Source organism: Callospermophilus lateralis, chromosome 11, assembly GCF_048772815.1.
Source record: "Callospermophilus lateralis isolate mCalLat2 chromosome 11, mCalLat2.hap1, whole genome shotgun sequence".
NCBI lineage: Eukaryota > Metazoa > Chordata > Mammalia > Rodentia > Sciuridae > Callospermophilus > Callospermophilus lateralis.
This window is the reverse complement of record NC_135315.1, coordinates 48,497,656-48,611,031: the sequence shown is the minus strand read 5'-3', so window position 1 is coordinate 48,611,031 and position 113,376 is coordinate 48,497,656. Positions and strand designations below refer to the sequence as shown.

Below are 113,376 nucleotides of genomic sequence, written 5' to 3'. Positions count from 1 at the left end.
GCTGGTTTCTGGTTCTCACCTGCTTAGTCCCAAGTAGTCCACCTGGGAATCAGATAGATCTCCAAGATGGGAGCTGAGAAAACAACCTGCCAGTGCCTGCGCCTCTTTCAGCTGCCTCAGATCATCCCTGTCACTCTAAAGGGCACCATCCAACCAGGACAGAGTGTGTGGTCTTGGGTGGCCTCCCACTGCTGGAGTGACAGTGAGAGTCAGCAGCTCCTGGGGACTTTCAGACTCTTGCATGGCATCACCACCAAAGGATGAACAATTTGAGGTGCCAAAACTTCAGGATGATGCCTGCTTCCCCTCCTGCAGCTCACTCCTGGCCGACCTGTTCCCTTCCTTACCTTGTTCCATTTTGACTAACCATTTGCACCCCAGCTCTCCAGTGAGCCTCCTTCAACTTCTGGGTCCCTTTGTTGTCTGGGCCTGAAGCTGCTTAAATCCTCTTGCGGGGGCCTCGGGGTCCCCACCTCCCAGGCAGGTCAGTTTGGCTTTTCTGGGAAATACTTTTTCTGCCACCCCACACAGCTGGGGTCACACTCCAAGTATGGTAGCGGTGGCTCTTTGTGGACTCCAGTGGGGTATCTAGGTCATCCCTCAACTGCAGATCCAGAGTGGACACCACAGTTAATTTCCAATAGCTGGGTCACCTCAGAGTTAGTCATGCCAAAGTCTGAGGTACTCTGGAAAGCCTCCTCTTTGTTGACTGGCCATTGCAGCCCAGCCTGACAGCAACAGAGCACCATTGAAAATGATCAGGGCTTGGAGGTCCCTGAGTCCATACTCCTGCCCTTGAGTGAATCTTCCTGAAGTTACTGGGCAATGACTCCAGACTGGCCATGAGAACCCTCAGAAGCCCATGAGGGAGACAGGAGACACTTCTCGTTCCTCAATTCCATTTTCTTTCCTTCTTGTATTGCCCTGGGAGAGGGGCAGGGGCAGATAGATGAGGTCCCTGGATGGCATTTTCCAGGGCAGGGAAACATAAAAACCTAAGGAAACCCCATCAAAGGACCAAATGTGTGTCTAGGTTCCTTGGGAGGGATGATTCAAGGTCTTGCCCTCGTTAAATGCTCTGTCTCCCATGGAAAGTTCCACTGTGCTGACTGGTCTCTGGTTTTCTGCTGTGTGATGGGAGGTGGGGGAGGTGGATGAATGGACACTGCCTCCCTGCTTCTCTCCTGTACCTGGTGAATCCACTAGTTATCTTAGTTGATCTTTGCAGCAACCCTGTGAGACATGCAGTTGTTATTATCCTTGTTTGTCACGGAGGAAAACCAAGGCTCAGAGGGGCCAAAGTGATATGTCTTAAGTCACGCATCAAGTTAGTGGCAGTTACGGTTACAGCAAAGATCTTTCGGCTCTGTGCCCACTGTTCATCCCTCTAGTCATTAAGGGCTTTGGCTTTCTAGGACTTGTAGAGAAAGGTGAGTAACCAAGAGCAAGTCCACCTTAAACCTCTGCTTGTCCAGGGAAGATCACCAAACATGAGTCCTTTTTTTATTGCCTCTTCTGAGATGAGCTCAGGACTGTGCTAAATAAGAGCCGATCCCTGCCCTAAGACATCAAGTATTTGACTGGGAAGAGTGTTGTAGAAATGGCTACCTCCCCCGCCACCAACACACACACACACACACACACACACACACACACACACACCAAAGTCAAATGATTGCTTCCTTCTTATCTACCCATCTCACTGCTCTGCCACCATCACTGTTGACTGGCCTGACCCACAAGACTGAGGACTTTAACTCTCGCTGGATCTAGAGCCAGCAACTCTGGCTGACCCAGAGCAGGCTATGATGAATATGACTGATAAATGTAACGATTGATCCATGTGGTCATTGATCTGTATGCTCAATGGGCACACAGTTGTTGGTCCGTGAAGATCAACATCCAAGTTGGTCACTGAAAAATGAGTGATGGCCAGGTGTGAAGGGACTCTACCACACACCATCTGGCTGAGGGCTGACAAGGGAGCTGGGTGGAAGGCTTCAGGAGAGCAGAGCCCATAGCTGAGGAGGTCGAGCAAAGGCTATTTCTAAGCAATGTCTCTTGCAATCAACAGGAGTTGCCCAAACATTATGGCCTGTGCTATTGAGAAATGCATTTGACTGCAAATAAGAGAAAACCCGTGTACAATGGTTGAAACCATAGCGTCATTTAAATGTTGACCTAACAGAAGTCTGGAGGAGGGAGATGGTCCAGCAGCTTATTTAGGCCACCAAGAACTTGGGCTCCAAAGTTCACTCTGTCATCTTCAGGGGATCTCACTCTACCCTCAGGCTGGACCCTCAGACTGTGTATGCATCTCTGTTCCCTCAAGGCAGGAAGAGAGAGGTGTAAGTGAAGCCTGATGGTGCCAGGGTGCACTTTCCCCTTTTATTAGGAAAATAAAACCTTCCTCAGAAGCTCCATGCAGACTCTTCTTTGTGCCTTATTGGCTCGAACCAGGTCACATACCCACCCGTTCAGCAATCATTGACAAAGGAGGGTTGGAATACTGTAAGACTGATAGAGACTTGTCTCTCGCTGTTGGGGAATTGGCCTATGTTTCCTGAAATTAAGGTATTTCCATTCACTATAAATAAATAAATAAATAAATAAATAAATAAATAAATAAATAAAAATCTGGGTTCTGGCAGAGCAAAGGAGGGGAGGTCGGGGAAGCTGTCTGTTGATGATGGACAGCGCCTGGTGTTACTGCTCTAGGTCGTTTAAGTGGCTCCCATTTTTGTGGAATTCAGTAGAAACATGGCTGCTTGGTAGCAAGAGAGCCTGTGACTGTCTGGTTAAGAGCTTCAGCAATGCCTCCATTTCCCAAAGTCTTCCTCTGAGGGACCCACTAGACTTGGAGGCCAGAGTCTGAACCATGGCTAGCTCAGTCCTAACATCCGACAATGAGCAAGCCATTCTCTCTGAGACTCCATTTCCATCCAGAATGGGACAAACTAGAGGGCCTTTAAGGGCCTTTGCCCTGAGTCATAGATCTCCTTATCCCAGTTGGCTTCCCTTTGCTTGTGCCAATGCAGTTCCCCACCCTCAACCCCCATGCCCACCTCCCACGAAATCTCAGTTTATAGTCTATTTCACGGGCCCACTCCTTCCTCCCATCTGGGGTTCAGCCACTTACCATCTCGGGCCTTTTCCCCATTTATATTTTGCCTGAAATATTTTGTAAAGAACTCCACCCCTAGATGCTTGCATTCTCTCTTCCTGGTGTCTTAATCAGACATCTGGACCCAAGGTTAACTGAGCACATAATTCTGACTTGGAATTACTGTTTTGTTTGTTTTTGCCGGGACTCATGTCAAGCCCCTAGGCTCCTTACCCTCTGATTCCTGAATTAGGAGCAGCAGGCCACATGTTTGTCCCTGAGCCAAGAGCTTTCTTGGGAAGGACCGGGGCCTCCCCTTCTAGCAGGGCCATCCATCTGCCCAGAACAGGTGAGATCTTCTCTCTTCTCCTCTGGGCATCTCTTGCACACTCTAGAGAGGTCTGGCTCCAAACTCCAAGCAGCACATCAACTCACTGGCAGAATCTTGTCCTTGAAATGAATAAGGATGTTCTTGGTAAGACCCTCAATGGAAGGTTCTTTTTTGTGGGAATAAAGGTCAAATTTATATATAACTATAATGCACCAATTAAAAAATAAATAAATAAATATAATGAAGACCAATAGAGTAAAGGCATCAGGGAGAGGGCAGAGAGGAGGAAAAAGGAGGTACTAAGGATTAAAATGGAGTCAATTATGTTATAGGCATTTATGAATATGTCAAAATGAACCCCACTATTATGTATAACTATAATGCATTAAAAAATAAACCAAGTACTGCAAGCACAGTGGCACATGCCTGTAATCCCAGCAGCTTAGAAGGCCGAGGCAGGAGGATCACAAGTTCAAAGCCAGCCTCAGTAATGGCGAGGTACAAAGCAACTCAGTGAGTCCCTGACTCTAAATAAAATCCCAAGTAGGGCTGGGGATGTGGCTCAGTGGTTGGGTGCCCCTGAGTTCAATCCCTGATAACCCCCCCAAAAATTAAAAAATAAATAAACCAGATATTGAACTGCTAGGTTAAAAACTACGCCTGGCTAAAATCTCTTCTTCCAGATAGACTTTCCCTTAGTCCCATGGCCTCTTAAAGGCCTATCTTCAAATCTACCAGAAAAGCTTTTGATCTCTTTCCCTTAAAAAAGAAAAGTTTCACCCAGATACATCTTGCACATCATTGGATGAACTTTGACATTGTGCACCCGGAAGGTTGTCATTGAGGTTGAAATCTGAAATTTTCTGTATTTCATTTGGAGTCCTGAGCAGGACTCTGGCACTCATTTTCCCACCCCCAAGAGGATCTTCCACATGCTTCCCTGGTCTGTCTGTCCAGATGTCCACTCCCCTCATGGAGACACAGCTGCCCATTGTGTCCAGCTCTCAAAGGTAGAGACATATCAAAATTCAACTCAAAGCATCCTTGTGTTTTTATCCAACCAAGAAGGTTTAACTAGGTTTTATAGCAAAAAATTAATATGAATGGTAAGAAAAAATTCCAATACTACAAACAGGTATTGAAACATGTCCCTCCCACCTCAAAATTTGAGTTCCCCAGACTCCGTCCAGAAAGAAAACTGCTGTTAACAATTTCTTAAACATCCTTCTAGAAATTTCCATATACATGATTATGCAACAGACACATAATCCCTTTATAACATATGGGAGTGTATTATATATAGTTTGTCTTTGTTTCTACCCCTTCACCCTACACTTAATATTTATTTGGAGATCATTCTATCTCAGGACAAATAAAGTTTAGCTAGTTTTTTTCTTTTATTCAATAGGTAATTAATTTGGTGTTTAAATTGAAATAAATCAGTGACTTGCACAATAATTTTGACGAATGGCGTACACCTTGCAAGCAATACTCCAATTCTATCACCCTCCCCCGACGAGTTCTCCCTGTCCTTTCTAGCAATCTGTTCCTCCCATAGGCAAGTAGGGTATGATTTGTCGCCATGGATTGGGTTTGTCTCTTGAACCTAATATAAATGGAGTCACCCAGTACACAGTCTTTTGTGCCTGATTTTTCCTGCTTAACAGAATATTTTTGAACATCACTCCTGGTTGCTGTGCATATCTATTCATTCCTCTTATTGTTGTTGCTAAGTAGTGCTTCATAGTATGAATATACCAAAATTTTTCTAGTCTCTGATTGGTGGACGTTTGGGCTAGTCTAGTTTGGGTCTATTATGGGAAAGCTGTTATACATGCCTCTGTGCACATTTTGGTGGGCATGGATTTTCATTTCTCTTGGATATGTGCCTAAGATGGAGCCTCAGCCTTTCTAAAAGCTGTGCAGTATTCCATTGTAAGTACGTACTATAAAATAAACGGTCCCCTATTGATGGGCATTCAGGTTGCTTCCAGTGTATTGTTAATGCTATCATAAATGATGCTGTGCCTATATTTTTGTGCATATGCTATGCTGTGCATCTATTTTGTGAGAAGAATGCTTTCCTAGAATGACATGACGCTCCAAGGGATGTGTATTTTATTCTGGGAGAGATGTTGCCTAATGGTTTTCCAAAAGGCTGTGCCAAGCTTTGTTCTTAAGAACTGTGCATAAGAGTAGATCTTGGCAACCCTTAGCAACTTCATGTAGAATTATATTTTAATCTTGGCTCATTGAAAATGTTATTTTGTGACTTTTGTTCACATTTCTTAATTGTTCTATTTTTCATTCTTTGGTGGTGTTAGAGTCTTGATGCATGCTCGGCACATGCTCTCCCACTAAGCTACATCCCCAACCCTGTATTTGTTTAAATTATAAGTAATGTTGGCTATTTTTTCACATGTATATGATCTGTTTGTGGGTCTTTTTCTGTGACCTCTCTGTCTTTTGTTCATTTTTCCAAGAGCTTTTTTTTTTTTTTAAGACAGGTTTTCTCATATTCATTTGTAAGAACTCTTTACGTATTAAAGAAATTAGCCATTTGTCTATCATAGGAATTTTTATATGCAAAGATCTGCTGATGCTAGTTACTCTGTATTCTTCTTTCTCACTCCCCACCCCTAGCTACTCTTGCATATTTTTCCATAAGAATTTCTGAATCAGCTTCTCCAGTTTCAAAAAAAATTCTGATTCTCCAGTTGGCATTTACCTCTCTGGCTCTATTTCCTGTTCCTGTTCCCCTCACTCACTCCAGGGTTTCTTGACTTAGCATTACTGACATTTGAACCAAATAATTCTTTGTTGTATGGGGCCGTTCTGTGCACTGTAGCATACTGAGCAGCATCCTGGCTTCTAATTCACTACATGTCAATAGCAACCCTCTCCCCCACTCCAGGTGAAACTATGAAAAATGTCTTCAGACATTGCCAAGTGTCTCTTGGAGGACAAAACCACCCATGATTGAGAACCACCGACTCCCTCTCATCTAGCTGCACGAGAGTAGGAGAAATCTACTCCTGTCCCTTCATTGCCTTGACTCTTTGCTTAAACGTCTTCTCAGCCTATTTTAATAGTAACTCCCCTCCCTGTTCCGCATTCTCCGTCATGACTGATTTTTCTCTACTGCCCTTTTCACCTTCTAACATACTATGTAATTTACCTCTTCTGAATTTTGTCTGTGACTCCCCTGTCTCTAAGAACATAAGCCTGAGGGTGCTTGTGTCCACCTCAGGGTCTTTTGTGCCTAGAATACATCAGGCATACAGCAAGCACACCATCAGTATTGGATGAATGAATGCATCAGGTTGGCTGTGGATTGTAAGGTGAAAAATTGAGATAGATAGGTTTTCAGGGAGCCCCAGATCTATGAGTGACCAGTCACACCTGTCTCTTTAGTTAGATGAACAAAACCTCCAGCATATGCTTGTACCAGATCAACGAGAAAAAAAAAAATCAATTTAAATGTGATCAGATTCAAAGACTTACACAATGTGCCCACAATTGATTTATGGCTAGACTACCCAAACAAGAAGAAACATTCTGAAATATCAAATATCAAATGATGGACATGGGATTTGATTTTCACAAGAGCTTGCCTGAGAACCCGCACATTTCTTCCCAAGAAAGTCCCATATATAGTTGGAGAGGTCAAACCCTCAATGCATTATTCATCTTCTCTGAGAAAAAAGGGGCGTCCATCCACATGTTGCCTTTGGAGTGTGTGTATCTTTGCTTTGCTGTCTTGGAATTAATCTTTGATTGTGCCTTGCTTTTGAAACATCCTAAAATTCTTTCCACAGTGCAAGTCAAGAACCCAAGGCTGAGTTGAGATCCTACTGTCCCCTCAGAGAGACCCACTCAGACCCCTGTCTGGTGATGAAATTATGTCTTTACAATATCATATCTTATGTAAGAAAATGGCATTTCCCCTTATGTTAAAGTTTTCTTTCCTCTCCTCTGTAATGCTTTATTTTGATTTAAAAAAATTTTCAGTCTGGGCATGGAACCCAGGGGCCTCACATATACTAGGCAAATGCTCTACCACTGAGCCATGTCCCTGTAACATTAAAAAATTTCTTATGAATGAGAATTTTGAATTTTTTTGTAGTAAATATGTACCCATCCTGTTTTTTTATTTTCCCTCTTGGTGGATTTGGGATGTTCAACTGTGTAACTAGCTGGGGAAGCGGATGGGCTGCTACCAGGAGGCCAGGTCTTGTGAATTCCCCAGCTGGGTGACTGTCAGGACTGTTGTATGGAGTCCCCTCAGTTCTTTGCTCACAGCCTCTGTTGGCCATCCTAGGTATCCATCTCCACCCCTCCATCTAAGGGGACTGTACCCAAGGGACACTGAAGAGACTTTATTCAGGATGATTCTACTGCAGTATCCTCCCCAAGGACCCTGGCCTCAGCAAGTCAGCCTCTGGAAAGGGCTACTTGGTACATACCTCTGGGTTCCCTTCTATAAATTGTGATGCTCACTGGAGTTCTGCAGGCCAGGTGATGAACAGGCTCAGGATCACATCTTTCCTGGCCAGCTCCCTCGCCCAACAGGAGGGGCCCTGCCAGATGACTGCTCACCCCCTCAATGTCTTCCCTAGATGGTCCAGTGGAATAGGTTGTTGGAGGAGAGAGCTTGCCTGGGAGGGCTCTGAGAGGAGAGGAGAAGGGGCCTTTTCCATTTCCCCAGACTTATAGGTCTGAAGCTCTGACCTGGTGCCTCCTGGGGAAGTAGTGAGACCTTGAGAAGCACTGGGCACCAAAATGTCTCCCTCGCCCCCTTCTTTTGGGTAAGTTGACAGAAAGCAAGATTATGCTTGTGAGGTGAATCCTTGTCACTGACCGTTGGTGTAGGAAGTGTTGTATGGCATCCTGTCTGCTGTACCCCCAGCTGGGCCTTGCTCTGTCTCCGGGAACCCCCCTTCCACAGGAACCCCAGCAGCCCTGCTTAGGGCCTAGTGGGCGGTCTGGGCTGTTTGGGAGGCTTGGCAGGTCAGGCCTGCAGCCTGCAGGGCGGCTGGGAGCAGGCTCCTACCCACTGCTGGGCTGCGGCAGTGTCCGGCGGTTCGCCACTTCACATTTATAGCTACAGAGCTTCTCAGTTTACTGTCCCTGTGGTGGGAGACCTGGCTCTCTAGAAACCTCAGCTGTGGTTTGTTGGGAGGCTGCCCAAGTGCCGAGCTGTGAGGGGGGCTCAAAATGTTCCTGGGTTGGAGAGGCCCAGCCCCCAGCCCTGGGTTTGCCCAGGTCTCTTCCTAGGTCCTTGCCGAGGGTGGTGGAAACTGTCAGCAAAAACTGAGGGTCCCTTGGAACCCCTTCCCTATCTGCTGTTCTGTTAGAAGTAGGAACTCTGCCGGAGCACAGGGTCCCCCTTTAGCCCCAGGGGGACATTTGAACCCAAGGGAATGGGTGGAGGAGCTGACACTAGAGAAGAAGGAGCCAGTGACAGAGGGCCACTTGGCCCCTATGGTGCCAAGGCCAGTGCTGATTTCAGAGTCACTGGCTCCTTGTCTGCTTCCAGGAGCCAGGGTGGGCTCATCATGGGGCTCACGGAACCAGGGCTGGTCGCCTAATACTTGAGCTTCTTTAGATTTTGAGAAAAATCAGGAAACATCAAGATGATGACCCAGCTACTAAAGCTGCTGCACCCCAGTCCAGGTTTCTTTCCTGCCACTGGCCAGTCCTGTGACTTCCCTGCCTCCCAATATGACTCAGTTGGTCCTCTCAGCAGGTGACATTCCTTGATCATTGGTCGGATCATTGAGAAGTCCCAGACTCAGGGTGGTTTAGGGAGGTAGATGGAGTCCTCTGGCAACCACGGTGGAACAAGGATGGGGACATAACCCTGACTCCAGAGCTCCCTTTCCTTTTTCTGTACCACTGCGTCTTGTCTGAACTGGCCTGAGAGCTGGGAGAGGCAGGCCTGGCTACTCCTGTGCACCCAGCCATGACTCTGCCTGCTCTGGGTCAGTGGAGGACACATCTCCTTGCAGCCTGACTCTCCCCTGTCCCCGCTTGCCCCAACTGCCCCAGGGCCCCAGGCCTGGTTCTGACCTGCTCCTCGCTCACTCCCAGGTCAGAGAGGCAGGGAGGGAGAGAGAAGGAGTCTGGGGCCAGGCAGGAAACGGCTCTTGTGATGTCTGGAAGCGCACACCCTGCAATCCAGGGAAACCCCAGAGGACAAATGAAGAGGGGAGGGAGGGCAGGTAGGGCCATGATTACTGGGTGGTGAGTAGAAGGGATCTGCGGGAGGGCAGGGCCCACCTTGAGGAGGTGAGGCCAGAGGGCTGCGACCTAAAAATGGAGAAGGTTGTCACATAAATAGAACACCTATGGGGTGTGTGTGTGTGTGTGTCTTTTTTAAAGTCAGGATTTATTTCAGTGTTCCTTTCCTCCACAAACATCCCTGGTGTGCCACTGGGGTGGTTTTAGTCAAGTGACACGGGCAGCTGGCTGATTCGGGTCATGGTGCCCTTGATCTGAGGCAGTGTGTATGAGTGTGTGCTTGTACATGTGTGGTTGTGTGAGATGGTAGATGCATATGAGTGTGTATGTGAACCTATGTGAGGGTGTGGGTGTGAGAGAGAGAGAGGCACAGAGAGAAAGTGTTTGCAATTGCAAAGAACAATTCAGTTCTACTTTGACCCCTGCTAATTGCCAGGTCTGTGCTGAGGGATGGGGGTCACAGAGAAGAAGCAGGCCCTGTCCCTGCCCTGGAGGATATGCCTAAGTCACCAATCATTCTATGGATTGAATCAGACAGGGGAGGCCAAGGTCAATCTTGTGACTCCAGAGAGGTTTCCTCGGATGGATTCCAAGCAGAATTTTGAAGACGACTCATTCTTTAGACTTTCCTTTTTTCTTGCAGAGAACAGTTACTGAGCATACAACGTGCGCCACGTATTGACCTCGTCACAAAGAGACAGGCTCAGACCCTGCCTTGAGAAGTCTAGCCGAGATAGTCATGTGAATGGTGGTGATATGATGTTGCCTGGGTAGAAGTAGGTGTGGGCGTAAGTTGCATTGAGGAGGAAGAAGGAACCACCACTCCATTTGGAGAGCAAGGGCCTGTTTGGGTGCTGGATTGTCCTATGGCTTGGTAGGGCAAGGAACAGTAAGTACCAGGAGAAGTCACCCTGAGAGACAGATCCTATGCTTAGCAGGGGGGCAGCCAAGGGGCAGTAGGGGCAGGACTGGTGGTTTCAGTCTATGGATGAGCTGGGGGTGTTGGGACAACTGTGTCCCAGCCTGGCTCCTTCACTTGTGAACTGTGTGTTCTCGAGCAGCCACTTCTCTTCTTGCATCATGTCCTTATGTCTCTAGTGGAAATTGAGGTGACACTGGTCACACCTAGCTGGCAGGGTTGTGTGAGGAATAAATGAGAAAATGCATATGCCGGTGGCCTTGGGCAGAGCAGGGTCCTGCAGCTTATGGATGAATAGGAGGCATGTTAGCTCCTTGCAGGGATGTGGGGTGGGGCCAGACTCTCCTGGGAGACCCAGGTGGAAGGGCAGTATGTCCTACTGACCTCTCTGTTGCTCCAGGTCAATATGTGGGACCCAGTCCCACCCTTACTCTGTCTGGGGTGTCACTGTGGGGCTGAGAGCTGGTGTTCTCTGATGGACCTGCATCAGGAGGGGAAATTTAGTTGGCCCAAGTATGATTAGTCACAGGGGCTGTCCACATAAGCTTAACTCTTTGAGTCTCTTTGTTTTTTCTTTCTTCCTTGTCTCTATCTTTATTTCTCCCGTCTCCCCTGATCTTTCTTCTTTCCTTTCTTTCCTTCTTTTGTGAGCTAGTCTCTTTGGGCATACTGGCCTATCTGGGACCACTGTGCCAAACAGCAGGAGTTGGCCCACCCACCCCTGGGACCCAGATCAGGGTCAAGGAGAGAGCAGTGTTCCAGGGCCTGACCCAGGTCTGCTCCTAGGATAATGCTCACCTCAGCCCTCCGGGCCCCTGGCTCAGACTTGAGGCCCAGGGCTTAAGTTGGGCAATGCACAGCACCCCAACGGGTCGCAAACCATCAGTGGTCTTCTGAAAACCTGGTGCTGACTTGGCCTTCATGAAGGCTGCCCAGGGAGGGACTCCGACAAGACGGGCCTTGTGAGAGGCCTGTTACCTGCCAGTGCTTGGCATCCAAAATAGAATCTTCAAGGGCAGCAAACCCTTTAATTCAATGTGTCCCAACAGTGGGTCGGTGTGGGGATAACTATGATCTGACTGGTCTTGAGCTATAATTATGGAGTCAGAATAAAAAATTACAGGCATTGTGTGGGCTTGTTTTAAATATAACGTAATCCATACCGTCCTCTCTCTTATTTGCTAGATTTGAGGTGAAGACTTTGGCAGTTGGCGTAGGTTTTTGCCTGACGTGTAGCAGATAAAAATGGCCCTTTCCCAGCAAAGAAGACATGGTGGGAGGCCTCCCCAGACCCCTAATGTTCCCGACTGCCCCCTGCCCACAACCACACATACACGTATGCATCTGTGCCAGTCCTCTCTGTGAAGTCCATTAGCTGTATGCCGTGTCTTTCCAACTGGTCTCCCTGTTTCCGATCTCCCCCAGGCCAGTCCACCAGAAATGTCCTTGTCAAACTTGGCCTTGATGCTTAAGAATCCACTAAGATGCACCTCTGTCTGTAGGGTAAACCCCAACTCTAAGTTCCTCCATAACTAGAGTGGCAATAGAGTCGGGTGAAGTATGAGGGCCCTGGAGTCCCACGGCGGAGATCCTGCCCAGGCTCTACCTGGTAAGAACCTCGAGAGTCTGAGCAGGCTGCTTGTCTGTGTGCTTAAACTCTTCCACCTAGAGAGGGTGGTGGCACCTCTCACTGGGGGTGGGAAGTTGCCATCAAGGCTGAATGAGATAACACATTCCTCGTGGCCCTAGAGATGTCCCTTTTCCTCTCCAAACCTCCACTACCTTACCATGAAAAGGAGGCAGTAAGACTTACTGACTTTCAAATCAGTAAATGTGTGGTTTTTTTTTTTTAAATGGTATTTTGTGGTATAATTGATGGTGTGTGGTGAGCTGGGCATGCGTTAGTTCAACTTCTCAGGAAAGCAAAATAGAAATACATTTGCAGAGTCTTAAAACATATTTATATCCCATGAGCAGTTCTCTAAACTAAGGGAAAAACTGAATTGTGGACAAAGATTCATGTGTGAAGATGTTTATGTTAGTATCTTTTTTAGATTCTTAAAACCCTGAATTCATAACTGCCCAGCATCTGGGTAACAGTAAAGTGTGTCAGCTAAAGACTATTCAGTGGTCAGTAAAAGTGATTATGCAGAGTATTTTATTATGTCAAAAATGCTTATAATGTAAGGTAAAGAAAGCAGATACAAAACTACATATGCCATATGATCTCAGTGATAACAAAAATATAGATGAGCATAGAACAAAGTTGAGATGGAAATATAACAGCAATTATCTTTGATGAGCTGTTAAGGGGGTTGCTATTTTCTTTTTTTGTAGTTTTCTATATTTTCTAAATATCCAAGAAATGGGCTTATATTACTTAATAATGATTTTCTTTTAAAAAAAAAAAGATGAATGTTAAAAGTTAAATGAGAATAGAACTTGATGTCTGAGTTCCCTTCTGACTTTCAACAATCTGATTCTAGTGCTCTGGGACCACCTGCAGGGCCTGAAGGGTGACAGCAGAGACCCAAACTCTCACGACCCACCAGCCTCTGTGACCAGTAGCGGCAGGGCAGGTCCAGTGCTGGGAGTCAGCTTGCCCACCATGGGGCTCACCTAGGGCATCTGCATAGACTTCCCTCAAGGTCAACCACATTCCTTCATCTTTCTGAAGTCTTTCCAATGCCATTGGAAGTGGGGCAGTATGAGAATCCTGCTCTGCCCCGGCTGTTCCAAGGGTTGCTGGTGGCCCTCCACGTGAGCTTCCTGATACTTCAGGTAAGGAACTTGTTGGTGCAGCAGGCAGGCAGGCAGGTAAGCATAGTCACTGCCACCTCTGCAAACCCCTTTGCACGGACATCTGGATTTGGGGGGATCCCACTGGTTCCTCAGAACATATATTCCCAACTGCCTAGGCATGCAGCTCCATATAGCAGCAAGTTGCATTGGTAGAGCACCTGGAACATTTTATTGGAGGGGGTCACAGAAGGACGATCTTGACACTCTCAGCTACTTCTTGAATCTAGGAACACTGGGTCTGACCTAGCTGGTCAGCCTGGATGAAGCCATCTGGAGAGATGAAAGAGGACCTTGATGAGGCCTGGTAGAAGGAAGGGCACCATCTGAGTGCAGTAGTGCACCTCCCCAGGGAGGGAGGCCTCAATGGTCAGAGCCTAGAGCCTCATGCCTAGAGCTGGGTGCCCAGAGCTTGGTGCCCCAGGGTCTCGCTGGTGGCTTGTTAGGGCTTGGTTGGACCTCCAGGAACCAGCCACATGCCTAGCCAATTAGGAACCAGAGAAAGAGCTGGGTGGGAGACAGAGACAGGCAGTTTTAAGAGAGAGAGAGAGAGAGAGAGAGAGAGAGAGAGAGAGAGAATGAATATGACAAAAGGCAGCCAGAGGCTGACAAATGTAAAAAGACAGAGAAAACAGACTGAGAAGTGGTGAGGACATCATCAACAAGGGCAGACTTACATCAGCACCTACAGACAGGCTCACCCTCGCTATAATCAGGGAAATGCAAATTAGAGGAACCCTGATGTGCCATTTTACACCTACTAAATTAGCAAACATTAGCAAAATTATAACATCTCATGCTGTTGAGGCTGTGGTAAGACCAGCCTAAGCACCCTGCCAGTGTCAGTGTAAATTAACACAGTTTTTTAGGGAAGGAGTTGGGCGATGGGGCTCCAGAGCTATTAAAATGCTCAGACCTTTTTACATGGTAATTCCACTCCTGGGAATGTGTTGCAAGGAAGTAATTCAACACAACAATAAAGGATTTGTGCATTAAGATGTAAGTAAAGTGCCTTGTAAGGCATCCAATGTTCTGGAGTCGGCCTTTATGAATATTTTTTAAAAGAGGGAATACGAGGACCACATGATAACATTTCAGGATTTTTATGTGAAAGTAAGTGGAAAATAAAAGCATCTGTACATTAATAGTTATATAAGGCAGTTGATCCGGAGCTTGCGGGGCCCATCCTTGCTGGTGAACAGTGAGCCTCCTTGATCCCTGGCTGGCTATCCAGACACTCCTGTCTACCTGCAGGGGTGGGGTGGTGGGGGTAGGTCTTGCCCTGCCGCTCCCTGTCTGGAGCTGCCCCTCCTTGAAGCCTAATCCTCAGAACTCAGGCTGATGGGGAGGGAGTCAGCCTCAGGGGAGCCTGCCCACCTGGCCAGCTCATATGGTGACCCCTTGGGATTTGGAGGGATGCTGACGTCACACCTTGAGAGGCCAAACCTGAAAAGGCATGGTGCAGTAGGAAAGGAAAGGGATAAAGTGGTTTTGCAGGTTCTGAAGTGTCTTGCTATTTGCAAGCACAGCAATAAGCTGGCTGACGGCTGCCTCCTGGGCTCCCTGCCCCCCTGCTGTTCCATCATGGGGTGAAGGCAGCTTAGTACAGGTTGAAGTCAGAGGGAGGGAGGGACATCCGTCACCTTTCCCCACCTCCCCTGACCCAACAGTAGGCACTACTGACTCTGAACCTGAATCATCTGGGTGTCCTTCTGTCATAGGAGCTGGCGGTCAGTGGAATTCAGTAAATCGTGGGTGAATGAAAAGGCAAAGGGGATAAGACCGTGCAGTATGTGAATGAGCATGTGTCACCAGACAATTCCCTCTTTATTCAAAGCCTGTCCAGCTTTCCAAATGTGCCCCTAATCATGTTCTGGGGATGCTACACCCCTTGTGCCTGCCCTGCTTACTGCCAAGGGATGCCCTGGCCATACAGAGGTTGGGAACATTCGGTGACCATACCGGAATCCAGACAAGCCCAACCTTGTTCGTTCTTTCTACGGGAAACTGCTGAACACAAAGAGGCTTTATGACAACCCCTGCCCTTGATGTGCTTTCAATCTCATGAGAGAGACAGGAGTAAATGGCGAAGAATAATTGATGGAACAGTCACATGGGGGCTGTGAAAAGAGGTGGCAGCAGCAGGAATGTAGACATGGAGGGTGTGGGCTCAGGTGGGGCAGAGGGCTGGCTAGGCTTCTAGGGGACGTAGAAATGGAATAGGGCCTTGGGGACAAGTAGTTTACCAGACATGAGGAACATGGGAGGTCCTGGGGCAAGGGTTAAGTGCACCTTGGCCTCCTCCAGCTTCTGGTCCTTGAACCCACCAATGACCTTGGCTCAGTGTCAGCCAGTTTGGCTCAGATTGAGGCAGAGAGTATGATGGTGGCCTCAGTCTGCATCTGGACTGCTAAGAGCCCTGCAACTCACCTGGGTCATTTGTTCATTCCTCAAAATTTACTGCACACCTGCTCTGTACAAGGTACCATTATAGGTTCGGGAATTTAGTGGTTAAAAGTCAAAGTCCTTGTCCTCTGTTGGGGAACATAAGACCATTAGCAATTGTACAATTAGTAAATAATAGAAATGACCCCACTGTGATAAATGCTATGAAGAAAGAAAATAAGGGTTGGGAGATAAGATTGGTGAATGTGGGAGACCTAGAGGGAGTATTTAATCAGGGGAAACCTGGGTAGGGACGCTATATTTGATGTGACACCTGATGTGATGAGACAAACCATTCAAAAATCTAAGAAAGAACATTTTTGGCAGCATACATGGCAAATGTAAAGGCCCTGAGGCAGGGATAAACTTGTCATGTTTAAGAATTCTATGAGCCGGACGCAGTGATGCGCTCCTGTAACCCCAACAGCTTGGGAGGCTGAGACAGGAGGATTGCGAATTCAAAGCCAGCCTCAGCAAAAAACAAGGTGCTAAGCAACTCAGTGAGCCCCTGTCTCTAAATAAAATACAAAATAGGGCTGGGGATGTGGCTCAGCGGTTGAGTGTCCCTGAGTTCAATCCCTAATACCAAAGAAAGAAAGGAAGGAAAGAAGGAAGGAAGAATTCTATTGAAGGTGAGCAAGGTGGATGTGTTAGCCTGCTGATATTGTAACAAATTTCTGAGATAATTAACTTATGAAGAAAAAAGGTTTATTTTAGCTCTTGGCTTTAGAGGTTCTAGTCCACAATCAGAAGACCCATTGCTTCTAGGCCTCTGGAAGGAGTTTAAGATGGCAATGATGGAGAGGGCATGAGGGGACAAACTGCGTGCCTCGAGGCCAGGAAGCAAAATAGGAAGAGAAGGGGGCCAGAGTTCCACAATTCTATTGAAGAGCATGCCTCCAATGACCTAAGGACTCCCGCTAGGCCCCACTGCTGGAGGGTTCCACCACTTCTCAGCAGCACTACCAAGGACCAAGCCTTTAATACATGGACCTTGAAAGTGGTGGTACTCAACATTTACACTCTAGCAGGGGGCAAGGGGGAAGGAGAGAAGGTGGCTGGTGATGAGAACAGAAGCAGTGGAAAGCCAGGCCATGGGGCTGGTTCCAGGCCAGGCCATGGGACTGGTTTCTGGGCTCAAGGAAATCATAGCCAGCTTCCGCCTTATGTTCAAGGTCTTGGGACTGGATCTGGGCTCTGTACAGTGATGTGCTTGACTGGATGCTGGTATGGGCCACGTCCTCATCCAGAAGTGCCTGCTGGGTCAGATAAGGACAATGGACAAGCCCAGCATGCGGCCTCCACAGGACACCCGACCCTGTAGTTTCTGTGGTTTCACCAACTCCCATGCCTGGGGCTCTCCTCTTCCTGTTCCTGAAGCCAGATCACACTGAGTGTGCCCCTCAGAAGTGAGCACTGGCAACATGTGGCTGGAGCATGGAGAGCAGAGAGCGACCCAGCAATAGGCGATGCCAGAGAACTGAAGAGCAGGCTAGTACGGCGTGGGAGGCAGGAAAGCCTCTAAGGTGTCTAAGGAAGGGGGGGTGAAGGAAGGTGTGACATGTGTTTTAAAAACATGATTTTGGAAGCATTTTGGAGATGGCTCGGAAAGGAGGAAAGGAAACTAGGCAGAGAGAGGATGGAACCCTGAGTTTGGACAATGAATGACCCTGGGGCTGGCTTCAAGAAACAGAGTGGACAGATCCATCGGGCTGACTCCCGTGGGTCATGAGGTGATTGAGAGAGAGAAGTCAAAGGTAACGGGGTTCCACTAGCAATCTGTAGCTGACTACAGGTGGTTCTACTGAGGAAAGGCAGGCAGAGGAATGTGGAAACAGGGCCAAAGGTGGAGAGTTGGGGACAAGAAGTCGATGGGCATTTTGGACTCTTGGAATCTCGTTCCTCCAGGATGAGACCTTGGGGCTGTGAAGGTCTGGGGCTCAAGAGAGGCATCTGGATGTGAGGGACATCAGCAATCAGGCAGCAGTTGACACTGTGAGGACTGAGACAGTGTGTGCAAAATAAGAAAATAAGGCCAAGACAAGAATTCTGGGGCCATATGCAGGGTTTGGGGTGGGAGAGGAGAACATGGAAAGATGAGGGGTCAGACAGTTCAGGTTCATGGAAACAGTGGTGGATAAGATTTTGAGAAGGGAATTTCCCAAGTCTGAAGCTATTGGAAGTTCAGGGAGGATGGAGACTGAGAAGAGACCAGTGGATCTGACATTGAGACTAGTGGGAAGAGACATCAGGGAGGACAGATTTGGGGAGAGAGATAATCAGGATGGGACATATAAGCAGTGAGTACAGACAGCTCTTTGAAGAATCTGGGAGACAATAACATAAAATGAACTGGGGTTAAGGAGTGGGGTGGGGCTGGCCAGAGGTACAGAAAAGGGTCTCCAATTTGGGCAGAGCAGGTGATGAAACATTGTGTTGCCATTCGTGAGGAAGTAGGAGGATGGGGAAAGGCCAAAGACTGGCCAGGGAGATGTGACCCAGGGCTTCCTTTTTCCTCTCCCTCCTCCAGTTGCGGGGGATCTTCCAGGCATCCCAGGCAACGACAACATAAATTCCCTCTGTGCCTGTCTTCCTCAGTAAGTTACCCAGCCTTTGTCTGTTCTTGCTGAAGGGGATGGAGTGCGCTCACTGTTGTGTGTCAGGAAGCAGCCAAGCCCATCGCTAGAACAGCTCAACCCTCAGAGAAAATTTCCTTGTGGATCTGACACCATGTGGCATAGGGTTGGGATTTCAAATGGAGCTGGCTGATGGGTATTGCTTTCTAGGTCTGTCTGTAGATTTAGGATTTTATAATAAATATATTTTTAAAACACTTCCTTTTTTTCTGAGCCCAAACGTGTCTCTTTGACTTTTTTTACCTTTTGATCCTATCTTTTGAGCAGAGGCAGCTTTGCTCTCAAGGCTGCCTCAGATAAAGACAGCCCTTCCGATAGAGAACAAAGCAGTGTCTTTCTGTCTTTCTAGTCTTTCTGTCTTGGGCTTGATCATCCCTGCTCTTCTGGTGACCTCTGCCGGGATTTCTCTTGAGAACTCTGTACCCTGACTGTCCTTAGAAATTGAAACGTCACATTGAGGACAAGGCATTGACCCTTACACAACAGCAGCTGGTGGTTTAAGAGTACCAGGCTTGGAGCCAGCTTGCCTGGGTTTGGATTCTGGCTCTGCTTCATCCTGGCCAGAACATGAGGCAAGGCATTTATCCTCTCCACCCCTAGTATCCTGACCCACTTCACCCAAATGTGCAGAGGCATGAGTTAGAATACAGAGTGCTCTGAACGGTGCTGGGTGGGGGTGGTGGTGCTGGGGTGAGTGCTTAGCGCAGGTTCACTGTTCTTAGGTGCCCAAGCACCTTTGGGAAGGGAATGTTGAAACATTCCTCCAGAACTGGGGGAGGATGTGAGTCCTTCCAAATCTATGTGGGCATGTCCCACGAAGATGCTTTGATTTTCCAAGTGAACAATGATTATGGCCCAACCCTGAATCACAGGATCCAATTTGAGAAAAACTGGACAACTGAAGCATCACCAGGAGGTTCAGAAAAGTCTAGAGACAAGAATCAAACCTGGGGGTAAAGACCTGAAGAGAGCTACAATGCCGGGGCAGGCCAGGGTACTTGTGCCGTCTCATTCAGATCTGTCACCCCTGGAGGCAGCAAGCTGGATTTCCTGTAGACAAACTCAGGCTTCTGTTCTACCAGGTAGATATCTATCCCCACCCCACAGTTTCCATGACTTCAGAATTCGAGTTCTGTCAAAGTGCTGCCAATGTAGCTGGAGCTTGGCTGACCTCTGCTGTCCATTATCTGTTATTGTACAAAGTTAAAGATGGTCATGGACTCCTGGGGATACTTAGTAGGAAGGCACTTCACAGATGCACTTTTCTCCAACTTTTTTTTTTTTTAATTGTAGATGGACACAATATCTTTATTTTATTCATTTGTTTTTATGTGGTGCTGAGGATCGAATCCAATGCCTCACATGTACAAGGCAAGTGCTCTACCACTGATCTACAACCCCAGCCCCTGAGAGTGACTCTTACCAAGAAACACATTTTTACCCTGTGATGTTGTCTACAAAAGTTTCATAGAACAAATTTCACCTTTACTGTGAGTGAGCACTCTGGTATTTTCTATACTTTTATGTTTGATTTTATTAATAACAAAAAGGCTAGATGCAATCTACTATGTTGATTCGCATTGCCAGGTTTTCAGGAACTTGAAAATACCGATTCAGTTACTAAATGAGTACAATAGTTTCCCAAACTTCAGGCAGTGTGCACTGTACCACTTTCAAACCTTTAGTCACATCCAAGTCCAATTGTTTATAGAATCAATTTTCTTTCCTTTAAATCAATTCACTTAAACATTTTAAATGCCTGTTATATAGCCTATGTAAAATATTGGCAAAACTACAGATTTGGAGGGCTAGTTATATTTTACACCTCAGAGCATACTAAAATAAATATTTAGCTATCAAAATAAAAATGCTTGCTTTTATACCTCCTAAGAATCACCTTGCATACCATTCCTCACTTGGGGAATCATAGATCTAGGGATTTTTCCAAACATCTCAATTTAGTGGGGGAAGTGAGCCCCCTTGAGGTGAGATCATTCATCTGAGGCCACCCAGTAATCTTAGTTGCCCAAATACCTCAATGAGAAGAAATGTGGCATCTTAGGTGCCACTGGCCAAACTTGTGCTAAGTCTATCAGTCTTAGCAGTTTTGGAGAGAGGCTCACCCACTGAGACCCAGGTATCAGTGTGTAGATGCCTTGGCAGAGCCATTTGAAGACCTTCCTGGATTCTATACATTCTAATTTTTGGAGGTCTTGATCCCTATCATATGGTACATATTAGAATTTAATCACATTGGGAGTTTATTAATTTCAATTTTTTTTCCTGTTTGTATTTTGAAGCCAATGAAGTTTTAGACCTTGGCTATTTTTTGTAGGCCCTTGTAAACTTTACAGGACTTAGAATAACAGCTTCTAGTAACTAATAGATGAAGTGGCCTTGAATCCAGTAAAAGTGTCTCATCAATGAATACATATTATGGAACAATTTACGTAAGCCCTCTCTCTCACTTTTTTTTTAACCTTTATTTATTTTTTAATGTGGTGCTGAGGATCAAACTCAGTGCCTCACATGTGCTAGATAAGTGCTCTATCACTGAGCCACAATCCCAGTCCCTCTTCCCAGTCTTTTTAAATGGGCCAGTGACACGAAATATATGAGTAAGTTTCCACTTTGCTATTCTGGCATATTGGTGGGGGCAGGGCCATCTCAGGAGGCCCAAGAACCGTGTTTCCTTACAGTAAACAAAGGGATCAGAACAGGTTGATGGTTTTCAAATATTTTATTTTAGCATTGGGACCCTTTTACAAATGAAATGAAGCCTTTGAGTCTACCAGGTACACAGGTAAGTCTGTGAGGGTGTCCAGAGGAACCCCCAGATGCCTGCAAAGACGGAGTAGCTTCCCAAAAACCAGAAACTGGTACCCTTGGAATTTCTGAGGCCTTGAACAGATATCAGCTCTGAAGAACAGCACAGTATTTTCAAGCCACTTTAAACAGTCATGCACAGTAAAAGTAAAGTTTACTTCAAGACATGATACACATCTTCAGAAACAATGTTCATGAAACATGCCTTTACACTATAAAATGAAATTATCCCACACCTTAGCTGGCTCAGGGATGTTTTGGGAATAGGAGCTACAAACTTCTTTTGAGGGATTTTTTTTTTTTTTTTTTTTTTTGGTTCTGGGGATGGAACCCAGGGGTACTTAACCAACAAACTACACCCCCAGACCTTTTTATATTTTTATTTTGAGAGAAGGTCTCACTTAACTTGCTTAGGGCCTCGCTAAATTGCTGAGGCTGGCCTCAAACTTGTGATCCTCCTGCCTTAGCCTCCCAAGTCACTAGGATTACAGGTTTGTATCATCGTGCCCAGCCAAAGGGATCAATTATCTTTTGATAAAATACTTAAGCAATTTTCTGATGAATTTAATGGGATTAAGACCTCTTCTGAGAAACTAATTACTTGTACACTTAGTTTATGTCAACCTTACAGGACATGAAAGTCTTTTAACAACTTTCAGTAAATCTACCAATCCTTAACTAGAATTTTTTCTTGTATCCAGGCTAACAATGATTGTCTTACTATTCTCTTCTTTTGCAAAATGTTCTTACCAATGGGTGCTTGATGGATTGACCCAGTAGAAGCCTATTCCCTTTCTAGTAACATAGTACTAGAAACTTCTGACATTGAATCATAACTGAATTGTTCAAATCTCTCCTTCTTTCTCTTCTCTATTTTAAACAGTGTGAAGCACTCTGATATATTTTCTTCTTTTTACTTTTTAAAAATGCTGGTTATGACCAGCCTTTAATAGTTTTGACTAGAAGCTTAAAAACCCCTGGAATAGCACTCCAGGGGGTCAGTTTATTAAGACAGATACACATGGCTGCCATTATGAAAGGAAGGCAGTTAAGATGGAGGCACATGGTGGAAAGTGAGGAACTGTCTTCTGAAACTTAAAAAGAGGAAGGCAAGCCACAAACTTTGCTTACAATGCAAATAAATGAAAAATCTGTATTCAGAATATTCAGGACTCAGAAAAATCAGTTTAAAAATTAGAAAGAAAAATATGAACAAAGGATATGAATAGGCAATCCACATAAAAAGGAAACCTGCCTGGATAATAAGCATATGGAAAAGATGCCCTGCCTGTTAGGAAGAACTGGACACAGGCAACACCATTTTGAAACATATCCTTCATCTTAGAACAACAGTTATCTCACATCCTGAATCACCCTGACCTAAACCCTAGCAATACTCCATTATCATGCAAAGAAAGAAAATTTTTTGAGAAACTGCAATTCTGAAAAGCACTGGGTTTGACATGTCACAGTGACCACCTAAAACAATGGAGGTGATGACTACAAGCACACTTCCCTAACAACCCCCTAGCAAAATCCTCCACTGCCTCATGTCCCTATAACTACCCTAGGCTGTAAAAGGAAGAAAGGACTCTCCACTGGGCCCCCTCCACAGGTAAAATACTTAAGCAATACTTGTATTGTCTGAATACAAATACAGGTTTGTCTGAATAAACCTGTGTTACTGTGAGCCGCCTCTCCTCTCTCTTGATTTCCTTCATTCAGTTCTTTCCTTATATTACCTCCAGGAAACAAATGAGATCAGAATTACTAAAACCTAGAAACTTGGAGGAATACTGGTGTTTTGAAGAGGGGTGCAGTAAAATGGGTTCTTCAAATAGAGAATTAAAAACTATATTCAGCCACCACTAAGGGAAGACATTGCTGCTTCCTGGGTAAAGAGTTAGTTGCTGGTGTCAGTATGCTCACAGGAAGCACATGGGGGAAGAGGGAGCAAGAACATAGCAGTCAGGGAGAAGACTTGCTGTCCTCCTCCTCCAGACTGAATGCTCCCTCTGGTGCCTCCCTGTCCCCTGAATTTAACATGAAGGTAGTTCAGTAGAAATACCTTGAGACCTAGCCTTAGCCACAAAGCTGAATACAGAAGGGGTATTTGGAGTCAAGGGACAAAATTCCAACTGCTACAGTCAATTATTTTGGCCAATCAGCATTTATATTTAAACTTCTATACTCTCCGATCTAATTAATCTAATAGTTACATTGTGTTAGAAACATAATGCAATGATTGTTCAGAGAAATAAAGATACTTTCTCCTCAAAAAAGAGACACACAAAGTCTCAATAGTCATTGTATCCATCTCTGGAAGATAGTGATACCATCCATCTCTAGGCTACAATGATTATTCCATAAATTTAGTCACAGTCTCATCTGAATATTCTGTTACGTGGGAACTAAATGGAAAAGTTCATCTCCAACAAAATTTATGTTAAATAATAAGGAGGAGAGTGCTTCCAACCAGAATGGAATTACAGGGACTGGATTTACCCTCTTACCTGGAATAGCTGAAGAAACAAAAGCAAGCCCTATGATTGTCCCAGCTTACTATTTGGAGAAAGCTTTCAGGTTGCAATGTAAGGAGAAACTTTGGCAGAGTGCTTTCACTTCTCTGAGATAAGATCTGGGAGTATGGGGAGGCCAACATAGCTAGAATTCACAGAACAGCATGCTGAAAATGGGAAAGTTATGCAGAAAGAGAGAGATAAGCAGAGGTCCCCATCAAGTATCCAGATGAGGGCTGATCCTTGCATGTGTATGAGAAAACTATTCAAGGGCAGGAAAAGTACCACCTGAAGGAGAGGACCACTCCAAAGCTCATATGCACTAAGTGCAGGGGTTATCAAGGGGAGACTTAGAAAGTTTTGCCTTAGTAGTAGGAAAACATTAGCCCTTCATTTAATACTACTCTGACCCAACGAACACCTTAAAATCAAGACTCAAAGATCAAATTATTTCCAAATAACTTAAAAGTTAAAAGTTATTAGAACAAAGCTCAAGAATATTTGTAAGAATACAAAAATATACAACATTCAGTGAGGTTAAAATTCACAGCGCTTGCCATTCAAACAAAAATAACCAGACATGAAAAGAAACAAACAAGATACAACTCTAATAAAGAGAAAAGTCAATCAATAGAAACTGTCCAGAGATACAAAGATGATAGAATTAGACAGGGTATTAAAGTGGTTATTAAAACTATATCGAATATGTTTAAGAAATTGGAGGAAAGGTTGAACATGCCAAATAGATATACACAGAATATATGAAATTATTGATATATGAAAAATATTGCAAAGACCCAAATTCAACTATTTAAACCAATAATGAGTGAGATAAAAAGAAAACATGAGGTAATGTTTATGATAAATTGGACAATGCAAAAAAGAGAAAAAAAAGATTAGTGAACTTGAAATAATAAAAACTATCTGGTGAAATACAGTTTAAAAAAAATGAACAGAGTATCAGTGAGATGTGGGATAGCTTCAAGAAGCCTAATATGCCTGTAATTGACACCCGTGGCGGGGAGAAGGACAGTAAAACTGAAGAATTTCTGATTTTATTAAAACCAAAGATCCAAAAGGTACAATAAACTCACAAGAAACATTAAGAAAACTTCACTCTGGCACTTCATAATCAAATTGCTTAAACCATTGATAAAGAGAAAATTATAAGAAGTCATAGAAAAGCATTGTACAGAAGAACAAAGATAGGAGAGAGCTAATTTTTTAGTTGGAAACAATGCAAGTAAGAAGATAGTGAAGCAACACCTTTAAAGTTCTGAAAGGGAAAAAAAAGAGAGTGATTTATCCAGTAAAAATATATTTCAGATATTCAAATCCATAGCACCAATATGAGACAAAGGCCATAAGGAAGGCCTTCTGACAGTCCTCAGGGACTTACTCTGGTCAATGATACACTAAAGATGAAAAAAGCAAGGTAACTGCTAAGACATTTGAGAGAATTACTAACGATCACCTGAAAGAAGTGCCATACTTGATTTCCTTACCTCCCTTGCAGCTAAGGGTAGCCATTATGATTCAGCTTTGGCCAATGAAATACAAACAGAAAGTCCTTGGGAAAGGTTTGCCTTTCCAACTAATAAGGCAAAATCTTGGCAGGAAAAAATCACAACTCAATCCCTTCCCTTGTTCCTTTTGTCTGATTGGATGCAGGTGGGAGAGTTGGAGGTACAAAAGCACTTGTAACCACGAGGAAGCAGGCAGGAAGGCAAAGATAATGTACTAAAGATGGTATAGCAGAAAAACTGACGGGACCTCTGATGGCATTACTGGGATGAAATGCCATGGGACTTACTGTTGTGTGAGACAAATTCCTACTTGTTTCAGCCACTTTGGGTGGGTTTTTTAAATTGCAGCCATGCAATTCTAACCACATAGATAGCTCAGGGTGGTAGGTAAAATAGAAAGGGCTGAGGTTATTTGTAGGAGATACATAGGTAAAGGTTATTAAACCAAGAGGCTGGATCAAGTATCCAGGCTTGGATATTTGTATTGGCCATACTGGATGAGGGTAACAGAAGGATGGAGGAACAGAAATTCTGGAAAATATAGGTCAGGACTTGAACCAAAAACCTTGCTGGTTAGACTCATAGTTCTTCCCCATGGTTTGTGTATTTAGGGAAAGAGAATCCCATCAATATCATTTTTTCATTTCAAGTATTTTCAATACAATAGATGTATCAATTTCGTAAGCTGTCGGTAGCTTATATATAAATGAGAGGATTCGGAGAATAAGAAGTGCTAACTTCTTCCTTGGATGGGCTTGTACTTAATTTTTCAAACCAACCTGGCTGGCTGTGACTGAAGGCAAGTCACAACTACTACAGACCACAATAAATCCAATGGATTATTAGATTGAGCCATTAAAGGCTTTCTTGGCTGGGAATGGATAGAATACTGCTCTTCACTCATTATTAAGTACACACATTGTGCTTAGCATTATATAGCATGTCATAGGTACAACAGCACCGTGTTCCTTTGGAGCTTCCAAGAGACAACCATGTGAGGAGGATGACCCACAGTATGGCTAACACACATTTACAAAATGCAGTAAGTACATTAACAATTATGACAAACAGGTTTCTCCAACATACAGAATCATTTTAAAGCTGTGGAATCTGTAAAAGATATTTGTATGGCTGAAGTCTTTTTCTTCAGGACTTTGTCCTCTTCAACACTTTCTTGCTCTGCATGTCTCTTTGGATTTAAGTTCTGAAACATGAATAAATAAAAATTGGAGGAAAAAACGTAGATAAAACCTAGATACAGGCAGTCAGTTAGCCGGGCATTGTGTGCACACCTGTAATCCCAGCAGCTCGGGAGGCTAAGACAGGAGGATTGCAAGTTCAAAGCCAGCCTCAGCAACCAAGAGGCAATAAGCAACTCGAGAGACCCTGTCTCTAAATAAAATACAAAATAGGGCTGGGGATGTGGCTCAGTGGTTGAGTGCCCCTGAGTTCAATCCCTGGTACTACTACTACTACTACACTACTACTACTACTATACTACTACTACTACTACTATACTACTACTACTACTACTACTACTAAGAAGAAGAAGAAGAAGAAGAAGAAGAAGAAGAAGAAGAAGAAGAAAACAAAACAAAACCTCTTATGAAACAAAGATTGCAGGAAGAAACTACCAGGATCCTGTGTCCTTCCTGGAGAATCAATCATCCAGAAATCAGGTGTTTTGTCTTTTTCAGAGTCATGTTCAAACAAGTCTTCTAGGAAACTATTAAAAAGAAGATAAAGGCAGTCAGTTAATGGAGAAGGACCTGGAAGGATATATACCAAGTTTCTGATCAGTTATTTCCAGAAGACAGAAATGGAAAGATTATAAATTATTAAATTTTTCTTCACATATCTTAGAATTATTTCTTTTTTTAAGAGAGAGAGAGAGAGAGAGAGAGAGAGAGAGAGAGAGAGAGAGAAAGAGAGAATTTTTAATATTTATTTTTTTAGTTTTTGGCAGACACAACATCTTTGTTTGTATGTGGTGCTGAGGATCGAACCCAGGCCGCACGCATGCCATCGGAGTGTGCTACCGCTTGAGCCACATCCTCAGCCCAGAATTATTTCATTTGTTAAGCACATATCACTTTTGTAATAAAAACATTAATAGGGAACCCCACTACTATGTATAACTATACTGCACTAAAAAATATGAAAAATTATCCCATGATGAAAAATTTTAAAAACAAAAAAAAATGAGGAATAGCATTAAACAGAAGAAACTACTTTGTTCATTTAAAGAACACTTATAGGGGCTGGGGTTGTGACTCAGAGGTAGAGTGCTTGTCTGGCATGCGTGAGGCACTGGGTTTGATTCTCAGCACCATGTAAAGCAAAATAAAGATATTGTGTCCATCTATATGTAAAAAAATAAGTATTCTAAAAAAAATAAAGAACACTTATAAAGAGTGTTTTTACATAAGGTATACACTGTCTGTCATGTTAAAAATAATTAGTAAGCTCACCAAAAACTAAAATTCCAAAGGCTAATTATTCATTTATAGTTTTATGTGGCAGAGCAGTGGGGTAGCCTCTGGGGTTTTATAACATTTCTCTTGGCCTGAGTCACTATTCTAGGGAACAGCCCAGTGCACCCCCCTCCAAGTTAAATGAAGAAATGTGAGTGATGATCTAGCCCAGTGCCTGGAAATAGCAAGTGCTCTAATTCACAAGGTCCCACATGATCAGGTTCATTAGCAGACTTCTAGATGGTACCCTTTTGTCCTCCTGGGGTAAATATCACATAAATTATTGAAAGCAGGGATGGAGGGCTCCTCAAAAAGCAACATATACCTTTTCTCTGAGAGTTCCCACCCTGCTACTTACCAAAGGACACTACCTTTAACCCTTTTTCCTTAGTGTTTCTTAGTCCTCCCCACAATTCTGCTATGCAGAAGTGGGGTGCTTTCCCAGTTGATCATGCTCTAGCAATTTTCCAAATTGCTAGAATCTTCAGTATTTTTCAACATTGGCACTATTGACGTTCTCTGGACCCAGTAATGGTTTGTTGGTGGAGGGATAGGGAGCTGACCTGTGCATTGTAGGCCTCTACCTACTAGATGCTGATAGTGCCTCCTATGACCCTGGCATCTCTGGCCTCTACCTACTAGATGCTGATAGTGCCTCCTATGACCCCCTCCCAAGCAAGAAATATCTCCAGACATTGCCAAGTATGCCTGGGAGACAAAATCGGCCCCAGTGGAACCACTGTCCTGCAGCCTACGTACAGAAAACAGGTATTTTTTTCTTTTAATGTAAATTGAATCCTGTCACTTGCCTGCTAAAATCCTCCAATGTTTTCGTACTGACATTAGAATAAAAGTTGTGACTTACAAGACCCTCTATAAACTGGCCCCTGCCTTTTTTTTTTCTCCTTGTAGTAACTGGGGATTGAATTCAGGAGTACTGTACTACTGAGCTACATTCCAAACTCTCTTTACTTTTTCACATTTTGAGTCAGTGGCTTGCTAAATTGCTGAGGCTGGCTTAGAACTAGCAATCCTTCTGCCTCAGCCTATAGAGCTGCCAGGATTACAGGCATGGACCACTGTGTCTGGCTCCCTGCTTACTTTTAATCTCTTTTATTCCATACCACATTTTTTTCCCCTCACTAAACTGAAGCTGTACTAAGTGTTTCTGTTCCCTAAATATCACAAGCTTGTTCCCATGCCCCTTTGAACTTGCTATTCGTTCTGCCTAGAATGCATTCCCCCTAGATCTGTATATGGCTCACTGTTTACTCACAAATATCTCAGGTCAAATGTTATCTAATTGGCAAGGCCTTCCCTGACTACCATATCTAAAGAATTGCCTTACGTCCAGTATCTATCACATTGTACCTTCACAGTGCTAATCACAATAGAAAATTGTCTTATTTTCTTATTTATTGTCTGCCTCTTCACCAGAGTGTAAGCTCCATCAGAGCAAGAACTTTGGAGGCACATTTCACTGGTATAGTTTGTACTGAGAACAGTGTCTGTAACAGAGTAGGTACTCAATAAATATTGTTCTTCTCTACCTTCCTCAGACCTCAGGTCAGGATTCAATGACCTCCTCTCGCTTTCTCTTCTTAGATTTTTTTTTAATTATTTTTTTCTTTTTAAAATTATTTTTGATTGTCAATGGATTTATTAGTTTTTAACATCTGACCTGTTAGAAAGTTGTGTGGGTTGGGGGTACCACGTATAAAGATTTAGCACATTATTTTGAAACATAAAAGCCAATGAATAATATATGAGAAATTGTTCCTTGCCCCCCAGGTTTTCGCATGCATATAAATCACTTGCAGGCACATGATCAGTACATGGGTCATGGCTTCAGTTTGGTCCTTCTTCCCATTTCAAATGGTGATGGCCCACTTGAGCGCTAAAGAATCCCAAACTCACCTGGCTCAGAGATTCAAACAGCCTCTCTGTCCATCAACTTACTTTACACAGTAATCACGGGCCTGAAAACCTTTTATGCTGGCTTCAAGTTAAATAGTTCACTGGGTCAAAAGCGGAATGATCCAAGGTGCACCATGGTCAATAAATGTTGGCTGAATCCAGAAACCGCAGCTTGGCTATTTTTTACATTGATTTATGGGCTGTTTCCATGAAACGAAATATGATTGGTCTTCCTGACAGCTGGCTAGCTGGAAAATGGAAACAATTCTGTCCTGGCTAAGTGCCACGACCCTTGGAAAGCATTCCATCAGGCCAGTTTTACGTTCTGGCTCGAGGCCTTCTTGTCCCGCCTGGCGGGCTCTCTGCACGTTGCAGAGATGTCTCCACTTGCAGAGACGAGATCCTGACATGGCGGGACGACGTTTCTTTGCGCTGTGTGGAGCTTTCCACGTGCTGGGAGGAAACATCAAGGACACGAGGAAATTGCTTTCCAGAGGAGGAGTGGGAGGTCTCCACCTGCCGGGAAGACGTTCGCACCTGTAGAGAGGATGTCTCCACGCGATGGGACGATGTCTCCACGCGGACTGTCGACGTCTCCTTGTAGTGGGCAGTCTCCACCCGTGGAGTAGACGGCTTGCCCCCGAGGGGCGAGGCCATTCTGCGGGTGTAAGAGGACCAAGAGAGTCAATGAGGCTTCCGGAGGCCCACAGCCTCCATGTATGTCATAGGATAAGAAATGACGTCAGAATGGCATGTTACATCACTCTAGGCGCAAAACCCGAAAACTACGATGTTTGTCACAGTAAGAGAGCTACGACAAGATGACGGAGAAGCACCACGGTCCTGTGAGGGCTGAAATGTCCCTCCAAACATTGGACCCTGGCCCTCAGACACCACGCGGCTCCGGCACCGCCCACTTGGCAGTAGTGAGTCTCTGCGGGCCATGCGGGGCGGGCCCGGCGAGCCAGGGATGGGCGGAGCCGCCCGCCTCCTAGAGAGGCTGTGCCCGACCCCGCATCCCATACTGCCCCGCGACCGGAAGGAGGAGCCATGGCTTCCGGAGCCTCCCCCGCCACTCGGGGCTGTTCCTCTGTCAGACTGCTGGCGATTTAGTGTCTCTGCTTATTATGGCCGCTGCCGTCGCTATGGAGACAGGTGAGTACTGCTTCGAGCCTCGAATCTTCGCGGATCGAACCATTCTCCGACCAGACTCCTTCTCCGGTTTCCCCGGGAGCTCCTTTCAGGCCTGATTCTCGGCAGGGTTAGAGTTGGGACTGAGAAGCGAGCAGCGTTGGAAGGGCGAAGGCAGATTTGCCTTTTTCAGAATTTGATTTGTTTAAACATCTTTTCTCCATAACATGCTTTGTAGACACCATCTCCCCGGTATGGGCGAGACTGAGAAGACTTAGATCTTAAACCGTCTCTTTCACTGATTTTCTGCTTCTCACATGAGCTTACATAAGTTTGAAATATCGTCGATAAACTTGTGTATCATTCTATCTCTGAAACTTCTCACGATTTTTCATTCTGTAGTTTTTCTTTTCAGCTTGAATTCTGAACTTTTTAAAAATTTACTTAGCACTTGGCTTTTGCTGAACTTAATCACTGTTAGCAATTGTGGTTATTGCCTAATATTAAAATAGGGAAAGACACAGTTATAATCTACCCCAGTGATTGCTGTTCACATGCCTTCCTAATGGCCCTGAAGGTTGTAGTTTTAGGCATTCTGGCCGCCATTTGTTTTCCTTTTTTTTTTTTTTAATGACTTCTCTTTGGGCTGGGATTGTGGCTCAGCAGCAGCGCATTTGCCTGGCATGTGTGAGGCACTGGGTTCGATTCTTAGCACCAAATATAAATGAATAAATAAAGGTTTATCAACAACTAAAAAAAAAAGTAAAAAAAAAAATGGCTTCTTTAATTTTACAGAAACTCCTAATTTATTCCTTTTAACCAGGGCTCCACTTTTCTTAGATTTCTAAGAAAGCTTTTCTTCTCTTACACCCAGTTGAGGAAGACCACCATATGCTTTTCTTTATACAAAGATCTCCTAGGTTTCCCCATTGCTGTTTCATGTCTACAAATCAATATTACTTACAGTAACATTTATTTTGGTTGATTTTTGCTGTCTTTTCTCCTAGATGATGCTGGAAATCGACTTCGGTTTCAGTTGGAGTTGGAATTTGTACAGTGTTTAGCCAACCCAAATTACCTTAATTGTAAGTCATTTGATTATTAAGGAGCTAGCTGTACATGGTTTCTGACAGAAGAGATGCAATTCATAGTAGTATTTGCTTTTTATACATTCTCAGTTGAATGGAATTTTACTTATGCTGGCTTATATATATAAATGAGCAAACTAGGACTTGTGAATTGAATTCATTTGTGGGAAAGTTAAATAAGTAGATTCTTTATATCAGGGGGTCACAAGTCTATAGTCCAAGGATTGGTTTGACCTACAGATTTTTTTTTTTTTTCATGCTTTTCAGTTCTTGCCCAAAGAGGTTACTTCAAAGACAAAGCTTTTGTTAATTATCTTAAGTACTTGCTTTACTGGAAAGAACCAGAATATGCCAAGTATCTAAAGTAAGTTTAATTTTTATAATTCTAAATATGTATTTACTTTATATAATCTGAAGCACTGGTATTTAGCAGACTTCTTAGTTTCACACTGGAAAAAATATGAATCTCCATTTTTAGTTATCACCACCTTAATATAAACACCCTTATTTCTAACTTGGAATATCTACTTGCTGGTTATTTCTGCTTCCATTTTTACCTCAGTCCTCTCAAACTAAATGAAGCAAAATAATTTTCTGCACAGAAGCCAGTTTGATCTCTTAAAAATGAAAATCAGAACATGTTACTTTCTTGCTTAGAAACCTTCAGTGGCCTTCCATTCCATGCAGGAAAAGTCCAGTCTCCTTGAGCTAAAGTCATATTATGATCTGTTCTGTTCTGTTTGACCTTTTTACCACTGTCCTCATCTCACTGAGTTTCTGATCCCAAGGAACCTAATGAAGTGACATACCCATAGACTGAAAATTAAAGATCACACAGGAAGCGATACTTGAATAGACGGTGTTTGCTAGAGGAAGTAAACCTGAGCCTTAGAACTGCTGACTTTTCTTCATGGCCTCATGCACTGTGTAAAATACTTCACATCCATTAATTCACTTAAGAAAATACACACACCATTCAGATTCAACAGATACTTTCATTTTAAGACTTACTAGATTTCAAGAAGCATGTTGTAACTACAGACCTAAGTTCTTGTAATGGTAAAAATAAACCTTGAATTCACACTTGTGATTTGTTTTAACCAGATAGTCAAAAAGCAAACATGAAATCTTTTTAAAAAACAAAAGTTTGAGAAGAAAAATTTCAAACTAACTTTGTCCAAATCACTTTCCTTACCTGATTCATAAAACAGACATCCCACGTGCTTGCTGTAAGACTCCGCACCCTGACTGGTTCTTTATGAAACTATTGATTGATTTAATAAGCCAAAAGAAAAAAAAAAAGACTACTATATGTTTGTATGTAGGCAGATTTACAGACTTAGTGTTGGAAGCCTTAGGCACCATCCAATTCAATCTCACATTGTTGCTGAGAGTTGGTTGTTTACACTCTGCCTAGAAATTTCCAGTGACTGTGTTACTCTATCAGGGAGAGCTGACTCCAGATGTTAACAAAGTTCTTTCTTCTATTATGATAAAATAAACCTCCTTGCAGCTTTAACCTCTTCCAAGTTTTGTTTTTGGGTTAGTCCAGAATCACTTTATCACCTCTTAGAGACTACAGCCATATAGATATTTGAATTCAGAAACCTTTGTAAATTAATCCATTGGGCATTTCATTCCATCTGCACAGGTTTTTGGATTTTTAAAATAGTAGCCACCAATTTGAAGATGGGAAGGTGTTTTTTTTTTTTCCTTTTGGTGGAACTCTAGGGATTAAATTCAAGGGCCTTTTACCACTGAACTACATTCCTAGCTTTTTTTTTTTTTTGGAGACAGTGTCTAAGTTGTCCAAGCTAGCCTTGAACTTGAGATCGTCCTGCCTCAGCATCTCATGCACCTGGGTTGACAAGCATGAACATGCTGGGTTAAAAAATGGGAAGGTTTTATATAATAATACAAATTTCTAGCTACTCTAAAATCAGGAAGAATGCCAGGTTATGGTGCACACTTGTAATCCCAACAACTTGGGAGGCTGAGGCAGGAGGATTACAATTCAAAGCCAGCCTCAGCAACTTAGCGAGTCCCTAAGCTACTCAGCAAGACCCTGTCTCCAAATAAAAAAAATAAAAAGGGCTGAATATGTAGTTCAGTGCCCTGGGTTCAATCCTTATCTTATTTTTGAAAAAGTCTAATTGTAAGACTCCCCTTTTGTGCCTCTTCTGTTTCATCTTGTGGATTTATAACCTATCAAAGAATATTAATATCCTCTCAAATTATTTATAATTCCTTACTTGGTCTGTTTGACCTGTCTTTGTACCACTGTCCTCATCTCACTGAGTTTCTGATCCCAAGGAACCTAATGAAGTGACATACCCATAGACTGAAAATTAAAGATCACACAGGAATCAGTACTTGAATAGACGGTGTTTGCTAGAGGAAGTAAATCTGAGTCTTAGAACTGCTGTCTTTTCTGAGCATTGTTTTCTACAAGTTTGATATGATAAATGATAACTGTGTCTCAATTCCAATCATTGACTAAATGCTTCTTGAGACCATTTTCTTGGTTGTCTGTCACATTTATTTATTTTTCAGATGAAGAAATGGTACTTAGAGTGTTAAGTACCTTATTCAAGGTCACTCAGCTGGTACTGTGGGCCAGATCTTTTAACTACTGATGATGTCTTGGAAAGGAATTAGCCAGGACAGTGTGAATAAAGCATTCTAGGCTTCTTCCAATAATTACAGGCAACTATTTACTTTTGGAGTATAAATAGAAATCTTTAACATCTTGGAAGGATCTGTAGTGTTAGCCCTTCTATTCAGTATCTTTTCCAGACCTTTGCAGTATTAGTTTCATTTGAAAGCTTGTTAGAAATGCAGAAGTCAGGCCTCAAAAACCTACTGAAATCAGAATCTGTTAATTCTTTTTTTAGATTGTAGTACAGGGGACTTAACTCAGGGCCTCATGCATGCTAGGTAAGAGTAATACCACTGAGCTGTACCCTTAGCTCCCAAATCAGCATTTTGAGAAGTGATTTTTATGCACATTAAATGATTAACAAACTTTAGTCAGTTTGCATATCACTTGCAGTTTGGGTTTGTGTACTCCCTATATGATTTAATGTATTTTAATAGTCTTAAACTTTACTTCTTTTTAATTTGAAATAATTTCACTTACAAAATAACTAAGAATAGAAAAGAGAATTCCTATGTATTCTACATTCCTATTTACATCATTATAGACTTGGGTTTTTTTGTATCCTGTAGATTACAATTACGCTTATTCTAGCTAATTATTCCAAACTTGGCCACTGAGAGCATCTTCAGATGGGCTTCCAAGTGCTTTTTTGACAGTTTCCCATCAATGCTTAGCACTTCATTTTGGCACAGCATACCAAGTTTATCTTTATTTTTCCCATCCTAGACCTGGAATTACTCCTTTCTCTAAAGAACTCTGGAAAATGCTGTTTGAAAACCACAGTCTGGGCAGTAAGCATGCTCATTCGTCATTGCTTCTAAGCCCTTTTAGAACGAACACAAAGCTAGAAATTGTGTACATGCACACACATACACATCTGTTTTCTATGTCTGTATATACATTTAAAGCCATGAGTACATACTAGTGTTTTCAATTCTAGCTCAATAACTTAGGGTTCATTGGCGCCTCCCTGCTTTTCTTATCTATAACTTCTTTTCTGACTGCCAAAAAGTTGGCTGTTTATCCACGATATACTTGTTAACTCAGTGGAGAGTATAATTTTAGAATTGCTCTAATACCTGTGAAAATCTATAGAACAGTGTTTGTACAGTTCTTTTTGAAGCTGACTCACAATAAAAATTGTCTTTTTTCACTATTGGTGAAAAACCAGTAGTTATAAATTAAATACATAATTGCTAAAATTAAAAGTGTTCATGTTACTTACCCTGGAAACCTTTGTACTAGAATAGAATGATCTATCTCCAGAATTTGACTCTGTGTATCACTGTGTTGTGTGGTCTTGGGCAAGTTATTTAACCACTCTGAACTTAAATTTTCTTACTTTTGAAAATTTTTTTCAATAATGACTTTTGTAGACTAGCTTCTCTACATAAGGGGTTTGGGGGTGAACAATGGACCTATACTATACTACCAAGGTGCACTAAGGTAATGTTACTAGAAATGGTAGGCTGTACAATTAGATGTATTAGAACTGGCATTATTGACTTAAATTATGTTGGTCATTAACTTATAAACTTAAACCCAGGTACCCTCAGTGTTTACATATGTTAGAACTGCTCCAATATGAACACTTTCGAAAGGAGCTGGTGAATGCTCAGTGTGCGAAATTCATTGACGAACAGCAGATTCTACACTGGCAACACTATTCTCGGAAGCGGATGCGCCTTCAACAAGCCCTGGCAGAACAGCAACAGCAAAATAACACGTCAGGAAAATGAAAAGCTGGAAACAGACCAGGCTCTTAAAACTATATATAATGTATTTCCATTATACAGTGAAGACAAAATAAGAGACTTCCTGCCTACCTTTATCATGGTAGCACCTGGATACTTTAGTGTGCTTTTAAATCCAGCTAACTTTTTATTGTTAATACATTATTTCTGTTAAGCCAAACCTGTCCTACTTTGATTTCCGGATGGATTTGTAAATTTTTATTAACATTTAACAGAATCAAGAAAGAATGGAAATGTTAGGTGCAGGGGATTGGGCTATCAAATGTAATTAACTCTAAGCCTATTTCATGACTTACAATAGTCCCTGGGGCAAGTCCTCTCTTGAATCTTTTTATCTCTTGGATCACCTTTTCCACCCCAAAAGAAAGGACTAGAGTGGAAGGCCTCTTGTTAAATCACAAAGCAAAAATCCCATAAAGGTTTTTACATTCTATAGGAAAGGAAATACTTTGCCAGATTTTTTTAGTTGTAGTTGGACACAATATCTTTATTTCATTCATTTACTTTTATGTGGTGCTGAGGATCAAACCCAGGGCCCCATACACCCCATGCCCCAAGCATGCTAGGTGAATACTCTACCGCTGAGCCACAATCCCAGCAGCCAGATAGCAACTTTAAGAAATGTCACTGACCTAGTGAAAGGTATGGAGAAGATTGGTGTTTGGACTCTTGACCTCAAGTTTGAACAAAGATGAGCCTCAAATGCTTGTGTTCATTTGGGAAAGTTAATATTTGGCCAGTACTACAAACCACATGCACCTTAAATGCTGCCTTGCATTCTCATTGATCCTTATTTGTAAAGGAGGAAAAAAGCTTTTAAGCACTAAAATCAGTGTGTCTGACTCACATTCTAGAGTTCTTATAACTATGTTATCTGGTCTCCAGTCTTCCTCAAGTGAAGCACATTCACACAGCTATAAAACAGAACTGCCTGAATTAAGCAGCTGGATTAGATTCATGCTGTACTTTCTCTAAGTGGTTAAATTCTACATTCCAAAAGCAAAGAAGTGGTTTTAAAAATATGTGTTGTTCTGCAAATTCCTGGAATTTAAGATCCTAATTCCTTCAGAGATTTGGAAGTTGTCTATTTTTTTAACCTCCAATAATATATTCCTTTGAACTATGACTGCCACTGCTGAACTTATTTTACTCAAATCTTTAAGGTGGCTATATGTTACAAGAAAATTGAAGGTTCGTGAGTATTTTTAAAAAGCATTCTTTATTGTTTAGACATAAGCTAATTTTCATATCATTTACTGCTAAAATGAATGCAAATTTTCATATCATTTATTTACTGTTAAAATGAATGCAAATTTTCATATCATTTATTTACTGCTAAAATAAAGTCATTATTTATACTACAGCAAACCAGGAAATCAAGATACAGTTGCCATCATTAAATTTTAATCTTCAGAGAACAGCATCTCCACAAGGTTGGCCTGAAGGCACTCTGATTCTACCAGTTTTTGAGGCTGTAAGAAAAGAACAGTCAAGTCTTAAGCACTGCCACAAGGTGTTATTAGAAGTGGAATAAGTTTTAGCTTGAATGACACAAATCATTGAAGATAAAAAAACCTGCCAGAATAACAAGTTATAACAAGTCTTATAAAAACAGTTAAGACATTTTGCCTTAAGGTGAATCATTAAAACACTTGGCTTAAAGGCCTTAAACCCCAAATACCAGGAAGCTCCACTAACCAAAACAGGAGACAGCAAGCCCAAAGCTGTCCTTTGCCCTGAACTCCTTAATTTAGGATCCCAAGTGCATGACTGAAATAGGGAGTTGCCCTTTTTTTTTTAAACCTGAATAATGTATTAACAGAAAATCATTATACTAGTGCTTTAAGGAATTGTGAGTCAACCAACTTTCTGGCTATTAAATTTTTAAAGAAAAGGGATTTTAAAATGTTAAAAAAAAAAAAAAAAAATCGAGTGTTTAAATATTTGCATTATTTTAGCAGTTTAGCCTGGTTGTATATCTTTTAAAGCATGCTGAACAACAATGGGATGTTTGAGATGGAATGTCAACATCTTTTCAAATATGACTCTAGAACAAGTTAAAAGTGTCTTGACAAAGTGAATTAGAATTCCTAAGGTATTTAAAGAATGATAACCTGCTGGGCTCAGAACCTCACCTGTAATCCCAGTGATTGGGGAGGCTGAGGCCAGCCTTAGCAATTTAATGAGGCCCTAATTACCTTAGCAAGACCCTATCTCAAAATAGAAAGGGAGTGGGATGTGGTAAATGCCCCTGGATTAAGTCCCTGGTATCAAAAGAATAAATACACTCACCGTTCCATATTTAATTAGTGTAGGCACTGCAGTTACTTTCAGTTGTTTTCTGAAGTCATTATTTGGATCTTTCCAACTATTCCCCAAAAAAAGTTAAGAAAAAAATTTACTTGGTTATACTGTTTGCTTAGTATGTGGTATGTTTCTGATATTTAGTATTTTAGTAATCACTGATGTTGTAAACACTTTAAAAAGTTGAGGACCATAAATTACTACCCTTTGCAAATTTTTAATTTAAAATGTGATTAAGGTGCAAAATACTACAAAGTCAGTTAAGTACTGAACTGAAACAGGCCACATTCATTCAGTTACCCCTACTTAATTCAAGAGTCTGAATATATGCATTATAAATTTGAATTTAATAGGTCCCTGTTGTTTTAACTTATTACAGTTTAACTTATAACAAAGAATCTGTGCAAATCTGAGGGCCTTTTCACCTGTTTGTTAAGTCTAGTGCATGTCCGAAACACAACATATATACATTGTTACTTACTAAGGTTTTTCTCCTACTTGGCAGTGGATGAACACACATTCTTTACTAACATGCTTCAGTCCCTCTCGAACGACTGGTTCCGCTTAAAAAAAAAAAAAAAAGTTAACATAAAATAATTGCACATCAACTCCACAATCCTCTCCTCTCTTCCCCAGTCTTGATAAGTACTCAGACTTTAACCTGTAGTTAGACTTTTCACTTAACAGAGGAGTTTAATGGATGTTAGGTGTTCTTTTCTGGTCTTAGAGCCACTTTGATTGATCTACGCCACACGCCCAAAACAATGAAAAGCAGAAATATTTGCAGACTGAAAAGTGACCAACTCACATATACGACTAGATCATTTGGGGAAATGCAGTTTTAAGAACCGGGCTTCAAGATCATCTGGGTCACAAGTCCAAAAAAAAAAAAGCACTCGGTGTGGCGGGTAAGGACTTGATGGGAAACGAGAGCAATTCAGATGGCCTCACAGGTGTCCAGGACCAAGGCTCCCTCTTATATCACTTCGAACCCCACTTTGTGGCTGTAGCCTCGGTCTTCCCACCACTTCTGGGCAGTACCCAGATTCCCGGCCTCACCCTGCACGCAGTCGGGACACCAGCTTTTCCCTTCGGCGTCCTTAGAACCCGTAAAGTAGGCGAAAATGGTCTTGCCCAGGTGCTGCTTCACAGCCTGATTGAACTCCTCGAAGCCCGACACGCTCACCTCCTCGTAGATAGCCATGGGTACTGCGTACTAGAGGAGTCTACTTTGCCGCTGCCGCTGCCGCTGCCGCTGGGCGGGTCGCCCTCGGGGTGGGGAGAATCCATTTCCGGGTGGGCGGGAATAGAACCGTACATCGGGATCTAGCGCCGCTATGCCAAGCTACGGAGCCTGTGAAGGCCATAATTAACCAGCACCGTATTTCTCCTGTTGTTTTTCAGTTCTTTCAGGGCGGTTTCCCACCCAAACTCAGGCTTCTTCCCTGATCTGGGTCCCGGTTCCGGCCCCATGGAGATTAGCTGCAAAACCTGCAGCCCTGCAACACCTGGACCCCTCAAGTGGCTGGGGAGCCTCTTCGGCTCCCAAGCAGCCTTGCGCCTATTGCTATGGCGACTGGGAGAGCGGCCGGAAGCGAGGCCTAGTTGGGGGCCCCACTGCCTGCCTACTGGTAGCCGCGCCTCGCCCCGGGCCAGGTGGGCTTGAGCTGGAGCTGGGGGGATTCTGGGAAGCTGCGTTAGACGTCACTGACCTGAGGGGAAGGAGATCTTGACCCGGCAGATCCTTCTGTTTCGTTTCCCCGATGAGTTCTTCTCCTGTATAGCTTTAGTGGGGTCCGGCCCCGGGGGCGGGGGGTGGGCGGGAGCCCGGGACTGGGCGGGGGTGGTTGGGGAGGCTGGGTAGGAGAAAGGCTGCGAGGGCCTGACCCGAATGTGTGAGTGCGTGTGTGGAGCAGCCTAGGGGGCCAGGTGCTAAGACACACAGTGCTCCGGAGCTGCGTTGGGGAACGGAATTGTCCTGGAGCTATGAGTGGGGCGACTGGCCGAGGGTCCTTGCCCAGGCTGCGCAGGGGCGACCTGGCAGCAAAGATGCTGGGTCGCTGCGTGGGCCCTAGCATGTTGGGACGGGAAGTTCGTCGGCCTTGGGGGAGGAGATGGGGTGCAGGGACGTCTCGAGGCTTTGGAGCGAGGCGCCGGGCGAGGTCCTCGGTGTGGGAGACGCGGTGTGTGAGTGCCGAAAGGCGGCAGCGACCATTGGGGAGGAGACAGTCTTCGGAGGTTGCCGGAGCGAGCGAGGCTTTGGGAACACCTGGGGCTGCAGGCTTTATTGAGCCTGCAAGGGACCGCAGGGTCGTGTGGGTGAACGGGGCTTTGGGCGAGCCCGAGGTGGTGGGACCCACAGGGTCTGTGTGGGTGACTGGATCTGGGGAGGAGGCAAGTGATAAGAGTCCCCGAGGTTGTGAGAGAAAAGGTCGTCCAGGAGCTCTGGGACATGGGAGCATTCTGGAACTGTGGTTGAAGGTGCAGGCTATGAGAGCAGCTTCAGGATGTGGGGATGGAAGCAGAGTGGAGCTCTGTCCTGTGCCTTCAGGAGAGGGGCCAGTAGAAAGAGGTGTTCCTGGCCGGGCTTCCTGGGTAGAGACAAGCCGAGGTGGTGTCACAGGACCCTGGGTAAAGGGTCAGGCGAGGGCAATTCCCCGGGCCTCAGAACTGCCCAGAACCATGGGGATAAGGGCAGTCTGTGGTCAGGGACAGACTGGGAGGGTGCTGCCTCCTCTGAGCTTTTCTGGGGCTGTGGAGAAGATAGGCTCTGCATGTGCCCCAGGTCCTTGGCAAAGAGGACAGACTGGGGGTGTGCCTGGGACCATGAGGTTGCCTGAAGCTGTGGGAGTGCCCAGAGCTGTCAAGGTTGAGGTGGGCTGTGGGGAGCCTCCAGGTCTGTGGGGCAGAGGACAGCTAGTTCCTGGGGCTCTGGCACGAGATACAGCCTGTGGGGATACCCCAGGCTTATGGGGGAGGGTACAGACTGGGGGAGTCGGAGTCCCTAATGTCATGGTGGTGTCCACAGCTGAGGAGGAGGAAACTACCCCTTTGTGTGCCCCAGGCATGTGGCAGAGGAGACAAGAGGCGGATGATATAGGCTCTGAGGGTATTCCTGCCTTATGGGGCACAGGACAGCCTATAGGAGTACCTTGTGCCACCGAAGAAGAAACTATATATGTGGGTGACCCAGGATTAAGAGAAAGGGGACAAGCTATGTGGGTAGAGACAGGTTCTGGCAGTGACCCAGGGATATTGGGAGCTGCACAAACTGCAGAGCTGTCTGGTTCCAGGGAGCAGCAGACAGGTTCTCAGGGTGCCAGGGATCTGTGGGGTATAGAACATCCTGTGGGAGGAGTACCCAGGGCTTTGGGGAAGGAGACAGACTGTGCAAGCATCCCAGCATTGTGGGAAATAGGGCAGCTTCCTGGGGTGTCCCAGGCTGTAGTGGTCCCAGGAACTTTGGAAGAAGAGAGCAGCTATGGTGGCATTCCAGGCCTGTGGGAGAGGCAGCATCCTCTGGGGACACCTCTGACTGAGGCAGTGCCAGAGCTTAATGTCAGGGAGACACATACTGGGAATGTCCTGAGCCTGTGGAAAAGGAGGAGCACCATGGAAGGGCAAGAGGACCTGGTACCGGCAGCTTTAGGGATATCTGGGCTTACAGATCAAGAAACCAGCTCTGGAGCTGTATCGTGTCTGTGTGGTAGTAGGCAGGCAGTGGGGGTGTCCGAGATAGTGGATGTGCCTCAGGCAGCTGGTGTGCCCAAGCACAGGTATGCCCCAGCAGGGGTACCTATAGCTCGGGAAGTGCCCGGGCCTGGAAAGGTACCTGCCAGAGAGCCTGCTGCAGTGTGGGCATCTGGCCCTGTGTGTCAGGAAGATAGTGCTAGAGATGTCATGAAACCATGGGAAACAGCTTGTGCTGCTGGAATGCCTATAGTTTCAAGAGGCCCCATGTCTCCTGAGAAGCTGTGGTCTGTGGGAGAGGATAATGGTTCTGGGGCTTTTCCGGGTTCTCGGGGAAGAAGACAGGCTATTGAGATTCCCATGGCTCCTGAGGTACCTGGTTCTCTGGAGGTACAGACTGGTTCTGGGGATTCCTCAGGCTTCTTGGGAAGGAGACAAACTGTAGGAATGCCTGTGATTATGGGAGTATCCCCAACTAGTAGAGGGTCTTTGACTCTCAGGGCAACTAAGCTTATGCGAGAGGAAGCTGGCTCTGGAAATGTCTCTGGCTTATGCAAGGAGAGACAGACAGTGAGAGGACCTGCAGATACCAAGGGTTCCACAAGGATGCCCACTTCTGCCAGGATGCCTGAGCCCATGCGGGGGAAGACTGGCTCTGGGTGCATCTCAGGCTTGTCAGGGGTCAGGCAGGCTGCAGGGATATATAAGGCTATGGGATTCCCTGAGCCCTTGGGAGAGGAGAGACACTCTGAGGGTCTCTTGGGCTTATCAGGGAGAGGACAGGCTGCTGGAGTGCCTGTGAGTGCTAGAGTGTCCGTGGCCATGGGAATTCCCACAACTTCTGGGCCCCCGATGGAGCCAGATAGTAGTTCTGGCAATGACTCCAACATATGGGGAAGGAGACAAATCACTGAGGTGCCCACTGCTGCCAGTATTCCTGGATCTGTGGAGGAGGAGATGGGTTCTGAAGGTGTCTCGGGCCTGTGGCAAAGGAGAACCAGTGGAACAGTCCCTGAGGCTGTGAGGGTGCCTGTGCCTCTGGGAATGCTTGCAGCTATAGGAGTTCCCACAGCTGGGCGTGTGCCTGCTGCTGTGTGGGTAACTGGGTCCTCAGGGGAAGAAGCAGGTGTAGATGTCTCGGGCCTGACAGTGGTGAGGAGGCAGTCCACAGAGGGAGCGGGGCCCTCAGGGGAGGAGTCAGGAGGTACAGGTATCCTGGGACTGGCAGGGACATGCCAGGCTGTCGGGGTGTCTCACACTTGTGGGGGTCATGCCAGGTTATGGAGCTGTCCAAGGTCTGTGGGTGAAGAAACAGCCTGTGAGAATGCTCCTGGAGTGTCTAGGACAAGATTGGCTTTGGTGGTTCCCCCAGTTTCAAGGCAGGAGATGGGTCTTAGCCATTTCAGAGATCCCCCAGAGCATAGAGGGAGGAGACAGGTTGGAGAAGGGTCTGGAATCAGGGTGAGGGGGAATGATTTGAGAGATAGTTATGTGGGGGAGGACAGACTGTGGGGGGGATTCCAGTAGTATGTATAAGGGAACAAGTTGGGGCTCTGTGGGAGGGAACAGATTGTGGGAGGTTTGTCCTGGGTTGTGGATGCAGGCACAGGCTATATAGCAGTGCCAGAACAGGGGGAGAGAGAACTTGATGGAGATGTCTCAGAATATGTAGGGTGACAAATTGGGAGGTTTCTTGGAACAATGGGGAATGGGCTGATTGCTAGGAGAGGGGTGTCCCAGGACTTTGTATGGGGGAACAGTTTAGTGGGGGTGTCCTTGAACTTATGTGTTTGTATGTGTGTGTATGTGTGATCACTCGAGGTATCCTGGAACTCTGGGACCACATAGTTTTTTCTTGGTGGAGAATGGACTGTCAGGCCTTTGGCATAAAGAAGCATCCAGGGGAAAAGTACTTATCATATAAAAGTTGTGAGTGCTCTGGCCCCAATTCTGCAGTGCATTCTGTGGCTTTAGTCCCTGACCCTTGGTGATGTGAAGACCGTTTCATTGCTTCACTCATGTACCCCTCCCATCTGCTTCTTGAATCATGCCTCTGTAGCCTTAGAAATAAGGAATCTTGGACAGCTGTCTTTATGTTTCTAGAGGTGTTATCTGTCTTTGGGCAAATGTAGTGTGTAAACCTTGAATTTATTCAATGGCTTAAGTAGGAATTTTTTTTTCCTCTAACCCTTAATTTTCCAATTGATTTACCATAGGAGTCTTTGAGAGAACAATTTCCTAGTATATTTAAAACTAATCTGTTCTCAGAAAATCTACTCAAGAAATGTTGAGTTTAAATTGTCTACTATGCCAGAGAACTGTATTGTTGGAAATAGAACCAACAGGGCCCTTAACCTCAAGGAACCTTGTCTAGCTGACAAGATGAGACATTTACCTGTGAAATAAGTAAATAACAGTATGAAACAACACTGTGTGACAGGCACGTGAGTGGCAGAGCTATTAAAGTATACGGAGGCCTTCAGGATAGGCAATAATAATGACAAGGACATAGCTCCTTTCAGCTTACTAAATGCTTTAGTGTCTATGTCCTCATGAAGGTTTAGAAGGGCCACTCAACTAATTAATGGCAGATCCTGGTTTAAATTTTAGGAATTCTGATTCCCCCAAGTTTACTTAAGAGTCATTCAAAGTTATGTTTATTTGGATTACTTGGAAGAGTGAAGCACATTGCTTTCTGACTCATGGTTAGAATTACTATAGAATATATACCCATAAAACCACCCTGCTTCAAAATGTTAGTTTATCTTAGCAGAGCTCTGTTTTGGGAATAATGTCTTACTGGAGACCGTTAAGATTTGAAGTTTGGAATGAAAAGGGCTGAAGAGATTGTCATTAAAATAGTAAGTGTTCCCCTGTTCTTTTGAAAATGAGAATTTCAAAAGTGTGTTTGCTTTTATAAATGAAAGAAACTGTCTCTAAGCAATCATTTTTTGCATGATGTTGGTATGAGTTACTTTTAAAATATTGTTAAATGAGCATGACATGTATGTTTATCTGTTTTATTGTTTGAATACTGTTGGTCTGAAATTAGCTCTGATTCATTTTAGGAATGGTTTTAGGGAAGACTTGCCTGATGACTAGGCCATTGCTATTGTTCTTCACTATCTAACATAATGGGACCAGGCCATCCAGCTCCTACCTGTGTTCATCTAATGTCCAGAACCCAACTAGATGGAACAAGTCACCTCAGGAAATTTCAGACCCAGGTAATTTTATTTTGTTTTTCTTCAAATGTTTATTATATTTCAAAGATCAAGAAAGGGCAATGAATACTCTGAACCATTTTCTAGATTTAACAGTTATTAACAATTTGTCCTGTTTTTCTACCTGTCTGTCTCCCTAAAATTTTTTCTGGAATCATACAAAAGTAAGTTGCAGACATTATAAATGCTTTACTTTTAAATACTTGTGCATGCTTTCTCCTAAAAATAAACTCTTATATTTTCTCATAATACCATTGTCACACCAAATAAAATAGACAGAAAATAATACCCTAATATTTATCTAATAGCCAATCATTATTCACCTTTACTCAGTCATTTATTCTTTGATCCATCCAAAAAAAACATTTTATTTATTTATTTTTTAATATTCTTAAGTTTTAGGTGGACACAATATCTTTATTTTACATTTATATAGTACTGAGGATTGAACCCAGTGCCTCTTGCATGCTAGGCAAGCACTCTACCACTGAACCACAATCCCAGCCCCCCCATTTTATTTTTTGACACATTTGAAAGTTATACAAATGTTGAGTACTCATAACTACTTGTGCATGCATATTGTCCTCTAGAATTCACTCTTTGTTTGTCAGTTTTTTCTTTTGATATAAATTTTACATCAGAAATGTATGCATCTTATCACATTCGCTGAGTTTTGACAAACACATCCACGTTTGTAACTTTTGCCTCTGTGCAAATAGAGATTTCAGTTACCCTAGAAAACTCTCATATGTCCCTTCCTAGACCATTCTATTCTCCAGAGGATACCATTATTTTGATTTTTTTTCCTATCGTAGATTAGTTTTGCATGTTCTGGAACTTCATATAATTGTGAACACACAGTATGTACTTTTGTATAAGCTTTCTTTCACTAGGTGCGTTAGTCAGCTTTTTATTTCTGTAACCAAAATATCAGAAAACAATGGTTTAGAGGAGAAAAAGCTAAAATTGGGCTCATGGTTTTAGAGGCTCAGTCCAAGATTGGCTGAACCCATTGTTCTGGGCCTGAAGTGATGGAGAACATCTGGCAAAAGGGCATAACAGAAGGAAGCTGTTCAGCTTGTGGCAGCCAGGAGGCAAAGAGAGAGACTGTTCGAGGTACCAAGGACATGATCTAATCCCTGTGGGCATGCCCCCAGTGGCCTGTTCCTCTAGCCATACCCCATCTTTCTAGTTACCACCCAGTAGTCTTCTCAAATTATTAATCCCTTGATGAGGTTACAATTCTCATCATTCCCTGAAAGCCCCATCTCTGAACCATTCTGCATTGAGATCATGCTGTCAAAACATGAGCTTTTCAGGGGTTATTTTCAGAATCCCAAACATAACAACTAGGTGTGAATTTTTTGAGAGTCTTCTATGCTCTTGTATGTATCAGTATTTCATTTTTGTAACCTTCTTGCTGATTCCATAGTATAAGTGTACCAGAGCTTATTTATCCCTTCTCAATTGATGGATCCCTGGGCTATTTCAGTTTGGGATTATATATAAAGCTGCTATGAGCATTCTTGTACAGATCTTTTTATGAATATATTTCTATTTCTCTTGGGTAAACAACCTAAAAGTGAAATCGCTGGGTCCTTGGGTAGGTATTTAGTTTTACAACTAATCATTGAATCTTTTTACAAATTGATAGTACCATTTTACCTTCCTACTGACAATGTATGAGAAATCTAGTTGCTATAAGTTTAGTTATTTCATGGCATGTAGTAATATCTTATTTTGGTTTACAAATACATTTTTAAAACTTTTTTGACATAATTTCAGATTGACAGAAGAATTGCAGGAATAATACACAATTCCAGGATACTCTTCTTTAGGTTCTCCAAATATTAACATTTTACTACATATCCCTTCCCTCTTTCACTCTTTTCAAATACACATATTATTTTCTAAACTATTTAATTAAGAGTATGTTGTAGATATATTGCCTTTTTTTTTAATCCCTAAGTACTTGTCTTTCCTAAAAACGAGGAATGCTCTTATATAATCATAATTACCAAAATCTCGAAATTAGAATTCAAATGATACCATTTTGTAATTTACAGATCTTATTGAGATTTTTGTTAGCTGTCCTAGTGTTATAGTTAAAGCATCATCCCGGGGTTTCATAAATTGACTTCCAGACCACTCATGTGCCTTTATTGAAGACATCGGTGGCGACTGACCGGGAACATAAAGTCAGTTCCTCTGGTCACCCCCTAACGATTGTAAGCGCACCCCTTTTAAGCCTGAAAACCACAAAAGGGACATTTGGGGGTCCAGCCAATGCAAGCAAGCCAAGTTACGGAAACGGGAGATTGCAGTCAGGTGGCGGGAAGCTTAACCAATCACAATTAGCTCAGTCACCCCAATTACAGAAACATAGCCCCATTACCCTAGTTACAGAAACAATGCCACATTAGGTAGTTCCGGGTTCTTAAGGGTTTCTATAGAAAAAAGGAAAAGGATAACTTGCCCCAGTCATGACCTTTCTGTTTGGCATGGTTGTTTTATAAAATGGAGTTACTAAACAAAATGGAGTCACTTTGGCTTGACTATCACACTAGTAATGTTTAGAGCAGCAGAAAATCCAAGATGATGAATTGTATTCATTTGTTCTATCTCTTTAGTTTCCTTTAATCTGAATGATTTTTGAATCTTTATTTTTGTATTTCATGACTTTGACATTTTTGAAGACTACTGGCTAATTATTTGAGGATTTTCTCTCGATTTGGGTTTGTCTGATGTCTTCTCATAACTATCTTCTAGATTATGCACCTGGGGCAGGAAAATCACCAAAGTAAAGCTAAGTACTTATCAGTGTATGGTATCAGAAAGTACATGCTGTGTAGATTTAGTCCATTGTTGGCAGTGTTGGCTTTATTAAAGTGATATCTGCCAGGTTTTTCCATTATACCAGGTTTTTCCATTTTACCTTTTGTAACTAAAAGTGTCTGTCTGCCTTTGAGATTATGTTAATATCTTTTTATTTCCCAGACATTTACTTACTAGTTTACGCATTCATTGATGATTCTTTGTTGAGACAATTTATTTTTTTATTACAGTTGTTGGCAATGGTGATTTCCAATGTTATCCTTTCCTCTACGTTTATCAGTTGAATTGCTACTATAAAGAAGAGCTTTCCCTTCTCTTTCTATTTATTTATTTCAGTGTAGATTCTTAATTACTTCATTGAGTTGATAATCTTTTACTGCCATTAATTTGATATTCCAGTGGTATCTGATTAGGCCAGTGATAGTCACATCAAACAGATTGATATAGTCCCATCAGTCTTTGACCACTTTGTGGTATAAGAATATACTCCAGGATCAGCTTGTTTTTTTTCCCATCCCAGCCCTAAAATCAGCCATTTATCCACTGAGTTTGCCCTTTGGTGGAAAATGTAATTTAGCTATCAGTACTGGACTAGATAACATTCATTGATCCTGGAATGTCAATTTTTCTAGGCTCTTTCAGAGGATAGAACTGGGAAATGGAATGTACCCTTGTGTGCCTGTACACATGCATACACCTGCAGACCTACACTCAATACACCTGTCTTTCTCTTTTTCCTTCCCTTCTCTCTTTCTCTTTCTCTTTCTCTCCTTTCTTTATCTTTTTCTTTTTCCCTCCTTCCTTTTCTTTCTATGTGTCTTTCTATCTGCTGTCTGTCATGAGAACTCATGAGTTCACACAGGTATCTTCTGATCCCAATCTAGCACTGCATAGTTGTAACTCCCTTGTTTTACAAAATCTGGCCCTCTTTATCCACATATACTTGTTTAATTGCTTAATTCTAATGTGTATAAAAAGTGATTTCAGAATTGTAGTACATGCCTAAAAAAAAGAAGCCTACCAATTGAGTTTAATATTTATTTAAAGTGCTTTGGTCTTTAGCCTGAGGGTGTATAGTCCAAATGCTGTGTTCAAAAGTTAATTGGGTTACCTTTTTTCCACTCTCACTTTTTAGTGTAGTTTTTTATTTGAAATTCAATCTGGTTCATTGGTTTCTTTGAATGTTCATTTTTAGGGCTTTCTTCTATCCTTACAGATTTTGTGTATTTCCTTTTTTCCTCCCTTCCTCCATTCATTTCTTCCTTTTTACCTATCTCTATTATAATGTGAAGTAGGAACATGGTTGCAAATATACCTGTATAAAAAGATATCTTCAGAAGTGTTATCCTCTGTGTATTTCTTTGCATTCAATTCCCATGCTCTCCTTGTAGATATCTAATCTTATCAGTCTCTAATTTTTCTTTCCTGTATTTCTTTGCATACAAATAATCAGATGTATATATATATTTCTCATGTTGCCTTCTTTCTTACATATATCTGCAATGTATACAGATATTCTTTTTGTACTTTGTTGCTTTCTCTAAATGATATATCCAAAAAATGTCTCCACATCAGTTCATAGAGATCTTTCTCATGTTTTTACATCCTCATAGTAACTCCATTGTATGGCTATACCAGAGTTTATTCAGTTACTTTCTTACATTAGCATTTAGATTGGTTCAAATAATTTGCATTTACAAACAATACAGCAATGAGCAAGTCTGTGCATAGGTATTTTGGGGGTTGTTTTTGCAGGGTAAGTTCCTTGAAGTGAGACTGGTTGGTGGATTAATACTGCCAAATTCCCGCCTTACAGGGTGTGCCAGTTTGTTGTCACTCAGCACTCTATGATGGGTTCTGTTCCAGCAACCTCACCAACAGCATCTAATATTATGCTTTTTAATTTTTGTTTATCTTTTGGGAGATAAATTGTATTTTAGAGTACTTTTAATTTGCATTTTTATGAGGTTTAAATGTTCATCTAGTTAAGGGCTGTATTTATATCTTTTTTGGCTGTTGTTCAGTAAATTGTTGTTTTTTCCATTTTCTATTGAGTTTTGATCATTTCGTCTCTCTCTTTTTTTGCAGTACTAGGGGTTGAACCCAGGGGTGCTTTCTCACTGAGCTATATCTCCAGCCCTTTTATATTTTTTATTTTGAGACAAGAGTCTCTCTAAGTTGTCCAGACTGACCTTGAATTTGTGATTCTCCTACCTCAACCTCCCTACTATACACTACTGTACCAGGTGCATCACCTTGATTTTTTAAAGATTTATTTATATAGAGGGAGTCCTTTGTATTAGCAAATATTTTTCTTCTAGCTTTTCAATGCCTTTGGCTTTATGATTTTTTAAAAATATTTATATTTTAGTTTTTTAGGTAGACAAAATATCTTTATTTATGTGGTGCTGAGGATTGAACCCAGTGCCTCGTGCATGCTAGGCGAGTGCTCTACCACTGAGCCACAACCCCAGCCCTTGACTTTATGATTTTTTTTTAAACAGGCAGAAGTTTTAAATAATATCTTTTTGTTGTTTTAATGTAGTCAAATTTATTGTTCTTTTTTTCTATTGAATATAGATTTTGAGTCATGGTTAAAAAGACTTTCCATATACCTATATTAGAAAGGAATTCAACTGTGGTTTTTTTGTTTGTTTTTTCCCTAAACTTATATCAAATTCCTAAGATAGTTTGGTATTTTTACTTTTAGAGGAAAAGCTTTCCCCAAGTAAGGCCGTAGGTCTCAACAGTTATTCATGCTGGGAACAGTGTTGCATGCCTGTAATCCCAGCAGCTCTGGAGGCTGAGGCAGGAGGATCTTGAATTCAAAACCAGCCTCAGCAACTTAGCGAGGTGCTAAGTAACTTAGCAAGACCCTGTCTCTAAATAAAATGTGAAAAAGGGCTGGGGATGTGGCTCAGTGGTTAATTGCTCCTGGGTTCAATAACTGGTACCAAAAAAAGAAATAAGAAATTAAGAGGAAAAAAAAAAACCTGCGTTCTCCCCCTACCTTCACCCTGTATGTGTCACTTCTAATAAAATTGTCTTTGTAAGTATAGTACTTAAAAAATATATTGTTCATCGATTGTACTTAAAAAATATATTGTTCATGCTCCTTTCAGATGGTTCTTTTTTGGTTATCTAGTGAGATTTTTCACTTTTTCCCAAAAAATACTTTCTGAAGTTTTATCACAGTGGGTTATTTTAAACTGACTGTTCACACATATGGTTATATAAACACAACTCCAAGATAAAAGGCATTCCAAGACAGAAGTCAATTGGATTCAGAAGCATAGATTCTCCTACTTTCCTATTGTGTTTGAAGGTCCTGTGTAGAGCTGCTCTGAATGACCATTTCCAGTCCTGAAGCTCGAGGCTCTGACTAATCACTACATTTTGTGGTGATTTGAGTGTTGTCCCAGCTCTGATAGCAACGGGGGTCTTCAAGTGTAGGCGTCACCTCGGGGGTTGAGCTACACTCACTATTCCTTTGTGACCTACCCCTTGCCCTATTTAAATGGCTTCTTCCCAATAGAAGGGTTCAGCACTTGCTCTTCTCTCTCTCTTTCCACAGAACCCTAAGGTCAGAGGAGCTGTCACAGGACCCAAAGAAAAAGGCATTTCTCTGTCTCTGTGATTATTTCGTTCAGCCCAGTTCACCTGGAGTGAACCTGAGTGTTTAGTTTTGGAACACGACAAGGTCTATTTAAATAACTTTCAAAATTTAAAGCAATAAAATTATTTATTTCCTTTGACACCTAGTAAACTTAGATCAAATCATTTATCATTTATTTATTAAGAAAATAATGTAAAAGAAGAAAAAAATAAATATATGGAGATGTTAATTGTTAATGTTTTACTAGTGGAAAAATGGGAACAATCTAAGTTTAATAGTGACATTATAGTTAGGCCAAGTAAGAAAAGTCCATTGTTTGGCTTTTTGAAAATGTAATGAGAGAAAATTTAAAACTATAGGAAGGGCTGGGGATGTGGCTCAGGTGGTAGCATGCTCGCCTGGCATTCGTGCGGCCCGGGTTCGATCCTCAACACCACATACAAAAACAAAAGATGTTGTGTCCGCCGAAAACTAAAAAATAAATATTAAAAAAATTTCTCTCTTTCTCTCCTCTATCTCTCTCTCTCTCTTTTAAAAAAAGTAAATAAAATAAAACTATAGGAATATGAAAATATACATAACAAAACTTGTGATGAAAACTGACAAAAACTTCAGTCTCTATTAGACTAGGTAAGTGGACTTTTTAAAGCAAGATTTACTTAGGTGCAAGGTGAAGGATGTGTATGACCACAGGGTGAAAGATCTTCAGGAAGGCCTGCAGAAACACCATCACATTATGTACCCAGGTAGTATGTCTGGGGCAGTTTTTAGGAAGGTTGTAGTGGATTATATTGGTCACTTGCTGGACCTTGACATTTTGAAACAGGACAAATATCCTTAGCTGGGAGTTGAGGAATTTACTGGTTACTGCTGCAAGCTCTCTGGAGAGATTTTAGAGGAGGATCTCGGTATGATGTTAGTAAGTGGAAGGATAAAACCATGGACTGAATGATGTAGGATAGAACCACAGCCATGTGTTAAACTAAAGGTGTATGAGAGCAGCTGATTGTGTAAGTACAATGGAAAAATGTCTTTTCACACAAATAATCTTGTGGGTGAAATATTAGAAGCTTGAGTATATACCTATATCTGCTAAGCAATATGTTATTTTTCTAACATAAGCTTAATTTTGTTTACTTTTTAAAGAACCAGCTGCAGTTTAATAGAAATGTTCCTCCACATTCAAGCAACTTGGCAATCCAGTATTCTTGCCCACATGCAATTAGAATTGAAAAACTGAAGCACTCGTACAATGAAACATATTATGGTAAAGATTCAGATTTTAGAGTTGGTCCTGACCTGAGCAGTTCTGTTTCATTTTCCGTCATATCAGAAGAGAGACTTAGCTATGCTGTCCACCTAGCCAAAAGAGATGTGAAGCGAAGACAATTTGAAGAACATATAAAAGAACATCATCTCAAAAGTCAACCCCAAAGCTCTCAGAAATGTGGACATACTAAGTATAAAATATCTGATCACAAGGTGGAGAGGAAGGATGCAAAGGATCAAGAAGTCTGTCGGTGCAGCCACCAGCCATCCAAAGTAGGGATTTCCAGCTCAGGTGCCAAGGTGTATGTGTACACATCTCATCCAGGACATTCAGATCTTACCCTGCTAAATTCACCACCCACCCGTGATCCAGGCCTTCAACTACAGTCCAGGATAGCTGACCACAAAAATGTATGTGAACAGAAAAGCCTGTTTGAAGTTCAGCGACTTCAGAAAGAATTGAGCAATTGTATCCATAGAATTGAAGAGGTAACTAAAAAAGGTGAGAAAAATTAGATCCTTCTCTTTGATAAGATGCCACGAGTATGGGATAGTTCAGATGCATTCATCTGGGCTCCCTATGCCCTCTACCAAGTTCTACCACCTCCTGTCTTTCTGTTGGTTCCCTAGAGCATAAGCCTTCATAAGTTTGACTGGTGTCTTCTTTCTCTGAAGAGTTTACCCTGCCTATTCCTTCACTATAAACACTATAACTCAGCCAAAAGCTAGAGTTTCTGCTGTCTAATTCTGAGGTCTTTAGGCACCAAAGTACAAATTATCCTATAATATTTTTCTTCTGGCAAAATTTTAAAAATTTTATGCTTATTGTAGATAAAACCAGTTCCTGCTTGGGTGATGTTATGATGAGTACACACCAGTGAAAAGGGAAGTCGTAGATACCTGTACAAAATATCTCACCACAGGATGGAAAAGAAGGAAGGAATATAATGATCATATATATATATTTTTTTTTTTTGCAATTTTCTGGCAATCTCGTATCCTTGCATTTCCCTGGGGAGTAGAGGATTGCTTTCTTATGGAAAATTTTGGGTTACTATTGTTAACAAAGTAGAGAATCAAGCCTAACTTTTAGACCGCAAGGAGAAAGAAGTTGAGTATTGAAAGGAACATTGTGCTAGGATGGTACATAGTCTAGAATTATATTTTGCATTTTAAATTTAACTGCTGTATGCATATGTGTACATATGCATGCTATATAAAGAATTTAAGATACTTTAGAAAATAGTTGTTGATAAAACTCCATACCTGAGGATATTGTGGCATAAGAAAAATAAGGAAAGGAAAAAGATTTACTAGGAGAGAGTTAAAAAGTTATTTCTGAGTTTAGTAGGAGCCAGCTACAGAGTGTACTGCAATCAGTTATAGAATTTACAGCTTAAAACAGAAAAAATAATTATGTAAAATTGTGTAACAACTTCCACATTTTGTGGCCAAAAAGAAGCTTTCCCTGTGGAGTATGTTGTGTAATATCATGAGGAATTCAAAATTCCAACAGGAACCCTCTAGCTGTGTCTTGTTATATTTCCCTAGTTTTAGTCTATGGCATGACCATATACCTTAGGCAGAAGTCATGCAAGGTAACAAAGCCGTGAGGCCCTCTGTTTTAGTGATCTGGCCTAATACAGGGGGACCTGTAGAATGGAGTTTTTCAACATTGTGGGGAAAAACTGGATTAATTTATCTTATTTACCATGAACCAATACTTTGTAAACTATAATAAAAATGTCACAACTATGGTAATTGCTCTAAAGACTTGTAAATGCATATTTTCAACTGCTGCACTTACCTTGTTGTGGACTAATAATAGTTTTCAATGGCTCCTAGTTGCAGACCACCCTTTCAGTAGGTCTGAAGTGCCCATTTGTGCTTCCCAAACTGCTCTGTAGACTGGTTGCATCCCCAGCCCTCATCTGCAAGGTGAGCAGTTTAAAACCCTACCTTAGGGCTGGGGATATGGCTCAGTTGGTAAAGTCCTTGCCTTGCATGCATAGGCCCTGGGTTCAATCCCCAGCACCATAAAAACAAAAACAAAAAAAACCAAAACCCTGCCTTAGCCAGTTACTATTTATATTCTTATTATATGAATATAGTTCTTTCTCCCCACTGTGCAACATAAAAAAGAGAAATAATTTGGCTTATAGGCTCCTAAGAAACTCTGTCTATAACTCCAGACTTCCAAAGTTTTGCATTCTTCCAAGTAGCCTTACTCTTTTCCTTGTTTGATTTTCTTTTTCTTTCTTTCTTTTTTTTTTTTTTTTTTTGGTACTAGGGATTGAACTCAGGGGTACTTGATCACTGAGCCACATCCCCAACCCTTTTTTTATATTTTATTTAGAGACAGGGTCTTACTGAGTTGCTTAGTGCCTTGCTTTTGCTGAGGCTGGCTTTGAACTCCTGATCCTCCTACCTCAGCCTCCCTACCTGCTGGGATTACAGGCATGTGCCATCATGCCTGGCCTCCTTGTTTGACTTTTTAATGAGTAAAAAATAATTAAAAAATTGAATTCATAAAAGTATTTGTTTGTATATTTGAAAACTACAGACTGGAAAGAATGGAGAGACTGTATCTCCCTCAGGCAGTCTTCTAGAAACAGTTTCTTTGAACCAGTCTTTTAAAACTATGGCGCACTGGGCACAGTGGTGCATGCTTGTAATCCCAGCGGCTCAGGAGACTGAGACAGGAGGATCTCGAGTTCAAAGTCAGCCTCAGCAAAAAGCAAGGCACTAAACAACTCAATGAGACTCTCTCTCTCTAAATAAAATATAAAAAATAAGGCTGGGGATGTGGCTTAGTGGTTGAGTTCAATCCTTGGTAGCCCCCTAAAAAAAATAAAATAAATAAAACTATGGAGCACCAAAATGTATAAGTGTATGTGTGCTTCCTGGCAAATATATGAAGACTTTAGACATTTACATGATTTTAGCACTTGCTATGTGTTAGTGAAAGGATTTCTCTCTTGGAATCAAGAACATGTAAAAATAATCTTGCTAAACATAAAAATGCCCAATAAAGAGTTTTTTTTTGGAAAAAATAGCATAACAGATTTTGCCTCAATATAAAAATTTTATAAATAGTAAGAATTGCTTCACCATGGGCTCTCTGGGGAATTGGTTCAGGGAATTCCGGCATGGATGGGAGCTTGCCACTGTTTTCATGTTCTCTCCACCTCTGAGACAGTATACAGGTCCATGCACTCATTCCTGCTTGTTTCTTTCCTTTCCATACTGGGGATTGAACCCAGGGCCTCACTCATGCTATTCAAGTGCTCTTATCACTGAGCTCCATCCCCATCCCTTTTTATTTTTTTATTTTGTTTGAGAGGGTCTTATTAAGTTGTTAAGACTAGCTTTGAATTTTCGATCGTCCTGCCTTAACCTCCCAAGCAGCTGGGATTTCAGGCATATGCCACAGCAATTGGCTCATTCCTAGTTTCTCAACTGATAAAAGATAAATTGTTTATTATAATAGCCTTATTTTTTTTTTTTAAATCAAATTTAGAGAGGTTCAACCTTTGTATCTCTTTAAATAATTTTAAGTTTCTCTATGTGGATTATAATCCTCTTTGGGGGAAAATATTTCCAGATAGACTAGAAGAAGCTTTGGATCCAGATGAAGAGCGACGAATCCGTGTCAGGAGACAGGAGCAAGCTGTTCGTTGTGCCCGGATGCTCTACGTCCTTCAGCAGCAGGTATAAAAAGCCCAGAGAGAAGCAGGACTAGCAGCCTGGATGGCTTTCTTATAGAATTTCCATTTTCCTTTTGTCTCAGAAAGTTTAATATCAAAGTACTCTACATTTATTGTAACGGATTTGTGAGGCTTAATTTTCTGACCACATAAACAAGTAATTCTTATCCATTTTATTATCTGTGTGTGTGTGTGTGTGTGTGTGTGTGTATGTATGTGGATGTATTATATCTGTATGGTCAAGCTTAAACATTGGCTCTTGACTTTTTGAGGTCATATACTCTCTTGAGAATCTATTAAAAACCATTTCTTTCCTCTGGGGGAAAAATGCTTATACATTACACAGCACATATTTTTGTATATGAGATCAGGTGGACAAGATGTCTTTTTTTTTTTTAATTATTATTAAAAATACATCAATGGAAAGGTTTGAACTTTTCATTTTTTTCTCCTTTACCAAACAGGTAAAAGAAATCCAGGAAGAATTAGATAAATTGAGTCCACATAAAATTAAACATACCAAGAAGGTATGATTAAATTATGCTTAATACTTTGTCTTTCCTCAGTGTTGCAGGTGAAATCCAGGGTCTTATACATGCTGGGCAAGCGCTCTACTACCAAACTCTACCCTCCATCCCAGTACTTATTTATCAAGTACATTTTCCATTGTTTTGTTAGTATTGTGTGGGTTCTCTGCACTAATATTACTGTCAGTGCTAATAGAAATCTGTGAAGAAATGAGCACCTTAAATATTCTGAATATGGGGTTATTGTTCAAGGAACAGCTTCTGAAAATATATTCCTGTTGTAGTTGCTACTAGCATAAAGAAATAATAGAAAGGGAAAGACTTAATTCATCACTAGAATCTTTAAGCTTTATAATTCCTTTTACTATGAAAAAGTTTTACAAGGAAAGGGTGGACTACAAATATTCTTAAGGCTTGGGTTAATGTTAGGAAGTTCTTAATATTGAAATAACTTCTCACATGTTGTTTATTGCCAGTCATGGGCAATGTCTAGGCTGGCTGCTGCCCATCGAGGAGCCATTCGGGCCTTACAGATGTTTGTTACTCAGTTTACCGACCGAGGGGAGCACCCAGTTTCTGCTCAGTGTAAGGAACTGGGCAGCCTTATTCGCCAGCTTTCACTGTGTTCTGCCAAGCTAGATGCAGATCCTTCTGTTCCTGATGTGGTTATAGATATCCTGCAACAAATTGAGGTAGGAAAATTTCTTCCCTTTTTCTTAAAAGTCTGTTGGTTCCAAGCAGGGAAGTAATGCTTACGGTCACATAGTTTCATTAGGTGAGAATACAAGACAAAACTACCACCTGGTAAATTAAAGCTTTGCAGAGCCCTTTATTTTTATTTTATTGTTTTTATAGTCTAGTCTATATTATTATATTTCACTTATTTGAGAATTGGTGACTTGAGTGTGAAACATATAATGACTTTAAACCAGGTCCATCAATTTAATAGAATGTTCCATTATCTGGTCATGCCATTTAATAAAGAATTTATTAGCATAGAAAAGGAAAACAGTGAAGTACTCTTGGATTATTGCTTAGATTAGGATATCATTGTTCAAATGGATTATAGAAAAGGAGGAATGCTTCAAGCAGAGCCTCAAATCTTGGGATATGACTAGACACTCTGAAAATCACAAATGACATGTACAGTCATGAATGTCCAGGGTTCTTAGTTCTCATTAGTAACAAAGGCAATAATAACAATATGCCCATTAATTTTTTAGTTCCTTGACATCTGCAAAGTGTTATCACGTAATTATGCCATTTCATCCTTGTTGTGACACTGTAGTTGATTTTATTACTATTTTATCGTTTAAAATATTTTTAAAAGCAGAGATCAAAGAGATGACACAATTATTTCTCTTGAGAGTAGCAAATGAAATTCCTGTCTTCTGACTTCCATGTCAATGTTAGTTCCACTGTGCCATACATTTTCATCCACAAATAAAAAGATAGTCTTTATGTTAGTGTGACATAATAAACTGTTAGCTGTAGAGGAAAGGTGGTATCATAGGGAGAATTGGGGGTAAGTGACATGCAAGTTCTCCTATTACCTAGCTATTGGTGGTGTTGAAGGCCCTTTCTGCCTTTACAGTCCCATTGTTTAGCAGATATATTTGTGATTTGCTTTGGTAACATTCATATAGATAGAACTCCACATTGGGAATGTTATTGTCAAATGCAGACCTCAAAACCTTGGCAGCATATCAAATTGTGTGATGCTTGTTACACTAACTCATAAAAAAGGTTTATCAACCAAAATTGATTTTATTTAGAGGACTTATCTTCAAAATCCTAGAAAGTATCTCAAGAGATTATCTAGTTCTCTCAAATTTTGAGCAAGAGTGTCTTTAATGTATTGTTTCTTAAACATAAAGTTTTTCTCCCTTACTTTGGAAAATATTTAGTAATGCAAGAAATTAACCTCTCTTGATGTTCTATGCCATTTTATAGCTTTCTATCTTCTTATTCCTTTATTATGATCTGAACTCAACCTATCAGGCTGTGTCTAGTTGTCCTGATTGTGTACTGCTCAGATGGAGACCCAGACCTCACTGCCCAGTAATAATGGATATACATTTATTAGAAGATGTGCCTTTTTAGGAAAGGGGGACACAGACAGATCTCCTGTCATTACTGTACTAGACTAAGGCCACTGAATCTACTACATTTTTTTTTTATTTTCAAAAAAGTGTATTTTAAATATAGTATGTTTACCCTTTTAAAACCCTGCTTGAGTTTATGAAGTTTCTGTCAAGAATTAAAATGTTTTTAAAGTATATAAGATACTTTTCTGGAGATTGTAGTTAATTTTTGAAATGATGATCTTTAAATTTAGGATTTGGATACCTTTAAAAATAGCCTTTAAAAAGTAGCCTTATTCATTTTCTTTTTGCTATTGGTTTTAGTGACTTAAATATGTAAAAGAACTAATTAATAATGTGTCTTAAATAATGAAAATTTCAAATTAAGTTGAAGTGCATTTCATTAACCATTAAGAGATAGCCATTTAATTACCCAGTTTTTTTGGAGTTCTTATTTTTCAGTTTTGTGGCTAGAAGTCATACTTATTTTAAGATAAACTAAGAGAATAATTGACTGTTTCATGACAGGCTTTGGAATCTCTCCTGGAGAAGAAACTATCTCCAAAAAAGGTGAAGAAATGTTTCAGTGAAAATCGGAAATATCCTATTAGTAACCAGAGGACATTAGGGAAATGGCCAGGTACATTGCCAAAGGGTGAAAGGAGACCCTTTGTATCAAAAGAGACATTGCCACAGGATACAATTCGACCTTCAGTGGCAAAGAAGCTTCTTTCTGGTATGTGTCTTAAAGTATTTGTTGTGAGATGTTTTATTGTTCAAGTTGTCTGAGCCAAAATAATTAGTGCACTGAGGGGGAAACTCAGAATTTATAACCTAGCCTACAACAGTAGCAATAACTAGGATCAGCAAATGTCATCCAAGATTCTTCTTTATGCTGAAGACTGGAGTATTCTGTTGAGGAAAATAAGAAGGGAAAATTCTCTTTTTCTACATAATAGTGTTGTTTATTATACTTAATGGTAGATATATGCATGTACATAGATATACATAAATGAATTTGATATATATATATGCATTTAAACAGATTCTGTCAACTTACCTTAAGAGTAGGCATACAGTTATGTTTTTACTAGCAGTGACATCAGTATATATTTTCCCATATCCTCATCCAGTAATTTATATAATAAAATGTAATTTTTTTCCAGTTTCTCTGTGTAAAATCAAATCTTACTGCTTTATATTTCATTTCTGTCAAGGATTACTTCTTTCACATATTCCTTAGTTTACCTGTAGTTTACTTGTTGGTTATATTTTTTGTCTGTCTTCTGTTGGGTTGCAAGTCTTTTGCTTATGCATGTATAGAGGTTCTTAATATATTCCGAATCCTAATCTCTTTTAAAATATTTTCTCCTACTCTAGTCACTATTTTTGAAATTTGATTATGATATTTTTTTTCTGAAAAAATACAGAAAATTTTCATTTTGTGGGCAAATCCATCTTTTTTTTTTTTTTACATATTTAATATTTGATTAAACAATTCTCTTGTCTTTGTATTCCTTTTTCAAAATTTTGCTACCAGTCATTGCTCATCTTCCTCAGGAACTTAGGGCTTCATGCATGCTAGGCAAGCACTTAACCCTTGGGCTACATTCCCAGCCCCTTCCTGAGGAATTTATAATGAGCTTGTTAAGTTTATGAAAAATGCTTTTGGAGCCCAGTGGCTTGGGAGGGATCTTGAGTTCAAAGCCAGCCTCAGCAAAAGTGAGGCTCTAAGCAACTCAATGAGACCCTGTCTCTAAATAAAATACAAAATAGACCTGGGGGTGTAGCTCAGTGGTTGAGTGCCCCTGAGTTCAATCCCTGGTACCCTCCCCACCAAAAAAAAATGATGTTGTGATTTTGTTTGTTATTACATTAAGTTTATATTAGAGGAGAAATGATATCTTTACAATATTAAGTCTTCCTATCTATTCATGCCCTTTTTCTGTCCTGTCAGAAAGAGAATTTTGTAATTTTGGGCATATATGTTTTATAAATTCCTTGCTAGGTTTTTTGGTTTTTTTTTTGCTAGATTTATTTTTAGTTTTCATATTTAAGTTTTATTTCTATTATAAATGAGATCTTTTTCTATTACATTATGAAATTGGTTATTGTTACTTAAAGGAAAGCTGTTGGATTTATATATTGTTTTTATATATGATACTATCCTGAAAACTTATTCTGATAGTGGAGTTTGTTGTGTCTGAGGTACACAATTGAAAGGGGGCATTGATATCTTACAATCGTAACATTTTAAATTTTAAATTCCAATGCCTAAACAACATTTTAAAATTCATATTGACACATAAAGTAATGATTTATCTTACAATGGATGTTTTAGATTTGATGAAATAGTTTTTTTTTAAATAGTTAATTCTTTTGTTATTTTCCAAATAGGTGAAATTACTGATAAATATTGGACAAATCCAGTAAACTTGTTTTTCTTTATTCTTTTCTTTGCAGTGTTGGGGATCAAACCCAGGGCCTCACATATGTAGCAACCACAGAGCTACATCCCCAGTGCAGTTTTTCTTTTTTAACTGAAGTAGAACATAACAGATAGAAATGTGCACAAAAAATAAACTTACAGCTCAGCTAATATCAGAAAACAAAAATATTTGTGTAATTATTATCCAAGTCAAGGACAGGACCCTACTAGTGACTAAGAAATTTCACTGTACTCCGTTTCCAGTCTCTCTTCCTCCTCCCCCAAATTATTATTATTATGATTTTAATGCTTTATTTTGGTTCTGCCTGATTTGAAACTTTATAAAAATGGAATTTTACAATAGATACTCTTTTGGGATAGACTTCTTTTGTGTTATATTTTGTGAGATTCATCTACTCTGTTTGTGTAGCTAATTTGTTTGTTATGTCTTTGCTCTGTTATATTGATTGTACCACTCTGTCATACTTTATCTGTTGTTTTAATTATTGGGTTGTTCCCAGTCTTAGATGATTATAAAGAAAACAACTATGATTGTTTTTACATGTTTGTCTTGGTACCTGTGCACACATATTTCTGTCAGGTTTGTTTCTAAGAGTATAATTGTTAGGTAGGTCATAGGTAAATGTTAGTTCTATTGTAATATAGTTTTATTTTCAAAGTAGTTTTATCAGTTGATATTCCCACCAACAATATACTAGAACAGTGGCTACTCATCCTTGCTCACACTTTTTATTACTAATTTTTAAAATTATGGCTACTCAACTGGCATATTAGGCGTATTAGGCATTTTAGTTTTAATTTAAATTTCTGAATAACTAATAGTATGAGCACATTTTTATGTATTTTTAGGCCTTTTAGATGCCTTTTAGGAAGTACCAGTTCAGGTCCCTGGCCATATATCCCTCCCTTCTTCTCTTTTTATATCTCTTAACTCTCTTCCTTCCTTTCTCTCTCTCTCTCTCTCTCTCTCTCTCTCTCTCTCTCTCTCTCTCTCTCTCTCTGTCTCTCTCTCTTTTTGGTGGTGCTGAGGATTGAACCCAGGGGCCCCACATATGCTAGGAAAGTGCTCTACCACTAAAGTACACCCCTAGCTTCTCTCTCTTTTTCCATTGATTTGTTAGGAGTGTTCTGTATATGTACTGGATCTTAGTCATATGTGTTTTAGATATCTTAGAAGATGTGACTTGCTTTTAATTATCTCAAATGTTCATCTTCTTTTTTTTTTTTTTTTTAAAGAGAGAGGTAGAGAGAGAGAGAGAGAGAGAGAGAGAGACAGAGAGAATTTTTAATATTTATTTTTTAGTTTTTGGCTGACACAACATCTTTGTTTGTATGTGGTGCTGAGGATCGAACCCGGGCCGCACGCATGCCAGGCGAGCGCGCTACCGCTTGAGCCACATCCCCAGCCCCAAATGTTCATCTTCTAATGAACAGAATTCTTAGTATCACTGTAGTTCAATGAATCATTTTCTTCCCATATACTTTTTTGAGGGGTATTCTAAGACGTTTTTCCTTAATGTTAAAGTTAAGACATTTTTTAATGTTACTTCCTATTAAAGTTTCATTTTCTTCCCAATGAAGATCCAGATAACTTAGCCCTCTTTGTTTAAAAGATTGTTTTTTTCTCCCAAGTCGCATGCATTGAAATCAAGTGTTCATATATGTGTGGGTCAGTTTCTGGGCCCATTCTTTTCCGTTGATCTGAATGTGGGTCTTTTTATCAGTGCTAAACTACTTTAATTATTCTAAATCGGGGCTGGAGATGTGGCTCAAGTGGTAGCGCGCTCGCCTGGCATGTGTGCGGCCCGGTTCGATCCTCAGCACCACATACAAACAAAGATGTTGTGCCTGCCGAAAAACTAAAAAAAAATACATATTAAAAAAATTCTCTCTCTCTCTCTCTCTCTCTCTCCACTCTCTCTTTAAAAAAAAAATTAATTATTCTAAGTCTTCATATCCAATGGAACAACTTTTCATGCCTGTTTTTCCCCTAGAGTATCTTGACTAATCTTGATCCTTGGCATTTCCATAGAAATTTTAGAATCAGAATTTGTTGATTCCACCAAACATCTTTCCGACTCCAAAAAGCCAAAAGACATCTATTAGAATTTTGATGGGAAATTATCATTTTTATAGTATTGAATTTCCCAATGTACAAGCAGGGTATATCCCTCCATTTATTTAAGTTGTATTTATTTTTTTCTTCTTTTGGTTTTGGAGGTTGAAACCCAGGGGTGCTTTACCACTAAGCTACATTTTTATTTTATTTTTTTAAATTTTGAGACAGGGTCTCACTAAGTTGCTGAGGCTGGCCTCCAATTTGCAATACCTCTGCCTCAGCCTCCAGGTAGTTGGTGTTTCAGGCATATGTCACCATACCTGGCTATTTAGGTTGTCTTTATTCCCAGTAATTTGGGTGTGCATATGTGTGTGTATGGGCTTATTTGTCTTTCATTACTTTTATTCTGCAGTATTGATACTTTTAATACTCTTACACATGATGTCCGTTTTATGTTTTATAATTTGATTTCTCATATGTATTGCTGATTTTATATATATATACACACACACAAATTTTTGTGTATTGACCTTGTATCTAGTAAACTTACTAAAAGCTTATTTCTGGCCATTTATCTGTAGAATTATTTTAATTTTGTCTTAAATATAATCATATCATCTGTGAATAATCACTAGTTTATTTCCTTCTTTTCAATCTTTATTCTTTTTCTTTAATCTTTCTGTTTTGGTTTGCTTGACCTGTGGGTGACTGATTAAAAGGATAGATTCAATATTCTTGTGATACTTGAAACTTGTTTGATTTCTTGTTGCATTTCTGTTAATTTTTTCTTTATGTGTTTTGAAATGTTGTTCTTACACTTATAATCCCAGTGACTCGGTAGACTGAGGCAGGAGGATTGCAAATTCAAGACCAACCTCAGCAATGTGGTGAGGCCTTGTCTAAAAAATAAAAAAGGGCTGGGGGTGGGTATAGCTCAGTGGTAAAGTGCCCTTGGGCTAAGTGGCGAAAAAAAAAATTCCTGACTTAAATCTTTTTTTCATGGATTTTATATGTTGTTATTATTAAATATTCTCTTTATCTCCTTAGGATCATGTTCACTTTGGATCATTTGTCTGATGTTAATATTGCTTCACCTTCTTAACTCGTTTGGCATTTGCCTGGAATAATTTTCTATTCCCTTAAACTAAGTCTTTCTTTGCTGTTATTTTATGTGTATAAAAGAATGCCTTTTATACACAGTGTATTGTTGGTTTTGTGATCTCCGTTGTAGAGCTCTATACTTACCCTGCTTACACTTGCTGAGATTAATGATCATGTTTGAACTTTGCTTTACCTTATTTTATGTGTTTCATTTGCCAAGATATTTTTTCTTTGTTGTAATTGACTATATTTATCATGTTTTGTTGTTGTTATTGTTGTTTCGTTTTTCTTTTCTAGTGATGTGAAATTTACTTATCAATTTGTGTTCGATTGATTGATTGAATGATTCATTGATTTGTAGTTCTAGATGGGCAACATGGCTTTATTTATTTTTATGCGGTGCTAAGGATCAAACCCAGTGCCTCACCATGCTAGACAAGCGCTTTGCCACTGAGATACAATTCCAATCCCTTCTGTTGATTTATTTGTACATCTGTTGCTATTTTGTGGAACCTTAATAGCTTAGCTCTCTACCTCTTACATGAGTGGAACTGTAAGAAATGAGCAAAGAGTTCACTCAGTTGTATGTGGGTTTTTCCCCACACCATGTAATTCTCCTGTAATTCAGTTCAATTTGGAGACTATTTACTTTAGGTAAAGTCAGATCCCACAGGTTTAGAGCTCAGTTTCAGAAGATCACCTCTACTTTAGACATCAATCACAAGTCCTAGGTCATGACCAGCTTCTCTAATAAATCAAGGCTTGCTAGTATGGCTCTGAGAACTCATTTGTCATAAAGAATATTACAAAGGATAAAGATGAACAGTCAGGTAGGGGAGATGCATAGGCAAGGTATGTGGAAAGGGCATGGAGCTCCCGTGCCCTCCCCGGGTGCATCACCCTATAGGAACCTCCATGTACTCAGCAATACCAAATTGCTTAGAAATTGATAGTCTAGGGATTTTTCTGGAGGTTTTATCACATAGGTATTATCAATTATAACTCAATCCCCAGCCCTTCTGTCCTTCCTGGAGGATGAGGGTGGGGCTGGAGGTTCCATGCTTCTCATCATGGCTTGGACTTTCTGGTGACCAGCACCCCCTCCAGAAGCCCCCAAGAGTCACATCAGTGGAATCAAAGACACTCTTATCTGCCAGGAAACTCCAGGAACCAGAGTTAATATTAGAACAAAAGGTACACCTAGCACCTCAATTGCTGGGGAAATTATAAGGAGTTTAGGGGCTCTTATGTCGGGAACTGAGGAAGAGACCAAATATATATATATATATATATACACACACACACACACACACACCACACACACACACACAGAATATTACAGTGACAAAATCTAATTTGTTTAATTACTAGTAGATATTTATTCACTGTAATGGGATATCCTTCCTTTCAATCAGAAGGCCTTTGCCAGCCTTTACCTAGTTAGGCACTTAAGCTTTTGTTCAAAGACTCTACGAAGAAATGTCATTAAATAAGAAAGGACTCCTAAGCAATAGATTACAGTGATGTGGATCCTGGGTGCTGAGAAACTCACTTTTGATGCTCTAGAGGAAGTGCAGAGAACATTCCAGGCCTCTATACAGAGAAGTGTTTTCCTAAATGATTTAGAAGATTAAAAGTTAGATGATTTCAACTGACTAGTGAAAAATGAAGACCAGCTTCAGAGAGAAGTTGAAAAATCTGCTGATCTGGGGCTGGGGCTATAACTCAGTGGTAGAGCACTTGCCTGGAATGTGTGAGGCACACTGGGTTTGATCCTCAGCACCACATAAAAATAAATAAAGCCATTAAAAAAAACCCAAAAAACCCAACCCTGCTAATCTAAAACCCATCATGAGGTCAAATGTAGGAAAGCTAAAAGACAAATGGGGAAAATTTCTGTAGCTTTGAAAAGCATCTCTAATTAAAAGAAAAGTGCTACAGAGGAATCTAACCCTTTACTTACTATTGTTAAGGAAGTCTAGATGTAAGTTTTCTTTGATTGTAAAATATTCTAAACATAGAAAATAGTGAAAATAATAATCTCTGTGTATCCACTATGTAGATTTAAATATTTTTGCTTTATTTACTTTGGAAATTTGTAGACCTGTGATCACAATCACTATGAACCTTAAAGTTTTCATCTGGTGAAAATTTCAAATGGTGATAATAGTCCTTCTCCCATGTGACTTAGTTGTTAAGTAGCAAATTAGATAATTACTAAATGCTATGAAAATGGAAGAGGTTATTTTTAGTTCCTAATCTCCAATTTATAAAGTCTAGATTATGTTAGGCACATTCTAAATAAGAAAGCAGGAAGGAATTTTGTATTGTTATGAAAAAGTAAGCTTTTATTCTCTGGAAAACATATTTATGTGGAAAAGATCCACAGTCCCTGACATCACAGAATGAATGTGGGCCTGGCCCTGGACCCAGTCAGAAGACTTGACTCTCCACTTACTTTCCTTGTGACTTTGAACAGAACACTTTTATTTCCTCATCTGAAAATTTTTAGTAACCCCATTCTGCTTGCTCTAAGGTAAGTCATGCTCTGTGGTGAGGCTCAGATGAGATGGTGAATGCAAATTACGTTTTAAATGGGAAAAGTGTACAAAATGTGAGGGATGATTATAATCATCATTATCATCATTATTATGAATTGAAATGTGTTATTGTTAACTGCTTTGCAAGTTTAATGCATTTGCTCATGGGGAAGAATATGGTGACTTTCATTTTATTGTTGGCTTTTCTTGCCCTTATAATCTGAAGGTCACATTTTTCTCTATCATTTTAGATATCACTCATCTAATTCTTCCTTCCAATTTCCTAAGGTTTCTCCTCTCCACCTGACCCCTAAAATTTGTGTGGCAAGCCACATGAATGGGAAAACCTGTTTGTGCTTTCTTCATTTAGGATATCTAATTGAGCCTGATTGGATCATCTATCTTGTGATTTACATAATTGTTGGCTGGTGCAGTTTGTTAATGACTTCTCATATGTACTTGCAATGGTTGATTGCATTAGTATAACTTGTCAGCCAAAAGATTGGTGGCTCCCACCCTACCACTGCCAGTGACCTCAAACTCGGCTACCTCTGAAACTTGTACTGCATTTACTTGCTTATTTACATAAAGCCCACCTGGAAAAGATGACAGAGGTGATTCAATGTATGTAAACTGGGAAGGTAATAAATATATTATAGTCTGAGGATCCAGTGTTAGTATTCTGTTCTGACTTGTATTTCCTTGCTGTGTAATTTCTGTAGCTTTGAAAAGCATCTCTGATTAAAAGAAAAGTGATACAGAGGAATCTGACCCTTGACTTGCTATTGTTAAGGAAGTCTGGATGTAGGTTTTCTTTGATTGTAAAATATTCTAAACATATATAAAATAGTGAAAATAATAATCTCTGTTTATCCACTATGCAGATTTAAACATTTTTGCTTTATTTACTTTGGAAATTTTTTTGAAAAATAAAATATGATAGGTACAGTTGAAATCCCTTAAATATTTTTCTCATTCCATTTTCCTCCCTCCCTCTCTGGAGATTATTATTGTTATCATTATAAAGGCAAATCCTTTCTATTTTTAAGTTTGTACTTCTTACGTATCTATCCATGAAAAATATAAAGTGTTGTTGTATGCACGTGATATCTTACAGTATGTGCCATTCTGTTTTGCCTACCTCCACTAATATTTGAAAATTTGGTCATATTGATAGGTGAATTCCAATTTTTAAATTTAACTGTTGTATAGGTCTCCCTTATATGGACATATCAGTTTATTTTTTAGTTGTTCTTATGTATCAATGGATATTTGGGTTGCTCTCAGTTTCTTGTTTCTTTTTCCCTTCTATGAGACTGTGTCCTGTTATGTTTCCCAGGCAGGCCCCAAACTCCTGGGTTCAAGTGACCCTTCTGTTCTGCCTCAGCCACCCATTTTGGGACTACAGGCAAATGCCACTGCACTGACTGTTTTTTTGCTTATAAAGCAGCAGCAAATTGGAGTGAATACCTGTGCGCCTGTGTTCCAGCGCATGTGTGTGGGAGTTCCTTTAGGCTGAGTGTTTACCTGTGAGTGTAACTGCTGGATTGCAATGTATACAAATTGTCAACTCTGCTAGCGCCATAAGGTGCTCTCCAAAGTCCTTAGGCGGTTCTCTCCTGCACGAGTAGTTTGTGAGAATACTTGTTTTTCCACCACTTCATTGAACTTGGTATCAGTATACTTAAAATTTCCCCCACTCTGGGAGATATAAAATGGTATCTCGTTTACTTAAATCTTTCTTAAGACTAGTGATTTCAGTCATCTTTTCTTTTTTTTTTTTTAATTTTTTTTTGTCAATGGATCTTTTATTTCATTTTTTTAATTTATATGTGGTGCTAAGGATTGAACTCGGGGCCTCACACATGCCAAGCAAGCACTCTACCACAGAGCCACAACTCCAGCCCCAGTCATCTTTTCATGTTTTTATTGACAATTGATATTTTCTGCCTTAATTGCTGGTTTCATTACTTTGTCTGTTTCTCAATTTGGATTATTTTTCTTGTAGATTATTGGCCTTCTTTTTGTGTATGTGTGTGGGAGTACCAGGGATTGAACTCGGAAGCACTTAAGCACTGAGCTTTTTTGTATTTTATTTAAAGACAGGGTCTTACTGAGTTGCTTAGTGCCTCGCTGTTGCTGAGGCAGGCTTTGAACTTGAGATCCTCCTGCCTTAGCCCCACCCCCACCCCCCAGCTACTGGGATTACAGGTGTGCTCCATCTTGCCCGCTAGCAGGTCTTCTTATCATCTGGATATTAAGCTTATGTGCATTACAGATATCTACTATTGACTTTATGATGAATTTCTGTCAAGAGGAAGTTGTTGTTTAGTATAATTAAATTCAAATATGTCAGTATTATATTTTGAATTTAAGAAAGGCTTTTCTTCCCTGATGTCAGATGATATCTTCCTGTGTTTTCTAATTTGAAATTTCGTTTCCACATTCAGATCTTCATTCCATTTGACATTTAAGTAGTTTTCGTCTGTGGAGACCAGTGGTTTTAGCTTGGCTTTTGAACATCCTAGTTCATACTCTCTGGTTTGTCATGTCAATCCTGCCCTGTTCGTTTCTGCTCTTTCCTGCATGGCTCCCACGCTGCCCCAGCCTTACAGCTCTATCACTAGGACTTCATCTCCCTTAGAGAAAGACTCCCACCTCCACCCCTCTCCCCACTTTTTGTTCTTTAAATTTATTTAGATAATTTCTTGGAATTTACGCTTCATGTGAATTTTTGGATCAACCTATTTAGATCTACCCAAAAAAATCAATTTTAACTGAATGTGCATTCAGAACTATAGATTACTTTGTGGAGAGTTGACGTCTTTATTAAGTCTGTTCAATCATGAAAACAATTTATTCAGACATTCTGTAAAAGTCTATTACATTTTTCATTAGATTTCTTCCTAAGTGCCATATAGTTTTTGTTGCCAGTGTTAATGGGATATTTTTCCTCTTATATTTCCTAATTAGTTATTTGATAAATGGGATGATACTGACTTTTGTGTTGTTCTTTTATTTAGAAACCTTGCTAAGCCCTCTTCTTAGTTATAAGAGTTTGAACTCTGATTTCCTTGAATTTTCTAAATATACCTTTATCTTCTCTTCAAATACAGGTTTTTTCTTTTTTGCATTTCTCATTGAGGGTTAAAATGTCGTATATAGAGTTCAGACTATTTTGTGTCAGATTAGGAGCTCTTAAAGATGTTGAATAAAGAAGCATCATTAAAATATTCATATTTTAGAAAAACAGTTTTGGTAGCTAGGGAAAGGTGTGATGACTAGGAATCAGCTAGGAGATGCTCTTATTATGGTGGAAAGATAACTACAGGGCCAACCTTGGGGTGTAGTAGAAGGGGAGGAAGGGCAGAAATAGCACACAAGAGGGTTTTTAGAGTTAGAGACTATAGGGACCAGGGAGATGAGTAAATATGGGCGCTAAGACTCAGGAAGTCGGGCTGGGGATGTGGCTCAAGCGGTAGCGCGCTCGCATGGCCTAGCATGTGTGCGGCCCGGGTTCGATCCTCAGCACCACATACAAACAAAGATGTTGTGTCTGCCGAAAACTAAAAAAATAAATATTAAAATTCTCTCTCTTTCTCTCTGTCTCTCTCTTAAAAAAAAAAAAAAAAAAAGACTCAGGAAGTCAATTGTGATGCTTCAGTTTCCCGCTTTTAAAACTTACTAGTGTTCATCACAGAAACGCAAGTTGACAGCAAAACACCTTAGTTTTCAGCAGGGGTAGGCTAGGTATTTGGAGATTGGATGTTACAGATAATCATTCTCAACCAGCATGCCTTGAATAATATTTCCCTCCCTTTATTTTTCTGAAATCTTTGTGTAGATAAGAATCAGCCAAATGCAGAGTTTCCAGCGACCCAGAGGTTGGAGAGGGAGCTTGATGTGTTAGATGTGGATATCCTTCCGGAAGAAGTCCCATTAATTCGAGACCAAAATGCAAGCTTCAAAGACGAGGCATTAACCCTAGCGAAAACAGGAATGGTGAAAACAAAACCTGTGACTGAGAGTGTGCCATTTAGGAAAAAAGATACTCTGGAGCCGGCAAGACCACAGCAAGTAAGAAACCATTCCTTTCTTTTGACCCATTTATATTACTCTGACACTGTCAAGGTCATACAGGCTAGTAAGTGGTATGGCCAGCATTTCATTTTTCCCACAAGTTGATTTAGCTTAGGTCCAGATTGTTTTTGTATTCTAACAAAAAAACAGTTTTTAATATTGTTACTAGGACAGAGCATTCTTTGTTGTCCTGGTTCAGTAAGATCTTAAGTAATTTGATAACAAGGTCCTAATTGGGCAGGGTATTTTAAGATTCAGGCATCTTATTTATTTTCTGCTTCCAACTGGGAAGTATGAGATTTGAGAGGATTTAATATTTGGTTCCTGACAAAGATAAATATTGATCAGTTGTAATCACTGAATATTAAAAGGGTATCTTTGTGTGACTGCTTTTTTCAATATTTATTTTTTAGTTATAGGTGGACACAATATCTTTATTTTATTTTCACGTGGTGCTGAGGCACCCAATGCCTCTCAGCTCACATGCTAGTTGAGTGCTTTACCTCTGAGCCACAACTCTAGCCCATGTGACTGCTTTAAATGGCATAGGGGAGCATGTGTGGAGTTAGAACTTGGTTTGAAACTAAATTAGATTTAAAACTTTTTTAATGTAATACAGTAGAAAACTGGCCAGAAGAGTACCTCCTCCTGTACATACCCTATACAGTGTGACTACCATTTGATGGTATTGTCTAGCCAGACATGGTACTGACTGCCTATAATCCCAGTGACTCGGGAGGATCACCAGTTCAAAGCCAGTCTCGGCTACTTAGTGAGGCCCTGTCTCAAAAGAAAATCTAGAAAGGGCTGGAAATGTTATTCAGCGGTTAAGCACCCCTGAGTTCAGTCAAAAAAAAAACTGATGGTACTTCTACAGCAAACCTGTAAATTGTCTGGTGGCATCAGAAAAATGAGACTTGGAAGTTGTCATTAGTTACTGACATCGTGGATTAGGATCTAGTCTTCATTCCTTCCAAAACAAACTCTGATGAGGTTCTTTGGGAAGTCCAGATTGAGCCTGTAAGAATTCAACGTGATGTTCTTCTCTAGAAACAAAGTCTTATGCTCTGAGGTGTTTAAATAGCTTCATCAGGGGCTGTGGCTGTGGCTCAGTGGTAGAGTGCTTGCCTAGCAAGTGTTAGGCACTGAGTTTGATCCTCAGCATCACATAAAAAAATAAAATAAAATAAAGGTATTGTGTCCACCTACATTAAAAATATATATATTTTAAAAAATAAAATAGCTTCATTTATTCTATTTAGACCTTAGGCTCAGATAGAGCAAGATTTTTATCAAGAATGTTTTATAATTTACCTTTAAACATTATGGAATTTAAAAATTGAGATTTAATTAGAAAAAACACATATAAATAAATAAATATATATTTGGTGTGTGTGTGTGTGTGAATGAGTGAAAAGGTGGTGGAGCAAGGGATTCCAATTTTACCTCCTGTCTCCAGAGCTGCTTCGGTGTAATTTCCTTACTGTCTGCCACAGTGCTTTCTGCTTAGTTTTACTGAATAGATGGCTGCGTGAGTAGCAGACAGGTACTTGGAGCTTTAGTTAGAGGTTGAAGCTAGGGTATTTGATATTTGTATAACTTTGTAATTCATATTTCCCTCTTTTAGGGACTCCACAAAGCTGAAAGAAATAGACCCAGCCACCCTCCCAGCAAAAGCCGGGTGCAGCAGACAACAGTTTCATCCAGGTTAAAAATGAACCAACAGCCTGTGAAAAGCCACAGGGCTCCCTGGATACCTGCAAACCCTACATCCCCACCAGCATCTCCCAAGTGGTAGGTAAAAATTCAAGGAACGATTTGGGTATGTGAATTTATTTTCCTCCATAGATCAAAGGTGATAGCTTAGAACAAGTGGAATAGCAGTTTTAATTCTTCCCACATGGGCTGGGGTTGTAGCTCAGTGGTAGAGGACTTGCCTAGCAAGTGTGAGTGAGGCACTGGGTTCAATTCTTAGCACCACATATAAATAAATGAATAAAATCAAGGTCCATCAAAATCTTAAAAATATATATATTTTTTTTAGAAAAGAAGAAGAAGAAGAGATGCTTTGACATATGTGAGGTCCTGGGTTCAATCTTCAGTACTGTAAAGAAAAAAAGAAATGCTTATATGGGTAATACATGAGAAATTTGTCCAAACCTGCTGTTTCCTTTTTCTATCTGGTTATGGTTGGAGTAGCCTTCTTTGTGGCATCCTAATGACCAGTGGACATGTATCACTGTAGGGAGAATTGTGGGCTTCCTTTGCATTTCCCCCAACAGTTACTTGAGACGAGGAACTTTGTCTTTCTTTTCTTTGCTTTTCTTTTCTCTTTCTCTCTCTCTCTCCCTCCCTCTCTCTCTCTTTCTTTCTTTCTGTACCTGGGATTAAACCCAAGGGATGCTTAACCACTGAGCCACATCCCAACCCTTTTTTATTTTTGTTATTGGGTCTTGCTAAGTTGCTTATGGCCTCTAAGTTGCTAAGACTGGCTTTGAACTTGTAATCCTTCTACCTTAGCTTCCCAGGTCACTAGGATTATAATCATGCACCACTGCTCTCAGCAGGGACTGTATTTTTTTTTTTTTTGTATCGGGAATTGAACCCAGGGGCACTTAACCACTGTGCCACATCCCAGCTATCTTTTTTATATTTTATCTAGAGACTGGGTCTCGCTGAGTTGGCTCAGTGCCTCGCTATGTTGCTGAGGCTGGCTTTGAATTCATAATACTCCTGCCTCAGCCTCCTGAGCTGCTGGAATTATATGTGTGTGCTATTGTACCCAGTGTCGTCGCCTTTTTTGAAAATATTTTTTTTAGTTGTTAATGACCTTTACCATTTATTTATTTATATGCAGTGCTGAGAATCAAACCCAATGCCTCACACATGCTAGGCAAGCACTCTACCACTGAGCCACAACCCCAGCCTCAGCCTCAGCCCGTGTCTTTCTTATATTTAAATGTTCGATGCCTGGAACATCATAGGCATTCACTAAATCTTTGCCAAATTAGTAAATATTTTAAGATAATTTAAATTGTAAGTTGAGATAATTATGAACCACAAAACTATTCAGATCTCATTGACACTTTCTGAACTGCAGGAGGCAGTTAGGATAGTGCTGAGATTACTGTCTTGTCACCATCATTCATGGTACTTGGAAAATAAGGAGTTATCGTACCATGGGGCTAGAGAGAAGCATTGTATTCAAGGGGGACGGGGTCTAGTTAGGAAATAGTCTTTTGGGAGCTCAGTTAAAGGTAACACAGAACTAACTTGTTTGCCATAGTTCAGTAGTCCTTGCCAACACAATGGAAGGAACCAGGACGCAGAACCCTAATACGAAGAAGAAAGCAAAAAACAGTATTTTGAGGAAGACAAGGGGGAATGTAGGTGACTAGAGGGATCCAGCTTTGGGGAGGCTGTCAAAAGATATGGTTAACAGCCTGGCTCAAAAGATTCTCCTGAAGATTCCAAGTGGGTTCTGAATCAATGTAATACTTATTGACCCTCATTAAATGGAAGAAAATATGTTGAGAGAATTTAATGTCTTGCTCATGTAACAGAGCTTGAACTAAAATCTGATCTTCTGAGTTTGATCTTTATTTTGTCTTGTTTAGTTTTTGCAGTTCTTGGGATTGAACCCAGGGCCTTGTGCACTGAACTACATCCCTAGTCGTTTAAATTTTATTTTGAGTCAGGGTCTTGCCAATTTGTCCAGTTGGCCTCAAACTTGCCATCCTCCTGCTTTAGCCTCCTGAGTAGCTAGGATTACTACCATACCTGGCTTTATTATGTCTTTTTGTTTGTCTGTTTTTATTACTCTCATTTCTATATTTTAATATGTGTAAGTATTAATACAGAGATAGGAGTTCATTTGATGACCTTGTAAAAACATCAGCAATTGAGGTTTGTATTGCAAATCAAATATGCAGTGGACTGTCTTCTAGGGTATGTATGGCAGGTGGAGGATAAGGCTTCTTGGCTCACAGTGGTGCTAGGCCTTATAGAGATACATCTACTAATGTAATACGGAATATTACTAGTGACTCAAATCTCTCTATATATAAAAGCAGGTTTTGATTAAGTTCTATTTCCTATAATTGAGTGTTGTTTCATTTAAAGTAGTGACAGCTTCTTTGAAGCAAAGGGAATGTCTCTACTTTGACTCTGTGCCCTGACTGCTGGAAGATCTCAGACTTCTTCAGGTTCAGCTTCTAATTTGGGGCTCTGTGCTGTAGATCACCATGACTTTAATACTCTTGTCTCCTCTGAGCCAGCACCTTTGAATGAGTCACTGGATGTGGACTGAATGATTATAAAGGTCTACTTTTCCATTTTATGCAGTGCTGCATGGCTAAGGGTGAAATCTAGCCCCACAGATGCTGCAAAAGAACAGTCTTTCCAGCAAGAAGATACTCAAGAAGGAAGTCAGTTGAGTGCTGTCAAGCACGAAGCAAATAGGTTTGTGCTGGTATTTTTCAAATCTTTGAAAATTGAAGGGCTCCTTTTATGTAGACTCTAAAGTAAGCTCCTTCTTGTCATTCTTATGACTGAAGTTGGTTATTTAAAATGTAGATTACTAAACTTTTCTGTTAAATTCTCCAGTTTATAATGAGCCCCTTTTATTCCTTCTTATTTAATTTGTTCAAAATTTGAATGTGTGTCAATTGTATATCCATTGCTGGGTTTGTGTATGGCACAATTGTGAGCTCTCTGGAGATGTTTTTTTAAAAAAAGTGAATAAGACATAATTCCAGCCCCTGCTTATTTATAATCAGGGAAAATGTATAATTAGCTATAATTTAAGATAGAACATGGTACATACCCTACAAACTGCTGAAGAGTAAAGAGGGTTTAAAAGAGGGAGAGGTTACTTCTTACTGCCAAGATCTAGGCTTCATGAAGGAAATGGAAATTGAACTAGAATTCACACAGGATTTAAATATGGGGGGATATGGGGAAAACATTCCAAAGAAAGAGAACGGTGAAAAGAGGTTGCTCTGCACTTTGGGGCTGAAATTATTTTTGCAACTATGGGAAAGCAAGTTGTTGGGGCTGGCTTAGTGGTGGAGCACTTGCCTGCCATGCACAAGGCCATGGCTTGATCCCCAGCACCTTAAAAAAGAGTGGGGTCATTAATTAATTTGATAATATTCACATAACTTAAACCAAAAGAATCAAAGCCCTTTCATATACAATAAAATTGTTTAGAGTTAACACTATCCTTTTTATTTTTATTTGACTTCACTCTTCCTACATGGGGATTCGTTTCTTTATCTAAACCTAAAGGGCTGTGTTTTCGTCAAACAAGAAATTCTGAATACAGCAATGCTTAATTTTCTTGAGAACATTTGTAGGCAGCTTTTCCTTATTCTCCACACTAACTCAAAGTTTTATACATAAATGTCTCTTTATAGGAACATAATACAGAAAGCTTTATGGATACAGACAAGTTACATTACCTACTGAGTCCTTAATGGAGCCAGGATTGGTGCTGGGGCTCAAGGTTCCCTACTTCCGCGCTGTTTCTCTGGTAATGATGCCCTGCTGTGTAGAGGCATAATTGATTTGACTCTTTTGTACTGTCTACTAGGCTTGCTTGGCTTGATGCTGAGTCTTCCAAAAGATTGAAGGAACTAGAAGAATTAAAAGCCAAAGAAATGGATCAAATGCAAAAACAGAGGTAAATACTTGTTTCTGAGGTAGAAAAGGGTAATTAGGCTTATTTTGTATCATCTAGCTCTAACAGAGAGTTGAAGGTCTCCCATGCTTCTTATGCTTCTTGGCTTTCCACCTCCTTAAAATTCTGTGAAGCCTAGAGTGGAGCCCTGGTTGTAGGTAGACTCAGGGAGTCCTGGATGCTTTGAGGAGAGTTGGGGTGAACCTTTGTACTGTTGTCTAGGCTCGACTGGCTTGATGCTGAAACTTCTAGGAGAACAAAGGAACTGAATGAACTGAAAACTGAAGAAATGGATCGACTCCAAAAATTAAGGTATGTGTTTGCTTTTGAAGAATAGGGGAAGCTTCCCATTCTAATTGATCCAGCCTGGACTGTTTAGGCCTAACCTTATTACATGAGTAAGTAAATGAATGAGTACCTACATGCCTACATGTATATTATACCATGTTTTTGCTAGGAAGTGTTTCCTTTATGTGCAGTTTGAAGAGGAATTGAAAAGAACATCTATCATTTGGGGGAATTCTGTCTGAAAGATCAGAGTCTTAAAAGTACCTCAAAGGTACTTTTCTCTAGCCAGATGCCAGTCCTTCTGAGGGCAGAAGGTTAGTACATTGTGCGTGTTCTACTCATGTGTGTGAGTGTATGGATTCTTTCATTTTTCCATGTTAGCTTGAATTTAGTATTTTCAAATGAGACTGCTTTTTTTTCCATTCATCCCCTAAGAATGCTACCACCTAACTATAGGCTTGAAGAGATTTGTTAAGATTTACTGAAGGACATGGTTGGGGAAGAATAGCAGTTCATTGGATTAGAAAAGGGGGAATAAAGAGAAGGGAATGGGGATAGGGATGGGAAAGATAGTAACTTTCAGACATAGCTTTCCTGTGTTCACATATGAATACATGACCAGTGTAACTCCCATAATATGTCAAAATACATCCTACTGGCATGTATAACTAAAAGTAAAAGATTTTCTGGAGCTGCTGCTGCTAGAGTTGGCTCATTTTTCCAGCTCTGGCAATCATTCGTCCTGCAGTCAAATGAATAGAACACTTGTTGAAACATCTGCATTTCTGACACTATTCATGATAGAACATTCAATCCCAGTTATAAGGGTTGTGGTTTCTCATGAGAGAGGGCTAGGATGTCTGTAGTTAAGATTTCAAGTCATACAATCAAAATCTTAGGACTTGAAGGATCGTTTTTCCCCAACTGATGCTTCCAAGCCACTCTACACTGTCTCCACAAAATAACAGTCTAGCATGTGTATACACACCCTCTGTGACAAGCTGGTTACTACTGTCAGAGGGATTCCATTTCTTGGTCATCTATAGCTATTAGAAGGTGCAACTTTAGGTTGTGTAAAATTTGATTCCCTGTGATTCCTACCCACACATAGGTGGACCACATAGCAAAAGTTTAATCCTCTGTACCCATTTATCCCTCTGTGTGTCTTTTATTTTAAAAAATTACTGCATATGTTGTGCAACTCTACATCATATACAACCAGAGAAATGAAAAGTCGTACTCTATTTGTGTACAATGAATTGAAAAGCTTTCTGTTATCATGTATAACTGATTAGAACTAATAAAAAAAAAATTTAAATTAAACATATCAGACATGTGGAGCATAATAAATACCCTTGAACAATCCAGAACATGAAATGAACACCTTTGCAACCCAACCCAAGAAATAGGTCATTGCCACTAATGGAGAAGCTTCTAATGACCCCCTCCTCAGTTGCATCCTCTTTTCCCCCAGAGGTAGCCACTTTTCTGATTCCTGTATTAATCTTTTCATTATCTTTTTTTTTTTTAAATAAATCTACCACCTGTGTATGCATTCCTACCAATATATTATTTAATTTCGAAAACTGAGAATAACTAATTTAGCTAAACCAAGGTAACAATGTTGCTGGCATTAGATGAAGGCTCTCAGGAAAAGAGGTTGCATGGAGTCTGGATCATAATCTGACATGCACTTCCCTGAGAATTTTTAGGAGCCTTGTCCCAGGAAATCAGTGAGCAAGATCATGAATGAGTTCTGGCAGGGATCGTGCTCACCACTTCAGGGCTACAGGTCTGCTGGGCTTTCGGAAGAAGCCTCACTAGGGGCGTAGGCTGCCCTGTCACACTCTGCTTCTCAGCTCCTCTGACAGCTTTAATGGGGGTAAAACGAGGATCCTCAGCAGACACTAGGGCACGAAGATTGGGAATTTCATCAGTTTCAGGGCAAGATGAGCCAAGCATCTAGGCCAGTATAACTTGTATGGTTTTTCACATCTTGTACTTTTTTTCTGTTTACTTACTTGTTTTGATAGAACAAATTTAACTTCCTTAATCCTAAATTAGCTTCTTGAGAAAGGATGAATAGAAAGTAAATCTTCTCAATCCTGTCAAGCTTAAAAATGTATTTATTCTACTCTTATATTTGCTAATAGTCTTCTTAATGTGTATAGAACTCTTAATTGAAGATTATTTTTGACAATTTTTAAATTAAACTTTTTATTATGAGATAATTATACATTCACATCAAAGTTGTAATAATACAAAGAAGTCTTTGGAACCCTTTACCCAGTTTCCCTAGTACAATATTTTAGTGAACGATAGCATAGTGCTACAACCAGGATGTTGACCTTGACACGGTCAAGGAGCACCTGAAGGGCAGTGATACAGTCAAGAACATTTCCATCACCACAAAGTTCCCTCATGTTTGTCCATCTATAGCACACCTGCTTATAACCCTTGGCAACCACTAATCTGTTCTCCCTGTTTATGATTTTGTTATTTCAAGTCTTATATAAGTGAAAACATATTTGCCTAACCTTTTGGGATTGACTGTTTTTTTCCCGTACATTCTTCTCTGGAGATTGATCCAGGTTGTGCATGTTTCATTTGTTCATTCTTTTTGTTGTTAAATATACTCCATGTTATGGATATACCACTATTTTTTAAATTGTTCACTGGTTAAACATCTGAGGAACATCTGGGTTATTTCTAGTTTGTGACTGTTATGAATAAAGTTTTCTGTAAACACTCAAGAACAGTTTTCCTTTCTCTAGAATAAATGCCAGAGTGCAATTACTGGGTCATATGCAGTTGTGTTTGGGTTAATATAAAACTGCCAAGCTGTTCTCTAGAGTGGCTCCCTACCCCCACCAGCAGGATTGAGGGGTCCAGTCGCTCTGCAATTCTGCCAGCATTGATTGGTTTTTGATGTTGTGATAAGTGTTTAGTACATGGTGAACATCCTTTCATGTACTTATTTGCTCTCTACTCTCTTCAATGACACATGGCACAGGTTTCTTTTGTGGTGTTTGGCTGTAGTTGGGGAGTTATTTTCTGACAATTTTCCATCTTCTGCAACTGTCCCTTTGGCTAGAGAGAGTGGGCCTTTATTATATCTTACTTAATCTTATACATTTATGTGCATAAGTATGTCTGTACCTATTGGCATTTCTGATTACTGGCTTCTCCAGTGTCTGATTCTGGGATATCCGAGGCAAAAAGGAAACCCAGGGAACTCACCACCTTGTCTTTTTTTGGTTCCCAGAGTCCCTTGCTGATCTGTCTTTGTTCTACCTTTTCTAGTCCTTTTCTTTAGTTTACATTTAATGTCTAAGGTTCCTAGTTGTACTTAATTTAAAAAAATGGGAAAAGAACATATATTCCTCCTGTCCCAAAGCAGAAGTCTAACCAGAATTTTTTAAAAATATTATTTCATTGTCTTGTTTTCAATGAGAAATCAGAATCTTGCTTTTTAATTCTCTAGAAGCAACCCTTTTTCTCCCTGCAGTGTTCTGAAATTTCACAGAACTTGGTGTGCATGTGTTTTCATTTATCAGTGGACCTTTTTCATCTGGCAGTTTATTTCCTTCAGTTCTGACAAATGTTCTTGCTTTATTTTGCACTTGTTTTCTTTGTCTGTTTTCTCTATTCTCCTATTCTGTAACTTCTGTTCTTGGATGTTGGGCTTCCTGGATTGGTCCTCGAGTTTTTTTTATCTGTTTTTCCTATTTCCTCCTTGCACCCCAGGAGGCAATTTCCTCATACTTAGTATTTAACCTGTTATTAGATTTGTTATTTCTGCTACAGTGTTTTTAAATTTTAAGAGTTCTATTATATTTTCCAAATTTCTCTCTCTTAGTCTCCTTTTATGCTATTTTTCTTCTCTGAGTACATTAACAATAGTTTTTCCTTACTGCTCTACATAATCTTTTCCGTTCTCAGCTGGTAATCCTTGGTTATCTTCTAGTGTTTAAATGGAGGGGACTGATTACTGATTGAAAACTCTGCCATTTGAATTAGAATTTGTATTTAGTTTTAGGGTTCTTAAAAAATTGGTTTTTTTGTGGTATACTTTACATGTAGTAATGTGCAAAGAACTCAGTGGTTTATACTTCATTGAGTTTTGACAGATGTATATATCTGGGTGACCAAAACCCTAATCAAGATAAAGAAAATGTCCATCAATCTAGACTATTCCTAGGTGTTCTTTCTGGTCATTCCCTACCCCCACATGACCAAATCCCTCACAGAGGCAGCCACTTTCTGATGTTTTGCCCCATAGACTAGTTTTGACTATTATTTTTATTTTATTTTATTTTTTAGTTGTAGATGGACACAGTACCTTTATTTTGCTTATTTATGTGTGGTGCTGAGGATTGAACCCACTGTCTCCCATGTGGCCAGGCAGGTGCTCTACCCATGAGCTACAACCCCAGGCCTAGTTTTGCCTATTCTTGAACTCTGGTAGAATCTTCACAGTCCATTCCTTTGTTTCTGGCTTCTTTTGTTTAACAAGTGGGCATGTAAATCCCAGTGGCTCAAGAGGCTGAGGCAGGAGGATTGCAAGTTCAAAGCCAGCCTCAGCAAGTCAGTGAGGCTCTAAGTACCTTAGTGAGACCTTGCCTTAAATTTAAAAAAGAAAGAAAAAGGTATTTGGGATTCAGCCACATGGTGCCTATATCAGTGCAGTTGATTCCATTGTATTGCTGAGTGGTATTCCACTGGGTGAATGTACCACATATTCTTTATCCATTCTTCTGCGATTTAACATTGGCAGTATTTCCCATTTTTAGTTAGTTTAAATAAAGTTTTTATAAACATTCTTACACATTTTTTTTTTTTTTTTTTGTAGACATGCTTTCATTTCTATTGGGTAAATACTTAGGAGTAGAATTTCTGGGTTGTAAGATAGGCAGTTGTTTATAAAACTATCATACAAGCTTTCCAGAGTAGTTGTAACCTTTTGTACTCCTGTCTGCAGTACACAAGAGTGTTTTTCTAGTTGTCCTGTTTCCTTGCTCACCTGTTGTCTTGGCGATCTTTTTCATTTTACCCCTTCTGGTGAGGTTGTGGTGATCTTTCCTTGTGGTTTTGATTTGCATGTCCTTGATGATTAATGGTGATGAGCACCTTTCTTAGTGTTTATTAGGTGAAATGTCAGTTCAAATAAGTTGCCCATTGTTTTTGGTCACCATTGTTTTCAATTATTGGTTGGACTTCTTTATACATAGTTTTGGATACAAGCCCCTTGCCAGATATATGTGCAACAAATATTTCCTCTCAATACTCTGGCTTTCCTATGTATCTTTTAATGTTATTCAAATGATTAAAGTTTTAAATTCTGATTAAGACCATTTTTATCAATTTTTCTTTTGCGTGTTTTTTTTCTTTCTTTTTTTTTGGTGAACTAAGAAATCATTGCCCAAATTAAGATATCAAAGATATTTTCTTCTAAATGCCTATAACTTTAATTTTTATGTTTGTGTCTGTGATTTATTTTGAATTAATTTTTGTATTTGAGATGAGATGCTGATCACAGTTACATTTTATTTCTTATGGATATCTGGCTATTCCAACACCTTCTGATGAAAGGATTATTGAACTTGAGCTTTCTTCTGGGGCCATGTGAATTGACCCCTGTATTGGTCTTGAAGTCTTTCCTTTGGGATGGGGTCAGCCTGCCCAGAAAAGGGGTTTTTGGTCTTCTGCCTGGAGGGTAAGGATCTCGATGTGGGTGTCCCAAGAGTTCAGTTGGGGGAGGGGGCTGAGGGTCTCATACTCAGCATTTAGCTCGCACACTTGCTCCCCTCTTTTGAGTATGGCACCTATACAACTGTGATTGGCCACCACTAGTCTGGAGACTCTGGAGAATGAGCAAACTGATCTTCTCTTAGAGCTTCTCTTAGAGAGGCAGTTGTCCAGTTGTGTGAAGTAGGGCAAGGGACCTGGGGATCTGACTTCTCAGATATCATTAAACTCTTCCATTTTTAAGTTACTCTTTCCCACTTTCCTCAGACTTAGATATACCTTGTACCACTAGTTGCGTGCCTGTTTAAGTCAGAAGTGCAAATTATGTGTGTTCTTAGTTTCTCTATCACTGGCCTAGATTTTGACATTCACAGGTCAGCTCAGTTAATTATCATTTTGTCCTTTGTCTTCCAGAACCATTGTTTTTCCTCCTCATGTTTGAGTGTGTATATCTATCTCTGCTATTGTTTTCAGTGAGATTTTAAAAGGGAGCAGTTTAGCTACTACCCTCTTTAGCTATTTAGAGACAACTAATTTGTCTTCAATGTCCCCAGTTCTGACACACTTCCTTAGATGTTATCTAAGCCCTTGTGCACAAAGTGGGGCCTAGAACCAGCAGTGTTGCCTCACCTGGGAGCTTTTAGGCATGCAGAAATGTGTCCTCACTCCACTAATTAAATCAGAGTCTACATTTTAATAACATCTCCATTAATTTGTATGGTCATTGTAGTTAGAGAAGTACTCTGGGTCTTATAATCATTAGATTTAGTTTCACCTAGAGTGGGTGGGTATGCAAAACAGGACATTTTCTTGCTTTTGACATGAATTTTCAATTTTATTTCTAAATAGCATTTCTGCCAGCCAGTTAGCGGACAAGGTAGAGGAGGAAGTTCTGGAACGTTTGAAACCCCTCTTGGTCAAGGCCCAGGTAATCTAGTTCATTTCCTCTGCTTGTCTTTGGAAGTTCTAGAATAAAAAGAGTTGCCACAGAGGTCGTACTGACCCTTTGTTGGGTCAAGTGTCTCTTTAGCGTGAAGCTGCATTGCACAGCACAGCCCTCTCTAGACACCTGCAGACCACTGCACACTATATTGGTATGTCCTGTGTTATGGGGAAGGGAAACAGATAGGGGGAAGAAAGGAAAGACTTGCTTTTGAGAGAAGTGAGATTTTAATTTGGGGAACAAGCTTTGATTGCAGTTTCCATTCCTAACCCCGCAAATTTATTTAGTTTCCTGCTTCCACTCTAATGCTGTCCTCTCTCACCACAGCGATTTGGAATGCTTGGCTTTAGGAGAGGGAGAGTATGACACTTCTCTGCACAAACCATTACTTTCCTGAAGATGAAATAATATGTAGCACCAACAAGAGGTTGTGCCATCCTCCCCTAAACAGTGAGCTAAATTCTACAGGTCCTGTAGACTCACTATACAAATAGAAACCATCATGTTTGGATGAATAGATGAAGCTTAAATAGAATGAATACCATCTGGGTCCCTGCGCAGACCACTAAACTTCTGTGTGTTTAAGTTAAGGAATGTTAAATTATTATTCAAGTCCATGGAAACTTCAGGAGTAGTGAACTAAGGGGCTCTTAGTGATCAAATCATCTAGCCTCCTCATTTTATCATTGAGGAAACCGTGGAACAGAGAAGTTTAATGATTTGCATAAAAGGACACAGCTACTGTGGCAGTGTTTACAAAGATGAGGGAGGAAAAAGCATGGTGAGCCAAGAGCAACACATGGCATTTATTTTCATGAAGACAAAGTACTTTAATTGCTGCAAAAAACCTAATACTGCTACAGCTGAAGTTATTCTGGTAACAGCATCCATTTGTACTAATATGAGTTGTAAGTTTTTATAATCCATGAATGTATTTATCTGTTTTAATAGAGAGTTAATTCTTCTACGGAAGCAAATACTCATTTGAAGGATCGTCCATCATTTAACACAGCAGCAGCCCAGCCTGCAGAGCAGGTGCGTGTTGTGGTGTTCTGATATTATTACATGATGATGTCTCCAGTCGAAGGAAAATGATATGCAGATTACTTTGCAAACACTACATTATCCTCTTCAAGGAGGGTGAAATTATTTTTCGTATCTGGCATGTTAATTCTTACATTGTATATTTAGCATTATGGCTTAGATCACCCTTGCAAACAGCACACAGACCTCTCAGGAGCCACAGGTTTTTGTCAGTGGCTCTTTCATCTCTCCTCCTGATGACAGAATGCGGGTGCATGTGGCCCTGAATGTTGATGGCTGTGGCAGAAGAATGGCTGCCCTCATTTCCTTTCATTCAGCTTTGTTGTGCTCATTGCTGGCCTAATTTCCTTTATACTTAGGGCCTAATATATTTGTTAGGCAAGCATGTTTTGAGTGCCTAGCATGTGACCAGTGTCTAGTCTGGCAGAGAGAAAAAAAAGTCTAGGAAAGAAATAAAAACAGTTGAGAAAAATAAAAACATCTTTGGGGGGAATGCTCCTTCCTTGCATAGGCTTAGAAAGTGCAAGTTGCATCCTTTTAATCTTTGCAGAGGTTGGAAAGATATTTATTGCTTCAGTTAACTTAGAATAAGTAAAGGGCAAGGCAAGTATAAAGACTTCAGAGTTAGAAGGAAGTTGAACTGACATCATCAGCCAATGACCTCAGGAACAGGAAGAAAGGTTTGGAGAAGATATCCATCCTATTCTAATTATTCAGTAATATTTTAGCTGCACCATATTTTCATAATCTTTGTGATCATAATTCTCTTGTACCACTATCGTATGACCAAATCTCGTGTGAGTTGAGACTCCGAAGACTGGAAGCTAAAACCACATTTGGTCATTACAAAATCATTTATGCTCTGGTTGGTGTTTTGTGCAGCATAGCCACTAAATGATTTTTCTCCTAGCAAAATAATGTGCTCATATCTAACTTAGGGAGGCAACTCTGTTCTGCATTTTTTTTTCTCTGTACTGCATTTTAACTTGAAGGAAAAGTGTAGTGATTATAAATGCTGACAATGGAATAGACATGTCCGAATATTGCTAGGAATGATCAGCCTTGAACTATTGTGTAGGCATTAAATAATCTCTAATACAGTTTATTGAAAGAGAATATTTAGAATTCTGGGCTTTTTTTTTTTTTTGTACCAGGGATTGAACCCAGGGGCACTTAACCATTGAGCCACATCCCCAGCCTTTTTTTTTTTTTTTGTGGTGCTGGGAATTTGGGAATTGAATCTACTGAGAGCTAAATTTGGCTTTAGGAGAGGGAGAGTATGACACTTCTCTGCACAAACCAGTACTTTCCTGAAGATGAAATAATATGTAGCACCAACAAGAGGTTGTGCCATCCTCCCCTAAACAATGAGCTAAATTCTACAGGTCCTGTAGACTCACTGTACAAATAGAAACCATCATGTTTGGATGTGATGTGCATGCGAGGCAAGCACTCTACCAACTGAGGTATATCCCCCAAGCCTCCCCACTTAAAATATTTTTTAATTTAGTTGTAGATGAACACACAGTATCTTTATTTATTTCTATGTGGGGTTGAGGATTGAACCTAGTGCCTCATACATGTGAGGCAAGCACTTTACCATTGAGCTACAGCCTCAGCACCCCCAGCTTTTTTTGTATTTTATTTAGAGACAGGATCTCGCTGAGTTGCTTAGGGCCTCGCTGAGTTGCTGAGTCTAGCTTTGAACTTGTGATCCTCCTGCCTCACACTTCTGAGCCTTTGGGATTACAGGCATGCATCACCACACCCAGTGAATTCTGGGCCGTTATAAACAGCAGTAGCATTGCTAAGGGTGGTTTCCAGTTAGTACTGTCAACAGTCAATGTTTATAAATAACTGGACAAAAATAAACACAAATTCATGCAAGTTGTCATGATAAAAGTAGAATTTTCTTTTACTATGTTAACTTATGAAGAGCTGTAGGACCTTAAACACAAATTCTCAGAATAATTTTCTTTAAAATGGAGAAGACAGTTTGCTCCCTTTTACTTGTAAATAATAAGTAAAATTTAGCTCTCAGTAGATTTACCTATAAACCAGATGATCTCTGTACCAGGAAAAAGCTCTTAAAAGGGGACCATGAAAATATATTTCTCTTACAGCTACTGTTTTCATTAAACATGCATTTGAAATTTATTTTTATAAAATATGTGAGGTTTTTGTTTTAGAATTTAAACTTGTATATGCTTGTCATCAAAAATTCAAATTAGGAAAGAAAAAGTGTAGTATGAAAAATAAAACTTCCGCACAGACAGACCATGTGCTTTTCTGTACCATGCTGCTTTCTTTATATTTTGTCACTCTTTCCATGACAGCACATTGAGATTTCCCTTATATTTTTTTTTGGTGGAGGTGGCGGGGGCGGGGGGGGGGGGCGGAGGCGGGGGTAACAGAGATTGAACTCGGGGGCACTTGACCACTGAGCCACATCCCTAACCCTATTTTGTATTCTCATTGAGTTGCTTAGCTCCTCGCTAAGTTGTTGAGGCTGGCTTTGAACTCTCGATCCTCCTGCCTCTATCTCCTGAGCTGTTGGGATTACAGGCATGCACCACCACACCTGGCTGTCCTTATCTTTTTTAATAGAACATGGTGTTCTTGGTATTCCATTCTTTATAGATGGAAAATATTACATATACAACACACATGCACACACACACACCACACCACACACATATATACCACACACACATATACCACACACACATGTACCCCCCCCACACACACACACCTTAATTAACCATGTTTGTGTTGTTGTTTCTAGTTTTTTTTTTAATTTTTTGTAATTTTGTTGCATTTATTCCCCTGATTTTTTTTTTAACTTTGATTAAAGTTGGACATTTTTTCTTTATTGGCCATTAATATAGTTTCTTCTGTTAGAAGATTTTTTTTTTAATGCTATAGCTGTAACCTTTTGCTGGATGTCTTATTTCATGCCAAGCACTGTGCTAAGTGTCCTAATACCCAAGCTCTTCTGAAATCTTTCACCTCTGAAATACAAGATTATTATTTCCATAGAACAGATGAGAAGATTGAGGCCCAGAGAGATTGAATAAACTTGTCCAAAGTTGCAAGCTGATGAGTGGACTGCATCAGGCTTTAATCCTAAGAGCGTCTCATTCTTTACCCAGCAGACATTCTTGCAAGACATATATTAGGATCAAGAGCAATATAATGCATGTAGAAATGCTTTGTACATGTTAAGGATACACGGTCAAGAAAGGCTGGTGAAATGCTCCCAGATTATAACTACAGAATCTCAGGCAAAGATAAAGAATTCTGAACTTTGTGATGTTTTGAGTCTTTTATAGTATAAAACTACTGACCCAAAAGAAGGTACCATATTATACACATTATTATTATATTCAGGAGAAGGTAACATATTGTACATTATTGTACAATGTATGTGTACATTATTATAATGTGTACAATATGATACCTTCTCCTGAATATAGCAGAAGGAAGAGATTGTTCTACTAATGGGCAAAACATCTAAATTATCTAATTTACATGGACAATAATGCTATTACTTGATTAATGCCATCATTTAAATAACTATGATAAAAATTATACTGATGTTAGTGCTTTTGATGTTTAGTGACTTATAAGTTTGAACATAGAAACTCTACCAGTTTGATCATTATGCTTTTGGTTTATTATTATCAGCAATAATCTTTAAGTTTTTAATCACTTTTCTACCCTTTCCTTATTTTGTAGGCTACAGCTGTTAATTCTGAATCTATCAATATTCATCAGTTGGATTACTTTTTGGAAGATACTGCTCATGAGCTCTGGGCTATGACTCATGATAAGATATTTGGTTCAGAAACCTCACCCACCTTGAGGGACAGCAAGGACATCCCAAATCTGGAGATCATGATGCTCCGAATGGAGGAAATGGAAGTAAGGTCTAGGGCTGCTGGTCTGGTTTGCTGCTTGGGCTCACCTCTTCCTCCTCATGCCTCTGGAGCTTAATAAGCCAGAGTCATGTGATCATACTTTTAAGTCCCAGCTATATTGCCAACTAAGTGTATGACTTTGTTATGGTCAGTTATCCTGTCTAATGAATAAGATGAGGTATAAAGCGTTCAGCATATAGTCTGATGCATAACGCCGTAAGTGATAACTATTATTATCCTCTTAATAGTAATGATTTGTGATTCCAGAAACACTGGGATCATAGACTTTTTCATCCATTAGCTTATAAGTACTATTCAGTTGCCTCCTCTGCTCTTCTGTAGTATGATCATATCAAATCACAGATAATTTTACCTTTCATTGCTGTACTACTACTTATGCTTTTCTCAAAAATTTAACCCATTCCCTGGATGGAGCCGGAAATTGAGATCCAGTAAGGGAATAAGTTGAGAACCAGCAAGGGAATAACAAAAAATTACAGGGAGAGCCTAGATGAGAATTCAGCTCTCCTGGCAGCAAGTTCAGCATTTTCTTTTCATTGTACCATGATTACATTTCAGTTGACTTTACTGCCTAAAAGAAGCATTATAAGGAACACAATTTTTTGTTGATTTTTGAAAATTCTAAGATATATACTTTATTCTGGTCTTGGAACTGATTTTCCCTTGTTGAGGATAACTTTCCAGACCTAAGCCATCCCAAACATTGGCCACTAGCTGAATGTGCCTAGAAATATTAAATAATTAAAATTAAAATGCACTACAAGTGCTCAATAGTTATTAGCTACTGTATTAGACAGGGCACATAAGCAATGTTTCTGTCATCACAGCAAGTTTTAGTGGGCAGTACTGGTCTAGATTGCAGTCATGTTAATCACCTTGTTTTATTTTACTTCACCTCATGAGCTAATCATTTCTTCACTTCATGAGCTAATCACTTCCTATCCTGGCAACCACCTGTTCCTGGCCCTGTGTCTGTATTAATCATGTCTGAAGAACTTTTCCATCCCTACTAGTTCTGTTTACAATGAAACTCATTTTTTCAATAAATTAAACTTTTTTTTTTTTTTTTTTTTTTTTAAGAAATACCAGGAGACGGTTCGCCAAAGATATAATAAAATTGTATATGCCGATCCTCATTTATGGATTCAGGAAGTAGGAAATGGTAGGTATTCCCCCTGCTCCTTCCCCCAACATTTTATTCTAAAAAGTTTCAAACACCCAGAAAAGCTTAGAAAAATTATACAGAGAATATTTGCGTACCCACCTTTGGGACTATAAAATGAACAATTTGCTGATTGTCCATCCATGTGTTTATCCCTCTGACCATCAGTTCATCTTGTCTTTGCATTTCAGATGCATCTTCACATTTCAATGTTGCCAGATATCAGTAGTTTATCCCTAATTTTGTAGCATATATATCATCAGCTAGAATTTAATATTTATTTATAGTCTTTTTCTTTTGTGATTTAATATTTAAATATAATAAAGTGTATAGATCTTAATTGTCATTTGATGAGTTTTGACAAATGGGTACATGTTTGTTACCCAACCACTATCCAGATATAGCACACATCGTCATCTCAGGAAGTCCCCTCATGCCCTTCCCAGTCAGCTCCCCACCACCAGGCAACCACTGTGCTTTTTAAATCGGTTTTGACTTTTCTAGAATTTTATATAAATGTAATCATAGTATATACTCTTGTCTAAATTCCTTTCATTCAGCTTAGTGTTTTAAAGATTTATGTTTCTTATTCTCTTGTTGCCACTGGAGCAAATTGAAGTTTTTAACAAGTTTAATCCATAAATTTAGTGACTTAAAACAGGTTTATCCTCTTCTGGTTCTGGAAGTCAGAAGTCTAAAGTGGGAGATGGGAAGGTTAATTAATTCCTTCTGAAGGCTCCAGGGGAAGATCTTTTCCTTAAGTTTCTTGCAGTTTCTAAGACTGTTGGCATTCCTTCATCTGTGGCCTTTGTAGTGCAGCCTGTGTTTTCATTCCCACATTGTCTTTTTTCTTCTGTAATCAGATCTTTCTCTATTTGTCTATTATAAGGACCCTTTTGGTCACATTTAAGGCTCCAGTAATCCAGGATTCTTTCCTCATCTCAAGATCTTTAGCTTGCTGGGTGTGGTGGCACATAGATGTAATCCCAGTAGCTCAGGAGGCTGAGGCGGGAGGATTGCAAGTTCAAAGCTGCCCTCAGCAATTTAGCGAGGCCCTAAGCAACTCATTGAGACCCTGTCTCAAAATAAAATACAAAAAAAAGGGCTGGGGATATGGCTCAGAGGTAAGTTCCATTGGGTTCAATCCTTGGTACTGGGGGAGCAGGGGGGGGGGGCGGCGAGCAGGGGGGGGGGCGGCGAGCGGGGGGGGGGGGCGGCGGGCGGGGAGGGGGGCGGGTCTTCAGCCTAATTGAAGTCCTTTTGGCATAGAAGGTAACATTCACAGGTTCCAGATATCAGGTTGTAGATGTCTTGAGGGACCTTATTCATCCTGCTACTCTATTGTATTCTCTTGTATTGCTGAGTAGTATCCTGTGGTATGAAGGTACTACTTCTGGTTTATGCATTTACCTATGAATCTGCATTTGATTGCTTCCAGTTTGGAGTTATTAAGAGTAAATCTGCTGCTATTAGGAGTAAATCTGCTATGAATACATGGGTAGCCTTTGTATGGACCATGAGTTTTTATTTTTCTTGGATAAATAACCTAAGAGTAGACTTGCCAAGTCATATGATAGGTGTATTTAACTTTATAAAAAACAGCCAGACTTTTGCCAAAGAACCTGTACCATTTTACACTCTGTTAACCTTTTCATGTACACTGAGCTCCAGTTGTTCCATATCCTTGCCAGCATTTGGTGTTTGTCAGTTTTTTAAATTGTAACCATTCTTGTAGGGGAATAGTGGTTTCTCATTGTGACTCTAATTTCATTTTCCCAATGAATAAATACAGAACCTTTTCAAGGGATTATTGACCATTGATATAGCATCCTTTGTGAAGTATCCACTATCTTTTATCCAATTTTTTAAATTGTTTTTTTATTTTTGATTGTAGAAATTCTTGTGTTCTGGATACAAGCTCTTGTCAAATATGGTTTGTTCGTTTTTTAGTTTTTGTTTTTTACGTGTTTTGCTTTGTTTTTGGTGGTGCTGAGGATTGAACCCAGGGCCTTGTACATGCTGAGCAGCTATTCTACCACTGAGCCACATCCTCAGCTCTGTTTTTGTTTTTTAATTTAATAGCTTTAAAGAGATATAATTCACATAAATGCACCCTTTTTAAAGTATACAATTCATTAGTTTTTAATATGTTCACAAAGTTGTACAAACCATCACTACTTTCTGAATTCCAGAACATTTTCATCACCCCCCAAAATCCCTGTATCTGTTAGTCCTCCTTCCCTGTTCTCCCTCCCTCTATCCTGGCAGTCAGCTAGATATTTTGCAAATATTTTTACCTGTAAGTGGTTTACCTGAGTATTTTCTCAAAGGCATTAGTTTTTTTCTTCTGTGATTTTTGCTTTCTGTGGTCTGAGGAACCTTTTTCTACCTCTGAGGTTAGAAGATGTTCTCTTGTTTTCTTCTAGAAGATTTTGGGTTTTATCTTTTATATTAAGGTCTGTGATCTTTGTTGGATAAAATTTGCCTGTGGTTTGAGGGTAGAAATCAAGGCTCATTTATTTTTTATCTCAGGGGATTGCTAATTGTTCCAGCACCATTTGTCACGAAGAAGTTTGCTTTTCTCTTCCACTTTTTGGAATTCATATATACACATTTTGGCCTCAATTGCTAGGTTGCTATCACAATTTTGGCTGGGAAATGTTAATCAAATCCTCTTTGACTCACACTTGTCAGTTACTGCCTTACTCAGTGAAAAGAGGAAAATAAAATGTGGTTAAGTATTACCTTTAAAGGAATCCAAGTACTATTTGTCTACGCTTACTAAGAGACATAAAGGAAATTGGGTATAAAGAAGGTTTACAACAGCATATGTCATACATAATTATTTTAAAATATGTGTTTGGGGTATTGTCTTAAGAAAAAATAATTTCCATGTCATTTTTCCCCCTCTGTGTCAGTTTTGTTCTGACAAAAAGATGAGCCATCCAAACAAAATATTAAAGAATTCTTTTTGTTTTATGTAAATTTTAAGTACTGGTTTTTGTTGAAGTTATTCTCTTTTTCTAACCGTCCTCCAGCCTCCGTTTGTATCATCACATACCAATTTAATGACCCTTCAAGACCCAGCTCATGTGACCTTACTTATAAAGTGATTTTCCTCATACAGGTTGAGCATCCCTAAGCCAAAAATCTGAAGTCCAAAATGCAGTCAAAGTTTTAAAGTTTTGAATTTTCAGATTAGGGAAAGCTTAACTGGTAAAGTCTATGCAGATATTCCAAAATCTCAAACGCTTCTCATCCCAAGCATTTAGGACAATGGACATTCAACCTCTATCTCTGTATTAGAACTGTGCTCCCTTCCTCTATTTATTGCTGATGAATTCACATAGCACATTCTAGCATGTTCTATCATATGTTAGAACTGTTTGGTAAGGTGTCTTATCTCTCCCAACTATGCTACCGATTCTTTGAGGCTGGAGAGTTTCTCAGGGTTTATCATGTTTCCCTTTTTGCCTTCTACTGTGCTAGTACAGCAAGACCTTTCTAATTATTATCTAGTCAATCAGTGGTCATTTTAGCTTCTTTTCAGGAAACAGAGTAAAGAGAAACGAAGGGCAATTTGTTTTACTTACGGCTGGCCCTTGGCCACTAAATTAGGTTGCATCATGTTGAAGACAGTCTTGGGAGGACTTCTTTTCAAGGATGATTTGAATTATCACTATCTAGGACTCTGCATAAAATCTAGGTATGCATTGAAAAGGACCTCTTTAGAATAGTAAGAAATTAGTTTTTGCATACTTGTAATTCCAGAATTATGAAATTGTAAGAAGAATCCTGTTTTCAGTTTATTTTGTTCTGCTTGTTTGATGAAATGTATCACAGAACCAAATTTAAAGTGCTCTTTGGATTGTGCGATATCTTTATCTCTTATCCTTGACCATTGGAAAATTGATTTAATAATCTAAATAATATTTTTCAAAAGCTGACTTGTTTAGCCTTTCTGTTTTGACAGTAAGAAACCGTAAGGATTAAAAATGAGAGTCAGAGAAAGTTACTTAACATACAGATGCTCCCTACCTAAGAAAAGGACAGATTTTCTTCCTATACTTGCAACACATTTAAAATTAGAAATAATCTTAAACGCAAAAGAGCTGTCAAGCCTGCAAGTTGTGGTTAATAAATTAATGTTTTGACTATCATCATGTAGATTTTTCTCCAGCATTGCCCAGAAACAAATTAGCTAATTAAGTGTTCGAGTGTGAGTGGTTTTTTTTTCTTCCCTTCTTCTTCTTTAGTAATCAAAGCATTTAAAGGTTAAAAAAGAACCATTTCAGACTCCTTCAATGACTTACTGGGTCCTAATGGAACCTGCATAGCCTGGGGCCCCCACACACCTTGTCAAGAAGTCTTCCTCAGAGCTGGCAGAGATTTCTGAAGGAGCTTAATATTTCTTAAGACTGATTTTTCATCTGTTTCTCTGTAACTTTTAAAATTTACCTTTGCATGTAAAATGAGCATTCTTTCCCTTTGCATGCTCTCTGTGCCCTTTATGCTTAAGAGAGGTGATGTGACATCCTCACAGGTTATTGGCACTAGGACGGCTCTAATATGGACATCAACTTTTCCTTACATGCCGTCATTTTATGCTTCTCCTTTTCTAGATCAGAAAATCCCAACAGTAAGTGAAAGTCCTCTGTCTCTTCCTCTGTCTCCCCATCCAATCAGGATCACAAAGACAGCAGCTCGAAAGGATCCAGCTGTGAACATCGTGTTAGAAAAGCCCTGCAATGGCAAGTAAGTGCCAGGACGCTGTTAGTCTCCATGGTGGTCGGCTGCCTTTGACATCATTAAAGTCCAAGTTTCTTCAGTTCCCACTTGACAGAGAAGGTTTTTTGGGGGGGGCAGGGGTTGGGGGAGGTGGGGAGGATGGTAAGCAGGGATTGAACCACTGAGCCACATCCCCAGCCCAAATTTGTATTTTATTTAGAGACAGGGTCTCACTGATTTGCTTAGCACCTTGCTGTTGCTGAGGCTGGCTTTGAACTCACAGTCATCCTGTCTCAGCCTCTGGAGCTGCTGGGATTATAGGCGTGTGCCACCACGCCCAGCAACAAAGAAGTTCTTTTGAGCAAGATCTTGCAAACTCCAAGATGACTAAGTAAAACAGCATGGTTATAGAAAGGCCATTGAGCATGTTGTATCTTGAGCCCTTCAGCACACCGTACCATGCATCTGGTTTTTCATGTTGAGAGCATTACTTTGGTGTATATGGGTTGTGCCGATACTTACTGCAGGATTTGCTCACAGAATTGCTTTGTGTAAGGAACACTAACTAATGCCTGCGATGTCGAGGGTTAGTACACTGAGAAGGAGAACAGTGTCTGATGATAGGATATTGAGCTTTGTTTAGTGTGAGAAAGAGAAATGAAGATGAGCCTTTGGTTATGAAACCTCTAGGATAAATTAACAGTTCACCCTTGCTTGTCAATGAAGTTTGAATGCCTTCATCCTCTTTATTTCTTCTCAGTTCCTTGGATGAAAGTGTGGGAACAGAGGAGAGATCAGAGAAAAGAGAGGCTTCCCTTCCCTCTCTTGCAGAAGATTCCCAACAGAGAGAAGGCCAGACTCCCCTCTTTGTCCCACCTGGTATGCGGCATAGCATTGGCGACTACTGTAGCCGTTTTGAACAGTACCTCCGAATCATAGCTCATGAGGCCGTAGGCTCCTTCAACCCATGGCTGATAGCTGAAAGGTCAGTAAAATGTATGTGCCTGTGTTTAGGAACCAAGTGCCAAATTTTAGACTCATTGAAAAGCTGGAGAGAGGGCCAGCCAAGGTCTCATACTGTGCTTTTGGGCCCTAGGATTCCAGTTGTTGCTAGTGGACAGGCTTTCCCTGCTGACTGCCTTTTTTCAGATGCAGGAGACTAAAACCGAACAGGCTTTACTACTGCTCTGCTGCTGCCTCTTCTGATGCGAGGATCCTAGCCAGCTCAGGCTGCCATAAAATGCCGCAGTCTGGGGGACTTAAAACAACAGGAATTTATTTCTCATAGTTCTAGAGGCTTGGAAACCTAAGATCAAGGTGTCTGGTGAGCATCCTCTTCCTGGCTTGCAGATGGTGGCCTGCTTGCTGTGTCCTCTTATGGCAGAGAAAGGAGCTGTGGTCTCTCTTCTACCTCTTATAAAGGTACTAACCCCATCCTGAGGGCTCCACCTTCATGATCTTATTTAAACCTAATTACCTTCCAAAGGTCCTACCATCACATGGGAAATTAGGGCATTGACACATGAATTTAGGTGGGGACACAAACATTCAGCCCCTAACAACAGATATAGTATTCAGGAGTACAGTCGGGGCTGGTTTCCTGTTGCAACTAGTGAGGGTGGTGTCCCATACGCGAACACAAAATATGGCTAGGCAGGAAATATCATAATTATGAAATCTGCATGGTCAGGACATGCTTGCCTTTGCAAGCAGCAAGTTCTGACTCCACATTGTTATTAACCCTTCTCCTCCTCCAGGTCATCTCACCTGGAAAAAGTAGTTTTATGCCTCATAAAACAAGACCCTGCAGCTACTAAAGTTAGAAGGTTGGATAGCCTTCTTTTGTTTATATATACCACACTTAAAAGATATGCGTAAATTCATTCTTTTGAAAAAGGACCAAAATTTAAATTTCTTATGGGTATTGCTTTATTATAGACATGCAAGGTTATTTTTTGTCATTGAGAATAAATATTATACTATGATTATATTTTTTTCTTAAACAGGTTTTAAACATGTTTCAGGAATTAATAATCACCTCTTTTTTATTTGCCTGTGCTTTTATATGTTTAGCATCTTTCTGTACACACTACCAACAATCTCAATATAATTTTCCTGGTAAACAGAAATAGCAGTTGACCTCTGCTTCCGAGCCTCAGCCCTCCTTTTTCTGCTTGGACTCCCTTTCCTCCTGCCCTAATCTGGCCCAGCTGTTCTGCAGCTCTGCTCTGTGGCTCTTGTCCTGGAACTTCATCTGCAGCCTGAGTGTTGAATTAGCCCCCTTCTGATGTCCTTGTGCCCTTGTATTCCTCGTTCTTGTTTTACTCTCTTGTTTTGATGGAGCTTATCCTGCTTTGTGTATTGGAGGCAATTTCTTGAGACTTCCAAGTTTGAAAATATATACCTTCATATTTGATTGATGCTTGCTTATTTATTTAAGTTGTAGTTGGACACAATACCTTTATTTTATTTATTTATTTTTATGTGGTGCTGAGAATTGAACCTAGAGCCTCGCAAGTGGTAGGTGAGTGCTCTACTGCTGAGCCACAACCCAGCCCCTACTGGTTCCTTTTTTCCAAAGAATATACCTTCATTTTTTTGTGGGGGTGGAGAAGGGATTGTCAGTTCACTGCAAGAGTAGGAGTGGAAATCTATCATCCTAACTGCTGATAGATCTGCAGATTTTCTTAGAGAACAAAAACAAATTTTCTTATTCTTGTTCTGGAAAATTCGTTTTTGTTCTCTAAATTTCCAACCCTTTTTCTTGTTTTTCTATCCCCTACCACATTATGTCTTCCTGATTCCAGGTACTCTTACTTCCTGAGCCTTTCTGATGTTTGGTGAGATAGTCAGCTTACTTTTGCCTGGTGTCTCCCTCAAAGGCTTTGGTTTCAGTTTCCTCCATATTTCCCCTGTACTGCTAAATCAGTCATGATTTTTCATGTGTTTTTTGCCTTCTGAAAATTTTGGACGTTTCTCATATACTTTGTGTTCTTTTTTTTTTTTTTTCCTTGTATGTGTATGTATTTGTTTGTATATTTCTTTTTATTTTAGTGGGATTTAGGCAGAATCAGGGATAATCACTCATATTCAAGCCTTGTGTTAAGATTTAACACTGCTCTTTAGTATATGGTAGCCTTTGAAGCTTATAAAAAACCCTTTGTTCTGGGTGACTCTTCAGATGCACATCTGTTGTGACATGTGCTCTGAGGATTTTCTGTGGGGAGAGAAGTTAACTCAACTTGCTTCCATGTGTTCACTTATAGTTCTGTAGCATACATACTCATTTTTCCATAACCTGTCAGGATCCCTTAGACTAACCACCATATTGGGAAATCCAGAAGCAAGCTTAGGAAGATAGACTATTCCTTGTTTGTTTTTTATGCCCTAGTAAAATGATATATTTGTTCATAGTTGTTTTTGTAGGTGTAGGCAAAATTCTCCCAGTCTATAAGGATAATAGGCTAAAATATAAAGGATGGAACTAATTAAAAAATCTGACTGGATTTTTACAGATACTTTCCTCTGGCATCCTTTGGCACCAAGTGACAGTGTATCTGAACATTCTAGTTCTGTTGTTTTATTATTATTATTTATCCTGTTTTAACTTCTGAATGTTCCAAAGATGAGAGTTTTGTATTGATCAAATCCTGAAAAAAGCATCCAAAGGCAGTTGACTTCATCTGGTACTAGTCTCTAGGGTAAGAAATTCTTCTAGCAAAGAATTTCTTTTCTGTATGTCTATTCTTCCTTATTCCTGAAGAAAGACAGTGTTCCAGTGCTCAGAGGGAGAAGACGATATAAACTGGATGCAAGTAAATAAGTAAAAGGGAAAGATGAAGGTATTTGTGGGTTTTTTTTTTTTTTGTTGTTGTTGTTGTTGGTTTGGTTTGGTTTGGTTTTTGGTACTAGGGATTGAGCCCAGGGACACTCAACCACTGAGCCACATCCCCAGCCCTTCTTTATTTTTTTATTTTGAGACAGGGTCTCACTAAGTTGCTGATGCTGGCTTTGAATCTCGATCCTCTTACCTTAGCCTCCCAAGTCACTGGGATTACAGGCATATGCCATTGCATCCAGTTGTGATAGTGATTTTGATAAAAGCAAATTCTTAAAGATTTACGGGCTTTTAAAAAATGAGATTTCTAGTTGAAAAGGGCAAACTGAATATATGTATTTATCTCTACTTCCTTTGTCTCTCTCACTGTCACTAAAACAACAAAGAAAAAAGTATAAAATTATAAATGATAGCAAGCAAGAATATCAATAAGAATTTGGAAGCCTTAAAGCAGTTAAGATAAATGACATATGAGTTAGCAGACCAGGAAAAGAAAAGTACCTAGTAGGTGAAGAAGCCAGTTTATCTGTACAGAAGAACCTCGGTAAGACTTAGAAACTAGAAGCACCAGATATGATTGTGAAGGCATTGTTGTAGGTGAGCCAGAAAATAGGAGGTTTGGTTCAAATTCTTATTCTTGAAAATGAGCAGACAGCTGAAATGAGCAGACAGCTGAGATGAGCAGACATTTGATGAAAGCAATACTGAAAAGTGAGATAACTGATAAAGAGAACTCTAAGGAGGTGGAGACAATGCAATGAACTGAATAAAATATTAAAAACAAACTAGAATTAATATTCTCAGAACTAAATGAAGCTGTTATATCATGAAACAAGAACAGGCTACTACAAAAAAATGAACTTTCCAAAAATGAAAAATTTCTTAGAAACATAGCCAGGTGTGGTGGCCCACAACTGTAATCCCAATGACTTTGGAAACTGAAGCATGAGGATCACAAGTTCAAGGCCAGCCTCAGCAATTTAGCAAGACCCTGTCTCAGAAAATGAAAAAGAAAAAACCAACATTGAGGTCATAGCTCAGGGCTAAAGTGCCTGAGTTCAATCCCCAGTCTCCCCACCAAAATGTGACTAGTGCAAAAAAAAAAGAAAAGAGAAAGACAGAAAAACATGATAGTCGAAACAAATTCACTAGAAGAATTCAAAGGAAAAAAAAATAAGGCAGTCAAATAAAAAATCAAGGAGCTAGATAACAACAACAAAAAAAAAAAATTAGAGGATTGTCCTGTGAGACAACCAATATCTGAATAATAGTAGTTCCAAAATGTGGGAAAGGAGAAATGGGAAATTACTAAAGAAATACTATAAGAAAATTTCCCAGAAGACTATAGTCTTTAAATTCAAAGGGTTCATCAGTTGTTCACTGTGAGGGAAAAATGGAATGAATAAATGGATGGATGGAAGGAATAAAAATCCACCATGGCACATCACTATGAAAAGGAAGCATCCCAGCTTAAGAAGATGACAAAAGATACCTGAGAGTTAAAACTGGACCCCTTCAAATAATACGAAAAGAGAATGACATATTGTTTTCCATAGCAACACTGGAAGTTAGAAGATATTTGAACACAGTTCCAAAGTGTAACCTAGAGTTCTGTGCTCAGCTAAATTATCAATTAAGGGTAGAATAAAAACATTGTTAGGCATACAAAATGTCCAAAAATTTAGTTTCCCTGCATTACTGCATACTAGAGGATGAATGACACCAAAACAAAATGTACATTAAGAAAAAAAAGGTTGGGGTTTAGGAAGCTTAGATTCCACCATGGAACTTCCAGAAAAAATGACAAAAGCCATTTCTAGGAGAATTTTTCAGCAAGCCTGGAAAGTTACTGGTCCACATTGGAATAGAGGGCAGAGGATCCCAGGAGCGAGGGAAGGCAGAGTGAAAATGGTTGGAAAAAAAAGAAAAAAAACAGATACATTATCTGCTATGTTGGAAGTATTGAGAGTACCTTTGTATTTCTTTCATAATTTGGTGGTGAATTGATGGTAGGAATATAAAAGCAAAGCAAATGTAAAAACAAGGAGACCACCTCTGCTTCTAGCAGTGACACACTTGGTAATTTAGACCTCTTCTCCCACTGAGGTTGACTGTTAATAGAACAGCTGTATTAAAAATAAAACATACACACTTAAAGGCACCAAGAAGTTAACTAGGCAATGAGGAATAACTAGGACAGAATCATGGAGAACAGAAGAGACCCAGAGAGGTTAGCCCATCACGTGACACTGGATAGTTAATTCTGGAGGGAGAAAAGTAGCACTTTTGATAGCCAGAATCCAGGGGTTACCACAGTAAGGCAATTGCCCTGGTAAACTTTCTTCATTTTTTATTGGGACCCAAAAATGTTACACTTTGCAAGTATGGGTGGCCAGATATAAATTGGCCTGCTGAGGGACTTCACTTAGCAACAAAGTATCTCATTTCCTGAGTTTGGAGTGGAGTGACTCTAGATTGTTATTGCCCCCCAGTCTCTAGGCATAAGCAAACAAATTTTCCTTGGAGAAAATTACATCATTTTAGGACTCAACTTTTTTCTACAATTTTCATATGCAATGTCTGGCATATGGTGAAAAATAACAAGTTAATAAAGAGATAAGAAAATAACAAGAACAGGCCCACAGCAGGTCCATATATTAGAGCTATTTCATGGACATTAAAATAACTGTGCCGAGTATGTTCACAGAAATAAAAGGTACAACTTAGAATTTTGGCAGAGAATTGGGAAATAAAGAAAATATAAAAGTACTAGAATGAAAGATTTAATTTCTGAAATGAATTCATTGGATGGACTCAGTAGCAAATTAGACACAACAGAAGAGAAAATTAGAGGCTTAGAACATAGGAAGGAAGAAAATATGCAGAATAATGCATGGAGACAACACACATGCACAAGAGATGAAAAATAAAAACGAGAGTAAGGAGCTAGGAATGGTACTGCCTGTAATCCTAGCAATTTGGCTTATCAGGAAGATCAAAAGTTTGAGACCAGCCTCAGCAAATTAGTGAGACCCTGTCCCAAAATAAAAAATAAGAAAAAGTGTTGGGGATGTGGTTCAGTGTTTAAATGCCCCTGGGTTCAATCTCTAATACCGAAAAAAGAAAAAGAGAGAGAGAGAGAGAGAGAGAGAGAGAGTGTGTGTGTGTGTGTGTGTGTGTGTGTGTGTGTGTGTTTGTGTGCATGCGTGTGTGTTTTGCTGAGAGGGCCTAGGAGTAGAGGCACAGTAGCAGTGAGCACACCTAGAACTTGGTTTCTCATTACTTCACTCCAAGGCTCCTGATTTCAGGACCAGGGTTGGGTCTGGAAAATGTAAGATAATCCTAAAGTATCATGTTGTGTCAGCCAGGAAGTGCTCAAAGAATGATGGGAACATGTCAAGAGGTCAGTCAGCCATCTCTAAGGGGCTTTGACTGTCCAAATCTGGGAAATTTTTTGTTTTGTTTTCATGATCCTGGAGCTCAAACCCAGAGCAGTGTGCATGCTGGGCAAGTATTCTGCCACCAGCTACATTCTCAGACTTGGGACATTTCTAAGTATCAAATTAGGTGATAGTAATGGATTCTAAAAATGAATCTGTAGTGAACACCCACAAGTAGGAGTCTATAAGGCCAAACTGATGAATGAATGAATACACAAATAAGGGAGAAAGGAAAGCTTTTCATTATAGTGAAATGCTAAGTATGGAATGGAAAAGGAATGATAGGATTAAGAAATCATTGTTTGGAAACCCTGTAGTACTTGATTTAGGCAAGTTTGATGAGAAAGGGGTATTATTTACATGGTCTCGGCGTGTCTCCCAACAATACACTTTGTAAATATTAATTTACGGGGGGCGGGGGCAGCTTTACAGGGGAGAAACCAGGTGTTCAGAATCACCATTCATAGTAATGGGACCAATAGATGCCGTGGAGTACTGAGGGGACACAGTCTCCCCCTGTGGCATCTGTTCCAGAAATGTATAGCCTGATGCTGATCATAAATAAACAGCAGACAAGCCATAAACATTCTGCAAAAACAGGCCTTTATTCCTTTAAAAATATGAAGAGACGGAGGAACTATTTCAGACTAAAGAGACTCGACAAGTAAATGCAGCCCCTGATCCTGGACCGAATGCTGGACTAGAAAACACTGAATAAAAGGCGTTGTTTGGACATTTGGCAAATTTTGAATAAGGTCTGTAGGTAAGATTAGGTGATGGTTTTGTATGGATGTTAATTTTACGGATTCTATCACTGCACCGTGGTTGTCTAAGAGCATGTCCTTGTCTCTAGGACACACTGAGTACTTTGGGGATATCACGTCTTCATTTTACCTTTTGAAACAGTTCAGAATAAAAAGGATATGCAGGGGCAGGGGCACAATTTGGAATCTCCTGCCCCCTCCCTATTAAAGAAGACACACAGCCTCTCTTCTGTCAGGTGGTTAGTCCCAGGTGGATCTAAACTGGGTTGCACTAGTTATTTTCCAGTCACCTCTGGTTTCAGCTCTCTGGAGGTGGAGGTCCATTCTGTCATAGGCCTCTAGCACGACTTTGGGATCTGCACACCATCATCTTAGTATCTAGGAGAGAGATGCCTTTCATGTTGTTTTTCTTCTTCAAAACTACCTCTTAGCCTTTTGAATTCCTATTTAAATTTTAGAATTGACTTGTTAAGTTCCCCAGCTGAGCACCAGAATGGCTCCAGGTCTGGCCGTCCATACCTTTAGCTCTGTTGTTTGTCTTCCAGCTTTTCAGAAGAGCTGGTAGATGAAGCTCTGGGGGCCGTGGCTGCAGAACTTCAGGATGTGTGTGAAGACTATGCAGAAGCCGTGTTCACCTCGGAATTCCTAGAGGCTGCTCCATAAAGGTTCCTAAGGCGAGGCCCCCCTGTGCCACACTGGAGAAGAGAGGGCACCGTGCTGTGTTTTAGGCTACAAGAAACCTTTATCCTCAGCTGTACATCCAGGCACAGAAGGTGCTGCCCACCGCAGGGAAGGAGATGCCAGTGAGCTCAGCCTCACTTCACATTCTCTCATTGTCATAGCAGTGGTTCTAGAAGTTTATGATGGAATGTGTTAAATTTATCAGTGCTCAGGAAACATGAATTATGACAACATAATATTTTCAGAATGTATAATTTTCCTGTGGAGGTATTATGTTCATTCGTCTGGCTCAGTTTGGTGATCACAATGTTTTGAAAGGTAATGGATAAATAAATATGATTCAGGCAGGGATTCAAGCTACTGTTGAACCCCCAGGTGGCATCAGCATTGAGGCCGAGTCCCAGCACCTGGCTCATGTTTTTCATTTTTGGCTGTGCCCTGACAGGACACCTGTCCTTCCTGGGTCACAGACTGATGTGGAGCACAGTTAGGTTATGCTGCCAAACCTCTGCGCTTGTGCAGCTAAAAATAGGAATCCGCCAGTGAATAGTGATAAACACACCTCTCTTTAAGGTTTAATCCCTAGGTAATTTTTTACATTTTCAGTTCCTCAAAGTCCTTTTATTGCTCTGTCTTAACACATTCTGGTATAAAAAGCTTTCTCTGAATTCAGAGGAAGTTTGAGGATATCAGGAAGGGACCGGGTCTTCTCCTGGGATTGGTAAAGGTGTGGAGCCCACTACCTCTGAGAAGGTTGGAACTCTCTCTGTGTCCACATTGCAGAGGAGCCCTGTGTGGGAGGAGGAGACAGAGCTGGACAGCGTGAAGACTCTGGGTCTCCCCAGAGGAAAGAAGATGTGTAAGAAACCTAACAGCTTGGTCTCCAGTGTCTTAGGTCGTGGTACCCAAGGGAAAAGCCTCTGTTATTTTAGAAACCGAATTCAGAAAAAGGAAAGGAGGTGTATTAAAAATAAGGCCACTGCCTAGAAAAAGTTTCCCTCAATTATTTGCCCGAGGCCTGGTGAAAGAAATGTGAAGAACAAGTGGGGTGAGCCACACCCCAGGGAATAATGTGACTCCTGTTATCACACGCTCAGTGCTGTCATCCAGGACTGTTTCTGAAGTGCAAGTCTTTCAGGTGATGATTTAAGCTGCTCAATCACACTTATTTGTGCAAAATTGATTTTCATTTAATGTTAACATTTTCCTCAATTTTATGTACTTCAGAATGTAAAGAGCTTCAAGGGAATTACAGGTCTGTAATCTGGAGAGTTAAATGTATGCACTTGAATGGATGGGAGGACCTGTTATTGGTAGTATGAAGTAATTTGTGTGACAATTTTTACTGTGCTGTTTTTTTTAAAAAATAAACTCAGTATTTTAAAGTATGTGCATGTCTATTTGAAATAATTTACATCTTCTTTTTTTCCCTCACAGGCAAAACACGATGTGATTTACAGAACCATTGAGAATACTTTTGTGTCTGCTATGAGAATAGTGGACTATCTGCCACCCCTTCCTCTCCCACAGAAAAAAATAAATTATAATAAACACTAACCTTTATTGAGCACATACTAGAACATCGCTCTCAGTGCTTATTATTATTCCCATTTTACAGATGACTGCACTGAGGCACAGAAGGGGATACTTTGTTCAAACAAGCCTGTTTTCCATTCTAGGGTCATGGATTCATTTATTCCCATAAAGATAATTGTAGCAATTTGAAATGTTCACTTGAGTGCATGCTCCTGCTTGTCCTCCCCACTCAGCATGTCCTAGATACTGTCCTCTAGTTCCCTTTGCTGAACACTTCCTGCTTCAGCCTGTGTTCTGAAGGGTCTGGTCCCACCGACTTGCCTTGTTTGAGAGTCTTTCCTGCACCAGATAACCTCTGGCCTCTGCCTCATGTGTGAGGCTCTTACCTGCCTCTCCATCCAGGTTGCTACTCCCTCGCCCTGGCCTATGGTAAAACACTGCAGGCAAACCATTCACCAACACAGAACGAACGGCAAGAAGTACAAAACTTTTATTTGAAAATGGAAGTTGAATCTTTATAAATTTTTCTATTTACAGCCCTCTGGCTATCCCAGACCTCCAGCGATGTTTGCTTCATTCACAAGCATTGGGCATGTATAGGTCATTTTCTAATCCCCTTCAGTTTTCTCATGACCCATTTATTTCCTATTTTCAGAAAGGGTCATACATGAATTTAGTACTTTAGTGTTGAATGGACTGTCCCCAGTTTATAGAGGTACTAAAATGTGTACATATCTTTCAGCACTGCTGCTTGGATCCCACTTGGTGGGAGAAGACCTGAGCAGTATCCCGGCCCTGGTCACATTGGGCTTTACTGATTTCCCTACTCGCCTCCAGGGTGTTTAGGTCCTTTAGGGCAGGGGGACTTTGCCTAGCATGTGGTTGGTGCTCAGTGGATTCTTTTGAATTAATGAAAGAAGGGATCAAGATTGCACAGGGACTCAGTATGGTCCACAGAAATTTGCTGACTTTGTGTGACCCTGACACAATGCTGTCTATGAGGATATGGGTCCCATTGCCAAGGTTCTGCGGCCTTTGTAATTCCAACTCCCTCCTCACTCCTCTCCCTCCCACACTCAGTCCCTGAGGTGGGTGGGCTGGCATGGGAAGTGGGTGAAGGAGGCTGAAAGGCGAGAGTAAGGGCCTGAGTCAAGCAAAGGAAGGTTTCCTATGTCTTCCAGGCCGCAGCCTTAGTGTCTTAGCAGCTTGGCTGATGACAGTTCCCTGCCATACCTGCCCAATAGGGTGTTGGCCTTGGGCTCCTGATCATCACAGAAGTGCCCTTTGGAAGGGCCCCTTTCTGAGCCAGCTCCTGGTTCTTTGGTCTCAGAGCAGAAAGGTAGTGGCTTGCTATATGTCCTCCTCCATATTGGCCGCCCCCCATTCAGCTCTGTTGTCGAGAGCTGGGTGTCTGACCTGTTTCCCTACTGGCTGAACCCAATAGCCAGGGCCTGGATTGGAAGAGCTGCCAGATATCCTGTGCACTTTCTCTCAGGCCTCAATGAGGGCCCCAGGAGAGCCAGAATGGGACTTAAGTGAACTCCATGAATAAGCCATCAATATCAGCAACCCCTGCCTGGAGATCATGGCCCAGAGAGGCCGACTGCAGTCCTGCTTCTGTGAGCAGCCCCTTCCCTCCCCGCTAGTCAGCTCTGGAAACTGGATCCCTGCCCCAGCCATACCAGGCCCTGCTCTGTTCCTGCCACTCTACCCATGGTCTCAATTGTGGCTCCAGCCTGAGCAGAGCCTCTGCCGGGTCTCCCCAAGCCTGCGCCCACCCTCCTGGATACCCCCTTTCTCTGCTGCCCTTCCTGGAATCCCAGTAGCCATCCTTGGTCTCCATGTGCCTGGTCACCCTCAGACTTTTCTTGAACCAAACCCACTGCCTTTTGCTTTTTTTGTAGTTGACTCTGTCCATCCTGTGGCCTGCCCCTGGGTTCCCCCCCCCGAGCCTGCCTCACCCAGCACCCCAGCAGGTGTGTCCAGATGGGCATCACCACTTCCTGAAGCCCTTCACCAAGAGACCACCTCCTACCTTTCCTCTGAGCCCTGGCTCTCATGGGCTCTGCCATGAGGCTGCTCCCGGCCCTCTCTTCTCCCAGGGCCCTGGGTAAGGTTTTAGTATCTCCTTGCTTCACTTGTCCCTTCTTGACCCCTCCTGCAGCCTCATCACAGGGGACTGCATCTCTTGCTCTGCCACCTGTCCTCCTTCCTCCTGATGGTATCCTTCCCTTCCCATGACCTCCCAGGTCTTACTGTTGGGACCCCTCCCTTCCAAGATCTTACAACCCTTTATGAGAAACCTTGGAAAGTCTTTCCCAGTGATTTCTGGAGCACTTTCACACCTTCTTCAACCCAACTAGGGGGCCCCCTCTGGGAGTGGGTGGTGGCTGAGACCCTGCCCACCTCCCACAGAGCGGTCTCTCCTCTGTCACAGCCTTAGCTAAGGCACTTGGCCCTTTGCTCTCTCTGCATCCCTCACCCACCTGCCCCCTGTTGGGCCTTCCCCTGTGCACGCCCCTCCTCCCAGCTCCACTCCCACGCTAGTCCTGCATTTCCCTCCTGCTCACATCAGCTTCCGAGGACCCCTACCCCGACCCCAGCACAGCTGCAGCTCTCATCTGCCTGCACTGTCCAGCGAGGTCAGCTTAGGTTGGGCTGTAGGTCCCCAGGCCTGTACTGAGAAGCCCACTGTACATTCCCGCCACCTGCTGGAGTGGGGCCTTCAGTGCCCCAAATCTGCCTCTATCCATGCCTGGCAGCTCATGGGGTCATGGGAGGATTCCAGGGAGCCTCTGGCTCTGCAATGCTCTTGTCAAGAGCAGGGGTCTTCAGAGCCTTGGTCACATGGGCTCTGCCATCTCCCCTGCCCACTGAGCTCCATTAGCCTGAGCTGTGTTTGACTCAGGAAGGTCTCAGCAGAGAACTCTGTGGGAACACGTGCAGCCCCTGCCCCTCGGGGCCCTAGCGATCTTCTGGGAGCCATGGCCAGCTCAGTGAGAGGTGGTGCTCTTTAACCATCATGGTGTAACATGCCACCTTTGGAGAGGTACCTAGAGACTGAGAGAAGTTATGTGAGTACTTTAAATGTAATACCACCTCACCTTTATCCAGCATCTGACAATTTACAAATGCCTTTAAATACACACTCTTCTCTGTAGGTCACCATAGCCACCCCTGCGGTATGTACCAGCAGTAATTCAACTAGTTAAGATTTTGAGGCATAAAGTAAAATGCTGTGTGACCTCTGTGCCTCAGTTTCCTCATCTGTGAAGTGGGTACTGAATATAGTACCTGCCCATAGTTAATGTGAAGATTAAAGGGTGTGGCCATGAAAACCCTTAAGAGTAGGCCCTGGCAGAAGACAATTGCTCAATAAATGTCAACTATTAGGTTTCCCACAGAGGATCTTGTAAAAGGGAAACTAGCCCTAAGGAGTATAGCTCTGAAGTGCTTTCCTTATCTCTTGCTCCCATTGATTGTGTTCTTTCTCGCTCAAGATTCCATGTCTCTCCTTGTCTTGCCCTTCAAACTGGACACTTGACAGCACTTTTCCTGGTCTTGCCTTTGGCTGCTCCAAGCATCTCATCTGGATCAGTCCAGCAGGTCTGCTTGGGCTGCCTCAGATCCACATCCTGCTCCAGGGCTTCTAGTGCCAACAGAACTTTCTAAACTGGGTCAGGTTCTTATGGAGTAGATGTAGTATTGACCCCATTTTACAGATGAAGAAATTGAAGCTTATGGAAATTTAGGGACTTGCTTGGGGCCATACAAACACAATGACATAGCCACAACTCAATCTGCATCTTTCAACCTCAAGTCTAGTGTCCTTTTGTTCTGTCATAGTCGTGTCTTTCTCTGAAGCAGATGATCCTGAGATGGCCTAGAAAATTTTAGCAGCTGTCAAATATAAGTGCTCTACCATTGAGTCACATCCCCAGTCCTTTTTATTTTTTATTTTGAGACAGGATCTTGCTAAGTTGCTGAGGCTGGTCTGGAACTTGCAATCCTTCTGCTTCAGCCTCCTGAGTTGCTGGGATTACAGGCGTGTGTCACCACACCTGGCTGCCATCTCCATTTTTAAAGTCAGCAAGTACATGGTCCTGCTCTATACCAGGCCCCGTGTTTATTTCTGGGTATGAGAAGATGCCTAAGATGTCCTTCCTCCCTTCCTGACAGCCAGTACAGTGATCAGGTTAGAGCTGAGCTGCTGACTCATTTTCCATCCACTCCATCCTAACCCACATTCCCTTGTCCCCTACACTCTTGCTAGGGCTGGGCCCTGTTCACAGAGTAACGATAATCACTCTACTACCTGGGTGCTAGATGCTAGGTGCTTTATTTACATTATTCCATTTGGTTCTTATACTAACACTAAAAATAGAGATTATTAACCCATTTTACAGATGAAAGTGAAGCCAAGTGAGGTGGACATTTTCCAACCAGAAAGGGGTTGTCATGGAGTTTGACTGCAAATATTGTGCAGTGGTCCTTTCTGGGGTCCTGGTTGTTGGCCAGCCCCCATCCCTTCAGTCTCCTGCTGGGTGCTGGGCTCTGCCCTGAGGGTGTAAGTTGGCTGCAGCCACCTGCTGCCCTGTGGTATTACCCTTGACCTGGGCCTGCTATGCCAGGCAGTGTGTGCTGAACTGGAAACAGTGCTGTCTACCTGACCCGGGCTGTACCAGGACTTGCTGCACCTGTTGAGTACTATTCTGTAGATGGACTCCTGCCCCTGCCCAGGCCACCTCAGTGGCAAGGCCAGTGTCCCCAGCTCTCCACTTTAGTTGCTTCTGTCTCCCAAACGTCTCATTCTCAGGCGTCCTTCCCCTCATGGTGACAGAGTGGACACCAGCAGCCCAAGCCTGACAGTTTTCCCGTTTAGCAACCATAGCAGAAAGACACCCTCTTTTCCAAGAGCGCCAGCCAATGCCCTTGGGTTGCCGCTCATTCCTTGGCTCTGATTGGCCCAGATTGGGTAACAAGCCTGCCTCCCATCTAATCCCTTTACTCTGATAGGTCAGATTAGAATCACATGCCCACCATTGGGATGATGGTTCAGCATCTTTGCAAGGACGTGCACTGCACACGGGCCAGCATCCCTCCACAGAAACACCGAGGACAGTTACCTACAGCCAAATGGCAGGTGGGGACTGCCAAAGCACATACAAAAGAGAGCACATCCTCAGACTAGCTACTAGGAGAAATTTGCATTAACATTCACTCAAGGGGCTGGGGTTGTGGCTCAGCAGTGAAGCGCTCGCCTAGCACGGGTGAGGCACTGGGTTCCATCCTTAGCACCACATAAAAATAAATAAAATAAAGGTATTGTATCCAGCTACAACTAAAAACATTTTTAAAAAAAACCATTCACTCAAGGGGCACACATACTACTGAAGCCGAGGGAAAAATAGCATGTTGTGGTTACACATGGAAAGGGAGGACTCTTTCTACTGAGTGCGGGCGGCTGGCTGTTTGGAGGGTCTTCATGGAGGAGCTGCTATTTGAACTAGGCCTTGAAATATATTGAGACTCTAGTCATTCAAGAAAGGAAGGATGGGCTCTTGGGGCAGTGGGAACAGCACAGACAAGTCCTGAAGTCTTGAAAGGGCTGGGGGCACAGATGTGATGATGAGAGTGCCATCAAACAGTAAAGGTGCTGGAGGGGTTTAGCCAGAGCTGAGACTTCACGCCATCTCACACCTGATGCAGGAGAAGAGGAGAGCACCATGGACCAGAGGTGGCTGAGCCAGGCGGTGGGGAGCAGCTTCTGGAGTTGTCCTTCCTCCTGCCAAGGAATTTTGTCCAGGTTCAAGATTTCTTTGAACTGGAGGAAATAAGCAGCCTCCACCCCATGGTCCCTCCCTTCCCTTGAGAGCATGATTTGCCCCCAGATTGCCCTGTTCAAGCTTTCTAATCTTTATTCTGTTTCTAAATGGGGGAGTCTACTGGGAGCCCCAGGCCCTTGCCAAGAGCTCCATCTGTATTTAATCAATCCCTCCTCTGAAATCCAATCCGTCATAAATTCCAGGCTCACAATAAAACTTGTGGAGAGGTCTGCAGGCACCGGCTTGTACAGTGAATGAGAAACAGAATCCCTGCCCAAACTATTGAATTGAGAACAATGGGAATCTGGGGGAGGTGCCTGCCAAAGGGGCAAATATTGAAGGCTGAGCTGGTGACGTGGACACAGCAGAGCCCGATGCACTGGGCCTGAGTGCGAGCCCTCCCACCAGGCCACCTCTGGCCTTGGCTGGCCTCCTCGCCTTCATTAGCTCTTCGAGATGGATTGCATATCTACTCAGTGTGACAGAGGAGTCTTGGCGATCCATAAAGACCTGCAGAATCTGTTCCCAACCCTCCAATAAGAAGCTGCCAGTCCTGATAACCACTGTAGGTGACTCTCTGGCCAACATTTACTTTAGCATCAAAAAGAAGGCCAAGGCCTGTTTGCTGCAGATGTGGACTAACTGGGCTGTCTGGGAAGGGCCTTTTTCAATCAGGGTTGGTCCCTTCCTGCCCCATTCCATGTTGGAACTTGACACTGGCAGGGAGGAAACTGCTGTGAGCCTCTGACCTGAGGTATGTGTAACAGAAGCCACCTGCACCCCAGGGGCTGGGATGCTGGCTTCCCTCAACAAAGCTTTTCGTTAACTCAGCTTTAGATAAGAACAAGCCCCAGACTCCCCACACTGACTCAGGGGGCCAGTTTCTCATCTGAGCGAAGCATCAACTGAAACAGGAGTTTTTGCTGATGTGAGGGGTCGCCATCCCTTTACAAACCTGGCCAAAGCTATGGACACTTTCCTCAGAAAACACACACAGATACACATGCGTACACATGTGCAAACAAATGCACACCTGTGCACATGCATGCAACATGTACACACACCCACACACACATTCTGTACATTCATTTGCACATGCAATTTCACGTCCAGTTTCAGGGGACTCAATCCCTGGACCCAGACAAGCCTGATCTGAGTGATTCTGATTCCTGGCCCCTCCCCATTAATACTCTCTGAGGTTGTTTATCTACACAGCAGTGACCCTGCCACCAAGCATTTTCCAGAAGAGGATTTATTAACCCCCCTTTTCTGCAGATGAGAACAAAAACCCAGAGTGGGGTCAGGTCTCACAGGAAATCAGTAGCAAAACTGGACTAGCTAGGCCTTAGATCTAATTCTCAGCCTGGTGATCATTCTGCTCCAGATAGTTTCTTCTACTGTTTTCCTAGCCCTTGCTCCTTTTCAATACATAAAACAAAAACACCCCACTCCCCTCACCCCAGGAATTTCTGTAACTTTCACTAAGGGGAGGGGAGCAAAATTCTACTTCCCTAAATTGAGGTTCATGGGATGTTGGGCTAAGAAGCCTTGTTAAGTTTTACTTTCGAAAGCTTGAAAGAGAATTTGAACTCTGAAAACCTTACTTGTTCTTATTTCTCCAGATGAAGTGCTGCAATATTGAGACACTGCAAACCACAGAGCTGTGGCAGCACCAACACAAAAGCAGCGGCGGCCTCTTCCTTCCCCTTCTTTCCAGGTGGGTGTGGTTGATCTGGAGACCCCCAGCCTCTTCTCCACAGTCCTGCAGAGGATGCCCCAGACACCTCTCACTGGGATGAGTGCCTGGCTCGGCTCAGGTACCTCCACACGATGGGCAGCTGTGCTCTCCTGACAGTTTTCCAGAACCTTAACTTTGGCAGGGCTTTAGGAGTGAGCTTCAGGA

The 113,376-nt window shown here is 41.0% G+C and overlaps 5 protein-coding genes across 8 annotated transcripts; 3 read left to right on the top strand and 2 right to left on the bottom strand.

The window, feature by feature from the left end:
• Positions 1-29,822: 29,822 nt before the first annotated feature.
• Positions 29,823-30,395, bottom strand: C11H17orf100 (chromosome 11 C17orf100 homolog). The gene is given in 2 exon segments (XM_076871754.1): positions 29,823-30,098; positions 30,101-30,395. Coding segments are annotated over 2 exon segments (348 nt in total). The 3' UTR covers positions 29,823-30,045.
• Positions 30,396-30,777: 382 nt separating this feature from the next.
• Positions 30,778-36,530, top strand: Med31 (mediator complex subunit 31). The gene is made up of 4 exons (XM_076870263.1): positions 30,778-30,893; positions 31,877-31,954; positions 32,225-32,321; positions 36,163-36,530. Exons 1-4 carry the CDS (start codon positions 30,866-30,868, stop codon positions 36,353-36,355), a joined length of 396 nt encoding a protein of 131 aa, XP_076726378.1. The 5' UTR covers positions 30,778-30,865; the 3' UTR covers positions 36,356-36,530.
• A 1,040-nt stretch (positions 36,531-37,570) lies between these two features.
• On the bottom strand, positions 37,571-39,950 carry Txndc17 (thioredoxin domain containing 17). Its single transcript, XM_076870264.1, has 4 exons — positions 39,734-39,950; positions 39,156-39,237; positions 38,663-38,738; positions 37,571-37,842 (listed from the first exon to the last, which is right to left on the bottom strand). The coding sequence occupies exons 1-4, from the start codon at positions 39,876-39,878 to the stop codon at positions 37,774-37,776; spliced, it is 372 nt and encodes a 123-aa protein (XP_076726379.1). The 5' UTR covers positions 39,879-39,950; the 3' UTR covers positions 37,571-37,773.
• Positions 39,951-40,249: 299 nt separating this feature from the next.
• Kiaa0753 (KIAA0753 ortholog) lies at positions 40,250-105,622 on the top strand. Of its 4 annotated transcripts, none has more exons than XM_076869560.1 (19): positions 40,250-40,330; positions 45,433-45,591; positions 53,186-53,810; positions 56,913-57,019; positions 57,480-57,542; positions 58,019-58,234; positions 60,155-60,362; positions 71,620-71,852; positions 73,483-73,649; positions 76,200-76,316; positions 77,449-77,538; positions 77,758-77,847; positions 84,421-84,499; positions 85,466-85,549; positions 89,297-89,482; positions 90,580-90,661; positions 95,284-95,416; positions 96,150-96,374; positions 103,977-105,622. In XM_076869560.1, exons 2-19 carry the CDS (start codon positions 45,499-45,501, stop codon positions 104,092-104,094), a joined length of 2,916 nt encoding a protein of 971 aa, XP_076725675.1. In that variant the 5' UTR covers positions 40,250-40,330; positions 45,433-45,498; the 3' UTR covers positions 104,095-105,622. The 4 variants fall into 4 exon arrangements, with proteins under 4 accessions (XP_076725675.1, XP_076725677.1, XP_076725678.1 ...); XM_076869561.1 differs by lacking the exon at positions 40,250-40,330 and adding an exon at positions 44,695-45,225; XM_076869562.1 differs by lacking the exon at positions 96,150-96,374.
• Positions 40,661-43,891, top strand: LOC143410072 (uncharacterized). Its single transcript, XM_076870750.1, has one exon. The coding sequence runs from the start codon at positions 40,661-40,663 to the stop codon at positions 43,889-43,891; it is 3,231 nt and encodes a 1,076-aa protein (XP_076726865.1).
• Positions 105,623-113,376: the final 7,754 nt, after the last annotated feature.

What these genes read in the sequence shown, in the direction of transcription:
- Med31 (XM_076870263.1), top strand. Translation starts at nt 30,866, where the DNA reads ATGGCCGCTGCCGTCGCTATGGAGACAG. An exon ending in TGCCGTCGCTATGGAGACAG is followed by an intron (nt 30,894 to 31,876) that starts GTGAGTACTGCT and finishes CTTTTCTCCTAG; the next exon opens with ATGATGCTGGAAATCGACTT. An exon ending in CAACCCAAATTACCTTAATT is followed by an intron (nt 31,955 to 32,224) that starts GTAAGTCATTTG and finishes CATGCTTTTCAG; the next exon opens with TTCTTGCCCAAAGAGGTTAC.
- Txndc17 (XM_076870264.1), bottom strand. Translation starts at nt 39,878, where the DNA reads ATGGCTATCTACGAGGAGGTGAGCGTGTCGGGCTTCGAGGAGTTCAAT. An exon ending in GTGTCCCGACTGCGTGCAGG is followed by an intron (nt 39,238 to 39,733) that starts GTGAGGCCGGGA and finishes TTTTTTTTTAAG; the next exon opens with CGGAACCAGTCGTTCGAGAG. An exon ending in CACTAATTAAATATGGAACG is followed by an intron (nt 37,843 to 38,662) that starts GTGAGTGTATTT and finishes CTTTTCTTACAG; the next exon opens with CCTCAAAAACTGGTAGAATC.
- LOC143410072 (XM_076870750.1), top strand. Translation starts at nt 40,661, where the DNA reads ATGAGTGGGGCGACTGGCCGAGGGTCCTTGCCCAGGCTGCGCAGGGGC.
- Kiaa0753 (XM_076869560.1), top strand. Translation starts at nt 45,499, where the DNA reads ATGGGACCAGGCCATCCAGCTCCTACCTGTGTTCATCTAATGTCCAGA. An exon ending in TCTACGTCCTTCAGCAGCAG is followed by an intron (nt 57,020 to 57,479) that starts GTATAAAAAGCC and finishes TTTACCAAACAG; the next exon opens with GTAAAAGAAATCCAGGAAGA. An exon ending in AAATTAAACATACCAAGAAG is followed by an intron (nt 57,543 to 58,018) that starts GTATGATTAAAT and finishes GTTTATTGCCAG; the next exon opens with TCATGGGCAATGTCTAGGCT.